Source organism: Biomphalaria glabrata, chromosome 11, assembly GCF_947242115.1.
Source record: "Biomphalaria glabrata chromosome 11, xgBioGlab47.1, whole genome shotgun sequence".
Taxonomy (NCBI): domain Eukaryota; kingdom Metazoa; phylum Mollusca; class Gastropoda; family Planorbidae; genus Biomphalaria; species Biomphalaria glabrata.
The window spans coordinates 34,642,117-34,756,424 of record NC_074721.1 but is presented as its reverse complement, the minus strand read 5'-3'; the positions used below and the strand labels follow the sequence as shown (position 1 = coordinate 34,756,424).

At 35.5% G+C, this 114,308-nt stretch overlaps 3 protein-coding genes across 13 annotated transcripts; all 3 read right to left on the bottom strand.

Annotated features, from left to right (window-relative positions):
- Positions 1-2,401: 2,401 nt before the first annotated feature.
- LOC106072825 (sialin-like) lies at positions 2,402-37,871 on the bottom strand. Of its 3 annotated transcripts, XR_008773609.1 has the most exons (18): positions 37,238-37,871; positions 36,644-36,684; positions 26,542-26,617; positions 25,433-25,602; positions 23,358-23,496; positions 22,316-22,415; positions 20,153-20,256; positions 17,935-18,064; positions 16,444-16,531; positions 15,875-15,970; positions 13,560-13,696; positions 11,894-12,043; positions 11,386-11,518; positions 10,089-10,330; positions 9,195-9,262; positions 8,024-8,207; positions 3,478-4,053; positions 2,402-3,405 (listed from the first exon to the last, which is right to left on the bottom strand). XR_008773609.1 is itself a non-coding variant. In XM_056003816.1 (17 exons), the coding sequence occupies exons 2-17, from the start codon at positions 36,648-36,650 to the stop codon at positions 4,024-4,026; spliced, it is 1,854 nt and encodes a 617-aa protein (XP_055859791.1). In that variant the 5' UTR covers positions 36,651-36,684; positions 37,238-37,871; the 3' UTR covers positions 2,402-4,023. The 3 variants fall into 3 exon arrangements, 1 of the variants encoding a protein (XP_055859791.1); XR_008773610.1 differs by lacking the exon at positions 36,644-36,684; XM_056003816.1 differs by having other exon boundaries at positions 2,402-4,053.
- A 4,219-nt stretch (positions 37,872-42,090) lies between these two features.
- LOC106072824 (bromodomain adjacent to zinc finger domain protein 2B-like) lies at positions 42,091-95,620 on the bottom strand. 9 transcript variants are annotated; one of them, XM_056045779.1, is made up of 38 exons: positions 95,472-95,615; positions 93,394-93,658; positions 78,995-79,182; positions 77,295-77,462; positions 72,320-73,047; positions 71,368-71,466; positions 69,754-70,053; positions 69,576-69,650; positions 69,280-69,394; positions 68,653-68,706; positions 68,005-68,186; positions 67,382-67,483; positions 66,728-66,902; positions 65,166-65,258; positions 64,401-64,516; positions 64,169-64,234; positions 63,784-63,828; positions 63,036-63,110; positions 62,143-62,205; positions 61,940-62,017; positions 60,979-61,087; positions 60,712-60,854; positions 59,890-59,991; positions 58,653-58,762; positions 58,351-58,425; positions 57,635-57,869; positions 55,981-56,040; positions 53,202-55,326; positions 52,448-52,633; positions 51,186-51,535; positions 50,343-50,506; positions 49,570-49,762; positions 49,341-49,430; positions 48,782-48,838; positions 47,762-47,917; positions 47,147-47,562; positions 46,423-46,566; positions 42,091-46,032 (listed from the first exon to the last, which is right to left on the bottom strand). In XM_056045779.1, the coding sequence occupies exons 3-38, from the start codon at positions 79,065-79,067 to the stop codon at positions 45,873-45,875; spliced, it is 7,482 nt and encodes a 2,493-aa protein (XP_055901754.1). In that variant the 5' UTR covers positions 79,068-79,182; positions 93,394-93,658; positions 95,472-95,615; the 3' UTR covers positions 42,091-45,872. The 9 variants fall into 9 exon arrangements, with proteins under 9 accessions (XP_055901754.1, XP_055901753.1, XP_055901756.1 ...); XM_056045778.1 differs by lacking the exon at positions 95,472-95,615 and adding an exon at positions 94,709-95,429; XM_056045781.1 differs by lacking the exon at positions 95,472-95,615 and adding an exon at positions 94,923-95,429.
- Positions 95,621-104,774: 9,154 nt separating this feature from the next.
- On the bottom strand, positions 104,775-111,604 carry LOC129929017 (cerebellin-1-like). The gene is made up of 5 exons (XM_056045793.1): positions 111,507-111,604; positions 109,682-109,797; positions 108,352-108,503; positions 107,283-107,418; positions 104,775-105,208 (listed from the first exon to the last, which is right to left on the bottom strand). Exons 2-5 carry the CDS (start codon positions 109,740-109,742, stop codon positions 105,078-105,080), a joined length of 480 nt encoding a protein of 159 aa, XP_055901768.1. The 5' UTR covers positions 109,743-109,797; positions 111,507-111,604; the 3' UTR covers positions 104,775-105,077.
- Between the last annotated feature and the right edge of the window lie 2,704 nt (positions 111,605-114,308).

Below are 114,308 nucleotides of genomic sequence, written 5' to 3'. Positions count from 1 at the left end.
TGAACATTTAACAACAGAAACTCATTTGTCGATATAAAAAATATTTCAAACTTTATCTTTTTCTCTCAATCTTTGTACGGCATATAGATCTATAGGCCTATGCATTTTTCTTTTTGTGTGTCTTTCTTTGATTTTATTAAAGCTACATTCAACTTGCAATCCCTTTACCCTTATCTCCTCTATTTATTACAAGATTTTCCTTGTAAAAAAAACAACATGTTGTCAACGTTTATTGAGGTCTTAAATATGAACCAATTATTGAGCACTTGCTTATCAAACAGCGAACCCATTGCGGGCCACCTCTGAGTTTGTGTGAAAACATAAACTCTCTCTTTCTAATCATGTTTGTCAACAATGGCTGACATCTACATGCACTAGTGCAGCGGTTCTCAACCTTTTTAGCTCGGCGACCCCTTAATACAATTCCCCACTAGGTGGCGATCCCCAACCTATATAAATTTCATTTTGCCAATATTTTATGATCGTAATCAAACTGTAGGCGGACATCCATGGTGTATTAACTGTATTTTCATATAAATTGAACATAGCAAAAGCTTTATATAAGTAATTGTGTTTATTGTAAAATAATTTTGTGTTTAAATCTTTGTAAAGGTTTATGACTTTCATTCATCTAATTTCATTTTGCATGTTTATTATGTTAATGCACACTAAAGTGACTATTTGAAACGTAGGGCTAGGCATGGAAAACGTACAGTGAACGGTAATTCTACAAAAATATAGTTGCGACAGTATTTGCAAACCTGCCAACGTCAGTACGAGCTTGGTTCTGTTTCCCCGGGTGAGGAATTCTCCTGGTAGTAAGATAATAACGAATGTAACCTTCAGTATAAAGTCTCTTTCTGAATTGAGTCTACAAGATTTGTTGTTGGCAATAGAAGAAAGCGAAAAACAATCGCAGAACGGGGTACGACTGTAAACACCTGATACAGAATTGTGTAAATGACATTGAAAAATATACTTTTTAGCTGCATCGTTATTGTGGCAGTGTCGTCTTTGCTAATATTGGCCATGAATCATTCAATGAGTGACTTTTGGTGACTCATTCTGTACCAAACGTTGAAATCCAGAAAGCCATTCAAGCATACTTGGAGCACCAACTGTGCAGGCGCTAAAATATCTTTCAAAAAATGAACCAACTTTGTCCATTAAATAACATATATAAGTTGTTTCAACAGGTTTCCAAAAGGGAAACTCGTCTTTAAAATCACGTATGCCAGTACGGTAATTGGACATTGGCAACGTCCGTGAAGTCATCAAGTTGGATGATAAATATTGGAAGTGGAGAGGATATCATTTTCTGAATTACCTGATCAATGCTATCAGTGGACATGTCAACTATTTTCATGTGAACAGTCTCATTAGATAAGAAAACTGCACTCAATTTAGTAACGAATTCGGCTCCAATCATCACTCGAACAATGTCTTTGACCGCTGGCAATATTCACTTCTCGGCATTGTTCTGTCAATTCTGAGAGCCATCAAATAAGAAGCTTCAACGGCCAATTAGTTTTGATTATGATATTTGACATCTGAGATAAGTCTGAATCTCTCGACTTTATCACCTTTAAAGCTAAACTACTGGATGTACTTATCAACAAGACTTGCACGTTTTAGTTTGATTGGCTTCATACATTCGGCAGATAGAACTTCATTACATCAGAGTTATTCAGTTCCTGCTGGAACTTTTAAAGTACAACCTAATCCCAAAAAGCGTCATTACATTTTCTCCTTGAGAATTATGTTCCTGGGATGTTTTATAAGGAACATAAAACGATGATGTAGGCCTATTACTAGTTCCAATTGCTCCACGGCGTGCTAGAACCTTTACAATCACACAATGAAGCTAAGCAGCGTGTTTGACGGATCATATAGTAATTTCAAAATATTTATGCTGCAACAAAATTTTCGAATGTAATTATCAATGGAAAATATGTCTACGCTAGTGCTCTTAATATGTCTCCCCAAACTTTTTGTTTGATTAAATTGACGCTTCAGATCATTTCATTTTGATGGAAGGGAGGGTCTACGTAGTGTCCCATTATTTCATGTAATAAAATGATAAATGTCTACCATCTATGGTGCAAATGTGTATTTTACGTTACACATTACAAACGAAAATAAAACAACCTTGCGATGAAAAACAGACAAAAACCCAAAATTTCCGAAGGTCGCTGGCGACCCTTGACAAATAGTCATTCGACACACAGGTAGAGACCCCTGCCCTAGTGAAAGTTGATGCATCAATAATCATATAATAATGCAATGGAAATCTATCCTTAAGCGAAAATTAAATAAATAAATTAATTAATAATTATTCTTTTTTTTAACTATACAATTAGTAAAAAAAACTGTACGTTGTACAATAAATTAACATACACAATTTCAGTTTGTAATTATTTATTTTGAATATGACTTAAGTTCACACTTGTTCATACAAAATCGGATTATACCCAATCTTGGTTCACTTTAGCATCTATATAGATGTCGGATGAACAATTTGTCTTGCAACCGTTACAAAGGAATGTTACTCTCAAATATTAATTTAGTAAGTACATCAACAAGATGACGGATCTAGATAGTTTTGTATGGAGAAAACTATCTAGATCTAGATTTAGTATATTTTTCATTAATTCGATAAAACATACATAAAATAGTTAAACATTTTGATGGTATTCACAAATAAATTTAGATATATGGTTACCTTTATATTCTTATTAAAAATGAGATGTCAAAATAATCATTTACAACTTTAATTTTTAAGATTTGAATTTTACAATCGGAAAAGAACAAAGTTTGTTACAAATTGTAACAAATACTAGATTATTTATAGTCTAGATCTAAGTCTACATCTAGATTAGTCTAGATCCAGAAAAAAACTCCAAAACCCATGGTAGACTCTGTAGGGGCCTAAGTCATTAAGTGTGACATCTGACATAACCTATACTACTATATTATGTATGTATGTATATATACATATATATATATACATACATATATTATAAATATATATTATATTAATTACTAATTATACAAAAACAACTTAGACTCTAGTCCTACTTATCATAACTTATGTGGAGCTTAGATCTAGTATTTTCTCCCTCTTACACAAACAAATACTTGCTAAAATTCACATGATCAATTGAACCATTTAACCATCTCCTTGTCATGCCTCCTATAACATCAACTAAACTAAATCATGTTAATGTAGATCTAGTCTAGGAAAACTACTTACAGTTTAATACTGTCATAACATTTTTCGTCTTAAAGTTAAGACCAAGTCTTATGTGCTAATGTGTATAAGAGATTCCTAGTCTTTATTTTTGTATCAATACATTCTGCTTATTATTTTGAGTTGCAAAGTTACCCATCACTAACAATGATGACCTATGGGTCAAGATACCTATGGGTCAAGATGTTGCAATGTTGTAGTTCTAACCCCTTCAATAACAAGATGACATGGGTCAAGATGTTGCAATGTTGTAGTTCTAACCCCTTCAATAACAAGATGACATGGGTCAAGATGTCATAATATTGCGGTTGTAGCCCCATCACTAACAAGATGATCTATGTATCAAGGTGTTGCAGTTTTGTGATTGTATCAAACCCATTCTTAGCTTGTGTATTACTTGTCTTAGACATAACGCCCGATAGAAATATAATTGGCTATACAATCAATATGGTTGAAGCAAAGAATGTAACTATAATCTTTTTTTGAATGAGCATCTGTAGTTTATAAAGTAAGAAACTAGACCAAGAGGACTCGTACATAAACAATACATTGTACATGCTTTGCACTCTGTACACTGGGCTTGTACACCTGGGGTTTTGTCTTTGAAGCCTTACAAAATTTACAACTGCTAATTTCTTTGTGTGAGTTTGAGTGCATTATGCAATTTAAAAGAACAAACAACATATAGACAGAATCCATCAAACTCTAGCTTGAATACCTCCAGGCAGTGAATTCATTGGTTGGCATCACAATGGTGTGCTTTAAATCCTGTTCTACATAGTCGTCGATGGGGGTTTCATTACCTGTTTTAACATAAAATTATGAAGTTATAGCGTTTTTGCAAAATTTTACATACAGAACAGTGTATCCGTTTATAAAGAAAGGCTGGACTACAAAACAAATAATGTTCTGGTGAATATCAGCATAAACAATGTAGAACACCTATCCCATGTCTGTCTATGTCTATATAAGCAATAAACATTTACTGGGCTGACAGGCAAGAACAGACTTAATACACGAGTGCTTTCTGTTTACAATTGGCAAATGGTTGTGAATTATGAGGAGCCTAACACTAGTGGAGATGGCACTACCTGAAGTATTATAGGGATAATAATAATTTCTGAACACTATTTAATGCACAACTTTAAGTTGAATTAATTTTTGACATTAAATGATTCACTGAAGTCTAATATGGGTCATGTATATAATTTTACATTCCCAGCACTTGCTACAAAAAGTTAGATATCATGCATAAAAGTTTACTAACCTTACTTTTATTTTCTTTATAATTAATCATCATCATCATGATCAATTTCTGTTTGAATCACTGCTTGAGAGGCTCAAATCCTCTTTCTAAAAAGCCCTGGATAAAAACCTTAGGTTTGTGCTTTATGTATGTAAGTTTTCAGACAAGAGCAAGGGGCTTTCCTGACTTGTCAAATCAGAAGTCTGGGACAGGTAAAAACAAACAAAGAAATATAGTTATCTCCTCCTTCCTACAGTTGCAAAGAAGGAACCAGCAGGAAAATGGTCTATAACACTGAGTCCAGGCCTGATAGCAGCTAAGATTTCATGGGTTTGTTGTAGGATTAAACCAAAACTCAAACCATTTTTTTTTCATTTCACAATTAAACCTTTAACTAGCTTTTTAAGTCCTCTGAAGTAGTCAGTAGCAGAATCAGTTGCTTCAATTCTTGAACCCATGTTAATCAGTTACAGTGAAATGCCCATGTAGATCTGATAGGTAGAATGCTCTTCATGTAGGAGACATATCAGGTAGGTACAATGTTTTAAATGAACATTACAAGTAGCAATGAAAAATAATCAAAAGATAAGTTGATTTATATATGCTGCCAGTTCACCATTTTAATTAGTGTTTTTTGTGACTAGTGAAATATATAAAAAAAATACATAAAAACATTTCACTTTTTTTTTCAAACTATTTTTAATCACAGCCTCTACTCTACTTGCAAAAACAGACCAAAGTAAGATAATGCTTAGCCTTCTTCAACGTGACAGGATACAGTTGGAACTAAAAAAAAAAGTTATTCAATTTCAAAACCAACTTTCTATACATATACAGAAATAAAGATTTTTTAAAATCTCATAAAATATTAGTCCAAACCACTTTAAAACACAGCTTTGTAGATATCAGAACATTAAATATTAACAGTATTATTGTATCAGCATGTTGCCTGCTGTAGACACAGATACAGCATACATATAGGTGATATGAATTATACAAAGGAAGAAATTATACATGTTCTCAAGAAAAACTGCTAGTCACATTTATTGACTAAGTTTCACTAACTTGTTTCCAGTTCCAGCTCTATCAATATAACATTCTCGTTTGCTGTAGTATATGTAGAAACCTAGAAATGCCACTGTAGTTTTTGAGATTCAACTTAAAATAAGTTTCACTAGTTAGGAATATTTCTTGAAATTCTTTCAAATATCTATTTACCCAGAGATGCCCTGTGGATGAGAACTCATAAAAAACTATATCTTCAAGTGACTGCTGTTTTTCAGTATTTACATTTAAAGATTACAAGTATATTTATGTATATATCTAGCATTTAAGAATAAATACATTTCTTTGCTGACCAGCATACTAATGCAGATATTAGATTTTCTGTACATGGCCTACATTCAAGTGAACAATAAAATATACAGCTTACACTTGCAACAAACTTTTTGATTCCAAATTTCTTGCAGACTACTTCTTACACTCTTTGTTCTTTGTAACACTTATATGTAATGTTTTGATGCAAAATATTACAATGTCTACATCTATGTATATGTTGACATCTATATTACAATAGACAAGAAGCAAAATTAATGATTCAATGTTGCCTTATCATTCTTTCATAGGACTATCAAAATTTACATTTACCTGAATCAATCATTTTGACCACCCTAATGACCAATCTTAAGTCAATGATGCTCGACCTATGAACCGCTGGCCATATCCGGCTTGTAAAGAACTTCTGCACTCAGTGCATAATAAAGTCATGGAGCCTTGGTTTAATTGGTCAATTTGCATGTTTGAAATGTTGATGGCTTCCCCCCAGGATAAACATAGGTTGGGCAACGGGCAACAGTGCCTTAAGCAAACAAATCAAATGAAGCCTGTGCCGAGACTGGCTCATGGTGTAACCCATCTCTGGTGAAAGGCAGTGTGTTAAGACAAATGGTTTAAGCAGTCAGGTCATGTGACTACAAGGTTATGTCTACCCATTTTCATATAATAAGAATAAAGCGCAAAGTAATCAGATACAAAGTCACTTCAATAATATCACTGAAAACAATACCAGTTCTAGACAAACCAGCAAGTCATAAATATATACTGTATTTGTAACTATATTTACATATATATATGTATAAGTTATATAGGCTTATTAATATATTTCCTTTACATCAGTCATATCATAATTCATTCTTCTTAGGGGCAATGGATTGACTAATAAAATAGTACATAATGATTCGTCTATTTAGGTCAAGTCTTCAAATCATGAAAAAAAAAAAAGGTTTTCTTTTCATAAAATTATGTACCTATTGAAATTTTTTTAAGCAGTCAAGGCGAAAACCAAACTAAACAAAGAATGCATTCCACACTGGTCAAATCTCTCTGTTTTATTCTGCACTATAAAGATTGGTTAATGTTAATAAAATATTTGTTTAATGCTTTGTAAAAAAAAAAAAAAGAAGGGCTTAAAAACTTTTTTTTGTGGACAGAATAAAAACATAAAATGTGGACAGAATAAAAACATAAAATGTGGAGAGAATAAAAACATAAAATGTGGAGAGAATAAAAGCTATTTGTTCTGAGGATTAAATAGAGTACAAATATCCAATCCAAATAAAGGACAACTTTCAGATATCCAATCAAAATAAAGGACACCTTTCAAACCAAATGAGAAAATAAGCTGATGTTAGTGATTGTTGACTAAAAGGGAACACAACTGAAAGCTGACAACTCTACAAGAGACTAAAAAAGTAATGAAAAGAAAAAAAAAGGGATAAAAAGAACATTGAGAAAATATACACAAAAAAAAACATGTCTGAAACTCCATGCTGTAATGCTTATCAGCAAATTACAAGACCAGACCAGTCTTGACAGTAGATCTCCAAAAGAACAGTTAGTAAATGTACATTGTCAATGTGGTATGTTATAATAAAAACTTTGTCAAAAAATTCTTCGGGTCAATAGTTCAAACCCTAGCTGGCTAATGGCCACACTTACTTTACAATAAAAATGTCTTAGTTTATAACTTTATAAAATTCTAGCACCTTCATACATGGAACAAAAAAAAAACAGGGGCACATAACCTTCAGTCAAGTGAAACAAAAATTCTCTTTACACTTTGTTCACATACAGAGATTCTACTTGATGAGCTATGAAAGTATTATAATATGAAATAGATACAAAAATATATATATCTCACAATAATAGAATACATGAATTACCCTATGGTTTCACACTGAATTTATTAACAGTCAAGAAAATTAAATTCAAAATATTATGCCAGTTAAAAAAAAGACACACTTTTCAGTTATAAACTGAGACACTTTGTCCTGAGTTATTCTCACTCGTAATGGACAAATTAGATCCATCTAGAACCAAAATTAAAAAAAAAAAGAAACATAATATCAACAATCTTAGAAAAAAAATTATAAAAACGTAAAACACGCAACAAAAAATTTGTTACTTTGAGCATGTGGCCAAACTGGCAAGTGATCAATTATTCATTCAGCACAGCAACATATTTATACCTTAGCATTCGGTGATCCTTCTTTATCGTTGAGCAGGCCCTTTTTCTTGTCATCATCCTCATCTTCCTCTTCCTCTTTCACAGCCTCCTGGATCTCGTGCAGTCCAAAGCCAACGCCCTCTACCTCCCCTTTGACCTCTCCACCTGCCCAGGGCTGAATCTCACCTCGACCAAAGATGATGTACCTGCAGGCAAGGCAAATAGAGCAAAGGTTATCTTGTAGCGCAAGAGTCAGACTACAAGAGATGAACACAGACTACTAGAGATGTACACAGACTACAAGAGATGTACACAGACTACAAGAGATGTACACAGACTACAAGAGATGAACACAGACTACAAGAGATGTACACAGACTACAAGAGATGAACAGACTATAAGAGATGAACTCAGACTAAAAGAGATGAACACAGACTACAAGAGATGAACACAGAACACAAGAGATGAACTCAGACTACAAGTTTGCACAAAAGAAATGAACATTTAGAATTTAAGATGTGGGATGACTCTTGCCCTAGCAACAGGACTCCAGTTTGAATCCCAACTCAAGCTGAGTTGTGCTTGCTGAGCGCCTTAAGGTAGTAGAGAAACCTTTTCACAAATGCTCCGCCCCAAAGTTCCAGGAAATAGATTGAATCAGAATACATTAAGCTATGGTATGAAAGATGCACTAAAAAAACAGAGAGCACAAACAACATAACTGTTTCAATATCAAAATGTCCAAAGTTCCCTCCATGAGGATGTAGTGGAATGAAGTCTAGCAGTTTCCTTTTTTCTTGTCACCAATTATATAGGATGTACAACAAGGCACCCCCCCCCCCCCCACCCATATCCTTCATTTTCTCCAATAATGCAAAGTTCTTTCTGAATGAGAACTCCCAGCCAGACTAAAACAATATTGAAACTCACGACGCCTCAGACATTTAAGCCATCAACCCCATTGGCTTTGAAACATAGAAATTATATATTTATTTTATACTACTGTCTGATGGAGAAATATGTAAAATAATACAACTTTTAAAATGTCAATTATTTGTTGAGGAAATAACTCGTCTCCCTTTACTTTTTCTATTCCTATAGTTATTGAACTTGGCAGATCCAAAAGTCCCACATAATTTCTCAGGCTAGAGATACTAACCATGAGGTCACCAAAAGAGGTACAAGATACTAACCATATGTTACCAAAGAGGTAGATTCCTGCAGCAACATAGAATGTGGACCGCCACTCTTCTTTTGTTCCCTTTGAAAGAAATGAGAAACAAATTTAAAGATACTTTCCATCCTAAACCAGCGATGGTCATTACTTTCTCCATACCTATATATATAAAGACAATACTGTCGGCATAAAGTAGGCCAGCATAGGAGATAGTGTACTAAGAAGATTTATCTATAGTTTATATAATGTTGTAGAGTAATGAGATCTATTTAGTTGAGTGTTTCCCAAACTGTGTTCCACAGAGCCCAAGTGTTGCGTGAGTCCTGAATAGGTGTTCCACGAACTACTGAAATTACTGACTAGTAGCCCACCACATGAATTCATCTCTCTTACAATTATCAAAGTCTTCCAATAAATACTCAGAATGTGCTAAGTGTTCTGTTAAGGAAAAAGTCTGGGAACACTGATCTAATTTAATTTATATAATGCTGTGCACTAAGGTGATCTGAAATCTATCTAGTTTATAAAATGCATACTAAGGAGATGTATCTAGTTTACGAAATGTTGTGTAGTAATAAGATAGATCTATCTAGTTTATATAATGTAAAATGTTTTATGTTTCGGATGTTCCTTCAGCGTTGAAGATAGTTTACTTCCTAGTCCAAACCTCCCGCAGGATGACGGGGGATGGGAGTGGGCAGGGTTTGAACCTGGGACCATCTGTAAATCCAAATGACAGTCCAGCACACAAACCGCACGACCAGGCAGCCATCCGAAGGGAATATGATTCTCAAACTTTTTTCAAATTCTTACCAAAGACAAAGTTAGGGGCCATATGTATTTACATTTATAATCAGAGCTGAGCGTATATAAGGGAAGATACAAAAATATGTCAGTGTCCTCTACTTACATTTTTAGTCATAGCCGAGACGATGTAAGGGGATATGATTCCTGGAACTGTAGCCAGGGTATTTGAGATACCAAACAGGGTACCTGCGTACGGGGGAGCAATGTCGCCATGGTTGATGAAGTAGCCGGAGAAGTGGAAACCACAAAGACCGACAGCCAACGTAATCAGCACCACTGTCTCGGCTTGTTGATGACACTCCATGAAGCCAGCACCAACTAAAAAAGCAGCTGGACCCACCATACCTGTCAAGAAATCAAAATGATTTTATTATAGAGTAGACTTAGTGTTAAGTCATTTAGGGTGACTGAATGAAGTCAAAATGATTTTATTTTAGAGTAGACTTAGTGTTAAGTGATTTAGGGTGACTGAATGAGCAGGACATGGTCTGAATAAATCCAATAAAAGCATAACCCTATTCATAAGCACTAAAAAAGACCTAAAACTGATATATTAAAAAAAAATAATATTTTATGGATATTTTTGATTTTATTAAAAATTGTGAATGTTTTCTTGTATAACTTGGACACTTTCAGCAAACATTTGTAGTTTAATTACAAACAAACAAGCAAAAAAAAAAGAGTGCTTCCTTATTTAGTTCCCAACGTAATTAGCAAAGATTTTTTAAGTTAGGAAAAGAGAACTCTTGAATGTACCTATTCAATACACATTGTTGTCTTCTAATTTCATTATGATGCATATGAAAAAAAAGATTTTGCTTAATGAGGTTACAAATGTAGATTTGCTAGTACTTTTTTTTAAATAGAATAACATTTTTTTTCAAGGTGTAAATTTTCATATGCAGCAGACCTAGTTGGCTAATAAATTACAAAGCTGTTAGGTCAACACAATTACGGATGGTATTCACTTTCCCTAAGAGTGAATCAGTGAAAAAAATTCTTTACAGCTTCTTCAGTATTCCTGAAGTCAGCAGCAAAATAATCAAACGCTCAGTTAAGCCATCATTGGCTTTAAAAACTCATTTAAATTTAAAGGTTTTCGAATTGATTAAAGACTTCAATTTATGCCCCCATTTTGAGATTTTGTTTAAATGTCTGTCTGCAAAACTAAATCCAAAGTTTAATTTTTACAATGCACTCATTAAAACAGGCTTTTATTGCAATAGTTTACAGAGTTTATGGTTAATTTCTAATCTATAAGGCATTTTTTAAACAGTTATTAGCTTAGGAGTTAGACATGAGTCTTTTAAACTGTAAAAGAGAGCTAATCGGGTTCAAAACAAAGGTAAACAATGGCCATGTAAAAACAAAAGAGAGTTAATGTCTGAAAGACAATATACCAATAGTTGCCATTAACTTCCTAGTATTGGCAATGGAGAGGATATCCCTGGAGATGAGACAGTCAGCTATCATACCACTGACTGTGATCAGGAACCAGAACAGAAGATAAGGCAACATGGAAAAAACACCATTCTGTAAATAGGAAACAAGATCATGGATAGAATAGAATTGTATGGTTAGACATTTAATCCTTTTATTTCAACAATAAATGAATGACTTGACACCCCAATACAAAACTTTGGTTAACATACCAGTTTACAAATCCTAATTGTGAATTTATGTTTTAATTTTAATTTATTTATCTATTAAAAAAACAAATTTGAATTGTTTAGTTTTAAAGGAAAAAAAAACAATTAAAGATAAAGATTGTATTCACACTATGCATTAGAGGCTATTATACTTGCTTAAATGCTTATTGCCAAGAGAGGTAACCTCTGGGTTAAACAACTCTGGAACTATTTTTTTCAGCGCATAAAGAGATAAAGAAATGGAAACTGTCCAGCTTACCGACTTGATGTCAAACTTTAACACCTCTTTCATGAAAGCAGGTAACTTAGTCAACAGCATGTACGCTCCGTAATTACCACAAGCATGGGCAACAAGGATCCCCCACACTGGTCCGGAGGTAAAGATTGACTTCCAGGGAATATTCTTGCCCTGGGAATTCAAAACAACACACATTTCACAGTCAGATCAAGACCAAAAAAAAACAACACTTTAGCACATAGTGCTACCTCAGCTAAATTTAAGAAATATATCAAATTGTAAAATACATACTCCCAAAAAAATGTGCTTAATATGTATTGGCTATAAAAAAAACTTAAGTTCCCCTTTCAGACCTAATGGACTATAGGACAATTGATGTAAAGGTCATCTGTTTCCGTGGCCTATGGTTGACAAGGGTGTCATGTGGCCAGCACAACGACCAACTGTCTTTACTTTTCCCCAACTAATGTCAGGTAACCATTAGAGCTGGTGGTGGCCAAAGATCCTGAAATTAAAAATCCCAGTCTTCACCAGGATTCGAACCTGGGACCCCCAGTTTGAAAGCCAAGTGCATTTCCGCTCAGCCAGCGGGCCTCCATATTGGCTATAAAAACACTGAAATAAGACTAACAAATATTAAAACTATATCATTCCCAGTAAACACACAGAGTGAACTTTTTTTTTTTTTTGATGCATAAGGAAATGGAGGAAGGGTTGTAGAGAAGAGAAATGAACTTTGTCTATCTTCCTGTAGCATTAGAATACCCAGTACTGAATAATCCTAGTTAGGACTATTAATGTCCAATGTTACTACATTGTCTATATTCCTGTAGCTAGTGATGGGAAAAAGTTAACTAAAAAGTTAGAAACTTTTAGTTTAACTATAAAAAAAGTTAAGGCCATTGTTTAATTAGAAAAAAAAAGTATAGTTAAAATAGTAGTTTAATTAATTTTTTAAATTTAATAACTGAAAAGTTTAATTAAAATTTGTAAAACTTTTCAACATGTGGTCAGGGTTGAAACGCACTCCCTGTTTTCTGGTCAGTGATATCAATAACTTTGATTATCAAAAAAAATGATGCAGTTAACAACTATTTAGACAGTCTGCATTTGAAGAGGGTAAAGTAAGATCCTGGTAGAAGTTATGGGAGTAAATATTTGCACTTGAAAGTAGCAGTATTATAAAATGTTAAACATTTTTTGCCAAAAGCTTCTATGCAGTATTATGAATGAGGTTGTTCCGAATTTTTTTGTGAACCACGTGGAGATGTTTAATTTCTGTTTCTAGTGGGAATCTGATTAGTGAGTTAGGTCAATATTTAGTGGTTTTAATCAATTCATTTGCGGCTAATGCTAGCATTAGTAGGCTATACTGAATAATCCAAATTAGTACTATTAATGTCCAATGTTACTACATTGTCTATATTCCTGTAACATTAGTATACTGAATAATCCAAGTTAGGACTATTTCTATATTCCTGTAGCATTAGTAAACTGAATAATCCAAGTTAGGACTATTTCTATATTCCTGTAGCATTAGTAAACTGAATAATCCAAGTTAGGACTATGAATGTCCAATGCTACTACAGCCACTGGCATGAGTTTACAGACAAAGGCATGACTTGAAAGACAAGAGCATGACTTCCTAAAACTGTCTAATCTTACTTAAAACTCTACAGATACTTACAATTTTTTTCCCTTTCTGTCTCTCACCAATGGAATACTTAATGTACTTCTTCTCAATATCACTGATGGACTTGTCTTGGTCTGGCGTGTCGTTGGCAAAAATAACCCACAGAACACACCAGATGAAGCCTGCAGCACCTTTACAGAGAATTGTAACATTGGCTTAGGGAAAGACTTTTGATAAAGAAAATGGGTTTTAAAAAAAAAACTGTATAGCTGAAAAAAAAAGAAATGTGAGCTCCAACATTTTAAGAATGTCTCACATGTCCTAATAGTAGCGAAACTTTCAAGTTCATCAGAATTCATTGTGATGTGAGTATAAGGAATGATTGTTTTTTAAAATAATTATTTTGTATCAGTGAAGGTGGGGGGAAAGCTATTTTATACAAAAGTTTTACAGTTAGAGAAAAACTTGGTGAATGGTACAAAAACAAAGTGTTATGGTAGAAGATTATGGTCAGAAATTGAGAACTGCTGATGTGATGTTGATGGTGGAAAACTCCATCTTATTAGGGTGAAAAAAAAAAAAGGGATATGGGTAATCCTCATGAAGGTAAGCTGGTGTACAACACAATGACATGTCTGGTTCATAAACACAGCATACTTAATTCAATGTAATTCTGAACAGTCACAATCTTATTGTATATTACAGATGCCCTTTAACAAGAGAAGTATCTAGTCGTGCATGTCAATTAGAGACTTAAGCTCTGCTACGTGATTAGTTTTCCTTATTCAGGCAATCCATTCTATGTATTAATGGCACTAGGGAAGAAGAAGCACTTGTACCAAATTTATCCTAGAATATGGAATAAGAAATGTGCCTTTGGAAAATGAGAAACTTTTTGATACAGGAATAAAGATGACAATTTTAAAAGCAAAAAGTATTTACTTGAAAAAGTATTCCTACTTGTTATTTATGATATAAACTACATTCCTACAGAGATTTGTAGATTTTGCATCATTTATCTTATGTTTAAAAATTACAATCACAAATCTTTGATTTTACTTTCTTTGCAATATACAATTTTTTTTCAATACAACATATAAACAAAGCAGAGGAAAATGACCTACTTTTGAACTTGTTACATAGTAGTTAAAGTAAAGTTTCCGTTTCAGACCTTGCAATCTATAGGGCAAATGATGTTAAGGTCATCTGTTTCTTTGGCCAACGGTTGATGAGCAGGGTGTCATGTTGCCAGCACAACAACCAACTGACTTTCCTTTCCCCAACTTAAGTCAGGTACTTTTTAGAAATGGGTGGACTCAGGGGCGCCCAAAAAATCCTAAAATTCAAAATCCCAGTCTTCACCGAGATTCAAACCCAGGACCCCAGGTTCAGAAGCCGAGCACATAACCGCTCAACCACCATGACCCCAGTTACATAGTAATAAGAAGGGAGAATAGTACCTGTGTTGTCATGCACTCAAGAATTAACTCATGTGGATGGAAAAATCAGAAATTGCCAACTATCAACTAGGCACTGGGCTGGGTGAAAACTATAAAAGGGGACTTGATCTAGTTAAAATTAGCTAAGTTATTTTGTTTTGTTCACAGGTTCAGGTTCCTTAAATTTATAATAATAATTAGGTTTTAAAACTCTTTGTGAGTTCAACATTGTGATTGTATCCAATGTGCTTTTCTCATTGGATTTATTCATTTAAGTGTTCTGAAATTTCATTCTTGATACATTTTTGGCTTTACTCCTTTTGAAATGTTTATATGAGGACAAGTATTCTGCATGAAATAGATTATTGCAATAGATTATATACTTAATTTGAACTTAACTTTTAACTCAATATTAACCAATTTAACATCTACTGTGTACATAAATGTTTTGCATCCTTGCGCTTTAAGTAAAAACCTTGAAGAAGACTGCAATAGGCACTCTGGTTTCGATTCACTTTTAATAAAATTCTTTCTGTTGCTTATCATGATCTAGGCTTAGCTATGAGCAAGGTCAATGCCAGTTTCACAACACAGCCAACTCTAAGTCAGTTCTATTTCTACAAACATAAAATATCTAAGAATTGAAGACTTCATCAGTTATTGTACCTGTGTTTTGAGTGTATAGTCTCACATTAAAAAAATAAAGAAAATATGAGGAAACAGGGTAAACTATCTATCCATTAATTTCAAAGTTATTGTTAAAATATTTCTTTTTTAATTGAGATTTGGTCTTGGCAAACAATTTAGTGGCATTCAAGAAAAACAAATAAATTTTTGTTTGGTGATTATGTGGAACAGTTCTGAAAAATGTGAAATGGTTGGCATGTGTGTGTTATACCCATGTATTATTTTAAATCAAACCTCACTGACCTATAATATAAAACACACTTGGCCAGCCTCCATCAAATCCATAGGCACACAAGTAGCCAGCAATAGGGAAAATGATTGCGTTACCAAACTGACCACCTGGCAAATAAAAAAAACATTTTTTTAGAAATAAACATTTAAGCAAAAGGTTGTTGAAAGGCAGTTTTTACATATAATATTATCACTGATAAGTCAATAGTATTAACGCTTTCTCTCTGTAATTATTTTCCACGTTCCAATGGAATTATTCATTTTGCATTTTGCTCATTTTTATTTCACTATCCTGTTGTGATTAAACTTCAATAACTTTTTGTTTGCTATCAGAAAATGTTATATTTGGTAAAGAATTAAAGAGGAATGCATGCTCTATTTACACAATGCAAATTAAAGTTCACCAAACCAAAAACTGATTTAATTTAATGGGGTCAAATTGACATTGGTATCATCAATTAGGAGAGAAGGAGTTAAAGATTAGAAACACAATTAATATAGCTTAATACTTCTTTAATGTGAGAAGTTAAAATGATTACAAGCCTAAAAGTGCACTACAAAAAAAGAATTAAAAAATATACCAGCATATGAAAACCCAATCAGTCGACTTCTTTCATTGGGTGGGGCCCAGTTAGCCCAGAATGCTTGAGCAGCAGGATACATTACACCCTGGGAAAAGTAGTTCCATAACTATTTTAACAGCAGTGGTTATCATCTCTTGTATATCTAATTTTTATCTTTTCAAGATTATGTACTATGCAAGGCTTTGTAAACACAAAGTGTAAAACTAGAGTGTACTTGAAGATGGTAAGATTAAAAATAATAAGGCAGGTAAAATCTAAATATAAATGTCTAGATATTTGAATTCCTGAGGTATCCTGAAGGCTAATCTTATATAGCTAATTTTTATCTTTTCAAGATTATGTACTATGCAAGGCTTTGTAAACACAAAATGTAAAACTAGAGTGTACTTCCAGATGGTAAGATTTTAAAAAATAAGGCAGACAAAATCTAGTTAGTTATTCTACAAGTCTACACATTGCCAGTCATTGAAGTCCAGCAATAGAAGCAGTGATGGTTCTGACATACTGTCAGACATTATTTACTGACTAAGATTACCCTTCAGGATACCTCAGGAATTCAAAATCATTACTAAAATATTGCTTTTCAATTGAGATTTGGTCTTGGCAGGATACTGCTGAGAATTTTTTTTACCCAGCTCCATTCCCCCCTCTCTCCCCTAGAAAAATCCTGGTGAAGCAAATGTATAAATCTACTAGACTTTATAATGATAGGCCTTTAGATCTAGACTTAAAATAGTGCACAGCAAAACATTATTGAACATTAATTTATTAAACTCTTTAATGAATAGAGACTACATGCGGAAATACCAAAAGACAATTAGTCTATTCAAAATAAATATTTTCTAGTCCTCTAGCCAAATTTAATTTTTGTATACTTTGAAAATTACTTTGATAAATTTTAACAGTCAAACTAGAGTTTTCCCAGAAAGGCCAACGAGCTAGTGATTATTTTCCCAACTATATAAAACAAGTCAAATTTCTAGGAAAATCGTTACAGCCGATTTCAAGAACCATGTCCACCCAGGTTTTGCCCACCCATTTGGAATGTGCCCTTGAAAAGAGGTATTGTAAAAAGGTGGCTGGACAAAGGGAGGGATTGATCGGCCTGTCTTGATACATGAATGGTTAAATTACAGACATAAACCTATTAAAAGAAAAGGTTCAAATGAATTTGATGGTATTGTGTCCTTGTCAAGCATAATTTCTTGTTTTCAGGCATGATATTGGTAAGCTCAATTCAAAGCTTGGTTCCAAGGTTGTAGTGATGTTGCAATATAATTTTTTACCATTACTGAGAAGAGCTAATAAAACAATTTGCATTTTCTGTATTTTATAGTTACTACAACAGTTCATGAAACACCTACTCAGGCTGTGTTACAGGAAACACAATACAGTAAACACAGCCCTTTCTACAGGTAAAACTAAAACACTTTGAAAATATGGAACACTTGGATGATATGCTTGATTTACCATCTGGGTGTTACTTACCTCTCCTAATCCAATCAGACCTCTGACAACCATGAAAAAGTATGGATCAGTTCGTGCAGCTATTGGTGACAACAAAGTTAAAATAGCCACAGGGAACATGGCAAATGCAACCACTTTCTTCGCACCAATCCTGATTGTAACAAAAACAAAAAAACAAGCTCGTTATTTGAAAAACTTTCATATAAAATAAGCAATAAAAAAATTTATATTTCTTATCCAGATATTCTTGGCCCTCAACTCACTCCTAAGGCTGGCATGGTAACCAGTCTGCTAGTGAGGTACTTATGACCAGAGAAGATTGTATAGTTATATACTGTTTGTTTCAATTCAGAGCGGCGACCTATAAAGGAGACTAATTCAGCTTATACCACCACTTCAGTTAAGTACAATTTCTTTCCCTTATTCGAGATACAAAAAAAAAAATTATTACCAATAGTTAATTAACTAATTGGTTGTTTTTTTATTTGATTCTTGTGTTGTCAGATAAAATAAATAATTGTGCAAAATTTCAGCTTGATCCAAGATTGGGTGTCAGAGAAATAAGGTGAACAAACATTTTACCAGACAGACTGAGAGACAGACAGACGGACAGACACAGTGTGTTGATATATGATATAAGCTTAGTAAAAATATATCTTTGGCTTTCAACTCAAACACAAGTTTCCAAAAGATAGCTTTTGTTATTGAATCCTTGGTGAAACTATTCTCTATGAACTGTCAGTGAATCAATAGTCAGTAAAAAAAATTGGTTAGTGAGCTATTTACTTGTGAACCTTTTGTTGGTCTTCCCATTTTCAGGGTGTATAATTGTAACATAGACAAACTGTTATTGAACCATTCATCTGAGGAATTATAATCACAGAAGCTAAGCCATCTATATGATTATTTGTATTCAATATACAAAATTTAAAATTGTTATATTAAGTCAAATACATTTCTATGTAAAAATTGATGCTACAATTGAGTTAAAAAATGAAAAACAATGCACAAAGTCGCTAACAGAAAGTTAAATAGAGTGTTTACTTCTAATTCATACAATCTAAGAATGTGAACACATGGTTTAACAAATGTCATTGTCATACAGTGTTTCTCAAACTATGGTCATGCCCCCCCTGGGGAGATGCAAAGTGCTAAATAGGGGGCACAAAGGGGGTCTTTACAAAAAATATATATCAGTTGTATTTGTGTTGTAGTTAAAATTTTCTGATTTAGTATTAATTTATTAACAATGAGAATGTGACCAATGTTTAAGAAAAATAAAATTAAGTGACCTTGTTGCATCCTTTAAGTAGGATCTTTTATACTGTTATCCTGAGAGTGTAACAATATCAATTCAATGTTCTTTTTAAAAAAAAAGTTAAAATGAATGTTTTGATATTTTGATTGAAGATTTGTCAGGAATCACCTATGAACATCCAAAGAATGTTGATGTTTGTTTTTTTACTATTCTAATGTTTAAGATTTGACATTGCACAAAGTTTTCCCAAGGGGAGTTTTTTTTTTTTTACTTTAATTTGTCATTCGAGGATAGATGTCCCAGATAACTGAATCAGAATGACTAACATATTTTAATTGCCACATTAATATGGTGAATATAAAATTCAAATTTATTTGTAATTTAATTATAGGCAGACACTTATTTTAGACAACATATAACAACATATTTAGCCATGTTCATTTTCTAGCATTAAATATACATGCTATCAGATATAAACATTTTAGAACATTAGCAAAGGCACAGTTACTTAGGTATATGAACAAAAAAATGTATAGTTAGGGTCGCCACATAGTGGGAAATGTATCAAAGGGGTCACAGAATTAAAAAGCTCAAGAACCACTGTTCTAGAGTCTACTTCCCTTACTGAAGTTATAACAGTATTCTTGACTTTTTGGTTGAAAAAGAAAAAAAAAAAGCCTCTAAAGATGTCTTGCTAAGCATGAAGATGATCTTATGACAAGTCCAATGCAAACATACAGAATCTATACCTCTTTGAATATCTCTCTTAATTCAGTGTTGGATCCATGCTTTACCTTCTTAATTTAACTTTTTTCTTCATTACAGAAATAGTGCATTCTAGATGCCAAGAGAATGACTCAATGAAACTCAGAATGCAGGAATACACTTGGAAAAGTCCCAAAGGTTGGGGCATGTTTGGTCTGGGGGGGGTGTCACTAGGAAAAGTTTGAGAAACACTGCTATTCTGTCTAATAAATTTACTTTTCACTCATACGGCCACCAGGAACTTGAAGCACCAGGTAACCCCAGAAGAAAGCACCAAGGATTAGACCTTCCAGCTCTTTACTCCAATGAAATTCAGCTTTCTGGAAACAGAGAGGAAACAAAATGAAATGCTTGAATAATAAAATGTGTAACAAAACATAAACAGATGTTTTATACACATGTTATATCATGTTTTATACACAGTAAAGAACTGACTTTCACATGTTTTATACACAGTAAACAGTTGACTTTCACATGTTTTATACACAGTAAACAGTTGACTTTCACATGTTTTATACACAGTAAAGAACTGACTTTCACATGTTTTATACACAGTAAACAGTTGACTTTCACATGTTTTATACACAGTAAAAAAAATGACTTTCACCTGTTTATAAATGGTAAACAACTGAATTTCATGTTTTGTACACAGTAACAGTTCAATAATGCAAGAAATCATTCAAACTAGCAATGAAGTTTATCATAAGCTAGTAACATTTTAACTAATTTATGTATGTATTAAGTAATCTACTTTATCTATCTAGAAAGATATCTGTTTTTCAACAGCAATGCCAACTAAGAAATTTCAAACTGATAATGTCTTGAATGACGGTTTTTACTATATCAGAAGAAGGACAAAATGGCAATGTGGTAGAAATATATCAGAAGAAGGACAAAATGGCAATGTGGTAGAAATATATCAGAAGAAGAAGGTGATAACCCGAAAATTTGAACTTTATTAAAAAAGGTTACTTGTCTCTTCATGATTATTAAGTCAGTCTGAAATCTACATCTTTGTACTATTATATTTTGAGTGCCAATTATAAATGACTTTAGCATGTACAAATGTCTTTTTTTAATTTGAACTGTGCATTCTTAAGATTGCAAATTCTTGGGAGTAAAAAAACACAAAACTAAATGAATAAATAAACTGTAGAACTAGTTTGAAAAAGAAACTTTCTAGAAATGTAATAAAATCAACAAGAACTGAAACAAATTTAGAGTTGACTTACATTCATTGAATCCTATGCTTAAACAAATGTTTGAAATAGAATCAATAACTTACAAGCTTCATTACTGCTGGCAATTTTTGTAAAGAATTTTTTTAAATTTTCAATCAAAACAATGAAAAATTTCCTTCCAAATTTTAAAATGTGTTTAGCTGTATAATAATTTTCCTGGGTTTTCATGGACTCAAGTGCTTGGGGGAATCACAGTGACCTACAAATTAAACTTTTCAAACGATGTGGTGACTCTGGTCTATGTCCGCCTGGGAGCAGCAGGGCAATATATACTATGAGTATTTTTACCCCAAAATACATTTATTCATAGCAGCAAAGTTAACCCAATGTACTTCCATGAGCTCCATTTATCATATTTAAATATTTTTTTCCTAAAGGTATTTGTCACAGTCTTAGTTGACATTGCATGATTTAAAGTTCACGTCATGCTAAGAGTTTAAAAGATGTGGAATTCCTGATGTAGAAAACAGGAAGTAGAATGAATAAAGTTGACTTTGAGTTCAGTCAAGTCAAGTAAGAAGTCAAGTGAGATACTTTGGACCGGGTGGTCAAGAAAAGTGTTATCCTCTGTAGGAGGCAGTCTAGTATATTTTGGTCGGGACGGACAGTTGCAACTTAGAAAAGTCGGTAGTAATTTCAGTTAGAAAGTAACTTGTGGGCAGTTGTTGCCAGTGCTCCTTTTGAGATATGTATTATTATTAAGGATTATTCTGTACAGTGTTACCCGCTGAGATGCGGACGTGATTTGTAATCTAGAGACTTCAACGCATTGGATATATATTTGATACCGCTGTTATGCGGATAGGATTGCTTATTATTTCTTGACTTGTAACATTAACAAGGAGTGCAGTATTATTATGTTGTAAAATAAACTTTATATTTGTCTGCTGAAACGGACTTAAGTCAGTTTGTAGTGTATATAATTGTCACGTGTCAAGAGTACTCCAGGAAGCAAGAACCCAGCATTTCACAACATTCGCATTCTTCAACATTACACCATTCAACGTCATTTACAGTATTCAAAATGTATACTTTTAAAAAAAATAGAAATGACAGGTTTTTTGACTGTTGACATTGTTTAAAAACAAAGACAAGACTCAATTTTACATTTTTGAAAATGTTATGCAGTCAGACTTACAGTTTCTTTGGCTTCCAGCTTAGGACATTTGTCTTCTGGTAAATTTGGTGCTTTGGTTGTGTTCAGGTAAGAGTGAGTAGTGCTTAGGTTCATGTACAAACTGGGGAAGTTACAGTCAATTTCATTGGAGCAATACTATCAATAGTAGAGCAAGATGAATAAAAGAGAGTTTCTGAATGGTTCATAGTAAAACTTGTTTCAGCAGGTCTAGTCCCTGTTGCTGAAACTTTTTTCCTTTCATCTCTAAAGAAGAAGCCCATTAAAGTCTATTTGTTTTAAAAACATAGATATGTTCTAAGGTATTTGTAAGGGTCATATTTTATAATATATTAGCTGGATATAACCCATGGCCTGTGGGCCTTTATCATTAGGTCAGTTAAAATCAGAATGATAATGTGCCACTTTTAGCAATCATAACTACATTAAAATGATATCTATTTTTTTTATGTTTCCAAATAAATACAAGTCTATTAATGTGCAATTTTGTTATCAACACATTTAAGAAAGGTAAAAGATTCAACAGAAGTTCTACAACTTATGGCCTAACCCATCAGTAGTGGAGATAAAGCAGATTTCAATATATTGAACTGTTCAAGAATTTAATGTGTCCACCACAACAGCCAACCACAATAACTTGCCATACAAAAATAAAACATTATTACTTCCCTTTCTCACTACACTATACAAATTAAGATGAGAAGGTCAGCAATGAATGATGTAAAATTCAGAAGAAGAATAAATCCAATGCTTTACCCACTTGTCTAGCCTTCAAACCAGCAATACTGTTTAAGTAATGTGTATTGATAAGTGATTGAAGTTTTCTTGGGTCAATTCTTATTTCTTTTCTTTTTTTTTTTAACTAAAAATTTAATTTTGCCTTGAAAATAGTATAGCAACTAAACTTATTTGATTTTAATTTGGTTATGTCTATGTGTACAAAATAAAAATAGGTAAGTCTAATGTATAGGTCCTAAAGAAGAAGACATTACAGCAAGAGATAAGTCTAATCATGGCTCAACCATCCATCACCCATTTTACTAACCTGCTATTTGCCTTTGTGTGTGTATGAGACACCATAGATACTATGGCAATACTCAAATTGACTCGCTGTGCATACAAAACAACAAAACCAAAAAAATTCAAAACGGCCAACCAGAACCTGTGTGATGTCCACCATGGCACTAGAAAGAAATTAAAAAAAAAAATGATAACAATGATAATAATTTCTATTATCTGTAAGGCGATTGGTTTTACTATTGTGTATTACACATAACAATACATTATAAGAGCAAACTATTTATACAATAGCACAGAAAATATACTTGACAGCAAACAAACAAATATACAGTTATACCACAGTTACCTGTGAAATTAAGTCACATTTTGCTAAATGATTAAATTTCCAAAAGAACAAAAGAGTTCTTGTTTATATGATATGATAGGTCAAGTGTCTAATATTTCCTTTGTAATGGTAAAAATATTGAAATCCTGAAAACAGAGGGTAGTTTTTTTCATGCTTAAAATCTTTAAAGCGTTTTTATTTTAGAAATGTTTTTCTCAATCAGGTCTCCCAAGTGGGGTTTGTTTGTTACTTAAAGCATTAAGGATTTTAACAAGTTGAGATTGCCAATACATTACTCATGATTGCAAGATCAGAATGATATGAAAGTCTAGAGATTCATATGAATGGATACATTTTAAATGCATGGCTGCACTACATGAAGAGAAAATGGTGATGAAGAAAGCTATAAACAGTAATAAGCACTGACCTCTGCCCTGGAAGAAAAGTCAAACAAAAAATGGCTGTTTCCTCTACACACAAAGCAAATATCAGCGGTAATTGTACTGCATATTAATGAGAACAATATGATATACAGAAACCTAATAAGACCAGCAAGCAATGTACAGAAGTAAGACCTGGACACTGACCTAGACAACTGAAAATCTACTAAATACTTGGGAACAAAAAATTCTTAGGAAAATCTATAGTGCAATACAAAAATGAAACAGAGTGGAGGACATGCACTAACCATGAGATATATCAATTGTATGAAGATCCACTGATAGTGACAAAAATAAAAAAGAACAGACTGCGTTGGGCAGGTCACCTTGAAAGAATGTCAGATAACAGAGGAGCGAAAATTGTATACAGGTAAAAACCAAAAGGCAGGCGGCCCAAACACAGACCCGGAATGCAATGGATTGATGATGTGGAGGAAGATCTGCTTGGGGTTAGGGCGTGGAGATGAAAGGCCCAGGAGAGATCTGAATGGAGGGATGTGTTAAATCAGGCCAGAGCCCTCCATGGGCTGTAGCACCACTGGGATAGGTGGATGGATGGATTAATGGGAACGTCTTTCCAGAATAGTGCTCCATAGTCACAGAAATAAAGTGCCCAAGTGTTCAATAACTATAACTTAATATCTACTTACTCAACTTTGGCTGCCAATTATTTCCCAGAGTGCAATGTTTCCAACACATGCAGCATTACTGTCCTTAGCACAAGACATTATTTAAGGGGAAAAAAAAGTGGGAAATAAAAAAAGAAAGTCCTAGATTTTAGAGATGAAATTCCCATTTTCAACATGTTTAAAATCCAGGAGACCAAGCCTATGAGCATTTCTCTTCAGTCCCCATAAGTTGCATAATGAATCACTCAAAATTCAAATCAATTGGTTGTGCAGGCACAAGGTCCAGTGGAGAAAAGAAATTAGACATTTTTTCTATCTGTAATATAAGAGTAGTATTAACCAAAAACGTACCAATTCTCACCAAGACTTCAAGAAAAATGAAGCATGCAAGCTATTCTGAGATGATCAACATATAATTTTTCACCTCTTAACCAGAACACAACAGAATAAGACAACATCTATTTAAAGGCTGAAATATTGAAACTAATAAAATATGCCAGAGTGGTGATTGTCAAGAGAAAATGCTGACCATATTTTCCAAAGCCGCATTCTTTATTGATAAATTCTGGCCCCAAAACACCCTTCAGGAAGAAAAACTATCAGGACTAGTTGTAACTGCCTCTTTCATTGTTTAGATTATAATATTGCCCCCTACCATGTAAAGCTCAAACAGCAGTCCAACTGCATAAAGACATACTGCACTGACCTTTACTCAAATCTATTTCTTCTAGTTTTAAACTGGGGCAGGACTGCACAGAGTCAATGTGAGCAAAATCAAAACTGGATGAAGCTCTTCTGCTGTACGATCTTCTCTTCATTGATGCTGTAGACTGTTGGGTTTCAAGTGGAGGCCGCTTTGGACTTCCTACATCAGCTCTGAAATTAAATGACAACAAACTCTTAAAAGCTATTTCAAGTAAACTCTTCATTGAGGCTGTAGACTGTTGGGTTTCAAGTGGAGGCCGCTTTGGACTTCCTACACCAGCACTGAAATTAAATGACAACAAACTCTTAAAAGCTATTTCAAGTAAACTCTTCATTGAGGCTGTAGACTGTTGGGTTTCAAGTGGAGGCGGCTTTGGACGTCCTACATCAGGGCTGAAATTAAATGACAACAAACTCTTAAAAGCTGTTTCAAGTAAACTGAATAGAAGTAACCTTTCTGGTTATGAAGAGTTCACTTGTTCCTACATATAAGGGGAGCCTACTTTTGAGTAGTTTGGTAACACATTTAGATTTGAAATTATTAAGTCAAGCCAATGGAAGGATCAAAACATGTGAGCATTGTAATTTCAATTTCTCATTACACTATTTCAATATGGTGAGAGCAGGTGCAGACTGGCTAGATGGGCTGGCACCCAGTGTTTGCTTTGAATAAAAGTAGAGCCCATACAAATTTCCTTATGAAAGGTTAACAGTTCAAGATTCCTAAGCAAACAGCGCCAAGACCAAAGAAAGCATCAGTCTGAATTTTGTGTCAAGGGGCAGGGCCAATCATCTTAAACTCCACAAGAGCTGCTGTGGACTGGGCCATTCTGGCTAGCAATTCAGGCATGGTTTCTTCATCTGAAAGGATAACTCTTGAGATATTTGAAACTTTTGGCACATATCATTTTTTTTTGGCCTCCAATCCTTATGTCAAAGTTAAATCCTTGTCCACTGTTGGTCACAATGTGAGTTGCTTTTCTTTGGGCATTGATTTGTGAGGAGCAGTATTGCACATAGCTAGAAACTACACACACACACACACACACACACACACACACACACACACACACACATCATCTCAAATAGTTTTCAAATGAAACTCAATACCTTTCTGTAGATGGAGTTTTAAATAGAGGGACCTTTTTGCCTCCACCGGGTGGACTGTCTACGCTGGTCATGTCTACTGAAAAGAAAGTAGTTTAAAAGAAAGGTTGATTATAATGATCATTGCTTCAATGAAATGAGACTAGCATATATACTTTTTTATGATGGGATTGAGTGGTTAATGCATCTAGATAGTTTCAGAAGTTAAATGTAATGACACTAATAGGGAATTTTTGTTTAGATCAGGCATGTCAAACTCATTAAGGTGTATGGGTCACATAATAAACTTACTATGATCGGAAGGGCTGCAGCCAAAAATCAGTTGGAAAACATAGACTGCTAGTTTTATTTAAAATAGAAACAATATAATAGAATTGCTATGGCTTGCAATTAAGTTTGACAAAATGTAGCTGGCTTTCACTGCAGACTCACTCTCGTTGTTCAGTTTAACTAATACTGTTTGCTGTTTTTTAAACTCTTTTTCAATTCAATTAGCTTGTCATCTCTCATTTTCCTGGTGTAAGCATCATATGTCTTTTGTCTTTTTGTGATTAGCGTCATGTCTTTTAATATTGTACTCTTTTGGCACACTAATGCAGGAATTACATATTAAGCAGTGAATCTTATTTGATACTGATGTGCAGAAATAATTAAACTCCTATCTTTCTTTCATCGTTAATTTTTCTTTTAGTAGCAGTTGCTGCTGTAGTCATTGATTCTTCATCAGTATTTTATTAGTATTATTATTAGTATGGGAAATTAAATTGTAGTAAACTAGTATAAATTGTTTTGTGACTGCAGGCGGTACTGATTAGACTGAATATATAGGGGGCCTAGTAGTCAGTGAAATAAAATAGAATGACAATATTTTTCACTGATAAGTCTAACTCTAACATATTGGCTTATTTATGATGTGATTATTAACAATTAATAATAATTAAAAAGTTAACAAATCAACAATAAACTTAAAAGATAACTTGAAAGATAATTAGAAGTTGATAAATAAACAAAATTACATCTAATTCAATTTAAAATAATTTTTGAAAAATTGTTTCTTTAAAAAAATCTTATCATTAAAGAATACTTAATAAGGTCAACGAAGTTGATTGTTACGTTTTAGATTTATTTATTTTTTGCAATAAATAGTGGTGACTGTTTAACTCTTAATAATTGAACATTTTTGGGGATAATTCTTGATGTGGCCAAGCGGGCTACATTCATGGCAGCGGGCCGAATGCGACATGACAACACAATAACATGCCTGGATTAGATGAAGACATTCTCTTTCTGAAATAAAAGAGTTTAATCTTCCAAGCAGAAATTATGAAAACATTGAATACACACTACTTCTCCCAAAGCACAGCCTGAAACAATGGTCATGACTAAATCTAAGTGAGGGCAGGCAGGTCTACACAAAAGAGATAATATATATACTGGTATATTAATGAATTTTGATGGGTCAGAAACTTTTTTCTTGCATTTATACGGTTTGGAAAAATGTCATGATTAAGAAGTCCACACTTGTAAAGTGCTCGGGATAAGTAAATACATCACCAGAATAAGGACAGTGTGTCTAACCCTCAACAAACTCAAAAATATACACTTTTTAAAACAAAAATTTGCAAAATAAATAACATTTTTTTAAAAGAAAAGTGAACTTAAATTCACAAGCACTCTTTTTCTTTCTGCTAAAATATAGCATGCTTTTTAAATAGAGATATTTTCAATCATATGTGGATGTTTTATTAAATCTTTGAAAAATTGTAGGAAAACATCCTGCCCCAGGGCCTCTATATACTTAAATCTGGCCCTGAACGTGCACTGGAAGGTTGAGGGTTAAAAAAAAAAATAATAAAACCAAATGTCTGCCCTTCTGATGTAGTGGCATCTTTCAGTATCAGACGAAGAAAGCACTGAACAGACGAAGAAAGCACTGAACAGACGAAGAAAGCACTGAACAGACCAAGAAAGCAATGAACAGACTAAGAAAGCACTGAACAGACCAAGAAAGCACTGAACAGACGTAGAAAGCACTGAACAGACGAAGAAAGCACTGAACAGACGAAGAAAGCACTGAACAGACCAAGAAAGCACTGAACAGACCAAGAAAGCACTGAACAGACCAAGAAAGCACTGAACAGACCAAGAAAGCACTGAACAGACCAAGAAAGCACTGAACAAACGAAGAAAGCACTGAACAGACGAAGAAAGCACTGAACAGACGAAGAAAGCACTGAACAGACCAAGAAAGCACTGAACAAACCAAGAAAGCACTGAACAGACCAAGAAAGCACTGAACAGACCAAGAAAGCATTGAACAGACGAAGAAAGCACTGAACAGACCAAGAAAGCAGTGAACAGACGAAGAAAGCACTGAACAGACGAAGAAAGCACTGAACAGACCAAGAAAGCACTGAACAGACGTTGTCCCGCTCTTAACTAGGCTAGGGCTGCCTGTTTCTTACATTACAATGCCCAACATGTTTTCGCAATGTCGGGGAATGGGGCAGAAAGGAATCCCTATGTTATCACAACCAGCGCTTCAATTAAAAAAAAAAAATAAAACCCAACAAAGCATAACAAACGAGGAAATCAAAAAAAAAAAAAGAATCACAATAGCAATCAAGAACGTCAATGACCTTCTGACCATTGTCAAAAAAAAACGCAAGCTATGACTGTACGACCTTATCACAAGACCCAGAGAGCTTGCAAAGACCTTCCTGCATGGAACAGTACCAGGGGGGGGGGGGAAGTAGAGGCAGACAAAAGAAGCGATGCTAAGACATCATGAATGAATTGACAGGCCTGTCAATGAAAGACACTCTAATCCCGGCAAAAGACAGAGGGAGTGGAGAGCGACAGTCGATCATGTGTGGTGCCCCAACGGTCCTAAGAACTAAGGTTAAAGTGAAGACGTGAAGGTCTAAGTGGGACTCCAATAAAGACTCTACATAACAAACGTAAGGAAGCATTTTCCAATGAGCAAACTCAAAGCTATTATCACGACAATGCAAGAATGGAGTTCAGGACTTGGAGTACTCTCCCGTTCACTAATTCACACTTGAGAAAATTCAACGCGCAATGCGCCCCACCAAGCCCCTATAGTCTACTTAATGTATTCTAGTCACAGCTTCTGTTTCAAACTCTATGAAGTAGAACACCGCAAGCGTTCCCTCCTGCAGGTAGCCGGGCATCGAGGTCACCACCAAGCAGGCACTACTGACATTAGTTCTGGTACACTCATGTGACAATCTGGGCGGTACGTGACGGACACAACACAGAGTATTGTGTGCGTGTGTTTGTGGGGTGGTGTTGGGGAAAGAAACAAATAAGGGGGGGGGTATGAGCGGTCAAGGTATGACAAGTCTCTATTTAAAAAATCAAGAAAGTAGCGACCTGATCTCTACAGTGCATTCCAGAGTTTCTCAAATTGCGCTACAACAAGTCAAAGCTAGAGGCAGTTTTAAGCCTGTCAAGTGAGTGGGATATATATATAATTGAAAAAAGAAATAATAAAGCATGTATTCATTTAAAACACCGTATATTCGTTGTTTAATTCTATTAAGAAGTTGTACAAACATTATGACTTCAAAGACATTGCTACTTATACGGAGTAATAACTAAATCAAGAGCACTGATATTATTACTTGCAAAAAAAAAAAAAAAGAAACACTACTTTGCATTGAAAAGTCTTTTGGTCAATGTATCTATACAGACTACTCGGTTTCTAAAGGGTTCGGGTAGGAGGACCGCCAACATATCTTAAACCTGGACCCAAAGGTACCCTTGCTACGCCACTGCATTCTAGTTTGTACTGCACATGGTATTTACATCTAATCCTATCACAAGCAGTAAGATTTATAACAAGTGGCTAGACACGTTGGATGAAGTAAATATTAAAGACAATGAGGAAAAAAGTTTAAGAAATTTAAGTCACTGGTTAACATGCATGACTAGATGCATGACGCATAGGACGTAATCATCTTATTTTTTGAAGTAACTCAAGTAACGTCTGTATTTGATAAGATAAGAAGATTTAAAGTAATGCATCACTATAATACAAGAAACACTGCGCTAAATCTTATCTTAGCAATACAAAACCAATCTCTTAATATGTTCAGAGACTTCTGAGCGGCATAAGATACTATCTTAGTCTGCATAATTGGATAAAACCTTATACTAACTGTCACAGATTACATTATAGAATTGTTTGTACATTTCATTTTTGAAAGAAATATAAGCCCTCGACATGAGTCTCGGGATTTAATCCTCAAATTTAGACACTTGTCATTCAAGTCAGGATTTACCCAAGGGACGTAATTAGTATGTTTGAAATATATTGGTTGATTTGAATTTAAACAAAGACATTTTTGAAAAGAGTTAGCGCCAGAGAATTGGCGGTAGTAAGAAAGAAAAGCGAGTCGATAAAATAAGGTTCTTGTAGATAGACACGTTTCTAAGAGCTCTGTTTGAAAAGCCTTTGTAATATGTTTCATGCTCATTGATTTGTAATTTGTACATAAACTGTACTTACGTTATATTTAAATAAAGTTCCAGAGTTTTGTTTTATCAAAGAATTGTCAATTGTGATTCTAGATCTTCATTTTTTATTAACTATTGAATTCAAGTAAAATCCCCGGCATCACAACACATCGTGACATCATACCATCCGAATGTTGTGACACTAACGGTATGTGGCCTCCTTCAGTCGCGAGGCGACTATTGATCATCTCATCAAAACGGGATGAAGGCCTGGGAATTAGCAATGCCTGGGCATTAATGTCTGTGCATTATCTATGGTCGGAAAGATGTCACCCCCCCTTTACCGCGCAGCTGATGTATCCAAAGGAACGGCAAGTGCCGATATAGTTGGGGATCAGCGGCATTGCAGGCTTTGCCAAGGTGTAGCACTAGGTGCTTAAAACTGCCCCATGGGTCACAAACTCCTGGTTTTTCTTCAGAGTTGACTCCCGAAGCTTTTTCACATTTTGTTTTCTGCGTATAGCTGCAATGCAGCAGAGATCTGAATTCAGAGTTATCTTTCTCCTAGGTAGGTAGCCAGCCATGGCTAACGAACCCTTCCTGCCCGAAGCTTACTGAATTACTCGCCATTGCCCCTTTTCCTGTTAGTGAAAACAATTCTGTCTGACCCATTACTTGTTATGAAGCTGTAAACAAAACTTCAAGAATGAAGGGGTTACATCAGACAGAGGCCGAAGTATCTGACCTTTTCAGCCTAGGGTCATGTACTTTTCCTACATGCAGTGGCGTAGCAAGGTACCCGTGGGCCCGGGCTCAAGAATATGTTGATGGGCCCCTTCCCCCCTTTGTATGACAAAGAAATCCAGTAGTTTGTATGTATCAGCACATTTACTAAAAGACATTCCAATGCGAGTTCATGAACACAGCTGACAGATTCATTGACGACCATGTTCAACTACTGTTTAGCACATCTAGTGAATATAATACGCAAGTGGCTGCTTTTGTTGCCTAGCTACGCCACTGAGGCTATTGTACAGTTTGCTCGTATTGAAAAGTCATCATTGTCTCGGCATCGTATGTAATTTAAAAGAAAGATTGTGATAGTTTAATACTGAAGAGTATTTGTTCAGTCAATCCTGCAGACTTCTGGTTATCACAAATATAAAAACTTACAATTGACTCCCTGATTGCAATTTCTTTGGGTAGTTCGTCATCGGCGTTCTCAAAACAATTTCAGAAAATAATGCTAATTTAATCAACTTTTAATTCTCTTTGAGTGCTGTCAACCATGATAGAGAAAAATGGCGCATATTGAATCTCCTTTAGGTGTTGTGCTAAAACTGCATTGCCCAACAAGTCTGTTATCTCGTTTTGAATCTGTGGGTCGAGTTAAAGGGCTGTGTTTTTGTTTTCTTAAGAATGTATGTACTGCTAAGACATTGTCTTTGTTATCCGTGTCACCGAAACGAGGCTCTTAGCGATGTCAGCTAAATTAAAGGTCAAAACTAACATTCACTAGGCGATGAATTACTTTCAGTCAGTAATTGTTAACTTCTTCAATGTGCTCCTTGTTTACACAATCCACCGTTCTCAGTCTTTCATGTTGTCTGTATGTTTGGCAAGCTTGTTGGTGAAGTGAAGTCATTAATTAGAAGGCCTATCAGTTGACGATACGGTTGGAAAACAAACAACATTGATGCTGTGTCAGGGTATAAACCCGAGACCATTGAGACCATCCGAACGACTTTCCAGTGCACATACCAGACGACAAAGCAGCCATTCAAGACAATATTCCACGATAAATGTAATTATCGCTATATCAAATATTTTTGTTATAAACATCCCCCCTGCCCAAAACAGTTACAATAAGTAGCTAAAAAGTCAACATCTTTGAGTTTCCCCCCTGCCCAATACAGTTACAATAAGTAGCTAAAAGGTCAACATCTTTGAGTTTCCCCCCTCCCCAATACAGTTACAATAAGTAGCTAAAAGGTCAACATCTTTGAGTTTCCCCCCTGCCCAATACAGTTACAATAAGTAGCTAAAAGGTCAACATCTTTGAGTTTCCCCCCTCCCCAATACAGTTACAATAAGTAGCTAAAAGGTCAACATCTTTGAGTTTCCCCCCTGCCCAATACAGTTACAATAAGTAGCTAAAAGGTCAACATCTTTGAGTTTCCCCCCTGCCCAATACAGTTACAATAAGTAGCTAAAAGGTCAACATCTTTGAGTTTCTCCCCTGCCCAATACAGTTACAATAAGTAGCTAAAAAAAGTCAACATCTTTGAGTTTCCCCCCTGCCCAATACAGTTACAATAAGTAGCTAAAAAGTCAACATCTTTGAGTTTCCCTAAGTAAACAAACAGAATATGATGTTTCTTTTTTTTTGTTTCATACCTACTTTAAGTCTAAATCTAGATACCTTATTGGTAATGGAAAAATGAAAAACAAATGCTAATTTTTAAAAAAGAAGAAAAATAGGTAATACTATCAGCCGTTTAATTAACATAGAGGGAAAAAAACAAAAGAAAGATTGGGAGTATGGGACCCCAACGTCAACACCAACGCATTGTCACCACATTACAATGAACCTGATGTAAGCAGTTCCTTACACTGACTCTAGGTGAAAACACGGGTTAATGTTTTGAAGTTACTATAAAGTTTGATATGACGTTCAGGATATTTTAAAGAAACTTTTTAATTTGTTAACCATTTGTTACAAAATATCAGTGCAGTGCAGGCCACAATTGGTCATTAGTCATGGGATCAGGCATTATGAAACCCCAACGCGCCTTTAGATTTTAGTCCAGATATTGTATGTAACTACTAAGTATTTTATGGAGGCATAAGGTAGAGCTTATGCTGCCCTGGCCCCACGGTTGTTTCACCATCGAGTGGGGCCATATACGTCCAGATATTGTATGTAAATACTAAGTATTTTATGGAGGCATAAGGTAGAGCTTAAGCTGCCCTGGCCCCACGGTTGTTTCACCATCGAGTGTGGGCCCTTATATGGTCGTGGGCCCAGCTTCATTGAACCCCTTCGCGCCATTGATGCTACGCCCCTGCCTACATGCACATTACAGACAACATCACCGCAAATGATCGTCGATCTCATGAAATCGAGCCCCTACGACAGTGTTTCCCAAACGTATGTGTACCCCCCCCTTTTTTTTTTGTAACATAGAGTACCCCTCTACCCCACCCCCCAAATCACACTTTAATTTATTAACAAAACGTAATAAATGGATATTTAAAAAAAAATCAGCATAGTTAATGAGGTGCAACGCGTTATCTTCTCCAAAGTCTTCCCGTACACCTGGGAGTACGCGTACCCCACTTTGAGAAACACTGCCCTACGGGTTCACAGTGCAGTGTGGCCGAAGTTTCGAGAGGCCGTGGTTTGTGCACCGCTAAGAGAATCATCTTTTTTAAACCGTCTATTAACCTCTTCATTTTCTTACTGCTGGTCTTCGGCAGACGCAGAAAGTTTCACGTGGGGGGGGAGGGGGGGGCAGACATAGATCTATAAGGCGCCAAACATTCTTCGCTGTCAAGCAAAGAAGAAACCATTCGTCGGTTCTGCAACATCTTCACACACACATGCACACCACCAGGAACATCATTTTTAAACTAACTAATGTTTTATTTTAAAATGACTTTTGGATAAAAGAAACAAAGAGAGGCGTGAGAAAGTGTGTGTGTGTGTGCGTGTCAGAGAAAGAGAGATAATATTTCAGAACATTCTTATTCCCGCCCGCACTAAAATCCTATTACTCAGGTAAAAACAAAACTAGGGCACATCGACCTGTTGACCTAAATACGATTTAATTCCCTTGGTTTGTGCTTGATCAGTTAATTTGACAAATATAAATATTACATAGGTCTAGAGTCAAGGAGTTGATCGGTGTAAACATGAGCCTGACTAGCCCTTTCATAAACTTGGCTTGGTGAGATAGGCTTTCTCGGTGTAGGTCTTTTTATTTGAAAGCACATATTATCCGAAGACATTCAGCTTTTATTTTTTTAAATCTTTAAAATAAGGTGGCAAGATAAAATAACCAATGAGGAAGTGCTACGAAGAGCAAGGTGCCAGGGACATCCGCTGTGTTATCAGCTGCAGATGCCTTGGCTGGCTTGGCCACGTTTGTAGAATGCCAGTAGGTCGACTTCCACAGGACATTCTGTATGGATGGTTGGTTGCCCACTTTTACGGTACCGTATACGGATGTATGCAAACGCGACATGAAGCTCTTCAAAATAGACACTTGCAACTGGGAAAATGTGGCACTGGATAGATCCACATGGAGAGAGAGCATAAAGCAAGGGTCTCGGATTGCAGATCTATGCCATACACAACAGAAGCAGAAAGAAGGGTGAAAAGGCAACGGCACCTGGTGATTACATATGCCCAACCTGTGACCGCAGCTGTGTATCAATGATTGTCCTCTTTAGCCACACAGGAAGTTGCAAAGGGAAAAGATCGTAAAATGCCACAGATATTATCCGAAATAGATCTAGATCTAAATTACTGATATCTGATATCATCTTTTATTCTAATATTAATACGCTTTGGCTTTTATATGACACACTCACACTGACATCATTAGCCTACTTGTAAGAGGAAGCGTGATCGAAGAGAAGTTAAATTTATTATGATATAGATATATTAAAAGACAATTGAAAACACAATAGATCCAGATATATTTAATTATAGTATAAATTATAGACATAATCCCATGTCTAAGTCGGGCTTTGCTAGATCTAGGTCTAGCTAGATTTTTAGATCTAGATATAGATTCTATATCAAATTATCAAGTCTAAAGGTGCAATAGCTCGGGGCTAGCTAGCCATCAGCATCGGATCAGTTCAATATGAATTATATGGTGTGTTTGTTCCTTTGTTGTTTTCTTGTGTATGTGTGTGTGTGTTGATTCAGATTTATATTTCGTAAACTAGTCAAAATGAACTGTGCATAGGCCTACTAATTACTATTCTTATTATTTTTTTTCTCAAATGCAAATCGAATGAATGAATGAAATATATCTATATCTAGTTCCTTTTAGATATGCCTATTCATGATACATATACCTCATCAAGAGGTCTAGATCTATAAGTATAAGTACATCTAGCTAAGAGTTAGATCTAGATCACGAAAAGCCTGGTAGTAGCCTATAGTAAAATATATATGACATTTGTTTGTAGGCCTAAATGTATAGTTGTAGTGAGCCTATACTCTAAAGGTAATTGGTTTATCATTTAAGCAAACAAAAACAAAAAAAAAAGACGGCAAAGATTCACTAAAAGAAAAATAAACTGTTATCTACATTGGATTTTCAACAAAAGAACTAAATTTAAGTAAATCATCATACAACAAAGGTCAGAGATCAATCTTCATAAGAAGGACTAAGATGTAGTTCAATCTTCAAGTTACTAGACCTATAATCTACTTTTTATGTTTTATACTATCGTTTAATTCCTTTCATTCTCAACATGTAGGTAAAATATGTAAAAAAAAATTTAATTTAAAAAAAGGCAAAAAAAAAAAAAGGCCCAAAAAAGAGGCCAAGAAAGAAAGCTCAAAAAAAGAGGCAAAGAAAAGAGGCATTGAGCCCAAAGATACCCGGCATGATGGAAAAGCTTAGTGAAAAGCACAAATGTTTCCTAAAAAAAAAGAAAGAGAAAAAAAAATTTAAAACTTAGTCTAGATTTAGATCTATCGTTATCTAGATTATTCTAGATCTATAATTTAGTAGGCTATAATAGATAGAGAAATCTAAGGTCTACCCCTCTAGCATTTTGGGGGGAGGGGGGATTTAAAAAATCGACATGTTCTAGAATTTTCTAAAAATCGTTTACAATATGAATATAGTCTATGTAAATAAATAGACCAAGATGGATCTTGATACAATGATAGTGTAGGCCTAGATGCCTACAAGAAGAAAAGGTTATAGTGACATTGAAGAGGCTGCGCGTGCTACCAGTGGATTGGATGACTCTTGATAAGTCTTGATGTTACAGTAATTTTGAGTGGTCAGTTATATCTCGATCTAAATATAGATTGTAGTGAATCAAATATAGATAAACTCTAGTATATGATTATTGATATCAATTATTAATTATCATTATAATCATCTTATCTCTAGATATCGTTTCTAGAATTTAGTGATGCAATTTTAATAGAAAGGAAATGTTTAGAAAGTACAAGTTTTCTTACCTGTTGGCTAAAATAAAATCGAGCCTCTTTAAGTACAACACAACTAGATTTAGTATAATTTAAAAACAACTATAAATCAAAGAGTCTAGACTCTATATACACATTGCGACACCGGTATCCAGTCGGCCTTAGCTTCCTAGTTCACATCAAACGTCCCAATGTCAAGGCCATTGGATAAATGACCTTAGAGTCTTCAATCCGCGAAGTGAGTAAACAACCCCAAAAGTCGACAAAGACAATAAGTTCACCGATGTTTTTATTGTTTGTTTATTTCAAAATCTATTATTTTACAGAAAGCGTTAAGAATAGAATAGATCTAATCAAGAAAATACTTTTACTAAGCACTGCTTATGTATTAGGTATGAGTCATGACGACGCTAAGGCTAAGGCCAAAGGCTAAACAGCTGGTACAATAAATAATAATAACATAATGAATTAGATCTAGATTCTAGATTTTTAGATCTACCCCCGATTAAATCTTTGACCCAAATAAGCATACTAATATGCTGCATAGATAATACATATTCATCGCTTTAATGAAGTGTTTGGCATTCAACGATCCCCCAAAAGATTAGACTTAGACCTATTTGTTTAGCGTTATAGTTATAAACAAATCCTTGAGACGAAATTGAACTAGTTAGCACTGTCAAGGCCGTTATTGAACAAGGTCAAAGTTATTCTCTCTTTCCCGTTTAGCAATAGTTGCCAACTCTGTCAATCTTAAAAAGTGTCAGTAAATTTTCAGAGAAAATAGATATAGGCTATGTGAGCAATATATATATACACAAGAGTGTAAAAAATATACTTTTTAAAAAAAATACCTCTTTTATACAACATATAGAGCGAATGTTTTTCTCTTGAAAACTTATGAATGTTATTTTTTTTTTAAAAGCTAGCTTTTTATAGTCACTCTTCGTAGATAAAAATCTCAATCTCCATCAGCATTAGTATAGTTTAGTGAGAAAGTCACCTCCTGAGGTGAAATTAATGAAAGAAAAAGGTTGAAGTAACAATTCACGTTAAAGAACAATTGGCCTCTTAATCAAACTTTACCCCTGAGTGGCCTAGACCTACTTTTAAAACTAGGTTATTATAATGTAGCCGATAAAGCGTTACACATGTCAAAATTAAGTACATTAACCCATCATCTTCGTTCATCCACGTAGAAATCTATGCTAAACGGATCGTATATACGCGACGTATTTACCCCCGCCCCTTCCCCCCCCCCCCTCTGCAACATCGCTTTTCTAAGCCACATAGAGGCACTCCTGACACAGTGTAAGCCTATACGAGCCGCCGCTGACTAAACAGTTGATTAAGCTTTCAAATATTCCCCGTCATACACTGAGGACATCTTGGGATCGCATGTACTATAACTGTTGAATATTGGTGTGGGAACAAAAGAAAGAAAAACCTTGATTAAAAATCTCATATTTGACCTAGTTATCTTCGGAGGCCGGTCAAAAAAAAAAGGCGGGAAAGACGTTCTCTTAAAGGTGCTCTTGGAACTTATCTACGCTGACCAACGTTAATATTTTCTTAACAAATCATCTTAATTCCAGTGCACAACTTAATACATTAGCACGTAAACTCGTAACATCTAATGTGCACAGCGGCATTAGATCAAGATGAAATTTAGCCCAATTATTTTTTTTTACCTGACAATACAAGAATAAATTTTAATTTGTTATTGTTGTTATTATAAAAGTATCTTGTATGTTTTTCTTCTTGCCTCTTGTAGCTCCCAATGAACTATATTGGTAATTAATTAAAAAAAAAATTGGTATCTCGAACAAGGGAAAGAATTTGTACTTGACTGAGGTGGTGGTATAAGCTGAATTAGTTCCCATTTATAAGTCGCAGCTTTAAAGTTTGAAACAAACTTTCATAACCTCGAACTAGCAGAGTGGTTAGAATGTCCGATTGAGTCAAGAGTTCTAATTCAGGTCGTCCCCCTTTATTTAAAACACGATTATGGTCAAATTCACCCAAATATCCCTTTCTTTCTCCCCCCCCCCCTTTTCCCAACTATTCCAGACAAGTGATAGGATCGTAGCATATTGAGAAAGCTAAAAGCATGAAATAGCGCTAAAACAAAAAACAAATTGTTAAAAATATTTCTAATCGCACAGATTTACTTGGGGGAGCTACCACCTTCTACCGTGATGGCGGATAAGGGAATGACCCTTAGCTGCGAATACCAAATAATCAGCCGCGGACCAACTGGTTTGCAGTCATGGAGGATAAGGTGGAGTATTCCAGTGGTTAGAATATTGACTAAAAACGTCTAGGGAAATGATTGCGAAAAGCGAGTATAGGGCGCTCTAACTCTAAACCTGGGTAGATGAAGCTCGTTAGGGATAACAGTTCATCTAGGAGAGAAAACTCAGAAAATAAACACCTGCAGCCTTGCAGATGATCTTGGATGATCAAAGGCTATGGGAGCACACCCAAAAAGAAAAAGCAGGCTGAAGTCGAAGTTAATGGGCCCACATTGACACACTACCTCATCTATGTTAAAGATTAGAACGAGGAAGAAGAAGCACAGATTTATTGTTGTTGGTCTAGAACTCTAGATCTATTACAAACTTAATTACATGACTGATCCAAAGTAAATGAAACAATATACACTTCGTAGAGATTTGTTGTTATTTTAAAGTATTTAAAAAAAATGTTTTTCTTGTCTGCTCTTGTAACTCCCGGTAATAAGCTCGTCTGGCAGTTACAACAAAAGAACATTTTTGTCATCCGTGGGGAGCCGTGGGTCATGCGCTGCAGTTGTCTGTGAGGAAGTCCATGCAAGGAACTTCTAAACAAGAGTGTAAATAAATAAATATATATGTCTGTGGGCGTAACTTGTTCTCACTTCAGTCGTGCACTGCTTCTGCACATCTGACCTTGTTTTGCCTGACAGTGTGCACTGCAAGCTTAAAATCTATTATATTATTATATATATTACAAGATCTTCGGGGCTCGCAAAGACCTTCCTTTAGGGAACAGTACCAGGAAAAAAGAAAAAAAGAGGAAGACAGGGAAAGCGATGGGAGGACAACAAAAAAGAATGGACGGGCCTGCCATTGAAAGAGGTTCTAACTAAGGCAAAAGATAGAGAGGAATGGAGAAAGATGGCCGACGAGTCTTGCATGGTGCCCCAACGGTCTGATAGACTATGGGATAGGCAAAGGTAAGGTAAAAAATGCACTGCAGGCAGATAAGTTTTCATAATGTTTGTCTCTGGCCGCTTTCCAAAGCTAGAGACCAGGCTCAACGATATTCTCACAAATGTAAAATGTTTTGGGTGTCATATAGACCTTATATTACAGACGTTACTTCAGAAAAGAAGATAATTAATTACGTCCCTTAAGATTTGGAGAGAATTTCATTTGCAGGTGGGGGAGGGGGGGATAGCACCATCAGGATATTAACCTGAGGCCACCTGGACCATCCAAACGACAGTCCAGTGCGCATGCGCTTTCTAGTGTGTCCTTGAATGGTTCTGCCCAGCCTTCTAAAATAGGACTACTGTGCTCTTGCTTTGGGACTCGATCTAATAATAATAATAATAAGACTTGTCTTCGAGTCCGAAGATTAATAAGGAATGCAGTATTTCCCGTGGCTACGCAGCCCCAGCTGTGACCTACATATTTTGCCACATCCAGGGCAAGCATAACTATCACTAATTGTAGTTGAACTTGCCCAAGGTCTGACTTCTTGCAAAATTTTAAGATCATTACTCTTACGCGTTCATTTATTTGTAAAAGTTATCTGTTTCTATGGCCGACGGTTAACGAGAGTGTTAACTAACCGTCTTGACTTTCCCAAACTTAGCCTTAGTCAGTTACCCATAAAAATCCAGTAATTCAAAATCCCAGTCCTCACTGAGATTCGAACCCTGGACCTCTAGGTTCAGAAGCCAATGTTTTATCGCTCAGCCACCTAACATTTATTCACTCTTGATATATTCCGACCGTCAATCCGAAGATCTTTGTGTATTAGTCCCAGTTTTATTCAGAAGAGTAAACTTGGAACGACAAGGTCAAACATAGAAACTGATCGCGTGTGTTACGTCATCCAGTAAGTGGAGAAGCTGGTCGCGAGGTAAAGCTAGGTGGTCCACTCACTGAACTACAATCAAGGAGGTCTTTTGTGTCTAGGTTGTGAGCAAACACCGAGGAATCGTTTGATATCTTTATAAAACAACGATATATTTGAACTGTTCATGCAAATATAATTAGGTCCGCTGGACACTAGGGGATACATGAAGTTCTTATGTCATATAGAAACATGTGAATTGAACAACGGCTGCCCAAGTGTGCATCGTTAACACTTGTTTACAGTATCTTATGAAGATGTTACTTCAACACAGAAGATGATGACGTAATAGTGCTAGGTCACGCCAAACTAGTGGATTTTTCATTATCCTCTTTGACTAACGCCCCCTTGAAATTAAGTGAGTTTTTCTATTTGGGCCAAGAGGTATCATTCATTGAGACTAATCAAGAAAAATGACAAGAAGTTTCGAAAGGGTTTATGCTGGTGCCCTTCTGTTCCCACTAGATGAGGAGTTTCGAATTTTAGATAACGCCCTCTGCACCGAGTCATTTTTTTGGACAACAAAAAGTGAAATTATATTAAGGTTATAAATATTATTATTTTTTTGTTTGTTTGTAATGCTCTTTCAATTATTTTGTTTTCCTCAGTTAAAAAAGAGTAGCTTTCTGGACAAGTTAACTTACAAGACAACGTATAACACCCTTAATTTATGAAAAAAAAAAAACAACAACACACAAATTAGAACAATACATATCTCAGTCAATTCTATATAAGAAGACATGCCAAGACAACAATGTTGATTTAGTCAGTAAATTCAATGCTTTATTAAAAAAAAAACATCCAATTTTTTTTTGTTTGGACATGATTATATAGGTATGTGACATGTATGAAGATAAAAAACAGCCAGGAAACAGACAACAGCTAGCACTTCTAAATGTCAACAACATGAAGGGTGGCATTGAAGACAACACACAGGTCAAAGTTCAACTTTCTAGTGCCAGGAATCATGGTCCACCCAGGGCAGTGCCTAGTCCTACAAAGTGCCCCCCCCCACTTTGTTTTTAAGTTATTTACAAACAAAGCTACATTGAAATGGTCTTAAAACTGAAGGTCAATATTTCTGTCTAGCATACAATGTACAAGCAAATATTATGACTACTTTGTTCTGTTTGAAAGTTTTCAATTAGTTTTGCCTGCAGACCAATTTGTCTTGCTTTTTTTTATAGCAGACTTTTGTTTTGTCCAATGAGTCAACAAGACCAAAGTAATGAAGCAGGTTACAAGAGACGGAACACATCCAGGAGACTATGATAAGAATGAAACCAAGACACTAGGCAGACATTCAAGACAAACACAAGAGTGTATTGCTGAGCTCCAAGCTCTGGAGATAAATAAATAGTTTCATTGGATAAAATATGCAAGAGAAAAAATAAATCACCATTGGCAACCAGCCACAACAGGACACCATATGTTACTGAGAATGTTTCTAATAATAAGTAAATGAGGGCAAAATAGTTAGGGGAAAAATAATTATTTAAACTACAATAATAAATTAGTTAAACTACAATAATAAATTAGTTAAACTACAATAATAAATTAGTTTAACTACAATAATAAATCCTCAATTTCCTTCTCCATTAATCATGACTATGCTTAATTAATAGTACTGCCTACACTAGGGCAATAGTTTTTTTTTTGTGCGCTTGATTTAACCAATGGAATAAAACTTACTTTTACTGGCCAGCCATGGTCTGCTAGGAAGTTTAGTGACTACTGACATTATGTTGACCACAAAGGTGTGAACCCAGTTATTTGAAAACAAACAAAAAAAAACTTCCGATTTTTTTTTAAAGCAAAAAAGACATTTAAAAAAAAAAATTCTAAAAATAAAATAAAACATTTCTGGCGATGACAAAAAAAACCTCAAGTGCAATATCTTATGGCTTAGTGACTGATTGCAGAGACTGAGATAAGCATCACTTCCATAATTTGTAAAATATTATGCTTTGCAGTTAATTTTGTGAGTGTGAGAGGAATGCTTCTATAGACTTTACTCAGTAGGGGTGACAGCTACAGAGCATGCCCAAATAATTAGTAGATTTCGGGATCTACAGGCCAGCCGCACGCTGGGTAATAATTGTGTGGGCAGCACATATATCAGCACCTCTGCCAAATACTAGGCAGCTGATTTAATCCCAGGGCCTTTAGCTCAACCAAACCACCCCAATGTTACATGTAAACAGTATCTAATAAAATTATATCAACTTATCTAACCCATACTGTGAATGGAATAAGTGAATATCTTGACCCAAGACAATGCCTAAGCCCCGTGCTTATAAAAAGAGCCGACATTCTCAAAATAGCTGGACTACAAATGTTGACGTAGTGTGAAGATACGCTTGAATAAATCATTTCCTTAATTTCACATGAACTCTTTCAAAAAAAAAAAAAGATATCCATATTAACATGAGTGTCATAGAAGCATACTAGGTCTAAAAGTATAAGAACAACAACAAAACTTCCAGGATTCACTCCCATATGAACATGACCACTATACATAATAAATGCAAAATACAATACAGAATAACTTCAACCAGGTCAAGACACCAAGAAAGAGTGACATAGAAAACTGCAGCCCAAGAAACCCAGAAAAAAAAAAACAACTTAAAAATAAAATTAATGTCATTGTGCACATTGTTTTCTGACTCACAGATCAAAATATATATTGAAGAAATAACAAGAGTACAAATTTGAAACTGATGTTTAAACTATCACACCAACATCTCTTAGTGTTAATATATCTCTGTCTAGATCATGTGTTGAGAGAGAATACAGCCATGCCCCTGTATATCAACAAGTTTTACTGTTCAGCAACAATATTTAAAAACAAATATTAATTTATATAATTTTTTTCTTCTTCTTTTCGTATCTCCCTTGTTTACTAAACTGCTTACAAAATTATTAAAACACTTGTAATGAAATAATCAAGTCTAAATAAGTAACAAATAGATATATATATATATATATATATGATTTATAATGAAAGGATCACTTTAGATATTTAATTCAGATATAAAACTACTGATACTTTATGGGCTACCATACTACATCCATATTTCCAAAGCTTGTTTTGTTCACACAGGCTGTTTTTTTATTTTGACATTACTGGTACTTAGAGAGAATCTGTTATTCATTTTAATTAAAAAGAAAACGTGTTTGATTTTTCCTATCCTACAGATTATTACAAATGAAATTAATAATGTTGCAATGTACAGGTACAATCTCGTTCTAGCTTAGTTTCAGCCTGCATCTGGTTTATTGAACGCTTGTTTCCCAACTGTTTCCCTATGTATACAATTAAATTTAATTCTAACAGTGACAGGAATTCTACATGGCACTTGTCTTAAATACAAAAACATATCAGATGTTTTAACTCTATTCAGCACTGGGTCAGGACTCAATTCAAGTTTAAAAAAAAATAAAAAATTCTTTAACATAAAACAAAAAAATGTTCAGCATTAAAAAACACTGTTTTCCATCCAGACTTAAAGATGAGATCTGAAACAGTTTGATAATTTACATGTAAATCAAAACAAAAAAAAAGTTTACCTCACATTTAGAACTACACATGTTCATCAAAACAAATAAAAAGTTTACCTCACATTTAGAACTACACATGTTCATCAAAACAAAAAAAAAGTTTACCTCACATTTAGAACTACACATGTTCATCAAAACAAAAAAAAACGTTGACCTCACATTTAGAACTACACATGTTCAACACAGTGGGACAAGAAGAGAGGAACATCTACGCTATCAATGTACAGACTGGTACAAAAAACCAGAAGTGTAGTAGAAGATATGAGAGACTGGTATGAACACAAACATCAAATATAGAGGAACATAGTGTAAGGTGGAACAGTATCAAAACATTTTGTTTTGTTTTTTTCTTATTTATATACAATAGTGTGTTGTAGCATAGGTCAAAACACATCTATGCCATCCATAAGCATAGAGAAAAAAAAATTTATACACAAGTTTAAATTTATCAAAAGTGTTCAATCTTAACAATCACATGGACACAATAAGTCATTTCTACACAATCTTGCGACATTCATTTTTGTTTTTATCTCTGCAATCATTACCATATAAAACAATGTTTTCATGTACAGATATATATATATATATATATATAAGTGCATTAGGCAAACGCTATGCTCTCATGTGGTAAATGGTCATATATACTTCACATTTTCAACTTAAATTAATTAGAAATAAAATGTACACCATTGCTAGCTACAATATATATATTTATAAATATATACATACAAATTAAAATGCACATTTCAATGAAACTTAAGACTGTTTTTGTTGTTATTTGAACAGTTAACTTAGGCAATTTGTGGCACTGACAAAATGGCAGCAAAATATCTTCTGCTTCAACTGTATCAGAGTTGTCTCTCTTGGAAACAAAAATCCATAAAAGAAAAGTAAAAAAAAAAAAAAAAGATCCAATCCAAGCTGCTGTTTATGGCATCTAGTTCAAAAAAAACTTAAAGTAACGGACGGCAGAAAACAAAAATTATGGGGCATCATCGGGGAACATGTCAAGCCAACGGCTCTCAAAGAATTGTCGCAGTTTGAAGCCAGCCTGGCCAACATCTGAATCATCCTCATTAAAAGTTTCACAGTTGTTGAATATAAGCCGCATGTCTGCAGCAAATTCCTGTCTGTGTTTGTACCTGTATTTAAAGAACAGAAAAGAATTTAAGAGAAACATTCAAATCATACATTTATAAATACCGGTATCATTGTCATTTTAGCTCTTGTGTTTATGTTTGTAATGTGATCACAGCGCCTTGAGCCTACATTTTGTTTGTTAACAGCGCTCTATAAATTAAATTATTATTAGTGCAAACAAACGATCAGATGGTCAACTGACTATATTGGTAGAGTAAAATGAATAATGAATGTAATATACTGCTCCAACATTTTGACTTTGTGATGCATAAGAATAAGATGCATAAAGCATAAGAATTTGAGTTCAGAGGGTCATAAAACAATGTGGAGTACCACAACACAAAATTGTTTATCTAAACTATAACATCTAACAGTCTTGATTGCAAACTCACTCTTTGGATTTGATCTTTCCTCTGGCTGTAGCAAAGTCCATTGGAAACTTAATATACTTCTTATAGGATGGAAACTGCTTCTTGTTAACAGGTTTCAGAAAAGGCCAACCGTCTTCATGCTTCTCTAGCTCTGACAACAGCTTCCTGTTAAAGTTAATTCAATTAATTACTAACCAATTTTCTTAAGACTACAAACTTTCTTCAAAGGGATGATTTAGGAGTGATTACTTGCACATGAACTTTGAAACCAGCATAAGTTTTCAAAGCAGGCTTGGGTTATTAAGGTTTTCTATTGGTTTAAAAGAGCCAACAAACTAAGTGTTCACAATTCTAGAAGACAAGTTTCAAATTGAATGACTACAATGTTTATAGGTTTCAAATCAAATGACTACAATGTTTGTAGGTTTCAAGGCAAATGACTACAATATTTGTAGGTTTCAAATCAAATGACTACATTGTTTGTGTGTTTAAATTTTCACACTTATTAATTGAATAAAAATAATAAAATTAAGAAGACCACAATAATTTTTTTTTCTTTGCTTCATATTTACATAAAGGTTTAGTGTTAATTAAAAACATGGAATCTTCTGGATCAATAAATTCTGGATCTACATAAAAATATATCAGTATTTATTTTACTTTTTGTTAAATACATTTATTAAATCAGATAAAGTTGCATAGATATTTATTTCTTCCATTTAACAGCCTGTATAGGTCTACTCACCCACAGATGATCAGATCTTTATTATTAGCTTGATTATCCTCATTCTCCTCTACCGCGCCATTCAACTCCTCCACTTTCTCTTGGCTTTTCTTCTCTTTCTTTTCCTTTTTCTCCTTTTTCTTCTTGGGAGGCGGAGGGGAAGTGAGGTCCTCCTCTTTATCCTTCCTCTTTCTTTTCTTCTTGTCTGCCCCTTGCTGCTGAGGAGTCTCCTGAGACTTGACTGAATTCTTTCTGGCAGATTTCTCTGGGCTGCTGCTGCCAAAAGATACTGGGGGACTGGTGTGGCAGGAGGAGGATGACGCCATGCTCATCTCTTCAGCATCGATGGGCTCTTCTTTAACCACAAGTTTGGTGATGGAGATTCTCTGTACTGTCGGCAAGCTCTCCTTGCGTTTTTTGGAACGTTTTGAAGAGCCCTAGTGATAACATAGACAAAACCATATAATTGTACTAAAGAATAATTTAAATTGCCTAAAGTAACAAAATGTGAAAAAAAAAAATATTCCCATTTGATGTTATAGGCAAAAAGGAGTAATTTTGTTTTAATACAACTCTTTCCATCATTACATAAAAACTATGAAGGTACACACACACATGACTAATGGCAAAAATCACCTTTTCATTGACACAGTTACAGCACTGCCATCTCTTAGGCATGCGAGGCAGCGGTGGATCCAGGCACTCCAAGTGTATGTGTCGCGGACATTTGCTGCAGCCAACTATCCTGCCACCAGGAGCACCACACACTACACAATGAGGAGTCCCACTGGCCTAAATAAAAACAAACACCCTATTGTACAAAAGTTGGGTCGACAGATCTAGTAAACTCTAATGATCATTCCATGAAAACATTATTGACAAAATACTGTACTGCTTAAAATATTTCAAATAAGAATAGTTAAATATAAACCAACAACTCTCTTTTCTCTATTTTAAAACATTATTATAACAAGAGAATTTCCAAAAATAAAATAAAACATGGTAAACATATCGACAACAAAAATTTGCATCATCCATTTTTAAAAAATAAAATTAAGAATAAAAATGAATAGGCTGATCACTATTTGTTCAAAATAACAAAGAAGGTGTCAAAGTTTACCTTAATAAATAGGGAGTTTAGATTTAATAATTAAATGCTCATATTTCAGTTATTGTTTTGTACTTTTATATGTTAAAGAAAAAAAAAGACACACAGTACGTGACACCATTATTATAAAAATGTTTCTTTAACTCTTTCTTTCCTAATTAAGGATACCATAATTGATTTGGCCCCATTAAATTTAATAAATTTATGGTTTTATAAACTTTAATTTGTGTTATATAAAAAGAGCATGCATCTTTCTATATATAAAAAGAGCATGCATCCTTCTATAATTCTATTTGAAAAGTAATGTTTTCTGATAACAAACAAAAATGCAATTGAAGATTAATCATAACAGGGTAGAATGTGAAAATGTGAAAAATGAACAATTCTGTCAGAACATGGAAAATAATTACGAAGATAAAGAGTTAATTAAAAAACTTGGCATAGAGGATTTAAAATAAACATAGCAAATGAAGAAGGAAAGAAGACCATGAAATCAAAGCCTTAATCAATGCAAAATGCCACTGCATAAAAGTAAAATTAAAACTTACTTTGGAAACACATTCAAAACAATACCAGTCACCATCAGGGATATTATCCATTTTTGGCTGAAACACATAAAATGAAAAAATCAAATGTCTACTGCTGCTATATCAAGCCAATAAGCATGATCAAAGGCTGAAAGAAAACTAATGGACCTAAAAGAAAAAGCACATATATAATACTAAAATACTAGCAGGATACAACCCGCAGCTAAGGGTCTTAGTTCATGTATCACTGATCTAGCGCCATGGTCCCTTATATAGCTTATATAAAATACTGTGAAAATGGGTTTACCCAATTTGTTTTAAAAAGTTTCGTATTTCAATAGAGATAAATTTAGGTATTTTTTGTTTATTTTTAGGGACTTCTTGTTGTGGGAGAGACATTTAACATAGACTATGGTTTCCGCCGTGATCTAAGGAACATTCATGCCAATTTTATCAAAGATTTATCAAACAATTTTGATTTCTATTCAGGACATACATACCATACATACTCCATACATTGTGTTTATATATTAGATTGATCTACAGCAGATACACATACATGGAGACAAAGAGCTCTTACCTTGAAACAATAAGTGTGGTAGCCCTTGTCACAACCATCACATAACAGCAGTTCAGCCTCATTGTCATCTTTACTACAAATCTGGCAGGTCTGCAGGAGAAAAACAGGAATCCAATGGTAAGGCACACAGTGAAAGAGAAGGGACCGTCATCCCTTTATCTAAAGTAACAATACGAGCATTGTCTTTCCGCAGGAGACACAATCTTTGCTACAAGCACACAATACTCACCACCCTCATGATGCTCTTCTCCCAGGAGATGGACTTGGCCAACAACTGCGTACACAGACTGAGTTGGGCTGGACTCTCAGAGCCTACCACGGCCTGTCTCCACAGCAACAAACCAGGAGGGATGGACTCGGACTCACCAAAGTCTCCGTCACAGCGTTCATTCTGAGATAAGCTGGACAGGTTTAACTGGACACTGGTCAAGCAAAACAAAATAGGGATAGTGTTTGAGGTGATCAAATTTAACACTGAGTTACAGATGTTTTAAGAAAACTACGAAACCAGTATTCAATAAATACTTTTTTTTGAAAATCTAATAATTAGGTCAAAACTTATGTAAGGTTAGATTAAGCTAGAAAGCTAGACATTGTATTTCAGAAAAATACAATTTGGAGAATGGAAAAATCATCAAAAAGACATTCAGTTTCTCATTCTATCTACAAAAATCTGGAATTATTTCTTACAAAAAAATCCTTAGATAATTGTTGAAATTTTACACCATCTAAATTCTATGAAAATTGAAAATTAAAACTTCTTTGAGGTCCAGCAATCAATAGAGGGAAAGAGCTACTAAGGGTGAAATGTTGCAGAGAATAAGATTAACTCCTTCCTAAGCTTTTCTAATACCAGAAATCCATTAGAAGAGAATGAATCCAGAGATTCTAAACAAAAATCCTCATCTAAACTAACGTAAACTTGATTCAGAAGCCAATAAATGTCAACCACATCAGATTCTAAACAAATTAAGCTAATCACCTTTAAAAACAAAAACTTACCTTCTAATAAGTGGTGGCTTGAGATATCGCCTCTCTATGTTGGCCTCCAGCTCCAGCAGACGTGAGATTGCCACATCCAGGGGATAGCTTTCATTATCAGCCACCGACTTGACTGAGCGATCCACTATTATGATGCTATTGTCTTTGTTGGGTTTCCATCCTTGCTGAAAACATTACAATAAAAATAACATGATAGAAAAATGTTAGTACTAAAGCAAAGACAAGTGACAACAAAAAACAACAACACAGTTATCAGGCCAAGAAACTCAATTCTGCAAAATAAGAAAAGGTAACTGACAGGCTTTGGAATTTAAAAATTAAAATTGTAAGTAAATATCAAAGAGGTTCATCTAACTGATTTTAGAATTTTATCACATTTTTTTTATAACTAAGAAAATATTTATGTGAGACCTGGCTGTTTGACAACAAAACCAGCAACTACACAGCCCACAAGAATTTTATTTAGTTCAATTTTTTTTTTCTAAATGTAAAACATAGTCAACAGTTATGTAGAAAACGCAAAAGTACTCAACAGGACCCGACTAATTTAAAACTATACCATGTTTTTCTTATTATTATTATAGAGACATTTGTAGCTCTGGGCTCCTTTAGAAAAAAAAAAATTATCAAAGATATAAATATATCGGTTGAGAAATGAATATTGGTTTAAATTTTAAAAAAATGAACTCTTAAGCAGCTAAGCTAATTAAAAAAAAAAAATAAATATGAGGGAAAAAAACTAATGGGCTACAAAATTAAAATACAAATCAGAATTGTACAAAAAAGATTCAAACAGATTGCATGAAAAAAAAAGGTAAAACTCAAAACTTAAAAGAAATGTACCTTGGCCTGGAGACTAGCTTGAAATATCCTCTCTTCAAGAGCCTCAACCTCTTCAAGAGCAGCTAATTCTATCTGGTGTAGACACGACACTGACCACCAGTCTGGATCGTCAGGAGGATTGAAGTCATTGATATCACAGCTAGATTTGTCTGTCTGCACAGCCACTTCCTCTTTGGCCCCAGTTGCTGCAGCGTTCTCAACGGCTGCAGCATTCTCTGTGACAGGGACTTTCTCCTCTGCTGGCTCCTCTAATTTAGCCTCACTCTCAGCACTGGGTTCAGTTGAAGTATCGTCTTGACAGTCATCAGATTGTTTCTCTGTTTTGATCTTGACATCAGAATTGTTTTGAGCTGCTCAGATAAATAGACCAATTGTTCAATCTCACTAGTTACAGACATGAGTCTAAAACATCAAATATAACTAAGGTCAATTTTGTCTTTCCCTTTTTAAAATGGAGGCGCAGTGGCCGCATGGTAAAGCACTTGGCTTCTGAACCTGAGAGTCCAGGGATTAAATCATGATGAAGACTGGGATTTTTAGGGTGCCACTGAGTCCACCCAGCTCTAATGGATACCTGACATTAGTTGAGAAACAGTATAATTGGTTGGTCATTGGGCTGGCCACATAAACAGATGACCTTTACATCATCAGCCCCATAGATCGCAAGGTCTGAAAAGTGTCTGAAAGGGAAACTTTACCGTAACTTCTTAAAATGTTTTCTAAAACCTTTGATATGCAGCAAACATGCTGCACATACTTATTTATGCTGCAAATACTTATTTATAAAAGGAAATATTTCTCATTTCTTTTTTTTTTGGTAAAAGCATTTGAACTTTCAAATGGATATGCTTCATCAACTGACATAAGCATTTGCAGTTAATTTAATTTTGTTTATTAATAAAGTCTGATGAACAAATCTATTCCATTATATTTTCCTATTCACACATATTTTTTGTTCTAGAACAGTTGATTTACTGATTTACATCAAGCTTATTCTCTAAATGCTTCTCTTTTTTTTTCTGTCTTATACAATATTTGTTTTTAGCTTTGAGAATAAACTGTCTCTATTACATCTAGTAGGGAGCTATTAGTTGTTAACAAAATAAAAAAAAAAACTTTATAGGGACTATGACTAACATTCACAAATGTATTTTTAAAAAAGTCTTATTTCCAAGCCCATATTCCTTAACTTGATTCCTCACATGAGTCTAGTACTTTGGGCATCACTTCTGTAAACCTAACATAAACAACAGTTCACTTACAAGCATCAGGTGTTGTCTCAGGTTCTGTCTTGACAGTGTCAAACTCACAATGAAGCTTGGCATAGTCCAGGTAGCGGTGGATGCTCCTCTGCAAATTCTTTTCCCTGATACCACGGTTCAGCATACAGGTCATGACCTCTTTCAGCATCGCCAGATCGTAAATTCTCCACCAGCCATGCTGCAATCCTGAATCAAAAGCAGAGAAATGCTTATTTCAAGGGGAGCTAAATCTATGAGCAGAAGTGGTCTCATATGACAGTTTATAAGAATGTCAATAGCACATTGATCCTCTCTTCACTGGATAGGGACAATAATGACAAACATTAATACCATTTCAACTTTCAAGTAAGCAGGACACATCCAGCAGGCTCCAAAGAGCTTGACTTAGCTTGGGCATCCACAATTATTTCAGGTGATATTATTTTGGGAACATGTCATGGGTTTAAATCCATATTACTTTATCTGCATTCAAGGATGTTCTCAAGTCCACCCAGAACTTAAGACACAGAACAAGTTGAGCTTAACATATCATTAGAGCTATTATCTTAACTTGTAATAGACTAAGTACTCTTATGCATATTTTTGCTGGGACATTTAATTAATGGATGTCAGCTTATAAAAATTTTCATTGTCATTTAGTTATTACTCTTTGTTTAAATGTCATTCCATTTATATTTTTAGTCAAGTCTACAATTAAGTCAACAAAAGCTTAAAAGAAAAGCTCTTCTAAAGACTTTGACAATAAGGGACTTACTTTTAGGTATTGGTTGAGCTTCTCCTTGCACTGCCCTTAGCACTTCCCAAGGGTATGAGGAAAGGTTCATATCTGGCGGCGGAGGCACTTTGAATTCTCCCGCCGAGTCCACCCCTGGTGTGCTGCATGGTGTTGGTGAGGGTGATGGTGTCATAGGGCTGTTAAATATGGAGGTAAACAACAAGTCTGATGACAAGAGCCCCGGGTTGGACTGGATATGGGGCAAAAGGACATCAAAGTTGGCATTGGTCGGCGAGTTCATATAGGTTGTGAGTGCAGAGAGTGAAGCAGAGATAGACTGCTGGCTTTGCTGAGACAATGATGGAGACTGCCCTGGAAGCCGCTGGGTCAGCGATAGTTCATCGCAGGGCATTCTCGGCAATATGCTAAACCAAAGTTTGTGATCTACCACTTCAGATGTCACAGCATCATTGTCTTCTGACAATGTCTTTAGTGACGCAGACTTTGTAATGGTTGACAAAGGGGAAGATTTGACACTTTCTGCAGATCTTAAAACATGAGTGGCTGCTTGTTGCAGGAGTTCTGAAGATGAGTAGAGCGGGTCCTTGTCGTTCTTTTCCAGCTTTGGGAAAACATTCTTTGCAGGAGAAAATGACGGAGTTAGCGGCTGTTGTACCGAAGAAGTGGTAAGCGGAGATGAAATGGAGGATGTTGTTACCGGGTTGTGATGAGCAGGGGGAGGAGAGACAATGGATGCCAGACTAGATAGAGTTTCCGAGGCACTGGTTGGACCAAACGGATAGTGAGAGAAATTTGGGTGGTATGGCGACTGTGTGAAGGGGAGGGGAGGGCCTGGAGGAGGTAGAGCGGGCGTCTTGGTGTAGCCAGAGTGCGCTGCAGGGGGTGGCAAGTCCAGCAGGTGGTTGGCCTGAGCAGAGGGGTGGAAAGGAGGGAGAGACTGAGGGTTGACCGGCTTACTGTGGGCAGGGACAGGAGTGGAAGTGATGACAGAACTCTCCAATGGTGCTTGACCTTTAGGTTTGCAGGTCAAGTCTAGCGTGGCGCTGTGTGCTTGCTGAGGTAACTTGGGTATTGCAGAGAATAACAATGACGATGTCAAAAGTGAAGGTAAGCTAGGTGAGACTGTTGGCATGGATGTGAGGATGGGTGTAGATGATGTGGTCACCAGTGTGGAAGTCATTTCGCTATTACTCTCTGACTCTTCCTCTTGGTAAGCCTGCTGTATGGAATTATTCAACAAAGTCACTAGAGTGCCACGGTCCACTCCACCAATCTTAGGCACCTTCAGAATATCTGATACAAAGGCATGTTTATATGTTGCTGGCTCACTTATACTGCCAGAGAGTTCAGGCTTTGAGATGGTTATTGTATTGGTCGGTGATTTCAACATTGGATCATTTTTCTTGTCTAGTGTATTGTCAGTAGCATCCTTAGACGCACTGTTTGTCACCATGGGAGACAACTTGCAAGGCATCATCACATTCTGGCTTGGAGAGTTAGCTATCAATGCCTGTATACTGTCATATGAAGCTAGGTTTTTCTCAGATGAAGCCAGGTTTTTATCAGATGTAGCTAGGTTTTTATCAAATGAAGTAAGGTTTATAGACGTGTATGTTTGAGAGGTGACATGATATGGAAATGAACTCGGTGCCTCATCTACAGTCATACTCGTGGAATCTTCATCACATGAATCAAGTTTAGATTGGTGTATAGACTCAGACATGTCTTCTAGTTTGGAGGCTAGGTTCACCTTGACCTTATCTAAACAAGCAGGAGATAACTCTGTACATATAGTCTCACCCATGAAGTTCTCTCTCTCTTCTTCTCTCGCTGTAGTGCAGTCATCAGCAGTCTTCTCTCCTGTACCACTAACAGCTGGATCACAATTCTCCTTCTTTACCTGCATGACAGTGTCATCACTGCTCTCATCATCAGTGCTGCCTGTGACCTGCTCCTTCACTTCCTCCTTCTTTGCCTGCTCTGCAACATAATCTTCTGGTACTCCGGACTCCATTCCTTCCACATAGACCCCTCCAGTAAGAGGAAGAATCCAGTAGGTCCTCTTGTAGCGATCTTGTCCAATATTGATGGCTCGGAGGCGCAAGGATGCTCTGAAGACCTTCTGCCTGTATGCCGCATGTTGCTGAGAAATGAAACAAAATCGTAAACAAATTAAGTCAACTATCAAAATTGTATTTGCTAAATAGATAAAGATATAGAAGATACTAGTTAAATTTAGAAAACAAAAGAAATCAAAACAATCAATCTTTATAAACACTGGGTTTTAGTGGATTTTTTTTTCTTCTGTTTTTGGGTAAAACAGAAAAAGCATGTATTAAGTAACTATTATTAAGTATTAAGATAAAAAAAAAGTACTAGTTATAATTAGAAAAATAAAAGAAATTAATACAAACACTCATTATAAAACAATTTTTTTTGGTCTGTTTATGGGTAATAAGTGTAAAAAGATCATTTGTAGATATAGAGGTGTCTAGACTATGTAACAACAAAGATGAATGCTGCTGCTAATGAATACAACACTGGACTTATTTAATAGTTTAATTTACTATCACTAAATCAATATTCAAACCTTTGGCCTATGCAAAGCAAAATTAAAATAAAGAAATACAGTACTAAAAAAAATTCATACACACATAATTACATTACTAATAACGATTACTAGGTCAATTATGACATACCGGTACTTTCTAGTTCACTGTGACTCATCCACTATGTAGTTCACTATGTTACAAAAGAAAGCATCTGCTATCTAGTTCACTATGTTACGGCTACTCACCTTTCTTAATTTTTCAATTTTCTTATCTGATTCTTCCTTAGTTAGGTTTTCATCTACAGGCTGTGAAAGAACAAAAATTACCAATCAAAAATAAGAGAAGCATAAATATTTGACCTCAAATGGAATGATGAGCTAGGTCCAACACACTAGAATCATAACAAACGTTAACAATAAATATAAACAACTTGTCCATTCAATAACAAAAAGGTTTCTTTTTAAAGAGGCGAAATATGAAAACATATCAGGAGGGCCTCTCAAGATATATTACATGTCACTGAGACTGTAGGTGGAAAACATAAGCCAACAGTTCAATACCTCAGGTTTGACATTTTTAGATGACATTAATCAAAACAGACACCCATCATCAAAGTAATGTAATAGTCATTGGTCAGCAAGTTATGCATAAAATTTTATGCAAGTTATGCATAAAATAGCATCCTATGTTTCATTTAAGCTTTTACAAAAATTAAACTGCTCTACTGTTTATCTTACGATCTAGTTCTTACTAAACTAAGTCTGTGTCTTAAAATGACTCAAATATTCAAATGAATTTTTTTTTTATAATATATGAATCTAACCAGTTTTCCAGTGAAGGCATGATAGTTTTGCAATTGAATGTGAGTTGGGTTCATAATAAAAGTACGGAAGCACAGAAATTAGTGATAAATTAAACACTTAAAACTTAAATACATTTCACTATCAGAATAACCACATCATCTCCAGGTACAAATAAAACAATCTAGAAATCAAGAGTCAATAATTAGAACACAATACTGATAGACCTTTGCTTGTTTTCTTTTCAGTTGTTATGCTATTATATTTTTACATTCCTAGGCCCGTGTTATTATTACTCATATAAATCTTTCCTTAGCTCCAGTCCATGAACATACCTTCCCAATCAAAATTTAATGTGTTTTATTTATTCTCAAGGAGGTGTGGTGGCTGAGCGGTAAAGTGCTTGGTTTCTGAACCAGGGGTCCCGGGTTCAAATCCTGGTGAAAAATGGGATTTTTAATTTTGGGATCTTTGGGCGCCTCTGAGTCCACCCAGCTCTAACCTGACATTAGTTGGGAAAAAGTAAAGACAGTTGGTCATTGTGCTGGCCACACGACACCCTAGTTAACCGTGGGCCATATAAACAGATGACCTTTACATCATCTGCCCTATAGATCACAAGGTCTGAAAGGGGAACTTTACTTTTTAAAAATTTATTATCAAACTTGTTACACGGGTCTAGAAATATTTGTATCTTCTTGTGTTACATCTTTTAACAGCTTGACTTTAAGTGTGTGAGCATAAGTAATATAATAGAGAGTGCGCTTGAACTTGGCTTGGCTACCTATGAAGGGGGCTCGAGGTTCCAGCAGAGTTGTGTTTACTGGGCACCTGAAGGCAGCACATAAAAACGTTCTCCTAGTTACCTTCCCCCCCCCTCCCAACTGGTCCACAACTGAGATTGGACCAAAGCGCTCTGAGCATGCCATAAGCATGAAAGTAGCACTATATAAAAGCCATAATTTAATTTAATAATTGAGTTTAGTAGATAAAGACTTGAAAAACAAGGGAGAAAGAAGGCTGATAACCAAAATCACTGCTGCGCATATTTTGCTGTTAAAAAGGGTACAAGACTGCTAACCCTAACCCAAGCTGTTACCTCAAATGGCATGTTGGATGAGGAGGAATTGGTAATGACACTGCTGCTCTCATCACTTTCACTCCCTTCATCGTCCTCTTTGTCATCCTCCTCGTCCTTGTCATCATCTTCGTCACTACCAATCTTGGAGGAATTCATGGTGTCTTCATCCTGGCTTATGCTGCTGTTAATGGCTGGTCTTCTGTCGGTAGACTTGTGAATTTTGTTAAACTTCCTGGCTTGGAAAACACGAAGCCTGAAGGCAAATACAAAGTCCATATCAAAACTAGGACATGTCAACCAAGGGGGATTAATTTAGGAAGAAATGAGATTTGTGACACATCAAAGAGTTTAGCAAGAAACTAATTTAGGAAGAAATGAGATTTGTGACACATCAAAGAGTTTAGCAAGAAACTAATTTAGGAAGCAGAAGAGATGATGAACAGAAAGCTGCCTTTGTGGTAGAGAGATACTACAAGGTCTGAAAACATTTGTATCAAAGTTTCCAGTGCAGTAATGTGAAGTTTCTATATAAAAGAGTGCATTAAAAAACAAATCTGAACCAAAAAAATGGTTTAACATTGTTACATATTTGTATCCAATTTGAATAAATGAATAAGTAACAATCATTAATTTCGAAGAAAATTGACCAATAATATCAGAATAATAGCCTTAAAATAATAAAACAATAGAATGATTGCTGAATATAAACGTGTGACCACCAGTTGAAAACTTACTGTCTCAGTTGACCCTCCACGACCCACTTATCACGTCTCAAATTGTTAATGGCATCCATATGTTTGTCAATTTCACTAAATGATGAGAAAAAAAACAACATAGACTAATTTAAATCTGAAGTTAAAGACCCCAAAAACAACAACCCATAAACTAATCTAATTCAAGCTAAAGTAAAAAAAAAAATCAGAACAATTTATCATTTAGTAATCAATTGAAAATTATTGCAAGCCAACAACAAAATCTCGTCTTTGACTCTATCTGCAAGTTCAAGAATGTAAGTAATTGAACTATTAAGACTCACTTAGCTATGACTTTACTGGTCAGCAGTTCATTACACAGGAAGGCCAAGATGGCTGCTTTTTTGGTTGGGTTCAAAGCCTCCATTGGTTTCTCTGTCAGCCATTCCATCATCTACAAATGAGAACATTGTTAACAACTAGGTTCTTAGAAAGATGAGATCATTTTTCTATGACAATATAAATGTACACATACACTTTACTATCTCAACAGACAGAACTTCAAATCAAGTAGAAAATACTAAGATGTTATGTGATGGAATTTTAAAGTATTTGTGGAATATCTTAGCATTATCAATCAATTAGTCAAATATAAATGCAAGCTTGAAATTACAATTTAGAATAAGATATTTCAAAATAAACCAAAAATCAGATTTTATCATTGCAATTTTTTCCCCTATCGCTGTATAAATTTTTCAACATTTTATAATGATTATCTGAATCAAATCAAATATTAATGCTCACCAATTTCTATGTATTGGATTAGCAAAAAAAAAAGGTATGAGAATTGTACCAAATGTGTGAGACACCCCACTAATAATACACTGTATGATGAAACAAACAGTTGTAACTTTTATTAGTTGAAATGATATGTAATAGGAACAGGCTGAGTAGTTTCTCCCAATACAATCATTAATTAGAATAATAATAAAAAAAACAAATTCATTATAATGATAAAATAATATTTCTAGAACCACTTGCTCATTGTCTTCCTTGTTATACCCTAGTGATAAATTTGCTTGCAGAATCTACTCAAAAGCAAAAGACTTTTAAAGACAGCTTTAATTGGTAATTGAAAGTTCTCAGTTCAAGTAAGAAGTAGCAAGTTTGTTGTGTTGGCATCATAGGAACAATAAATATGTAATAATATATGTTATTCCCTGGCAAAACTAAAGATGATTTCATTAACTAGGTTATCATTATTTTAAGTTATAGCAATAGTTACTACTGTTACGGTAAACAATGTGTTGAAAGCTTGTGTTAACTTGATACTTATAAATGTAATATAATATGTTATTCCCCAGATAACTAAAAATGATGTAATTCCCTGGATTATCATTATTTAATTTATTTTTTTTCATGGGTGCGTGTTTTTCTTTTATAAATAGAAAACTAATTGAACATTGTCATGATTTTGTTTGTATATAAGAAGAAAAATAACACACTGCATAACAACCTTCTGTTCGGTTTCAACTATTTCAGGGCAAAGACACTAGTAATGCTTTGAAAGAAACGTCATACCTCTTTCTCTCCCCTGGCTTTTAAAAATATTCTCAGAATTTCAGACATGGTAGTGTCTGTCATCTCCATCTCTGTTATCTTTTGGTGAAGTTTAGTCACAGCCTGCACGGTAAGTGAACACAACAGGTCATATACAGGAGGTGAAAACATAAGCAATAACAAGCAATGTGGGTGTGTAACTGGTTGAAATCAAGATGAAATATCTACCATCTGGGTTAGTAGCACTTTTCCATGACAAAATTTTACGAGATTTTTAGGAGTTTTTTGTAATGTATGAAATGTATAATTATGTTGGTTACAGCCGGGGCTGCATAGCCACAGGAGATACTGCACTCCTCATTAATCTTTGACTCGAAGACAAGCCTTATATATATATATATTTTGTGTGTATGTGTGTGTGCTTGCGTGTGTGTAACCATGATTTTCTTCATTTATAAGAGATGTATTTAATATTGAAAAATAAATATCAGGCACGCAAGACAGGATCAAATGTATGGACACATGTCACACTTTGAAAAAGAGAAAACTGGTCCAACTGTAACACAATAACTCTATTTCAATAAGGAACAGCCGTAGGTCAAGGGTTAGTCTTTATTCTTCTGTGTTACAATTTTTTTTACCTTTTGTTGTAGTTTTCATATACATCATTAATTTTGTCTCTACAAAGAGCCATAAAGCTCTCAGACCAAGCAAAGGTACACACAAATGTCTATATTCACTGTTCTAACTGAACACATGCACTGAGAGTGATAATCTAAAAGCACCATTCTGTCTGTAATATTAGATGATGACATTGAACAGAAAAAAAAATAATTTATTTACTTCTTTAGGGTTAGGTACTCCAACATCATCCAAAGCAAATCTCAACAGGTGCATGATCAAAGACATGAACTCTTCAATGTCCTCATCAGACTCATTCAGTATACCTCTCTCCAATGACTCCAGTGTGGGTATGGAGCTCTTCTCTACATAAAGTACAAATAGTTAACAGGAATGACATACTTAGTAATGAAATCAAGAACAAGAAATAGTACACATAAACAGTTGAAAACAAGTGAAAAAAAAAATATGCAAAACAAAATATCCTACCTAAATTCAAAGCTAAACCAAAATTGTTTAAAAACTCCACAGCCATCAGACAATCTGCTATTGGTCGGCCAGCCAGTTTGGACTTTATCCTTGGGAACTCTGGGATAGGCTACAATGACAAAGCATATTTATAGAATTTTGTCTAAGGTCTCAACATGCAAATCAACTTATAACAGATTTTGTTAATCTCATTTAACTTACAATTTTTAAATCACAAGTATCTTGACTAGGAATTATTTTAGTCATTTAGAAATGGACAGCTGTTAATTTTGGATACTTAAAGTTAATTTACAGAGATGAATAATTGTCTTAGATATGAGATGCACATTTGATGTGAAGAACATATAAAAAAGAATAATAAAATCTTCAAATAGAATAAATTCATCCATAAACTAATCTAAAAACTTTCTTGGGAGTTCAGATAATTCAAACATCAGCATCTGATGGCCTAGCTAAAACCCGCTAACCAAGTGTAAAAATAAATGTAAGTTCCCCCTTTCAGACCTTGCAATCTATAAGGCAGTTACTGTAAAAGTCATGTGTTTCTTTGGCTGAAGGTTAATGAGGGTGTCACGAGGCCAGTACAATGTCCTATGCCATTACTTTACCAAACTAATGTCAGGTACCCACTAAAGTTGGGTGGACTCGAGGCGTTCAAAAAATCATGAAATTCAAAATTCTAGTGTTAACCGTGAATTGGAGACCCCCTTGGTTTGGAAGCCAAAAGCTTGACCATTTAGCCAGCATGCCCCTAGACCACTCAGCCACCATGCCCCTTGACCAAGTGTAGAAATGAAGACATGTAAATATAAAAAAGAGAAGAAAGTAAAGTAAATTTTTTTATGAGGATTAGGTGGTACATTCTGTTGGAAAGTGCCTCAACATTTATCAATAAAGCCATGGCAACCTTATTTCAAGGTAAATAACTATACAAAGGTTAAAAAAAAAAGAAACATCTTACCTTGGCATTCTTGAGTTCCATATCCTCTACAGGTTTCTTAAGCTCCATAGCTATCTCCATCTCAACTCTTCTCTGGTGCTTTTGTACAGTGAAACAAGGAAATCATCAATAGATCAAACTTATACAAGGTCTTTGTAACTAGTAATGAGGATTGTTTAGTTCTTGCTAAAAGAAAAATTCCTAAACTAATAAAAAAAACACACCAATTTAATCTCCTTCTGTTTGATCTTCTCATGGAGCTTCTCTTCCCTCAGCCTTTCTTTAGTCTGAATAAGAAACAAAAAAAGGTGAGCGGATTTATATCAATATGATAAAGACTTTTTAGGGGCGACAAAGAACAATGAAAATTTAAAATGATAGCTATTTTATTCTCCTCAGATCATCATAGCTAATAGTCCTAGTCTTTTAGAAGGACTTCTGTGTGCCCAGTTTAGTTTAAAGAAAAGGTTTATCTGTTGCATTGATTGCCCTAGGCAAAGCAATTTTGTCTGAAAAAGATTTCGTATTAAAAATATAGATTTTATGTTGCGCTATAAAAGATTATTATTTTTATAAAATGACATTTATATAGCACACAAAAAATAAGTGAAGTTCCCCTTTCAAACCTTGTTTTCTATAGGGCAGATGATGTAAAGGTCATCTATTTCTGTGGCCTATGGTTAACGAGGGTGTCATGTGGCTAGCACAATGACCAACCGCCTTTACATTCCCCAAATAATGTCAGGTACCCATTCGAGCGCTTTATCCCTCAGCCACAGCGGCTCCTTTATATAGCACATCTTACATGATTATAGCATGCTCAGTACCCTATGGTTTAATCTCTTTGTGGAGGAGAGGGTATGTAGGAGATGGTATTTGCGCATGGCTTAAGGTCACAACTCAACAGGAATCAGGTTTCCAGCTTGAGCCCTGTTGTTAGGTAGCCAATAGGATTTTTTACTCTTAGCCATACATCCCCACACATTTATGTCATTAAAACTGAAATCATTGGCCCTAATGTAGGATAACATTTCTCTCTACCCCAACATGTCAATGCCACAAGGAAGCACATCATGGTGTGTAAACAAAGCATGAACACTCTGGCAGAAATACACACCTGTTTCTCTTCAAGCCTCTTGCGTTGTTCCAGACCTTTCAACAGCAAGAGGTGTTGTCTACGTCTTTCTCTTTCCTGGCAGGAAATGAACATAAACAATGGTATGTTTAAGGAAGACAAGCACATGCCATACATGTTACATAAATGAAGGCAACAATGAATTAAATTATTTTTTTATGAGAGAAAAGGGTGAATTAATTATAATGAAATAGGGGACTGCACTGGCCATGGAATCTTTTGGTGCACATGACCTTTGACCTATGGGTGGCAAGTGCATGCTTGCAAAAGCCACAGATGAGAAAGATCTTTTAAGATCTGAACGGTCTCATGGTTAGTGTTTTTGGTACTTCATTGCTACTAGGTGGAGTTATCATATAGAAGGGTCACAGGTTCGTGCACTGGTCGTAATATTTAGTTCACCATTTTCTCTCATTAAAAATGTGGTCCTTAGTGCTGCCTTTATATATGAATGTATGTATCATTCATAGTTTCAGCACTATGGTTTACATTTGTATTTACATATATAGACTAAAGTAAACACCAAACTGCCACAATGTCAAATACACAAGATGTCACAAACAGTGCCATATTTTTAAAATTATACAATGCAAAGTTTATTGTTTTCCCATAAAATGTTACGTCTACATTGAGATATGGCCACAAGTTTTAACATGACATAAATTTAGACTGGCTAACATGATACAAAATAACAAACCAACAAAACATCCATATAATATCCTAGCTTTACCTGTTCTTTCATAATAACTAACTGCTGTCTCTTCATGTCACGCTCCTGTAGCAATATGAAAGAAAAGTATTATAAAAAAACTGTGTTAGAAATCTAAGTTATTTTTAAAACTTAGGGAACTAATGATGATATTTACAGGTAATATAACATTTTAAATATAACTTTCCTAAAACATGTTAATTATAACTTTCAAATAAAATTTTTAAATATAATTTTCTGAAAATATTTTGAATATAGCTTTCTTAAAACATTTTTAAAATAACTTTCATAAACATTTTACATATAACTTTCCTAAACTAATGATCCACACAGTATTGGTAAGCTTCATATTGTTTATAACAAACTGAGAATTCTTGGTTTTAAATTATTCATAATAAATGCAGACCTTATTTCTTTGTAAAGCATCAGCCAATCGCATCTCCTCAAGCTCTCTCTGGCGTCTGTTACGAGCCTTAAACAAAAACCAAAAAAAAAAAATTATTAAAAAAAAAAATGAACAGTTTGTAATTGCCACATTCTTCGTTAGAGCTTCACAACTTTCTTTCGCATTTTGCGCTGTAAAATTTTAGAAGTAAATCATCACAAAATGCCTCAGTTCAAAGGGAATGAAAACCTACTTCAACAATTTGCTGTGCTTTAAGTTCTCTCTCTTTACGAAGCTGTTCCTGAAGCCGAATCTTCTCCTGCTGCTTGTTGATTTTATGCTGCTCTTTCTCTTTACGTCTTTCTAGAACTAAAATAGAAAGGAAACAGCTCAGTTCTATTCAAACATTTCGATAGTTATTTATTTATTTGAACATGTCACTAAGCTATTAGAGAATGACACAAATCACAACTATACAAAATATTGTCAACCCAATGAAGGACATTGACTATTTCAATATGAAAATAAAGGTTAATTACTAAAGCAAGGTTCGCCAGCTGTGAATCAAGACCCACACTCACTATCAGAGGTACAATATTTATTCAGACAGTTTAAATTTAAACATTCAACAGCAAGAACTACTTGACAAGTATTGGTTAAGTATTAGAAAATATTATTCTATAGTATATATATATTCAAAATATATCTGGTGTTTAATCTTGAACCAAGTGGTCATTAAAATTCTAAATGTTATTTATAAAGGTGTCTTTTTTAAATTGTAATGTTATTGTTAGGCAGCAGAGATGACAATCTAGCCAATCTAAGAAAGTTATTAGTATTACAAACTGCATCAAATGATTAGTAGTTGACACAAACCTAATTTCACTGAACAAACTAGCCAACAGAAGTCAAAATAAGTATTGTAACAATCTACCCTGCCCCCCTCCTGGTAATATTGCACTGGGTAAGATCAAAATGTTGTACTATTCTATTACACTAAGTGGATGAGGAAGCAAACCTTTGTTATCTCTCTCCTGCCTATCCAACTCTTTCTGCTTAAGTTTTTCCTGTTTCTTCTCTAATCTTGAGATGGTGGCTTGCTGGGACATGTCTGCAATGTGAGCAGGGGACTCAACTTAGCCTTGGGTGGTGGCAGTAGAAGATTAAAAGCTAGCTACTACAACTTAAACTGGACATAGCAGCGGAGTGGTCAAGTCTTGAGCTAAGCAGTCTATATTTCATTTAGGATTTGAGCATATCCTCTAAGGTCAAATCAACTTTGATGCATTCCAGATTAGTCTCACCGTTGAGCTAACATTGACCAACTATTGAGCTAACAATGACCTCTTGTTGAGCTAACAGTGACCAACTGTTGAGCTAACAGTGACCAACTGTCAAGCTAACAATGACCTCATGTTGAGCTAACAGTGATCAACTGTTGAGCTAACAGTGACCAACTGTTGAGCTAGCAGGTGTGATCACATAAATGGATGAACTCTATTTCATCAGCACTGACCATTTCCATTTTCTTTTCACTCATAAACCAAACAATTTTACCATAGTAAACGGTAGCTTTTAGAAAGATACCACTTGAAACCACAACTAATTCTTTTGTTTGAAAGACTTATCTGTTCCCAGGGCCTTTCATCATGTTATCCAACAGAAAAAAAAATGAATGTAAGAAAACTGAGCTCATGCAACTATAGAGTGTTTGATCTCTTGTGTTTTAACAATGCAACAAACATAACAGACAGGGACATTTCATTCTCTTAACCAAATTGAAAATGAATTTAATTTAAAAAAAAAAAAACAGAAAAAAAAAACAATAGAAAATAACAATATTCAAAGCTTAAAATAAGATATTCTCATTTTTATATTGTCCTTACATCATCAAAATCAGAGTGTATTCATTTAATATTATTTCTTGTCATACTTAAGTTCAACTAAAACTAAGTTTAATAACTCATTCTTAAATTTAAAATTGAATCCTTTCACTTGGAAATATATATTTATAACACTCTCACATATATTTGTTTTTGTTCCTTTTTAAAAACAAAACTAGAATTTTAGAGATGCAACAATGGTATGACTACAGTGTCAGTAGAGTTTAGTACAACTAGAATTACAAGCACTACCTAATCACACTGACATAACATAGTCTAAAGAAAATGTAGTCAACTGTGTGAGATGATATGATTCAAAGATGAAACTTCTAGATCTATAAAGTCTATCATTATTACAACATAAGACCAAAGTCAACACTTTTTTAGAGTATATAGCACCCAAATAAAATCAAAGCTTTTCATATATTCTGATTCAAGTTTTTCTTTCAAAGGTTAATTTACCTGATCTTAAAACTCCATAGAGCTTAGTTAATTCCAAATTGGTGTAAACACAATAATTTATAATGGATTGCCTTTATTTAAAAGACTGAGGCTTAAAGTTAGACTAGATCAATGTCACCAATCAAAATAAATTTAAAGACTAGTAGTTGAATATTTCTGAACCTTATTTAAGAATTTTTTATTTATTTCTTGCTTGCATATCTTCATGATTCTCTCAAAAATGTTAAAATCTTACCTTGGAGTTCCATTCTGCGTTTGAGTTTCAGGTCCATAACCTGCTGCGCCATTGCTTGTTCCCTCGCAGCCTTCTCTCTCCTTTGGCGGGCCAGCATCTGCATCCTGGCCCTCTTCCCTCGAGACATTTCAATTTTTTCAAGTACTTCAGCGTCTGACAGCGGAACTGGTTGAGACTGTAGCGTAGACAGATGAAATGCATTCAATATCAAATAAATTATATAGTGAACACATTGTAATGATAAATTGTAGTTCTATCTATTGAACATATGCCTTCCAAGACCATACATGAACCCACACCAGGGAGGCAAAAATGTACAGTTAAAAATTAGGGAGGAAAATATTCATAAGAATGAGAATTTTTCATATATCAAAGCGTTTTAAAACTTTAAGAAATCTTATACATGAAAATATAAAAGTGTAGAAAAACTGTTAGTCATAAATGACACTTTCTTTCAGTTGCAATCTTATTTGCATGATAAAAAAAAAACATTTGTCCACTGGGAATATTTTCTAACAAATAAAAAATGAGCTCAACATTTCAAAATTGCATGACATCAAAGTTATCTGAGGATTAAAAGTTCAGAATAATGGCACCCAATGTTTTCTTTATACTGAACAGAAGAGCCGCCACAAGTTTTATGTATGTACTCACATCTGGTCCTCCCCTGACTTCATAGAAATGGCCGATGTTGACTTTAGTGTTGAAAGAGAAGTGTTCTCTGCCCAAATCAGAGTTAGGATTCCTCTCTAGGTACTGGATAACAATGTTACACAATGTTAGTTATTTATTCATATTGTATAATTTAAATAGAAATAAAAGAAGAAAGTACATAAAAAGTTAGAAAAGTCACAGAAAACAATAATCACAAACTAAAGTTTCAAAGCATGCAGCTGTTTCATTAAATTTCTAACAAAAAAATCGTTTATTTCAACCAACAATTGTGCAAATACTGTTCTTAATATCTAGAATCTTTTAGTAATTTTTAAAAATCTCTATATATTTTATGAGATTTGAATTTGTATGCAAAAAGATTACATAAAAATTTCTTGAATTTTTATAATAAGAAATATAGACACATTTGTATTATTATGCCGTAATGCAAAAAAAATAAAAAAAATTGTGAAAATTCAGGGGCCAATATTATAATAAATATATTTGATTTTGATAAATGAAATTAGTTTAAGTCATTAGGGAAAAAAATGGTGGTTATTTTTAACTGTAAACCTTTTAATCTTAAATGTTAAGAGTGTTACAACATTAGTAAGTCTACTTACTCTCATGACGTCCGGTATAGTTTTCATCTTTTTACCACAGGGTGCAAAGTAAAGGACCTCTCCCACAATGCCCCGTCTGCCCATACCGTTGATTATTGTCTGTCTGTTCCAGCCATGCTCAAGAGGAATGATTAGCTCCCTTTCATCTAGCTGTGTGGGAGGCTTTTTCTTGTTTGGAGAGCCTGGAAAAGTGAAACAATAAACATTTAGAACATAGAACAATAAACATTTAGAACATAAACAAAAAAAAAAGCTTTAACTGTATTCAGATTAGTCTTAGTTTAGCCTAATTTTAAACCCAGAATTTGAAATTATAACCTTTATGTTACAGTCTACCAAAATTGAAATATACACAACAGCCAAATTTTAAATTCAAGGCTTTGAGCCTATAAACTTAGAAGTCAAAGTATACACTAATAAATAAACTACAATTAGGAAAGTATTTCCAACCACCTGCTACAATCTTATATATAGCCATGCCTGATCCAATGATACATTTATAAAATTATGAGCTGCACCATTCAAAATGTATTATTGATAACATGGTCAAGCAATTAAGTAAAAGTAATGTAAAAAATTAGCTAATTTGGCAGCATGACTAGCTAATGTTTAAATGTTGAGACAACAATGACAAAGACAAATATTTACCTTCATCTGTGCTGCCCTCTGCTACATTTTTACCAGAATCTTCAGAATCTGAGCCTAGAAACAATCAAAAAGAAAAAAAAATAAGATTACTTAAAAAAAAAAAAAAAAAAGCTTATCTAAGGGAAAGAACAGCTAACTACTGCATTTATCTTAAAATGACAGGGTTTAGCCCCCTTTCTGTCATATAAAACAAAACAAATTTATTAGTACTAATTTAATTTTTGGATTTAATCAGTGTGTTGCCATCGACTATGAATAATTATGCAAAAATTACAACTTGATCCGAGAATGGGAAACGGGGAAAAAGTGTTAAAACGTAATAAGGGAATTCAATCTATGCATATCTCTTTAAGTATCAGTTATTCCCCTTATTTCGATATCAAATAAAAGAATTAATCACCATTAATTAGTTAACTAATAAGTTAAATTTTTTTATTGATTCAAGTCTTGTCAGGTACAATGAATAATTGTGCAAAGTTTCAACTTGATCCCTGAATGGGAAATGGGAGAAAAAATATGTTCAAACTTTTTACCAGACAGACAGAGTGAGTTGATATAAGCTTGATAAAAAAAAATTTCATCAAAAATAACACAATTAAATAATTGCAAATTACAATACTATGTTACCTGAATGGCTTCCTACATCCACATTTTCACTAGCGGAACTGTTGTCTAGTTTGGATTCTTCGTGTTCTGAATGACCAATCGATTCACAAGATTCATCCAGTGTACTTGACATGCTCTGTTGTACACAACAAAATGTAAGATCAAAAGTTTGTAGGACAAAACGTTTCAAGTGTTTTGATAACACACCATCTTAAGGCTGCTTATCAAAGTATCTCTGCTTATAAGTAACTGAATTTCACATTAAACTATTTCTTTGTTTGACTAGTAAAGACATTGATGTATGGCTGAAGACTTACTTCCTCTCCATAGGAGGACTTATTATGCAATGGTTCCTCTCGTTTGTGACTCTCACTTTCTGTTATATCACATTTCTGAAACAATAATTTAAAAAAAAATTAATTAATTAAAAAACATTTCTAGAAACAGGTCAAGGGGGGAAAAAGTACTCAGGTATACAATGAAAAACACACTTACACCTAAATAACTGTCCAGTTTTAGATTTAGTTTTTTCCCAGAGGAGTGTGGGACAGACAGGTCCTCCAGAAGCATGTCATTGTTCTTATGTACCTCCGCCAGGTGGAGATCTCTTTGCTTCTCTGTAATGTCACTGTTGTGTCTGTGTTCACCCGATGGCTCAGCGTATGGCCAGTCTGAATGTTTGGTTCCATGACGTACTATATCCTCATCAAGGTCGTACATGCCCACCCGTTTGCGTATATGTTCTGCTATCTGTTTTTTTCTGTCTCCATCCAACATGTGTATGGCCAGGTCACTCTAGAAGTTACAAAATGAAAATCAGTGTATAATAACAGAATCTCCTTTAATAGATTGTATATCAAATTACTAGCAATGGAATTGAGAGGCTACAGAAAGAGCCTAGGCATCACATACAAAGACCACATCACAAACAAAGAAAATAAAAGAAACTGGATTAATACGGAGACTAGACCCCAACATGACCACTAACTATTATCAAAAAATGCAAACTCAAAAGATTTATGGCCATGTCACAAGGTCCTCAGGGCTCACAAAGATATTCCATCAGGGAAAAGTACCAGGAAAAAGAAGAAGAGGCAGAGAGAGAAAGCGATGGGAAGACAACATAAAAGAAGGCATTACATTGAAAGAGAATGGAGAAAGATGATCAACAGATCTTGTGTGGTGTCCCAACGGTCCATCAGACTAGAGGATAGGTGAAAGTGGTCTATAAAATTTTATATTAGAGAAAGAACACATAAAACATTACATCAGGAATAGCAAAGGTTTTCAAAACTTGTATAGTCTTAATAGTTTTTAAAACAAAATAAAGCCTTAAAACAAATTCTATGATTTTTCCAGTCTGCTGTTTTTGACACATAAAAACAACTTATGAGGCACCAAAACTATTTACATTTTCTTTCCCTAAAAACATAACTATCTGGCCATAGAAACATAAAATTTCTGACTGTAGAAGCATATCTGGCTCCATTCATTGAAGAGGCCACAAGCTTGAAAAATAATTATAATGGTTAGTATAGCATTTCCAGTACTTCTTTTAAATTAAACAATACTGAATAACAATAAGAAAAACTCAAGTGGAAAAGAACAAAGTATGAAAACCTAAGCTTAGAGATGAAGAAACTACAGACTTATAACAAAATACCCTGTTGTTAAAACAGTGGTGGGGATAGAGACCTAAGATGAGTCTTGTTACCTGTCCGAGGGCAGTGCTGCTGCAGACCTGCCAAATCATAAGAAAATTCCACAGTGGACAAAGTTAAGGGGACTACAATGAATCTTTTTAACAACGCTCGACGCTGGCAGTGCCATAGAATGAAAATTAATTCCTTACTACAATAATAATAATAAAATAAACACATGTGTTGTCTGATCTATGTACTTTAAACTAAAATAAACACATGTGTATTCTGTTCTGATGTTCTTTAAAATAAAAGGGTAAAAAAGATTCACCACTGCCTACTGCTACAGGATATGTTGCTAGCTTATTAAATAACTTTGGGTCACATCCAAAGGCTTTAAAGTTTCAACAATTCCATACGGACAATAAAGATTATTATTATTATTATATATTGGGACAAAGTCACTTACCAAATTTTTATCATCTGCTGTACAGTCTAATGGTTCTGCACTCTTTGAGTCAACATTTTTAATGCCATTGGATGTTGTTTGATGTTTTTTGCTTGATTCCTGTCACAGATATATAACAACTTACTCACTGTTGAATTTTTTTTTATATCAAATTATTTTTAACATTAATTTCACATATTTTAAAACATGACTCTAACAGGACCTGTCTGGAAAATCAGTCTTTCCAGCATGACATTTATAATCAGAGTTGTCTACTGTACTAGATAATAATAATAATTATAGTTTTTATATAGCGCTACTTTCATGCTTATAGCATACTCAGAGCGCTACGGTCCAATCTCATACCAGAGGGGGTATCTGGGAGAAGGTTTTCTGTGTTGTCTTTAGGCGCTCAGTAAACACTGCTCGAGTTGGGTGTCAAACCTCTAGCTCCTTTCATAGGTAGCCAAGCCAAGTTCAAGCATACTTAGCCTCTCGACCTTGCTTCCCTGAAGGATCAGGATAATCGTTTGATAACCAGAATGTGAATATTTTTTTTTTGTTTTACTCATAACTTAGAAATGACTTGGTTTTAGGATCAAACTCATTTTGAATGTGGTGAGAGTTAACATATGTCAGGACTCTGTACATGATAACAGAAGTAATAACAGAAGTGCTCCCGTGCAGACTGAATGTTAACACAAACAATGTAAGTGCTTAATGAGCATTAAAGAAAAAAAACTACATATATTTTTATCATTTTTTCTAATGAAGAATTAAGGATACTAAATAGAAAATAATTTCTCATTGCTTTCTAATAGAAGGATGAGTGTATATATTATATTTCAACCCTAACCCTTCCCCCATATCCCTAAACTTGTAGAGTCAAGTAGTAATATAACCAGGACACACAAGTAAAAAAAAAAACTAAAAAAAAACAAACAAAAAAAAACTAAATACTTCAACAACTTACCGCATGATGAGTTGGTCTGTCTTTCTCCACCTTCGACCTGTCTACCTTTGAAGATGAACTGGAAATTTTAGATGACGAATGTTTTGAAGATGATGGCACTGACGGGGATGAACGCTGCCCGGCTTCCTTGTTCTTGACAGCTGATGACGAGGATGACGATGACGCCACATGGGCAGGCAGTGAAGCTGCAGCCGAGGCTAAAAAGTGTGACGGAAGCCCCAACTCTGGCCGGTGTAAAAATAAAGACTGTGACATGTAGGCCAGTTCCGGGGACATTTGATAAGGAGTTATCATTGCACGAGGGTCAAAAGCGAAAGCGTCAGTTTTTTCCGTGCTGGGTTTGTGGTCCTGCACAGAGTGAGCAGAGGGTATAGTCAAAAGCGGGGATGAATGGGGCTGCTGATGAGCATGCGGCGCACTGTGGCTGCTCTCTCTTGACTCAGATTTAGCCGACAGCTTTTGCCGTTTGGATGATGATGAAGATTTCGATTTGGGCTCTGCCCCCAAGTTGCTGTAGGGCAGAGTGGAGCCATTGATGGACCATGGAGGAAGGTACGGTGAGCTTGGGGTGTGTGGAGAAGTGGATGAAGGAGACAGCCTCGATGACTGCTTGTAGGAAGATGTTGATGCTCGGGAGGATCTCCCCCGCTTGTGCGCAGTAGGTATAGGTGAAGGAGCAGGTGGAGAGTTAATCTCATTGTGATGTTTAGAAAGACCAAAATATGACGCTGTAGAGATAAATAAAAGTTATTTTTTTTATTCCAAGCTAGGGAATTCATTTAAAATTAATGCAACTTACAAAACAAATACTATCGCACTATAATAAATAAATCCTTTTTAACAACTAAAACTAAAATTTATTTCTTTAAGCATATTTTTCTTTACTCAAACAAAATAGTTTATAACTATTACAACAGTGAAGAAAGAAACTAGCTAGTTGTATCAAATTGCAATTTTCGTTAAGTTACCACTTTAAAGAAAATTGTTCAACAATTAAAAATTACTTTAACCCAAACCTTTCTAGTTTAATCTCAAATTTGGTTAAGAAAAAAAACTGGCTTCAAATAATATGTAATTTCATAGTTAACAAGTTTAAGTGTGACTAATGAGTTGACATCAGAACTGGAAGTTCAACACTAAAAGATATATGAACATGGCATATCAAATATACTTTAAAAATACAGGTATACAAGAAAATCTAAAGGGGAAAAAAAGGATTGCATACAATAAAAACATTCCTATGCCATATCTGGGGGATTGAGAAAGTTTTCTGAAAGATCTCATAAAGTGTACTTCAGGTAATTTGCAATAGAGCAGAAATAAAATAAAAAGACAAATTATTTGTCAATGTAAGTGTACAATAATACTGAATGCTTGTGGCCTGAGAATCTTTAGTTAAAGTTTGGGTTATTACAACTCCAGCAATTGAAATCCAGGTCTTGTTCCCATTTCACACATTTCTAGCATTCTACTTTGGTTAGCATGCAAATAACTCTATGGCTCAAACAAGGATACCCTGTTTCATAATAACTAATTACTACAAGGATACCCTGTTTTATAATAACTAATTACTACAAGGATACCCTGTTTTATAATAACTAATTACTAATAATTTACAATAAACTTTTGTTTTATCCACCTCAGTGGAGTTTGTCTCAAAAATTAAAAAAAAAGTCTGTTGAAGAGCTTTCCAAATAATCTTTAGGTAGATGAGAGATGGGCAGACATATTGGACAGACAAGCACACTAAGACAACAATTGGAAGGAATATATCATAATGCACTATAGGAAAAGACACAACAAAATGTTATAAGAAGAGATACACAACACAAATGTGACAACATTTCAGGAAGAAAAAACTTTTTTTTCTTTTTGTCGCTATCCACAGGGTAATGAATCATATTGTACTTTGATCTATTTTTTAACTGCAGACAAATTATGCTTATGGATGTAGGACCCAATTTTTAACTGCAGACAAATTATGCTTATGGATGTAGGACCCAATTTTTTAACTGCAGACAAATTATGCTTATGGATGTAGGACCCAATTTTTTAACTGCAGACAAATTATGCTTATGGATGTAGGACCCAATTTTTTAACTGCAGACAAATTATGCTTATGGATGCAGGACCCAATTTTTTAACTGCAGACAAATTATGCTTATGGATGTAGGACCCAATTTTTTAACTGCAGACAAATTATGCTTATGGATGTAGGACCCAATTTTTTAACTGCAGACAAATTATGCTTATGGATGTAGGACCCAATTTTTAACTGCAGACAAAATATGCTTAGGGATGTAGGACCCAATTTTTTAACTGCAGACAAAATATGCTTATGGATGTAGGACCCAATTCTCCAGAATAATTTATTTGATTTTAATCTAAGCATAACTCATCAGCTAAGAATTACTCATAGCTACTAACATCATTTTGTGGAGCAGGGATAAATATTAACACTTTCACTCCCTTAAAATCCTAAATGAGCCATACTTGAGTTTTACTTTTCAATAAAGTATAATAGAAAAATATTAGATCTACCACAAAGTTTGGTTCACAGTTAAATTTCAAGAACATGATTAAAAGTGCATTTGTTTTAACCCTAATCCCCTACATAAAATGCTATGAAAGTGCTAGGACTCGTGGAAGAAACAAAAAAAAAACAACAACAAGCTAGTGAGTCAAGAGTTAATAGACATTTCAGTGACACTAAATACTACTACAACAATAGTGACACAACATATATACTATTGAATTGGTGTTCATTTATATACAATTTAACAATCAAGGAGAATCAGAACCCTCCTAGATCAGAACGGGTATCTATTTAAATTTGTATATGTAACACATTACAGGTGACAGCATTTATCTTGCTATTTCATTTACTAACATTTGGTGAGCAAAAATTGGGAGTTAGAAATAAAGTTAACTTCTACTATCACACAAATAAGGAGGCGCAGTGGCTGAGTGGTAAAGCGCTTGGCTACTGAACCGGGGTCCGGGGTTTGAATCCTGGTGAAGACTGGGATTTTTAACTTCAGGATCTTCGGGCGCCTCTGAGTCCAACCAGCTCTAAAGGATACCTAACGTTAGTTGGGGAAAAGTAAAGGCGGTTGGTCGTTGTGCTGGCCACATGACACCCTCGTTAACCGTGGGCCACAGAAACAGATGACCTTTACATCATCTGCCCTATAGACCACAAGGTCTGAAAGGGGAACTTTACTTTTTTTACTTACTTTATCACACAAATAAAATGTAATAATAAGACTAAATGGCAGCAGACGTGGAGTTGAAGAAAAAGATATTGGTAAACAAACAGTTTCAATGACTCAGTTTGCATACATAAAATGTCTAAATATAAAAAAAAAAAAAAGGACATTGAACATAGGTTGTGCTCTATCTTACAAGATTTAGTTAGCTCCAAAGGGGAAGCAAGCAAGAGGCCAATGCTAGATTTAGTAGCTTCGACGTTAGTGATGGGCCCTAGTGTTGCTGGAGCCAGCAGGCCAAGATTCCCTACGAAGAAGCCCAGCCCAACAGGATTGTGGGCAGGAAGGTCAAGGTCAGACAAGGCCATTGCGGAATTAGCGCTGCCACCGGAAGTGGAGACTGACGCTGCTGGTGGTACTTCAGTAGAGGTTGAGGCGGCAGCTGCGGTGGAAGCAGGCAGCGGGGCGGAGACTGTGAGAGGCTCAGAAGCTAACCGCCACCAATCAGAACTACCTGGTTTAGTTAAGTCAAAGGTAAAGTTAAGAAAGCATGCTTTAGAGAGAGAAAAAAAAAAAAACTCTTTAGAAGAACAAAAGTTGGCAGTGAAAAAGTGAATGAGTGTGATGTTGACCAAATGTTAGAATGAGAAAAAAGAATCTTTGAGTTGGCAATGAATGAATTAGTCAGACACGATAAAGAGTAATGCATCTAAACCTTTAAGCAGTGACTATGTTTCTAACAATATCAAGTAGCCAATAATTAGTTTATTAAGGAGGACATAAACATGGCTCAAGACTTTCTTTTTAATTAGTTCACCATAAGCCATGCAGTCTTGAGACTACTGAATAAGTTCTATCCACTAAGATTGAATAAAGATTGAATAAGGTACTAGCATTCAATTTTCTCCTTTTGTGAGGTTGACTCCCCCCCCCCCTCGCAAGTAATGTAATAGGTCTATAATTTTCTATGTTTGCTTTTAACAGTCTCATTTTAACTTTTTTCTAAGTCCATGAAAAACTAATTCTAAATTAAGTAAATACTTGTTTTACAGAACATCTGTTTCTCAAAAAAAAAAAAAAAAAAAAAAAAAAAAAACATTTGGAACATTTATAAATATGTATGGAAAAGTCTGTAAAAGAGCCTTGACTCGGGCAAAAAGTTGAATTAAAGAAATTAATCTTTTTAAAATTAGAAACTTGCTGATTTAAAAAATGACATTCTACATGATAATTTAACAGAAAACTAACTAGCATGATTTTATTTAGCTTGAGAGTTATGACACTGCTTTAAAATAACATGAAATAGAATATAAAAATACGCATTTACGAGGTTTTCTATGATGAAATCATATCTTTGAGTCGTATCAGCATATCAAACTCACTTATATCAAACACTGCTTTTCAACCCAACAATAATTGGGTTACTTAAAGGTCCTCTTTAACCTATTTCACCTGTTTTAACTACTAATAGTTTAAATTATGCTTTCAGGAAAACATAACACATTAACCTTCTCCAACAAGTACCTGTAACCTTAAAAACAATACAACATACACACCCTAGTATAAACTAGGACTTAAACCCCAGACTATTAGCAGTCAAGTACTTTATAATGTATCTCTAAATATTGAAAACTGGGTTACCTAAAATGTTTAAAATGTTGTTTAGATAATAGGTTACGCCATATATACATAAAGTTTGATATTACAATTTGATCGAGTCCTATATCACCAAATGAGAATGGTGGAAACAAGTTAAAAAGACCAACCTGCTGCTAGACTGTGACTCAGCGCTGCTGCATGAAGTGGGTTAGGAATGCCGCCTAGACCACCAAACAGTGCTGGAAACCTTGGCGGCTGACCAAGCAGAGAGTATGGATTAGATAGGGGACCCAAGTGTGGGAAAGGAAATCCTGATGCTGCCAAAGGATGAACACCTGAAACATGTCAATCCAGTAATTACTTAAAGAGCAGTTAACATGCAATAAAACTTTCAAACATCTGTAAAATGACAGCACATGTAACATGATAACACCAGTTACATATTAATCAATTAATACTATAACTAGCATTTTACATGAATTACATTTTTTTTTCTATTACTAAATACAAGGTCTTTCTTTAAGGCTTGCAAAGACCTTCCTTTAGGGAACAGTACCAGGAAAAAAAAACAAGATGAAGAAAGAGAAAGTGTTGGGAAGACAACATAAAAGAATGGACAAATGCCCAAGTAAAAAACAAAAATGATGGGAGGTTGTTTTTATTCTCCTCAATAGTTTTAAAAAGAAACTTGTGGAATTATTTATGAAATAATGAAAAAAAAAAGTAACAAGTTATGTAAATTTCAAAAAGCTGTTTACTTCAGCACAAAAAGGTCAGCAGTGCCAAGAAAAAAAAAAAAAAAACAGCTTCAGGAGTATCTCTTACTATTTCCATTTTTTTCTGCTGTTTATTTTTTAATTGCAAAGCAATTTGGCATTGACTCTAGGAACATTCACCTCTTTTTGTGTGTGAGTATGGTTTACTTCAATTTTAAGCACGGCTGAAAAGACAAGAGATCAGCAATCTATACAATATTTAGTCTTCTTGTCAAGAGTTTTTTTGGCCTCTAGAAACTTAAGCATTTAGAAAAAAGTCATTAGAGAATAGCTGATAAGATTAATTGAAGAGTTGAACTGCTTTATACCTGAAATACTCGGAGTGAGATAATTGGTAACATCTGTTAAAGACAAAACAGGACTTGGCTGTAACACCACTGCAGGCCTAGACAAACAAGTGACACTCACTACTGTTGCAGTGTAACTGAACCAAGATCTTGACCATTTACTACAAAAAGCCCCACTTCACAAAAATAATTTCAAAACAGAATTTGGCTAGAGGGACGGCTGTTAGAAGACTAACTCTAGGGATCAAAACAGACAGAGAAGGAACACTTTTGTGCAGAATATGGATTTATGGTTTTGATTTAAGGAAAAAAATGAAACTGCATAACAAAGAAGCATCAGGTCTGAGAGCATCTACAAAGACACAAAACAAAATTATTATGAAATAAATGCAAAAACAACAAAAAATACTTCGGTGTATATATATATATTATATATAATATAAGCGGGTGTAAGGTTTCAGAACTAAGACTAACTTTATCCTCTTACTGACAAAATGTCCAGCACCCATTAGAACATGAAATCCCAAGAAAAAAGTTCAATTAAAACCTAATATTCAAACCAGTATACACTGCGAGCTCTAAGACAACTCCTCTACATTAACTAAGCCCAGCAGATATCAACTGTTTAAAACTACAGAATGTATTCAAAGCATGAATATATCATTAGCCTTCAAGATGGGAACCCAGAGTTCAAGCTAAAGCCATCAGCCACTGCATCCTGTTTCACATGTCCATATAACATTTAAAGTAAGTATTAGGCTGTATGTATATAAATATATATTATATCTGATAAATAATTTATACCCAACAAGTGTGAAGGATCAAATAGGAGTCCATGGCTTGGGCTAGGACTTGACTTCTTTTCTTCTTTACTCATTGTGGAGATAATTTATCTCCCCCTTTGGTAGGCTTCACCAATTCATTCTAGCTGTTTGTCATCACTACAGACATTGTGTTATAGGTTTATGTAGAGTGCTAAGATCAAGTTCCATCTGAGGAAGAAGAAGAAAAAAGTAACAAAATTAATAAGGCTAGTGGTTACCATGACACTGCAACAACAACAAAACCAAAAAAATCAAACTACTGTAGAAACAATAGTGTGCAGATTCTTTAAAAAATGGGAATGTAGTCTGTTTTCATTAGAGAAAGATGTTCATTTGAATAAATCACCCAGACATCCATTTTTTCTTTAACCAACACACATTATATCTCTCTATTCGCATTTACTATGTCATGTAACTTACGGATGTTATTTCATATACAATAAACCAAATTGGATTTCTATATCACTGGACTTTGTTTTATCAATGCATTCTTCTTAACTGGATAACTTGTGTTCATTAATCAGTGTATTCTTCTTAACTGGACAACTTGTGTTCATTAATCAATGTATTCTTCTTAGCTGGATAACTTGTGTTCATTAATCAGTGTATTCTTCTTAGCTGGATAACTTGTGTTCATTAATCAGTGTATTCTTCTTAACTGGATAACTTGTGTTCATTAATCAGTGTATTCTTCTTAACTGGACAACTTGTGTTCATTAATCAATGCATTCTTCTTAGCTGGATAACTTGTGTTCATTAATCAATGTATTCTTCTTAACTGGACAACTTGTGTTCATTAATCAATGCATTCTTCTTAACTGGATAACTTGTGTTCATTAATCAATGTATTCTTCTTAACTGGACAACTTGTGTTCATTAATCAATGCATTCTTCTTAACTGGATAACTTGTGTTCATTAATCAATGCATTCTTCTTAACTGGATAACTTGTGTTCATTAATCAATGTATTCTTCTTAGCTGAATAACTTGTGTTCATTAATCAGTGTATTCTTCTTAACTGGACAACTTGTGTTCATTAATTAATGCATTCTTCTTAGCTGGATAACTTGTGTTCATTAATCAATGTATTCTTAGCTGGATAACTTGTGTTCATTAATCAATGTATTCTTCTTAACTGGACAACTTGTGTTCATTAATCAATGTATTCTTCTTAACTGGACAACTTATGTTCATTCATTGTTTTCAATGCTCTGGTTCGATTGGATTTTTTCTAAAGTTACATGTGTAGTTTAAATAAATAGTTTAAACAGATAAAATTATCTATAGATCTAAGGATGAAAAAAAAAAGAGAAAATTCTCTCAAAAATAGTGTCACTAACGTAATCAAAATAATCATTTAATAATGTGCTAAAATGTCAAGGCACACACATACACACATGGTAACATCACAGGGCAATATAGTAAAGTATGCTAACGACCCCCCCCCCTTTTTTTTTTACACACACCGTTTTTTTTTTAAATCTTTTAGTTATTGATACATTGTAGGACACAGGAATAAGACTACGTTAAGAGTTGAATATCTAGTTAGTGGGCTAATTGTTAGTCCATGTAAGAAATGAAGACTATTTCGTAACACGCATTTACAAATGTGTTGGTCTAGAAATCTGGCCAGCTTTTATATTTGATGCTTACAAAACTACATAGAGACTCAATATGTATTATGTAAGCCTGACATTACAAGCATTATTCGTGACCTACTTTTCAACCAATACGATACATTCATTTATGGCGATCTTTTACTCTGGAGATCAGTTCGAATGTTATTGTAACCTAAGACTAAAAATAGCCATCTAAACAGTTTATGTCAGTTTAATTATGGCGTATTATAAATGTGTGGCTATATAATAAACAATGGAATTTAAAATATTGACAAAAATACTAGATCCATACCATATAGATATTTCTTTACCCTAATCATTTATTATAAGACTCGTCAACTGCTGTAACAAAACCTTCCAACGTTGGACTTGTTTAATCAGGATACACAAACACGTTTAACAAAAAAATCTTTTAAATCTACGTTTGGTAGCGATCTTCGAGTCTTGACACGGGAGATAGTCCATACCGCAGTAGGACGATAAATGTACATTCTAACAATAACGTGTTTACATGTGACACTTCACAATGTAGGCCAAGTGTGACACATGGGAGGAGGGGGGGGTGAAGGCTGTCAAACAAGACTAGACAAAAGTAATCGAGCAATGTGCAAGAAGTACTGGATCCACACCTAGCGCTGACTCTACCCCCTTGTAGTTCGTCTGTGTCACTGCGTGTGTGTGCCCTGGACGAGAAAGGCCTGTGTAGCATTACGGAGGATGACTGGGAGAAGCCAGCAGTGGTGATACAGCCGCTAGAGGCACAAGGCTAAACAACAAACCGACTGGCCTAATCAAGCAGAACGAAGTCACTGCGCCTGTTCAATATTACTTTTCATTGCTACAACGCTAGGATACAAATCTATAGAGGCCTTCTTCTGGTCACAAGATGAAGAGTAAGCCATGAGCCAACTCGAAGTGTTCGGATGAAATAGGTGCTATAAACAACTCAAAATGAGACTTAAAGATGGGGGACTATGCACAGTATTGAGTACCGATAGTTTCAGTCCAAAAAAAAAATGTAGATCTAAGTTTAAAACTTAGATTTAAAGAAATGTTCAGAGGATGGTGTGGAAGTGGAGAGAGGCTACTTCGTGAGTAAATGTACAGTCAGTGCTAGTGTGAGCATATCCTTATTGACGATGAAAGTAGGACCATCGGGGCCGCCATTTCCATGAAGATTTAACAAACCACATGACCGAAACCTGTGTTCTTTGCAGCCTAGGATGAAGCACATCACAAGGATACTGGGCCGGAATCCTGCTCCTTTTTTATTGTTCCATACGTTTTTGTTGTTTATTTTTTAATTCACCCAACTCCTGAATCGATACCTGATTTCTGCCAGGAGACATACAAATAAACACAGGCCGCTTTGTCGGTAAATTAGACCAGGAGAGTATGAACTTTTGACCATTAAAAAAAAAAAAAGTTGAGCGTCAGTCTGTCATGTAAAGACAGTGGCGTAGCTAGGTGGGGGAGGGGGGTCGAAAGTCGCCCCGAATCCCCTTTAGAAAGGGGGGGGGGCCGCCATCGAGTGTAGACATTATTTTTACAAATATAAAGTCATTGCCATGCAATCTTGCTATTCATGTTGATATTACATGCATTCCACACATATTAACTCTTCCCGTGCGGGGTTACTCTCAGTTATATATTATTATGTACTTATTATATATTATTATCTTATCTTATATAATACAGACGTTACTTCAAAAAAGAAGATGATTACGTCCTACGCGTCATGCATTTAGTCATGTATTTATTAAGTACATTATCTCATGCCATGAAGTAAAATGTCAAAATGCAGGGGCCCCAAAAGAGGTCAAGCCCCCACCCCCAAATCCCTAGCAACGCCATTGTAAAGATCTAGACGATCAATGGTGGAAACAAACTACAGTGCCAATAAAATACTCAAGAATACAAGTGTTGATCAAGACATGGTTCACTGAAATAACACGACTTCACTGAAATAACATGACTTCACTGAAATAACATGACATCACTGAAATAACATGACTTCACTGAAATAACATGACTTCACTGAAATAACATGACTTCACTCAGACTCTTGTCGATGGGGCACTAAGTTCTAAGGTGATTTGGAAATGAATGGTGTCTCAGTGAGACCGTAGCATGAGATTTATTAAGTAGGCCCTAAACAAAGCCCAACTAAAACGAATGACCGACTAGATGAATGGCAGTTACCCCAACACGTCCTGGGCTTCAAAGGCTATATCAATGATATATGTTACACCGTAATATTTTTTTAATATGCCAGTACTGGCTTTTTTTTTTATTTAAAGCACTTATTAAGTTCTGATTGCTCATGGCATCAATTATCACTGAGCCGCTACTAACTTCTATAAATAGATCTATGCGCTTACAGTGCTGCAGAAACAATGCACAAGGTTTACATTTACTCAGCAGATTAATATGCTGAATATTAGGTGTACAAAAAAAAAAAAAAAAGATTAGAAAGGGGATCAAAACAGCTGTAGGGCCCCAGGATGACCTGCTATCAAAACAACTGTATGGCCCCAGGATGACCTGCTATCAAAACAGCTGTAGGGCCCCAGGATGACCTGCTATCAAAACAGCTGTAGGGCCCCAGGATGACCTGCTATCAAAACAGCTGTAGGGCCCCAGGATGACCTGCTAAGAAAACAACTGTAGGGCCCCAGGATGACCTGCTATCAAAACAGCTGTAGGGCCCCAGGATGACCTGCTATCAAAACAGCTGTAGGGCCCCAGGATGACCTGCTATCAAAACAGCTGTAGGGCCCCAGGATGACCTGCTATCAAAACAACTGTAGGGCCCCAGGATGACCTGCTATCAAAACAGCTGTAGGGCCCCAGGATGACCTGCTATCAAAACAACTGTAGGGCCCCACGATGACCTGCTATCAAAACAACTGTAGGGCCCCACGATGACCTGCTAACGACTGTCAAAAAGCACAAACTAAAATTTTTATGGCCACATTACAAGGTCATCAGAGCTGGCAAAGACCTCCGATGAGGGAACAGTACCAGGAAAAAGAAACAAAGAGGCAGAGAAAGCGATGTGTGGTGCCCCGAAGGTTCAACAGCCTAAGGCAGGGGTTCTCAACCTGTGGGTCGCGACCCATTGAGGGGTCGATTGACGATTTGTCGGGGGTAGCCTAAGACCATCGAAAATATCGATTGTATTTTGTGTATTCTTCTATTGCTGTGTGTGTGTGGGGGGGGTCGCGACAGAGTGGGGGATAGTAAAAAAAAGGGGTCGCCGAGCTTAAAAGGTTGAGAACAGCTGCCCTAAGGGATATGTGAAGGTGCTGTGGTGAACACAAGTGTAGCTAGACAGAGATGTTATTTTTTCTTTGATTCGAACCCCTGGCAACAAGCATCGCTAGTAAAGTGTGTCTATTAGTTTCTGTTTAGCCTCGCCCATGTACAACAAGCTAATAAGTGTAATAGTGCCAGTCAAATAGTCTAAACTCAGTGAGCTGTTATATCGATCTATCTAGGTGTGGTGAGATTATCTTGAGGTCTACGGTGAGGACCAGGAGAGAATTCCCCTTTCCGGCGCTTTTTCTTTTTAATCTAACAAATAAGAACGACTCTAATATGCCTTATGTGATGGGAAGGGGTGTCGAAACTTTTCCCCTGTCCTGAAACAGTTAGCAAGCCTTAGAAGCACAAATTATAGAGACTCACACAATCGAGACGGCCTGATATTGGAAGACCTGGACAGAAAGATGGATGTGCCACAACTAGATGGACTCGAATGGAGAGCCAAACAGTCTTAGTAACAAGAAGTCCGTTCAAAGCACACTTCTTCATATCATTTGTGTCCAAACTTTCTTTAAATAATTTTTACATTTTGTTTCAGAGGGGGGAGGGGCCAAAGGAATAAATCACTGCAGTGACCACACAATCATTTCATAGTTATACACACATGTCACAAAGACTTCGTGTCATAAAGATTCCATGTCATATAGACTCAGTGTCACACATGTCATAGAGATTCCATGTCATAAAGACTCACTGTCACACGTGTCATAGAGATTCCATGTCATATAGACTCAGTGTCACACGTGTCATAGAGATTTCATGTCATATAGACTCAGTGTCACACGTGTCATAGAGATTCCATGTCATATAGACTCAGTGTCACACATGTCATAGAGATTCCATGTCATAAAGACTCACTGTCACACGTGTCATAGAGATTCCATGTCATATAGACTCAGTGTCACACGTGTCATAGAGATTCCATGTCATATGGACTCAGTGTCACACATGTCATAGAGATTCCATGTCATATAGACTCAGTGTCACACATGTCATAGAGATTCCATGTCATATAGACTCAGTGTCACACGTGTCATAGAGATTCCATGTCATATAGACTCAGTGTCACACATGTCATAGAGATTCCATGTCATAAAGACTCACTGTCACACGTGTCATAGAGATTCCATGTCATATAGACTCAGTGTCACACGTGTCATAGAGATTCCATGTCATATGGACTCAGTGCCACACGTGTCATAGAGATTCCATGTCATATAGACTCAGTGTCACACATGTCATAGAGATTCCATGTCATATAGACTCAGTGTCACACGTGTCATAGAGATTCCATGTCATATAGACTCAGTGTCACACATGTCATAGAGATTCCATGTCATAAAGACTCACTGTCACACGTGTCATAGAGATTCCATGTCATATAGACTCAGTGTCACACGTGTCATAGAGATTCCATGTCATATGGACTCAGTGTCACACATGTCATAGAGATTCCATGTCATATAGACTCAGTGTCACACGTGTCATAGAGATTCCATGTCATATAGACTCAGTGTCACACATGTCATAGAGATTCCATGTCATAAAGACTCACTGTCACACGTGTCATAGAGATTCCATGTCATATAGACTCAGTGAGATTCCATGTCATAGACTCAGTGTCACATTGAGTCCAAGAAGACTCTTTGTCTTCGACTGAAAACCTAAAAATGTCTAACACCAAGGAGAGAGTGCGACTGCCAGACAACAGCACATTTGACTCGGACAGTGACACATTGGCGATGTTCTTCTCGGGGCAGACGGTGGCGACCCGCAGATTTGTCTACTCCTCAGCACCCCCCTCCTCCTTTTCAAGGACCGCAGAAAGTCTCAACTCTTCTAAAAACACAGTTCGTAAGAACAGCGATGACCTATGGAGTAGTTTATGCTAATGAATCAATAATGAGGGATTAAAGCCGACAGATGCAAAGTGTGTCCTAGCGGGATCAAGCCTACACACACACACACACTTGTACAGTTCATTGCAAATAAAGACCTTTAAGCATTGCGGTCTTTTCACACACAGGCACACACATACACAAAAGATTGTGTTACTATCAAGTCACTTCTTTCTGCGAAGTAAAACAAACCACGATATTTAGGCCTAAAGCTGAACTGTATCACTGGTATCGAGCAAGCAACTAAAACCTTCAAACAAAGTCTGTCATTGATCTCGTCCTTAAGAAAGACAACTCTTGGAGAGAGAAAAAAAACAACTAGAAACCTGCTTCCAACAATAGACCTAGCTTATGAGTGAAGTAACAGCTAACACACACAGACTGTGAGAATAGATCTACAGTGATCGTTTCATACGCTCATGTGGACATAGCCATTTATACTGGCGATTCGTGTGTGTGTGTGTTTGTTCGGGCTAGTCAAGCTTCCTACGTTACATTTGTGGCGCTAAGGACCATTTCTAGAGCACAGTCACAGATGTGAGCAAGAAACAGATAAGACCGAGGGAAGAAACAAATATAAAAATACTTTAAAAAAAAAATGCCTCTACCGAGTGAAGGGAGAGTGTTGCTATCGACAATGAAGGATTGTGCAAAAATGGGAAGCGAGAGAAAAACGTGTATAAGAATGCACCCAGACAGACAGACAGAGTTTGATATAAACTTTTAAAAAATATATAGGAACCATTTGGGTTTTTAAAAAGTCACGTGAATATATTTTACTCGTATCCTATTTTGCTAAAGACTGAAAATGCAAATGGAAAACGTCGGTGTTTGTACTGGGCACCTGTTTATTACAGTCATGACCATGTCCACCTTACAAACATTCACCAACGACTCAAGTGGTTGTCTCGATCCTTGACTTTCCGAAGTCTGGCACACCCCAGCTCTAGAATTCGCTAAGTCAGAGGAAATAGGTCAAAATAATGTGAGTCCGTAGTCGGACAGTTCAGGCTTCAGTGTTTGACCATTGTTGTTGTTTCGTCTGTTTAATAATACGCTATTACTAGATCAATATCAAAGTCCGTACACAGTCAGTATTCAAGAAAATACATCCTTTATACACTTCTTAAAGAAAAATTCTTTTGCTCTTAATAAATAATGAATGTTAGATTAAAAAAAAAACACTTTACACCACCCTTTCCCTCTCCCCACCCTTCCCCAAGAAACAACTCCCGGGCGAATGTATAAATCTAATAGACTTTATAATATTCTAATGATAGGCCTTTAGATCTGGGCATAGAAGAAAGTGCGCAAAATATTCCTGAACATTCATGTATTTAAAAATGTTTAATGAATAGTACGCAAATACTAGAAACACGTCGATAGACTTTTCAGTTCTCTTCTTATCTTAGTGATAGTGATTTGCTTTGTTTGGAGTCGAGCGGTAATGATGCGGTCACTGACTGGCTTCCAAGCAATCAGCGCTGAAGCTGCTTTTTTTTTTTTGACATGATGATTCCTACACCAAACCTACACCATTCAGTTCTCTAGCCAAATTTAAATTATTTTCTATGTATACTTTGAAAAATTATAACGGTCAAACTAGAGTTTACCCAGAGTGTCCAAAGAGCTAGTAATTCTTTTCCCAACGGTATATACATCAAATTTCTAGGATATATATATAGAGAGAGAGAGGGAGAGAGAGAGAGAGAGAGAGAGAGAGAGAGAGAGAGAGAAAGGTAGTTGCGCAATCGGGGGGGGGTGCGTCAGTAGTTACGTTATGGATGGGGGTTTTGAATTTCGGGATTTATAGGACGCCCTTGAGTTCACCCAGCTTTAATGGGTACCTGACATTAGTTGGGGGAAAGCAAAAATGGTTGGTCATCGTGCTGGCCACACGACACACCCTTTATCCGCCAGCCCAAGAAACAGTTTGCCTTAACATCACCTAACCCCCATAGATCGCAAGGTCTCTAATTGGGCACTTCACTTTCTTTTTTTTTTTTTTTGGACTTTTGGCTCCGTAATCGAGAGCACCAAAAACTGATACTCGCGACATGTTTTCGTGATTGTAGTCAGAACGTTTGAACTGCTCGTGAACTGAACGAGATTGGGATGTAATACACACACACACACGTGTAATTTATGTCTGTCCACTCCCAGATGGTTGTCTATATGATACATCTGGTACCTTATCTTTATCGTATAAAATACAGGCGTTACTTTAAAAAAGATGATTACGTCCTAATGCATCGAGTTCTTCTTCAAACAACTTGAAAACAAGGTAAAGCTGCCTACGGGGGACGTTCACCTCACAATTCACCGCCTTGTAGACACGTCTAGATACATTAGGTTGAAACACAAATTGTTCTTACCAATAACGTTAAGGCGTGTTCATATTGTAAGGTTAATATTAAACTGTCAATAATACCAGACACCCGCACGCCCATTGGAGGACAAAGCTTTAAACCAAAAAAAAAAAAAAAAAACAACCCAAGAAGACAAAGAAAACCTAACCAGCAGGCATACACCGCGTTGAATGAAACTTGTCGGTAAATCATAGACCGTCTAACTACTAGATGTCTATTAAGTATCGCAGTAGTTCATCATTCATACACAGTTACGTGCGATACACTTTCTTCAGATTAAACTTTGTGGAATCAACGAATCAATGGAGAGTCTTTTGTTTCAAAAGAAAAGTGGATTTTGGGACCTCTGAAAAAAAAAACGTCTCGTGTGAATAGCTTGAAATAAACGAACACAACATTTGACGAAGGAGCTGATCAAAATTCTACGGAGGATGCAACCTCATGGACATCTTGTAACTCTTAGTCAAAAGTACTCTGCCTAGGGGTGCGTATGTCTGGCAAAAGTCATCATTGAGATTTAAAGTACTTACTGTCTCGCACTAGGTCTTACAGAAAAGGTCAAGGACTATTTGCCTCTTTCCGTTGCTGATACTCGCGACATGTTTTCGTGATTGTAGTCAGAACGTTTGAACTGCTCGTGAACTGAACGAGATTGGGATGTAATACACACACACACACGTGTAATTTATGTCTGTCCACTCCCAGATGGTTGTCTATATGATACATCTGGTACCTTATCTTTATCGTATAAAATACAGGCGTTACTTTAAAAAAGATGATTACGTCCTAATGCATCGAGTTCTTCTTCAAACAACTTGAAAACAAGGTAAAGCTGCCTACGGGGGACGTTCACCTCACAATTCACCGCCTTGTAGACACGTCTAGATACATTAGGTTGAAACACAAATTGTTCTTACCAATAACGTTAAGGCGTGTTCATATTGTAAGGTTAATATTAAACTGTCAATAATACCAGACACCCGCACGCCCATTGGAGGACAAAGCTTTAAACCAAAAAAAAAAAAAAAAAACAACCCAAGAAGACAAAGAAAACCTAACCAGCAGGCATACACCGCGTTGAATGAAACTTGTCGGTAAATCATAGACCGTCTAACTACTAGATGTCTATTAAGTATCGCAGTAGTTCATCATTCATACACAGTTACGTGCGATACACTTTCTTCAGATTAAACTTTGTGGAATCAACGAATCAATGGAGAGTCTTTTGTTTCAAAAGAAAAGTGGATTTTGGGACCTCTGAAAAAAAAAACGTCTCGTGTGAATAGCTTGAAATAAACGAACACAACATTTGACGAAGGAGCTGATCAAAATTCTACGGAGGATGCAACCTCATGGACATCTTGTAACTCTTAGTCAAAAGTACTCTGCCTAGGGGTGCGTATGTCTGGCAAAAGTCATCATTGAGATTTAAAGTACTTACTGTCTCGCACTAGGTCTTACAGAAAAGGTCAAGGACTATTTGCCTCTTTCCGTTGCTGATACTCGCGACATGTTTTCGTGATTGTAGTCAGAACGTTTGAACTGCTCGTGAACTGAACGAGATTGGGATGTAATACACACACACACACGTGTAATTTATGTCTGTCCACTCCCAGATGGTTGTCTATATGATACATCTGGTACCTTATCTTTATCGTATAAAATACAGGCGTTACTTTAAAAAAGATGATTACGTCCTAATGCATCGAGTTCTTCTTCAAACAACTTGAAAACAAGGTAAAGCTGCCTACGGGGGACGTTCACCTCACAATTCACCGCCTTGTAGACACGTCTAGATACATTAGGTTGAAACACAAATTGTTCTTACCAATAACGTTAAGGCGTGTTCATATTGTAAGGTTAATATTAAACTGTCAATAATACCAGACACCCGCACGCCCATTGGAGGACAAAGCTTTAAACCAAAAAAAAAAAAAAAAACAACCCAAGAAGACAAAGAAAACCTAACCAGCAGGCATACACCGCGTTGAATGAAACTTGTCGGTAAATCATAGACCGTCTAACTACTAGATGTCTATTAAGTATCGCAGTAGTTCATCATTCATACACAGTTACGTGCGATACACTTTCTTCAGATTAAACTTTGTGGAATCAACGAATCAATGGAGAGTCTTTTGTTTCAAAAGAAAAGTGGATTTTGGGACCTCTGAAAAAAAAAACGTCTCGTGTGAATAGCTTGAAATAAACGAACACAACATTTGACGAAGGAGCTGATCAAAATTCTACGGAGGATGCAACCTCATGGACATCTTGTAACTCTTAGTCAAAAGTACTCTGCCTAGGGGTGCGTATGTCTGGCAAAAGTCATCATTGAGATTTAAAGTACTTACTGTCTCGCACTAGGTCTTACAGAAAAGGTCAAGGACTATTTGCCTCTTTCCGTTGCTAAATGGTAGTGATGGCTAGCAAATTGCCCAACAAACAACAATTCAACCAAATATGTTTAGATCCCCAGTATCATCCCAATCTCCAATGGAATTCGAACCTGAAACCCTCAACAACGACGTGCTCCAGTTATTTTCGCCTAATGATGTCATGGTTCCAACAACCCATTTTGGGGGACCTACAGAGCTTGACAAATAAAACATCAAAGTAGACTTAGATCTACAAGTGGACTGATAAGGTTTTCATAACAGATCTCCCAATAAATAGATCTAGATCTAGATACGTAATCTGGTTATTGGTGTTAATAAGCTCACAAAGCAAGGTCTTTAAAGTAAAAGGATAATATGCATACATTAAATTGAACAAACAGGCCTAGTACTTATGCCCTGAACACAAGATCTAGTAAAAAATAGTATAATTATTATAGATCTACCATTTATTTTCATTGGTATTTAAATTGTTTTTGTTACCGGTAATATACTCAAAACCAACTGGTAACAGGGGTACAGATGTTTGCACACATTTAACATTACAAATTAGATTTACATAGAATCTATTTTAATAGTCCCATATATCTAAATGTAGAAAATACAGCCTTGCACTGTTATGTCACAGTTAAGTAGGACTTACATTTGTAGGCCTACAAGTAGTGATTATACAAGACAAGATCATAATCTAGCTAGCACACCAGAAGGAGAGAGGGATGAATAGACAGAGTGTGTTCCCACATTTTGACTCACTGCTCGACTGCTTCTGCCTGCTTCAAAAAAAAAAAAAAAAAATGTGTTGCAGGTTTCCTTCTGCCCGTCTAATGAAACAACTCAACTCGAGGGGGGAAAAAAGGGTTCAAGGCAGAGAAGGTTGTCAAGATATGGAATGTTCTGAAAAAGTTGTGTGTACTGGTCTCATACCAGGTAAACTTGTCTTAAGTAGCTGCTGAACATTCCTACCTGTCATTAGCGCAGACGTGTGTAGTGCAATTGTTCAGGCCGTGAAAATCACACACACACACATACTTCAACAGTCAATAAATGTTATTAGAACAAAATAAAAGTAGATAGATCTAGAATCTATGTCTATACATAGGCCCCCACGGATCTGCATTGATATGGATGCGAAATTAGTATTGGGCCTACATTACGTTGAGTTGCAGATCAGGGGCACTAGTTCGTTACATTGTAGATGTATATTGAATTAATATCTTTATATATATATCTTATATATATTATATATATATTTGAATAACGGTGACATTCTTTTTGAATGGACATTTCTATATTATAATGACAGTGATTGATAAAAGAAAAGGGCACTTATATACACTCAATGCCTGAGGGATCGATCTTTTTCAGATGACAAGAGTTTTTTTAGTTTAGTTTTTTTTTGTCACATCTGCACAAATCAGGCCATGTGCTACTAATTTAGTTCTTTCTTAAGATAATTCACTATAAAATTGTGCAAGTACACTCTAAAATAGATTGAAATCTAATCTTTAAAGCTATAAGTAGGTATATAATTAGTATACAGTGGTAGTACCATATCTGCTACACACTGTTTTTGTAGTGACAAAAAAAAAGTGTTAAAAAGTAAATATCAGTCACATCTTAACAATACAATTCAAACCTTCTTCTGAGGGACCACACAATCAGACTATTTTGTTTTTGTTGACTCATTGAAATATTTGTTCTTAATATCCCGTAAGTCTAGACAGTCAATAAGAAAGCACTCCACAATGAAGGTGCTGCTCCAACCACTTTGATGTTGTCAATATTTAAGTATATTAAGAAAAAAGATTCAAATAATTTTGCAAAATTTCTCTCAATAGCTATGGATAGTTATACAACATTTAAATATCACAAAGTATTTAAATCTTTAAAATGTAGATCTATATAGTCTGTATAATAAAATATAGATGGTAGGTAATATTGAACTGGGTCAGGTAAACAGTTTTAAACAGGTGCCTAGACTCTTAGCCAGGTCTGGCAAAACAACACTGAACATATTTCTTTTCAAACAGTGTTTACAATTCTCAACTCAAGTCATCTCTTCTTTGACATGACACAGAACTATTTTAAGAAAACAGGAAATTATTACCTTTAAAAATCTTATTATTAACTACTAATAGCAGGATATTCTGGATAGGTCTGATACACTAAATCTATGATACCGAGACCCAGCTAGTCTTTGCTATATAAAAAATTATATTGTCCCGTTTGAATTGAAAAGAACAAACATTTGATTAAGACATTAAGGTCCTGACCTAGCAACTATATACATTATGGTCCTGACCTAGCAACTACATACATTTTTATGACTGTAGAAAAATATGTCTTAAGGACCAATTCAATCAATTATAAATAGACCTAATTACAATCAAAGACCTAAAAACCAGTGGCGTAGCATCCATGGCGTCAAGGGGTTCAATGAACCCGGGCCCATGACCAATTGGGGCCTAAACGGGCAAAAAGGTATCAAATTCTTATATAATTTTACTTTGCATTCAGTGTGTTATAAAAGGCAGTACCAGCAAAAGCAAAACTTTTTTTTTAACAACCTGCTGATGCATACATGATGACTGGATTTGTTTTTCTACTGCCCTTCTAGTGGGGGGGGGGGGGGGGCATCATCATATACTTGAACCCGGGTCCATGAGCTTCTTGCTACGCCACTACTAAAAACAATCAATTATCAATAGTCTATACCTAATACAAACAATTATAAATAGGCTTATTGTAAAATTAAAAAGAAACTTGAGCCTACCTGACTCTGGACAAAATCCTCTTACAAAACAATTAGCTTGCTCTTGTTTTTAATAGATTATAATCCTTAGAATTAGAGACACATCTCTAAGCTTCTTAAAGTAATGCAGAATTTTATTTCACATGAATCACTAAGTCCAGATCGACCTATACATTAAGTACACATACACTTATCCCCAACTTAAAATGTTCAGGTAGAGTCTAGAAGTAGTCCTGAATTACATCAAAGTCTAGGATTAAGCCACATTAGGCAAAGTTAAATGTCACTGTTGAAAAATTAAACTAATATTATTGAGAAGAAAATTTAGTAAAGTAAGATCTTTCTGTGATTCTAGAGCTATATTAGAATACATTATTCTCTATAATTTTAATAGTAGGTCTAGAATAGTCTAGATCTGCTAGTAGAGTACAGAGTAACTAGATCTAGATCAAACAGATAAGCTAAATGTTAAACTAGAATTATGATAATTAAAATAGAGCTTCTCATTTGACAGGGAAATTTGAGTACTAGAATATAAAAGTAGATTACTTGATCTAGATAGATCTATATCTATATAGTCTGGTTTGTATTAGATGGAGTCTAGTAATACTCTTTAGAAAAAAAGTTGAATGTAATTGAGAATACATCTAGATCATATCAAGACATAGATTTAATCTAGATCTATATCCCTGGACTAAGAGTAAGACTCGAATATCTCTAGATTTGTCTAGATTCTAGATTAATGAATATAATGATATTTAGATCTAGATCTAGAATAATTTAATGATAAACTTAATTCTAGATCTACTCGAGATTCTAGAATATTCTAGATAGTCTAGCCTCTCTAGCAGACATAAGCCTAAGGGCTAAGAATATTAGTTCAGATTTCTAAATTTATCAATACCATTTTGATTTATGATTTCAATAATTAGAGTCTAGATCTAGATTACTAAGACTAAGATAAGATCTAGATCTGGTCTAGACTCGGGTCTACATCTTGAGTCTTCATGTATATCTAGATAATTAGTAGAAAGTTGATAGTAAGAGATAGATCTAGATCTATATTCTAGATCTATGGTATATAATCATATATTAATATATTTATAATCTAGATCTACACTATATCTCTAGCTAGTCTATTATCCTTGATCTATCTATATTGGTGTTTAAACCTTAGCCTCAACTTAAGGAATGTTGACTGTTGTCAGTGACTCACTGTGACTGTGACAGTGTAAGACTTTTTTTTTAGATTTCTATTAGATCTAAGATTCTAGATCTAGAATCTAGACATTTTAGATTACTGAATTACTCTACTAGACCTCTAAATCCTGATTACCTGACAGAACAGCCTAAAAGTTAGTAAAAGCTGATCAAAGAAACACAATGGGTTATAAGAACACTGTGAAGGATACAAACTTTACAAACTCCTAAGTAAGTCTAAGTCTGGTTTTAAAAGTATTAATAATCTAATAGATCTAGAGAATCTAACACATGGAGAAAAGCTTTTCTTAGAAGCAAAAAGAAAACAAAACCACGTGACAAACACGCACACAAAACCGGCGATGAAAACAACGTCGAAATATGTTAGAAAATGACAATAAGCGCCTTTCCATCGGACACAGTGAATACAAGTGTGCAGAGATAAAAATGGCTAGGGGAAGAAACTAATGGTCAATACCGCCTGACTGGATGAAGCTGCCGTGCTCAGTCTTGTCGAGGGAACAGTAAAAAAAAAAAATATCTTCAAACGTACAATTGATTCCGGGTCAAATTATGATAAAACACACACCAAAACATTCACAAGACGATCATCTAACTAAATATCCCATTAAGAATGATTGAATCGAACGAACAAATGATGAAAAACAAGATCATTTGAGGCGGTTAGTGTCTGGTAGGGTGGATCGTTAGCGTCGGCCGTACAGAGTATACAACAGTGTGAAACGCCAAATAGACGCGATGTTTTATTCGATTGAAAAACGGCATGAAAACAGCGGTATCAGTAGCCGTGTCGATTCGACCTCTCCCCACCCCCTAATACATTGAAAACGTAAAGGACACTTACACATTATAGGTAGATTATTAACAAATCAACTGACCTGTGTTTGAAATTCGACTGAATAAAAGTAATCCCGGTACTGTTTTGACGGTTTTGTCTAGGTGAGAAGAAAGAAAGGTTGGGTTAGGCTGGGAATCAGCCCCAAGTGTTTCGGCTTGAGCGCATGTGGCACAAATAGTGACGTCACTTAGCATAGCAAACAATGCCGCCGCTATCCGTCTGTTACTATCAAGAAACATTGGTAGATGTGCTGGCCAACTTTTAAAAATACATAATTTAATAAGGCCGACCTGGCGTTTGGCGTGAAAATAATCTAATTAGAATAGTATGCACGCGTCAACGTATATCGTGTCGATTAAGAAATTGTTTTGGGTTAAGACCTATTCGCAAGTGAAAGATCTAGATCTAGAACCGTTGATGATAATGCAAGTGCATTTACATTTGATATAGATCTAGATCTATATCTACATTTTCTTAGCACTCTCATTAAATTATGACAGGTTTATTGTTTAATGTGTAGATCTCAATGACACATTATTCATAATTAAAGTCTATTTAAAAACATAGGATAACGATACCATTAAATTCAGATTTATTAGATTCATAAACATTTCTTTGATTTCCCACCTATTTGAACTGGATCTGGACATAGTTTTCACGTGCATATAATTATTATTGTTATTAACCCAGATTTGTAGTAATATACCCTGTTCTTAAATGTTTTTACCAACGTGATTAATTGTATGAATTTTAATTTGGTTTATTGAAGGGAAATATGGAGACGGCGGCTCCATTCATGTTGTCAGGATGGAAGGGTTTTAGGTTATCGAGGCCGACTGGGCTGTATCTCTCATGTTTTTAGTAGGGCGAGCTCGCTTGCTTGAAATTAGGCCGTGTGTGTGTGTCCAATACACGGCGTTTTCGCTCGGTACGCGCTGTGTGGAATGTTCCAAACGTTAAATAAGTTGGGGGGTGTTGGTTACATCTTCGGCTTGATTCTTTGTTCTGTGTGTGCTTCAGACGGGTGTTTTTTTGAGTGTTGTTTAGTTAATGTCAGCCAGCACAGTACTACTGGCCTGCCTAGGGGATTGAGCCTAGCCTTCTAAATCCGTAATGTGATTTATAGAACTCTATTCCATTTAGATCTAGATCTTTTTTTTTTTAACCATCATATGTGAAAAATTAATTCTATTGAGTAGATAAGGCGATAAATTGTAGAACTGACGACTATTGCAAAATGAACTATATTTTATTATTATATCTAAATCATGTGCAAACTATTTACACACGTTTTAGGAGAATGAGATTGGTTGTTAGGCTGTGTCGTGCTTTGACATAATTAAGTCTCATTGAGAATGCCGTTGAAGGTTATTAATAGACTCGCAATAATCAAAACCGAATGACGCAGGTTCGAATCTTTCTCAGGTGCGCCATCAATTTTCTTTTTTTGCGCGATCTATACTATAACAGTATTAATTTAATGTCGGCGATAGAATTATGAAAAACTTGTTCAGTATTATGTCTATAACAGTATGAATTTAATGTTGAATGAAGACCAAAAAAAAAAGGGGGTGGGGTGGGTGTATACTTATGAAAACACTGTTCAACACTATGTCTTTACCCTGTCCCCCCCCCCTTATCAGTTCCACTATACTGGGGGGGGGGTGTACAAAAGTAGATAGGCCTATATAGTGATTAAAAAAATAGAGAAAACATGTATAGGCCTATATTTACTGCATTTATGATTGAGGCAAACTAATATCACATATTTCCTTTCTATTAAACCATTAATTAAGGTTAATGAGGAAGTATATATACTTAAATTTCAATCATTTCTGTGTACTCTTTCAGTATAATAAATGCAGTAAATATGTACGTGTTTTCTTTGTAATCCCTGCATACCGGGACCTAGTTTTGTACACATCCCTTTTTTTTGTATTAGTAAAGAGTTTTTTTTTTAAGTGGACTGGGCGAGGGGCCTGCATAGGGTTTTAACTGCCTAAAGTTTGGAGCTAGGCAGAAGAAACTTGGATCCATGTCTAGATCTATATGTTGTTTGTTGTTATTTTTTTTTTGCGCGATATGAATAAACCTGAGTGCGTGCTCCTTCTGGTGTGCTTGAACTTGACGCGCAGCCACGCGACTCCGCAGTAGCACCACCGTTAGACTTAAGTCCGTTTCAGCGTCACCTGGACGTTAACTTTTGCAGCGTTATCGGGATTCGGGCGACATTGTGGTTCTGCTGTAGAGGATTTAATAATCATTTGTTATGAAGAATACAACACAGTCCTCCAAATGTCTTAGAAACCTGTTATTTTCTTATATTTGGTAGATTTTGGTTAGTTAGGAGTAAGTATTAGACTATTATAATTTCAATCTATTAGCTTGCAAAGTCTTCATGGGTGGAAAATGGAAGCGTATTTGGAAAACAGTTCTGACGATTTTACAAAAAAAAAAAAAAATGACAAGGAAAAAAGTAACTATCTTGTAGGCCACACAGTGAAGACTCTTGTTCAATATATCATCATCATCAATTAAATTTGGCTTACACATCTTTTTTACTTTGAACACGGTTTCAGCGGGAATAAGAGTTGAACATTGACATATATAAATAAAGTCCCCCTTTCAGATCTTTGCGATATATAGGGTAGATAATGTAAAGGTCATCTGTTTCTGTGGCCCACGGTTAACGAGGATGTCATGTGGCCGGCACAACGACCAACCGCCTCTACTTTTTCCCCGACTAATGTCAGGTACTCATTAGAGTTGGATGGACTCAAAGGCGACCAAGGATCCCAAAATTTAAAATATATATCTTCACTAGGATTCAAATCCAAGAGGCCCGGTTCAGAAGCCAAGCGCCTAACCGCTCAGCCACCGTGCCTCCATATATGTCTATAAATAGACGCGCATAACCATTTTCGCATCGTTTTCTGGACTGTTACTAGAAGAATTTGATTGTGCATAGCTCAAGGGAAAGATTCTTTGCAATAATGAGGCTTTAGGGGGGGGGGTAGAAGATATAAAAAGAATGGGAAACGGAAGTGCACTATGATGTCATTGTCAGCTACATCAAGGAGAAATAGATTTCTAAAGCAAATATATATATATATATCAGGCCTCTCTAGGCTAATATGTTTGTATAATTGGTCGAAAGGAGGAATGGCCTAAAGAAGGTTCACATATCCCGACATCCATAGTCTGTTGGACCGTTGGGGCACCATGTAGGATCTGTTGACCGTCTTTCTCCATTCCTCTCTGTCCCTTGCCTTAGATAGAGCCTCTTTCAATGGCAGGCCCGTCCATTCTTTTATGTTGTCTTCCCGTCGCTTTCTCTGTCTGACTCTTCTTCTTTTACCTGGTGCTGTACTTTAAAGGAAAGTCTTTGCGAACCCCGAAGACATTGTAACATGGCCATATATTTTTACCTTGCGTTTTTTTTTTAATGATAGCAGGTCATCGTGGGGTCTAATCGCTGGAGTAACCCTGTCTCTAATCTCTTGGTTTGTGATGTGGTCTTTAAATATGACATCTAGGATCCTTTTGTAGCATCTCACTTCCATTGCTAGGATCCTCCTGTAGCATCTCACTTCCATTGCTAGGATCCTCCTGTCTAGCCATGCAGTCAGCGTCCGAGACTCGGAAGCATCATTGACAAATAAACAAGTGTTTGGACATAAGAAACATCAGAAACAACTGTCTACACATCAGAGACAAATGGACAAGTTTGGACATAAGAAACATCAGAAACAACTGTCTACACATCAGTGACAAATAAACAAGTGTTTGGACATAAGAAACATCAGAAACAACTGTTTACACATCAGTGACAAATAAATAAGTGTTTGGACATAAGAAACACCAGAAACAACTGTCTACACATCAGAGACAAATGAACAAGTGTTTGGACATAAGAAACAACTGTTTACACATCAGAGACAAATGAACAAGTGTTTGGACATAAGAAACAACAGAAACAACTGTCTACACATCAGAGACAAATGAACAAGTGTTTGGACATAAGAAACAACAGAAACAACTGTCTACACATCAGAGACAAATGAACAAGTGTTTGGACATAAGAAACACCAGAAACAACTGTATACACATCAGAGACAAATGAACAAGTGTTTGGACATAAGAAACAACAGAAACAACTGTCTACACATCAGAGACAAATGAACAAGTGTTTGGACATAAGAAACAACTGTCTACACATCTGAGACAAATGGACAAGTTTGGACATAAGAAACACCAGAAACAACTGTCTACACATCAGTGACAAATAAATAAGTGTTTGGACATAAGAAACATCAGAAACAACTGTTTACACATCAGCGACAAATGAACAAGTGTTTGGACATAAGAAACACCAGAAACAACTGTTTACACATCAGCGACAAATGAACAAGTGTTTGGACATAAGAAACACCAGAAACAACTGTCTACACATCAGAGACAAATGAACAAGTGTTTGGACATAAGAAACATCAGAAACAACTGTCTACACATCAGAGACAAATGGACAAGTTTGGACATAAGAAACATCAGAAACAACTGTCTACACATCAGTGACAAATGAACAAGTGTTTGGACATAAGAAACATCAAAAACAACTGTCTACACATCAGAGACAAATGAACAAGTGTTTGGACATAAGAAACACCAGAAACAACTGTCTACACATCAGAGACAAATGAACAAGTGTTTGGACATAAGAAACATCAGAAACAACTGTCTACACATCAGTGACAAATAAACACGTGTTTGGACATAAGAAACATCAGAAACAACTGTCTACACATCAGAGACAAATGGACAAGTGTTTGGACATAAGAAACAAATGTCTACACATCAGAGACAAATGAACAAGTGTTTGGACATAAGAAACACCAGAAACAACTGTTTACACATCAGCGACAAATGAACAAGTGTTTGGACATAAGAAACACCAGAAACAACTGTCTACACATCAGAGACAAATGAACAAGTGTTTGGACATAAGAAACACCAGAAACAACTGTCTACACATCAGAGACAAATGAACAAGTGTTTGGACATAAGAAACATCAGAAACAACTGTCTACACATCAGAGACAAATGGACAAGTTTGGACATAAGAAACACCAGAAACAACTGTCTACACATCAGTGACAAATAAATAAGTGTTTGGACATAAGAAACATCAAAAACAACTGTCTACACATCAGAGACAAATGAACAAGTGTTTGGACATAAGAAACACCAGAAACAACTGTCTACACATCAGAGACAAATGAACAAGTGTTTGGACATAAGAAACATCAGAAACAACTGTCTACACATCAGAGACAAATAAACAAGTGTTTGGACATAAGAAACATCAGAAACAACTGTCTACACATCAGAGACAAATGGACAAGTTTGGACATAAGAAACATCAGAAACAACTGTCTACACATCAGTGACAAATAAACAAGTGTTTGGACATAAGAAACATCAGAAACAACTGTCTACACATCAGAGACAAATGAACAAGTGTTTGGACATAAGAAACACCAGAAACAACTGTCTACACATCAGAGACAAATGAACAAGTGTTTGGACATAAGAAACACCAGAAACAACTGTTTACACATCAGAGACAAATGAACAAGTGTTTGGACATAAGAAACAACTGTCTACACATCAGAGACAAATGAACAAGTGTTTGGACATAAGAAACACCAGAAACAACTGTTTACACATCAGCGACAAATGAACAAGTGTTTGGACATAAGAAACACCAGAAACAACTGTCTACACATCAGAGACAAATGAACAAGTGTTTGGACATAAGAAACACCAGAAACAACTGTCTACACATCAGAGACAAATGAACAAGTGTTTGGACATAAGAAACACCAGAAACAACTGTCTACACATCAGAGACTAATGAACAAGTGTTTGGACATAAGAAACAACAGAAACAACTGTCTACACATCAGAGACAAATGAACAAGTGTTTGGACATAAGAAACAACTGTCTACACATCAGAGACAAATGAACAAGTGTTTGGACATAAGAAACAACTGTCTACACATCAGAGACAAATGAACAAGTGTTTGGACATAAGAAACAACTGTCTACACATCAGAGACGGGCGAACTATTGTCCGGACGTGTACAAACTAAAATCAAACGGAACTCTTCACCTGGCCAGTGGGTAAAGTTTTTAAACTGGTCGTTTAGTGGTCATGTTGAAAGTAGGCCTATATCAGTTAGGTTTTCCCACAGCATAATGAGTTGATTTTAACGTAGGCATTCCAACAATCATCTTCAAATCTAAAATACAAAATACATTTTCTTCGTCTTGAACCATTTCTTTTCCACCTTAAAAAAAATATTAAAATATTTCGATTTAAAAAAAAAAATGCTTCCGAACCTTAGGTCCTATGTTCGACTATCTGTAAAACTGGCAGTTTGAATTTCGGGATTCTTAGGGCGCACTTGAGTTCACCCAACTTGGGGAAAGTAAATTAAGGCGTTTAGTTGTTGTGCAAGCCACGTGGCGCCCTGCTTGGTAACCGTTAGCCAAAGAAACAGATGACCTTAATAGCATCTGCCCTATAGATGGCAATGTCTGAAAGGGGAACTTTTAAAAGATGCACTGTGAGTAAGCCGCTGAAGGTAAGCCATTTCTGACTGAGAGTGAGCCACTATTGACTGAGTCACAATGGACTATGAGTAAACCTCTACTGACTGCGAGTGAGCCACTTTTGATAGTGAGTAAGCCTCTATAAACTGGAAGTGAGCCACGGTTGGCGTTGATTGAACCACTGTTGACTTTGATTTAGCCACTGTGATTTAATCTCTGCGAGGAGGGACATGATATGCACATTTCAAAACTTGATGGACGGATTGCTAAGTCTGGAGGAGCCTGAGAGAAAAAAAAAAACAACTATTCATAAGTAGAAATGGCCAGTTTCCAGCATCAGCGTTTCTCAAACTGTGGGGAGCGCCCTACATACGTTAGAGGTTCTGAGCGCAATACACACGAGTTCGTCCATCGTTAATACGATGGGGACCACTCATCCAGGGGAATGAGGGTGTTGCACTGCGGTTTTGTGCGTTCTCATGTGGCTGAGGCCTATGTGTGGGCCCGCACACTGGGCATGCTGTTCCAATAGGAGCTTGCCTTACTTGTCTTGAGTTTCTTGTCTGGCGATTTTCTTCAACCAAAGCTGTATTTTTTTTTGGTCTTCATTGGCTTCCGTCTCCCAGGTGTCAGGGTCCATAATTAAGGTTTTCGGAAAGGCTTTGAGGGTGTCCCTGAAGCGTTTTCTTAATCCACCTCTGGCTCGCTTTCCATCAGTTAAGCTGGCAGTAAAGGAGTCTTTAAAGGATTCGCAATCAACTTTCTTAGAAATTCATTCTCCTGGTGTTCGCATCACACTTTCTATTAGTAATTCGAGTGTAGCTAGGTAACACAGTTAAATTAAGAAAAGATGCTGAAGTGTGGGAGACATTCGAGGCACTACGTTTGTAGTGGGCTTGCATAGATCATCTTAGTGGGCTTGCATAGAGCATCTTAGTGGGCTTACATAGATCATCTTAGTGGGCTTACATAGAGCATCTTAGTGGGCTTACTTAGATCATCTTAGTGGGCTTGCTTAGATAATCTTAGTGGGCTTACATAGATCATCTTAGTGGGCTTGCATAGATCATATTAGTGGGCTTACATAGATCATCTTAGTGGGCTTACATAGATCATCTTAGTGGGCTTGCATATATCATCTTAGTGGGCTTGCATAGACCATCTTAGTGGGCTTACATAGATCATCTTAGTGGGCTTGCATAGATAATCTTAGTGGGCTTACATAGATCATCTTAGTGGGCTTACTTAGATCATCTAGATTGGCTTGCATAGATTATCTTAGTGGGCTTACTTAGATCATCTTAGTGGGCTTACATATACCATCTTAGTGGGCTTACTTAGATCATCTTAGTGGGCTTGCTTAGATCATCTTAGTGGGCTTACATAGATCATCTTAGTGGGCTTACATAGATCATCTTAGTGGGCTTACATAGATCATCCTACTGGGCTTAAATCTCTCTCTCTCTCTCTTTGTCTCTGAAAAAATGTTAGTACAACAGCACTTGATGTTGGCTACATTTTGGTTCCACAGAGGAGTTAGAAATAATTTTAATTATTAGTCCCTAATTTCAATGATTGGTTGCTTATTTGTTCTGTCGTTTTGATCAAGTCTTACTGGACAAGATTTCAACGTTCTATTTTCTGCATGTTTTTTCCCCCTCCCTTTACAAATAATTCAATAACAAAGTAATTTATTCAAATACATAATGTGCTTGAGATCTGGGAGTTCTTTTTATTAACAGAATGAACCTCATTCACCAATTGTAAACAAACAACATTTAGCCAAGTGATAATTTTGATAAAACAATGAAAAAAAAAACTGTCACGTGACAACCTGTGTGTATTACGTAAATTGTATAGAAGAAATAGAGAACCACGTGGCTAAATGTTGTTTGATTACGATTGGTGAATGAGGTCCATTGAAACTCTTCTGATCATTTGGTGTCCAGTTGACTGTCATTACAATAACACAGAGGTTGATCCTTGTTGGATGGCACCCCCCCCCCCCCAAGTTTTATTAGTGGAGTAGAGCTAGGACCTGATACTTTTTATTTATGAAGGAATTTCTGAAAATTACGAGTCAAAATAAACATTGTGCAATGCCTAATATTTAATAATAATAATATTTTTTGTCGCTATTCTTACAAGTTATGACACTGCTATGCTATTACATGCCAAGGGAAAGAATCCGTATAATTTTTACTATTTAAAATGTCTATTGTATGTGCTATTACATGGCAAGGGAAATAATCCGTATAATTTTTATTATTGAAAATGTCTAGTGAATATATACGCTATTTAAATGCCAAGGGGAAAAATCAGTAAAATTTTACTATTGCAAATGTTTATCCCAGTTATTCTCCCTTAACAGCACTGACTCAATTCTTATTTGTTACAAAAAAAAACTATTCAAGTCATTGCTTCACGGAGGAACCTGTTTGGGTGGGCGGACAGCTGATCTCAAAAACGGCTCTAACGATTTTCCTAGAAATTTAACAGTTGATGTATATCGCAGAGAAATGTATTACTAGAAATAAATTAATTTAATTTGGGGCGAGAAAAATATTCGAATCTTTTAAAATCAAACATTCATTAGCTATTTAGAAAAAAACAAAACAATGTTCTATATATTGTATACAGGGGTATTGATTTTTTTTTTTTTTTTTTTTTTTTTTTTTTTTGCGTTTATTTTATAATTTTTTGAATATTTAAATGCACACACAAAAATAGAAGCATTTTATTTTATTTCACATTCAGGCTAAAAGCTAGATTACATTACAATTGGAATAACGCATCACGTAGACATTAAAAGTACTTAATGTAAGAAGCAAAAACATGGTTGAAAAACATTAGTGAAAGAGTTAAAGCATATTGTTAAGAAATTTCATAGCAATAAGATAATGTTATGCACCATAGCTATTTTAGCATTCTCTCCAGAGTTACGGGAAGAAAAGGTTAGACAACTCTTTGTATACTACTGTCCAGACGCCATTTGTCTATTTCACATGTATTGCAGGCACGCGGGACTTGTTAGGAAAATGCCACTCTCTGTATGGTCATGGAGTTAAAGGTGTTGTCTTCTTCAGCCCACAAGTAGGAGTCCCTTTCAGCTTTGACATAGAGTCTATCTCCCTTGTTTAACTTCAGCGTGGCAGAGTTATCTGTAGAGTGAAGAATCGCAATTTTTAAAAATATGTATCAGGTTTGAAAAAAAACAACAACACTAGTTTGTATTGGAGATTGTACGAGATGCTGCATACTGTATTGGAGATAGTACGAAATGCTGCATACTGTTGAATGGTCCAACGATTTGTCATGAACCAACTGTCGGTGAGCCAGTTGTCGGTGAGCGATATGTCGAATGAACAAATAGTCGTGTAAACGAAAAGTCGTGAACGAGATGTCAGTGAACGAATTGTTTTTGGAACCATTAGAGATCAATGAATGAGATAAAAACCAGTTTAAGCTTGGCATCCGCTGCCTTGACCAAACTGGTGAAAATCTGGAAGAGTAAAATCAGCTTCCAAGTAAAATTGAAACTTCGCTAGTAGTCCCTGTACTCTTATATAGTTGTGAAAGTTGGACACTGAACGCTGAGGCTGAAAGAAGAACCCAAGCCTTGAAGAGTAAATATTTCAGATAAATGTTGTGTACCAGACATCAAGTAAAGAAAACAAATGAATTTTAAACGTCAACACTGTGGCTGGCAAAAAAGAAAACAACTTCTCAACACTGTGAAGAGACGAAAGTTGAGCTGGTTTTGGTCATAGTGTAAGACATGACTCGCTATCAAAAGAGAGAGCACGAAGAAAGGGTCTTATCTTATAAAATACAGACGTTACTTCAAAAAAAAAAAAGATGATTACGTCCTACACGACATGAATCTAGTTAACCAATGACTTAAATTCTGCCAAGTCACCGGTTTTCCTGGCTGGCTCAGGCAACCCATTCCATGCTCTAATAGCACTAGGGAAGAAAGAGTATTTGTACAAATTTGTCCTAGCATATGGAACGAGGCTGTGTCGGCCCATGACTTATAGGTGCTTACTTCGGGCGGTATAGAGCATAACGTCACACGATGTCGCCATTGCACAGAGGACGGTGAGACAGTGGACCACATTCTTGATGAATGTCGCGTTCTGTACGAAGAGGTCATCGAGATGTGTGAGAGACCTGGTCCGTGTTCGACATCGTGGCCGTCCATGTACGGGTACAAGGTGACACTAAGACTTTCTGCCCGACTTCTTTCACGTGATCAAAGGGAGTCAACTTAGCAGGTTTGTTACTAAAGGGGTTTTCTAATACTATGCAATACGTTACATAATCCTTATAACTATACGTATAGATTTTCACGGCAACTACACTAATGCAATATAATAAACTCATTTCTGCTTATTATTTGAGATCATAATGGCGTGTTGGCAGAGGATAATGTTGTTTTAACCTGTGATACTTGGCCGTAATTTATGAAATTTCATCCTCCCTTACAACATCCATTTTACTTTTAATAATGTGGCATACGCTCTGGATTGTCGTCTCGGTGGCGCCGGGTTCGAATCCGCCTGATCCTCCGCCGTCATGTGGGGGATTAGGGCTATCATGTAAACATCTTCATTGAATTCTGAAGGAACATCTGAAGTCCGTAAAACAATTTGAAACAAAAAAAAAAAGTCTCAAAAGAGTTGGAAGTAGTAAAAAAGAGGAAGAGAGGGAGTGAGAGAAAGAGGGATAGAGAGGGAGTGAGTGAGAGAGAGTGAGTGAGAGAAAGAGAGGAGTGAGAGAAAGTGAGGGAGTGAGAGAAAAAGGGAAAGAAAGTGAGAAAGAGAGGGAGTGAGAGAAAGAGGGAGAGTGAGAGAAAGAGAGGGAATGAGAGAAAAAGGGAAAGAAAGTGAGAAAGAGAGGGAGTGAGAGAAAGAGAGGGAGTGAGAGAAAGAGAGGGAGTGAGAGAAAGAGGGAAAGAAAGAGAGGGAGTGAGAGTAAGAGAGGGAGTGAGAGAAAGAGGGAAAGAAAGAGAGGGAGTGGGAGTGAGAGAAAGAGGGAAAGAAAGTGAGAAAGAGAGGGAGTGAGAGTAAGAGAGGGAGTGAGAGAAAGAGGGAAAGAAAGAGAGGGAGTGAGAGTGAGAAACAAGGAGAAGGGTAAAAAAAAGATCAGTTATCTGTTAAGGGTTGTACCGCGCATGAATACTCCAGGAATACTCTTCTGTAACCCTAAAGGTAAGGTTTTAGAAATACGTACTCGTTCTCCCGTGCTTGTTGTTGACCGAGGTGAAGATGGTCATGATCCGTTGCTTGTTGTTGTTGAGATACAGGGCCATGTAGAGCTCTTTGTCCTTCTGACTCCGCCCATTCAAATAGACCGTGTAGACACCAGCCTGGAAAGAAACACATGCGCGCAATATTTCATGTGAGCATAACACAGACACACATTATTGCACGTCAGCAAAATACTTACACACACACGATTAGATGTGATCATAAATGAATATCTTTTTCTATTAACTGATAACAAAAGGGGTGGTAGGGGTATATAATTTCCCTATTTAAAATTATAATGTTAATATTTGGTAACATGTATTCATATTTATTAATTTTAAAAAAGATATAGATATATTTGTATATATAGCCTACATTGGAAGGAGCACGAAGGAAGGGTCGTCCAAAGAGAAGCTGGCTGAAGAACATGAAAGAATGGACCGGCCTCTCTCTTGATATCCTACTAAGAACAGCCTCTGACCGGGAAAAGTGGAGGGATCTTGTTACGCAAACTGTCACATCACTTCTACGACGAAAGTCAAGGGATAGATGTTGATCAGGTTTACAAAGAAATAAAGCGAAATAATAATAATACAATGAAATAATAGCGCTCGTCCGATGAAAAGGTGTGTGTGTGTGTTGGGGGGGGGGGTTCTCTGTTATGCCGACCACCTTTCAAGCCAATTAAATCTCTTAAAATTAAATAGGCTACATTGGTACATCTTATCTTATCTTATCTTATAAAATACAGGGGAATGAAGATACTATAACACAATAATGCCTTGCGCACCAGCACAATTTGGCTTCCCCATTTGGTTTCGCACTTTTGATATATTATTGTTGACGTATTCTTCTTGTTCCACTTCGGCGTTTTCGTTTTTCCTTGTGTTGTCATGTCTTTTCATGGTCTTTGTTCTTCTATTAGCAAGACTTCAGGGGTTTCGTTAGCACCTGCTAGGGGGGGGGGATACTATTGCACGTCAGTACTGAAAACCAAAGTGGAGAAAAAAGGAGCGAGGATGGGTGGGCATGACTCCGGACTGGTCACTTACTCTAGGGGCAGTAAAAATACCAGTGTTGCTGTCATAACCGTTCCCTAGGTTGGCGTTGATTTTCTGGTACTTTAAGATTTGTCCCTGCTGGACCACACGGATGTTGGTGATGCCGACAGATGATATCACGGCACTTTCATCCACACACTCTTCTGAAAAGACACATATACTGATAGAAGAATGAAATTGATAGGTCTTTATTGACCACAAACCTATTTAAAAAAACATCTAACAATGGCGCCCAGGGTGGAACTAGGAATTTTCCATCGTTTGGGAGCCCGGGGGCTTGACCTCTTTGGAGGCCCCTGCATTTTGCGTATTATTTAATTTTAATGTTGTAAAAAACACTCATTTGGGAGCCCCCTTCAAGTGGGGGGCCCGGGGGGATTTTCAAATTCTCCCCACTCCTCCCCCACCCTAGCTACGCCACTTATGGCGCCTGTCAACCTCGCTGCTTCTATTGATTCTTCAGACATTTTTGTTTTAACGTCAAGTATTTCTTTAAACCCGAACACATTTTGAATATTTCATTGGTTCTACGCTCTTCCCCACCTCCCCTCCTGATGCCCCAGACTGGCTTTGGGAGAAGAAAGTGAATTCGTCTGTTTGCGGGGCGGAATGTGAGGAGGGGAGGCGTCACAAATATCAGTTTACTACACGATAACATCAAGTAGTCTAACTATATAAGTGTATAAGTCAAATAGTCATCTTACTATTTCTAAGATTTAAAAAAAAAAAAAAAAGAAAAGCAAAATTTAAAAAAAAAATCCTTTAAAAAAACAACTTATGTAAGGGGAATAACTTCGGCCTTACAACTATATATCTCAATAATGTAGAAGTCGTTTAGAAGTTATTTCCTTTATTCGATATCAAACAAAATACTTAATTTTCAATTGACTAATCGGTTAATTTTGTTAGTTGATTCATATTCTATTAGGTAAAATAAATATTTGTTTAAAATAGCAACTTGATCAAATAATAATAATAGTAAATAATAATAATAATTGTTATTATCCATTATTATTATTATTATTGCGTATGGGAGAAATAGCGTTACAAATTATCTAAAGGCAAAAACAACAACAACACAAAGTAAAATTTTAGCCTTTTCTGTGAATATTATAGGAATAATTTTCTTGTTAGTATCAAACAAAAGAATTAATTACCAGTAATTAATTAACTAATTGATTCATGCCTTGTCTATGCCAACCAATGACTGTGTAAAGTTTCAACTTGATCCGAAAAAGGTTGAGTGAGAAATACAAACGTTTTTACCTGACAGACAGACATGCAGACAGAGTTGATAAAAGTTTTGTAAAAATGTGTGTACCTTGAGCTGTGGTCGCACTGAGGCTGCAGAACAGAAGACAGAATAAACCAACTGTCCACATTGTAGTTCAGAGTCTTTGGATGCCCTTGTCTCCACACGTAAAAGATCTTTAAGCTCTAACATTTGGAAATTACAAAGTGTTTTATTTATACGGTTAAGCGAAACAGTTTATTAACTGAGAGAGAGACGGACAGACAGACAGACAGACGGAGAGAAGTAAAGAGAAAGACATATAAAGAGACAGAGAGAAATAGAGAGATAGGGGAAAAGAACCAAATTCGAACGCATGGCTCAATCCTTCTCCGGCTTCTCAAGCCAACACGTTAACCACTATTCTAGCGAAGAGTCCATGAACATGGAAGATTGTAGAGTTATCTATTGTTTCTATTTCATGTTTGTGTTCATTAAGCCCAAGGCGGCAGCCTAATATAGAGGGGAAATAAAAAGGGGAATAATTCAGCTCATACCACCATTTCAGTCAAGTACTATTTCATTCCCTTGTTTGAGATACTATTACCAATAGTTAATTAACTAATTGTTTTTTTTTAATTCCTGTGTTGTCAGGTAAAAAAAATAATTGTGCGAAATTTCAGCTTGATCCGAGATTGGGTGTGAGAGAAATAACATAAAGATATTTGTCCTAACATATGGAACGAGGAACGTGCCTTTATCTGTGTGTCTTTCTGAGTATTTTATTAAATTTGTATTATTGTATTTGAAGATAATGGTTCAGTGTTTTATGTATAATAGTTAATCGATGACTCCGCTAAGTTGTTGGTTTTCCTGGCTGATTTATGCAACCCACTCCATTCTCTAATAGCACTAGGGAAGAAGGTGCACTTGTAAGAATTGATTATAGCGTATGGAATAAGATATGTGCCTCTATCTTTGTGTCTTTCTGAGTATTCCATTAGGTTTTGTTTTTCTATTTGTAAGTTATGGTTTAGTGTTTTATGTATTATAGCTAGTAGCTACGTTACTTTTCATTCTTCTGTCCTGAAGTGTCTCTTTAAGTTTAGTGATTTTACTAATGGTATTACTCTAGTCAAATCGGAAAATTCGTAGCTAATCGGTCAGTCTCAAACAGTATGGGTTTGTTTTTTCATTATTTCATTCAGGATTTATATATCGTTACATTGGCACAAACATGCACAACCAGCTGGTAAGGGGACCTACCCATTCGACATATTCCCCCCCCCCGCTTCAATAGGATAAAATACACAAAATTAAGAGTATAAGTCTACTTTATTATCCGTATCTTTCGTCAGCTCCCCCCCCGCCCCCCCCCCCAGAGTTTTGCAAAACTAATTCTAAGTTCAAACAAAGTTTCATAAAGACTCATTGAACACAATTAATTACTGAAATAGTTAAAGTCTTTTTTTACATATTATTTTTGAAGACAATTTCTTTTTACCGGGGGCGACACTTAAACTTCCCTGAATCTAAATCAGCGTATTTTACTGACGGAGATCGAAAGTAGAGGCCTATCTTCTTTTTCCTCGGGAAAAAATCATCTGTATTTGCAATGTGGTCTTATAAATTCATATATATATATATATATATATATATATATATATATATATATATATATATATATATATATATATATATATATATATCAAGTAAAAGCATTAGACATTTTAATATGTCTCCGCCAAAACAATTCTACTCGTTTTGTGAACGTTAAAATGGAACGTTTAAGTATCATTTATTTCCCTTTAACGAAGCTCGACCCTGCCAATTCATTTCTATAATAATAGTAATGCTAATAATAATAATGGTAATAAAGCTAGACTTGTTTTAAAAAAAAAACAACAACACAGACCTGTACGTAATTGTCTTGCTAACGTACTGTAGGCCCAGGACTTCTGACACTTTATGCTGGTACTCATGGGGGATTTCCAGTTTATATTCTAAGGTGAAACTGAGCGCGATGCTTAATATCAAACTAATTGCGTGTCCAACATTGTCGTATATTCATGATATTGACATTAAGTTGTGCATCTGTTGTTTTTTTTCACCTAGCCTCTTAACTTGCTTTTCATTTTTTTTAAGATCACTGTGTTAGTGGTAGGAACCGCCATCAAGAAATACCCTGGTCCAGTGGCGTCGTTAGGGAATTAGAGGGGTGTTGACTGCAACTTGTGACATCTATCAGTTTTTTTTCAGTTCCTCTTATCAGCAGGCTACTTCTTTATGGGTTAAAAAAAAAACAACAACCTGGAGACATGAGTCTTGAAAACGACTCTAACGATTTTCCTAGAAATGTGAAAGTTTAGGTATATCTTTGGGAAAAGAATGACTAACTAATTGGCCACACATAAAAAACTCTGGTTTTAACAATTATGGTTTTAAAAAATATATAATCTTCATCAAATCAGCGGGTATTTCCACAAGTATTTGTAAAGAAATTCAAACATAACTAGACTTACATGCACATTTGCTCACCGCCTTATGAATTAATTAGCTTTTCTGTTGAAATTAATTAGTGCCATATAAGCATAGACTTAGAATATACTATATCTACACTGGCCATTTCTCTCTCATTACATGCCTGAAAGTGTCATCGGCATTAACATTCTCACGCTATTCTGTCATCGCTAGTGAAATAATTCTCTTATATCTCACGCTATTCTGTCATCGCTAGTTAAATAATTCTCTTATATCTCACGCTATTCTATCATCGCTAGTGAAATAATTCTCTTATATCTCACGCTATTCTGTCATGGCTAGTGAAATAATTCTCTTATATCTCACGCTATTCTGTCATCGCTAGTTAAATAATTCTCTTATATCTCACGCTATTCTATCATCGCTAGTGAAATAATTCTCTTATATCTCACGCTATTCTGTCATGGCTAGTGAAATAATTCTCTTATATCTCACGCTATTCTGTCATCGCTAGTGGAATAATTCTCTTATATCTCACGCTATTCTGTCATGGCTAGTGAAATAATTCTCTTATATCTCACGCTATTCTGTCATGGCTAGTGAAATAATTCTCTTATATCTCACGCTATTCTGTCATGGCTAGTGAAATAATTCTCTTATATCTCACGCTATTCTATCATCGCTAGTGAAATAATTCTCTTATATCTCACGCTATTCTGTCATGGCTAGTGAAATAATTCTCTTATATCTCACGCTATTCTGTCATCGCTAGTGAAATAATTCTCTTATATCTCACTCTATTCTGTTATGGCTAGTGGAATAATTCTCTTATATCTCACGCTATTCTGTCATGGCTAGTGAAATAATTCTCTTAAATCTCACGCTATTCTGTTATGGCTAGTGAAATAATTCTCTTATATCTCACGCTATTCTGTCATCGCTAGTGAAATAATTCTCTTATATCTCACGCTATTCTATCATGGCTAGTGAAATAATTCTCTTATATCTCACGCTATTCTGTCATGGCTAGTGAAATAATTCTCTTATGGCTAGTGCAATGATTCTCTTATGGCTAGTGAAATAATTCTCTTATGGCTAGTGCAATAATTCTCTTAAGGCTAGTGAAATAATTCTCTTATGGCTAGTGCAATAATTCTCTTATGGCTAGTGCAATGATTCTCTTATATCTCACGCTATTCTATCATCGCTAGTGAAATAATTCTCTTATGGCTAGTGCAATAATTCTCTTATGGCTAGTGCAATGATTCTCTTATATCTCACGCTATTCTATCATCGCTAGTGAAATAATTCTCTTATGGCTAGTGGAATAGTTCTCTTAAATCTCACGCTATTCTGTCATGGCTAGTGAAATAATTCTCTTAAATCTCACGCTATTCTGTCATGGCTAGTGAAATAATTCTCTTATGGCTAGTGGAATAATTCTCTTAAATCTCACTCTATTCTGTCATGGCTAGTGAAATAATTCTCTTATGGCTAGTGGAATAATTCTCTTAAATCCCACTCTATTCTGTCATTGCTAGTGAAATAATTCTCTTAAATCTCACGCTATTCTGTCATGGCTAGTGAAATAATTCTCTTAAATCTCCCGCTATTCTGTCATGGCTAGTGAAATAATTCTCTTATGGCTAGTGGAATAGTTCTCTTAAATCTCCCGCTATTCTGTCATGGCTAGTGAAATAATTCTCTTATGGCTAGTGGAATAATTCTCTTAAATCTCACTCTATTCTGTCATGGCTAGTGAAATAATTCTCTTATGGCTAGTGGAATAATTCTCTTAAATCCCACTCTATTCTGTCATTGCTAGTGAAATAATTCTCTTAAATCTCACGCTATTCTGTCATGGCTAGTGAAATAATTCTCTTAAATCTCCCGCTATTCTGTCATGGCTAGTGAAATAATTCTCTTATGGCTAGTGGAATAGTTCTCTTAAATCTCCCGCTATTCTGTCATGGCTAGTGAAATAATTCTCTTATGGCTAGTGGAATAGTTCTCTTAAATCTCACGCTATTCTGTCATGGCTAGTGAAATAATTCTCTTATGGCTAGTGGAATAGTTCTCTTAAATCTCACGCTATTCTGTCATCGCTAGTGGAATAATTCTCTTAAATCTCACGCTATTCTGTCATGGCTAGTGAAATAATTCTCTTAAATCTCACTCTATTCTGTCATGGCTAGTGGAATAATTCTCTTAAATCTCACGCTATTCTGTCATGGCT

Bases quoted from the DNA above. Each gene is read 5' to 3' on its own strand.
- LOC106072825 (XM_056003816.1), bottom strand. The intron at 18,065-20,152 runs GTAAATTTATTA...TGTTACAATCAG, and splicing joins GGTGGCCGTATGAGTGAAAA to GATTGGTGCGAAGAAAGTGG. The intron at 16,532-17,934 runs GTAAGTAACACC...TACTTTTCCCAG, and splicing joins GTCTGATTGGATTAGGAGAG to GGTGTAATGTATCCTGCTGC.
- LOC106072824 (XM_056045783.1), bottom strand. From the start codon at position 79,067: ATGAGTAAAGAAGAAAAGAAGTCAAGTCCTAGCCCAAGCCATGGACTC. The intron at 51,536-52,447 runs GTAAGTGAACTG...TTATCTGAGCAG, and splicing joins TGAGACAACACCTGATGCTT to CTCAAAACAATTCTGATGTC. The intron at 50,507-51,185 runs GTACATTTCTTT...TAATGTTTTCAG, and splicing joins AAGCTAGTCTCCAGGCCAAG to CAAGGATGGAAACCCAACAA.
- LOC129929017 (XM_056045793.1), bottom strand. From the start codon at position 109,742: ATGTGGACAGTTGGTTTATTCTGTCTTCTGTTCTGCAGCCTCAGTGCG. The intron at 107,419-108,351 runs GTAAGTGACCAG...GTTTCTTTCCAG, and splicing joins GTATTTTTACTGCCCCTAGA to GCTGGTGTCTACACGGTCTA. The intron at 105,209-107,282 runs GTACGTATTTCT...TTCACTCTACAG, and splicing joins CAACAAGCACGGGAGAACGA to ATAACTCTGCCACGCTGAAG.